At 47.6% G+C, this 141,798-nt stretch overlaps 4 protein-coding genes across 9 annotated transcripts; 1 reads left to right on the forward strand and 3 right to left on the reverse strand.

Annotated features, from left to right (window-relative positions):
• Nucleotides 1–5,277: 5,277 nt before the first annotated feature.
• Nucleotides 5,278–10,419, reverse strand: LOC133087289 (collagen alpha-2(I) chain-like). The gene is made up of 3 exons (XM_061184134.1): nt 9,876–10,419; nt 6,772–7,073; nt 5,278–5,357 (listed from the first exon to the last, which is right to left on the reverse strand). The coding sequence occupies exons 1-3, from the start codon at nt 10,417–10,419 to the stop codon at nt 5,328–5,330; spliced, it is 876 nt and encodes a 291-aa protein (XP_061040117.1). The 3' UTR covers nt 5,278–5,327.
• On the forward strand, nt 10,392–88,737 carry CLSTN1 (calsyntenin 1). Of its 6 annotated transcripts, XM_061185003.1 has the most exons (19): nt 10,392–10,722; nt 50,756–50,878; nt 62,192–62,221; nt 63,389–63,584; nt 64,931–65,139; nt 68,579–68,728; nt 68,841–69,026; nt 71,597–71,845; nt 72,186–72,307; nt 77,024–77,186; nt 80,801–80,857; nt 82,167–82,324; nt 83,405–83,553; nt 83,847–84,073; nt 84,571–84,741; nt 85,081–85,226; nt 86,273–86,408; nt 86,673–86,857; nt 87,191–88,737. In XM_061185003.1, exons 1-19 carry the CDS (start codon nt 10,632–10,634, stop codon nt 87,380–87,382), a joined length of 2,940 nt encoding a protein of 979 aa, XP_061040986.1. In that variant the 5' UTR covers nt 10,392–10,631; the 3' UTR covers nt 87,383–88,737. The 6 variants fall into 6 exon arrangements, with proteins under 6 accessions (XP_061040986.1, XP_061040988.1, XP_061040987.1 ...); XM_061185005.1 differs by lacking the exon at nt 80,801–80,857 and having other exon boundaries at nt 10,393–10,722; XM_061185004.1 differs by lacking the exon at nt 62,192–62,221 and having other exon boundaries at nt 10,393–10,722.
• Nucleotides 27,613–28,255, reverse strand: LOC133088966 (large ribosomal subunit protein eL18-like). The gene has a single exon (XM_061187120.1). The coding sequence runs from the start codon at nt 28,226–28,228 to the stop codon at nt 27,662–27,664; it is 567 nt and encodes a 188-aa protein (XP_061043103.1). The 5' UTR covers nt 28,229–28,255; the 3' UTR covers nt 27,613–27,661.
• Nucleotides 88,738–88,867: 130 nt separating the features above from the next.
• PIK3CD (phosphatidylinositol-4,5-bisphosphate 3-kinase catalytic subunit delta) lies at nt 88,868–116,944 on the reverse strand. The gene is made up of 23 exons (XM_061187121.1): nt 116,849–116,944; nt 102,887–103,059; nt 99,989–100,217; nt 99,649–99,878; nt 99,050–99,229; nt 98,595–98,744; nt 98,031–98,120; nt 96,818–97,039; nt 96,024–96,120; nt 95,790–95,920; nt 95,246–95,296; nt 94,997–95,164; nt 94,783–94,904; nt 94,441–94,584; nt 94,170–94,269; nt 93,846–94,024; nt 93,639–93,751; nt 93,335–93,413; nt 92,623–92,790; nt 91,914–92,037; nt 91,571–91,716; nt 91,244–91,376; nt 88,868–90,598 (listed from the first exon to the last, which is right to left on the reverse strand). The coding sequence occupies exons 2-23, from the start codon at nt 103,025–103,027 to the stop codon at nt 90,461–90,463; spliced, it is 3,135 nt and encodes a 1,044-aa protein (XP_061043104.1). The 5' UTR covers nt 103,028–103,059; nt 116,849–116,944; the 3' UTR covers nt 88,868–90,460.
• Nucleotides 116,945–141,798: the final 24,854 nt, after the last annotated feature.

Genomic DNA, 141,798 nt, shown 5'->3' on the forward strand with positions numbered 1-141,798 from the left:
ACAGCATCACTGGTGTCCACTCCCCGAGCCTTCCTTGTCCCCCATGGGGAACTCTGCCTAGGATAGAGGTGGGTCTATGAGTTTGCTTGGGCTGCCTTAGCAAACACCATAAGTGACTTAATAGAAATTCATTTTCTAGGGAAGTCCCTGGTGGTCCAGAGGGTAGGACTCCATGCTTCCACTGCAGGGGGCATGGGTTTGATCCTTGGTCGGGAACTAAGATCCCGCAAGCCGTGCGGTGCAGCCGAAAAAAAAAAAAAAAGAAATTCATTTTCTCACAGTTCTGGAGGCTAGATGTCCAAAATCAAGGTGTTGGCAGTGTTGGTCCTGCTGAGGACTGTGAAGGAGAAATCTGCTCCAGGCCTCTCTCCTTGGCTTGTAGATGGCTGTCTTCTCCCACGTCTCTTCACATCATCCATCTTCCCTCTACGTGGCTAAATTTCCCCTTTTTATGAGGACAGCAGTCATATTGGATTAGGGCCCACCCACAATGACATCATTTTAACTTGGTTACTTCTGTCGAGACCCCCCGCCCCCTCCACATAAGGTCACATTCTGAGTTACTAAGGGTTAAAACTTAAACATAACGAATTTTGGAGAGACACATTCTACCCATAATGGCGGGCATTCTCCCGAGTGGGAATCTCCCTCCATCTCACCAGCCCAACTCCTTGGCCAAAAGCACGTGGATTGTGGCCTCCCGGAAGAGAGATGGAGCCCATAATTGTGTTAATTGCCACAATACCAAATCTGCAATTAATATGCCACGGGAACACAGAGCAAATGCACTAATAGCACATAATTGGACGTAAACTACGCCCGCAGCAGGGCCGTGCGACTGAGCTCCGCTGTTCAAGCTGCTTTTCAAATTAGCAAAGACGAGCAAATTAACGTCCGTTTCCCCTTCACCCTGCTCCGAGGGGAGCTGAGGGGGAGACTCGGGGAGGGGGGATGCTTGGCAGGCACGCTAGCTGGAGCCCGTCCAGAGCCGGGCACCAGGCTGGCCTTTGGAGCTGTGGGCAAGATGAGGGTGTTGAAGGAGTGAGGAATCCAGAGCTTTCCACAAGTCCTGACACTGGGCTTTTGGCTGACCACCCCCCCTCCCCCCACTAGGATGGCAGAGAGTCTGGTGACTAGGGCATGACTCACATGCAAGTGGCAACTATTTTGGGCCTGGGGCAGGATGGGTTCGGCTTTGGAAACTTGAGACCCGGTGCTGGGATCTCTCGTCCTTATTCCTGAGGTGGCGGTCAAGTCCAGGGGCAGGTGGCAACCCTCCTCAGAAGGGCAGATACAAGCTCCTCTGCCCTCTCCGCACGCAGGCCTGTGTGTCTCCTCGGCCCCAGGGACGGCTTTCTGGAGCCTCCTCTGCCCGTGCTTGCCTCCTTCAGCTGCAAGGTGCCCTGCTCGGGCCTGTTGACGGCCAGCTGGAGCTTCTGTCCTAACACGTAGCATCCCCGGCCCAGCTGGCGCCCCGCAGAGCCTCCACCTTCTCCACCCCCCACCATGCGTCTGGGGCTCCCTGTCCTCATCCTTGGCCGCCCCATCTGCTTCTTCCTTCTTTGCAGCTCCCAGGTCTTGCCCCCGGGACACAGGAATGGACTGAGCCTGTGGCCTGCGGCTCAGGTAGTCTTCCCTCGCCCGTCTATGCGGGCTCCTAGCTGGGCCTGTGCAGCTAGGGGTCAAGGGTGGGAGCAGGATTAGCAGACTCCCCAGCTGGCCCCCTCCCCTCCCCTCCAGGCCGCTAGGGTGCCCCTGCCCCCCAGGGCCTGGGCGGAGGGCGAGGGAGGCCCTTCTCGCTCCAGCGCCTTCCTGAAATTTGCTTGCCTGCCTTTCCCAGGCTGTGCCAGGCCTCCTGCCTGCCTCCTGCTGAGCCAGCCACGGCAGGGCTCATTGAGAATTCTTGGGTCCTCTGTGCGGTTGGTCCATGGGTTGGTGTCGGGGAGACTGTCTGCCTCTGACAGTCGGCTTCCTCATTTGCATCCCCTAAATCAATGCCTTCAGATGCTAGAAGCCCAGCGCAGCAACTGAGGCCAGCAGGGGAGAGGAGAAAGGGCTTCCTGCTGCCCCTTGAGGCCCAGGGGTAACTGGAAACAAGAGGCCCTAGGGAGGGCACAAAGGGGCGGGAGCAGAAGTCCCTCCCTAGGCCTCCCCTGGTCCTTCCTGCCTGCTGAACAGAGAAGGGGGCAGCACCAGCCCTGTGGCTTGCTGTGATATTCTGGGCCCTGAAGATGCCTAGGGCTCTGACCCAGAGCCAATCCTGACCATCCATCCACCATACCAGGAGCTCCCAGAGCTGGAAGAGGTATTGGACAGGACGGAGATCAGCCAAGCAGTTCTCCCGTCTGGATGCCCCTCTGACTTTTCCTGGTCTTGCAGAAACTTTCACCATCAGAGCAGTTTCTGGGAGCTAGTGATGCTGTGGGTAAGAGCTTCAGCTTTAGGGCCAGACAGATCTAGGTTTGAATCCTGGCTCTACCACTGAGCTTTGTGACCTTGGGGCAAATTACTTTATCTTTCTCAACCCCAGCGTCCTCCTCTGTAAAAGCAGGATAATCATGGTATTCATTGCGCGTGATTGCTGCTAGCATTGAAATCAGATAATGCACAGAATGCTTCGTGCACAGCAAACACTCACTATGTGAGTCATGCTTGTTATTTCTTGATTTCTGGGGGTGATTAATCCCTGCTACACAGATGAGGAAGGAGGGGGAAAAGGTATCCCTGAGCATTTAAATGAGCTGGAGGCTTGAAAGAGCCAGAATTTCTGAAATCTGGCTCTTGATTTTTATTGTCATTTGCTGGTCCAGGAAAAAACACAAAAAGGCCAGAGGAACCTCTGCTAATTCTATGCTGCACGGTCTTGGCAAGTCACTCAACCTCTCTGAACTCCTGCTTCCCATCAGTTGAATAAAAACCCCTATGAGGGAGATTGTTGTGAGTTCCAAATGCATCAGATGCCCTTGAGAAAGGAAGTATGCTAAACAGATGCAAAATCTAAAGGGCTGCATGAAAGTAGTCATTATAACCATCATCAACACCTTAGACATCTCAAGTACATTCATATACATCATCAGCACCATCATCATCATCGTGGGAGCAGTTACCACTAACTGAGCATCTAATATGTGTCTCAGACTGAGCTAAACCCTTTATGTGCATTCTCTCACTTGATCCTCACAATAATCTAAAGGAGGTATGGGACTTCCTTGGCGGTCCAGTGGTTAAGACTCCGAGCTTCCATTGCAGGGGGCATGGGTTTGATCCCTGGTCGGGGAACTAAGATCCTACATGCGGCATGTCGTGGCCAAAAAAAAAAAAAAAAAAATCTAAAGGAGGTTGATGATGATGACGATGGTGATGATGACCATTTTACAGATGAGGAAACTGAAGCTCAGAGTATCTAGGTTGTCTGGTCTTTTCTGCTAGTAATCGGAACCCAGGTATATCTGAAGTAAGACCGTGTGAGTAAGACAACCTTCCCATTTTTTTTAACCACTTTATTCTACAACCTCCCCCGTAATTCTAGGAAATATGTTGGAGCTACGGATAGAACCCAAGTTTGGTGCTGTTTCCACTGTGCCCAAACAGTGGCCGTGTTTCCTCTGGGCAGTTTCTGCCCTCGCCTTTCCTTCCTCCCTGGAAACCCAGTGTAGTCCTTTCCATCAGCGTGTTGTATGCAGACAGGGCACATCATATTTGGCTTGTGTGCCCTTAGAGGGACCACATTTGCCCATATGTGGTGTGTGTGTATAGTGCATTGGATGTATGATTGGTGCTGCAGAATAAAATAGCCACCCCCTCCTCTCCACGGCGTAGAAGTGAGTGGCACGCGTGCATCCCCTGGCAGCCCATCCAAAGAGAGGAGAAAAGGCTGTGTGTTACCTTTGGGAGTGAGGATAAGCAGGAAAGCTCAATCCCTGTCCCTTTTGGGGGTGCAAAAGTGAGCTGCCTAGCTTCTGTGTCAAGGTGAGTTTTCCTTCCCTGGAAAATTTCACCAGCCAGAGATAGCCGATGCTTCATGTGTGGGAATTCCTGGTTCCTTTGCAAATGGAGAGCTATAGAAAGCTTTGGAGAGAGTCTAACCCAAACCCACGCGCCCCAACCTGACTCCCTGGAGACCACAGGAATGCCCCTTCCTAAGTCTGGGTTTCTGCCACTGCCAGAGAGACGTAAAGCCCCGAGCCATGGACAGAAATGAATAATGATAACAGCTGATGTCATGCGTTGGTTTTTCTATCCCTCACATCCACCCAGGGAGGCGGGCACTGACTTATCTCCATTTTACAGATGGAGATACAGAGATTGGAGAGGTGAAGAACCTACCCAAGGCCACAGAGGGAGAAACCAGTACAACTGGCAAAAATACAAAAAGGCTCACTGCCTCACTCTTTGTAAAAGCAAAAGACTTGAAACAACCCATAGTTAGGGGACTGATGAAATAAACTCCAGTGTGTCCGCAGGAAGGAAAACTCTCTACTCACAACACCACTTTTTTTTTTTTTTTTTTTAATTTTACTTTTGGCTACATTGGGTCTTTGTTGCTGCGCACAGGCTTTCTCTAGTTGCGGCGAGCGGGGCTACTTTTCGTTGTGGTGCGCGGGCTTCTCATCATGGTGGCTTCTTTTGTTGCAGAGCACGGGCTCTAGACACGTGGGCTTCAGTAGTTGTGGCTCACGGGCTTAGTTGTTCCGCGGCATGTGGGATCTTCCCGGACCAGGGCTCGAACCTGCATTGGTAGGGGGGCTCTGCATTGGCAGGCGGACTCTTAACCACTGCGCCACCAGGGAAGCCCCTCTACTCACAACACTTCTGACACCAAATGTGTGGGTTTTCCACACCAAACAATTCTCTGATTCTCTGTGGACATCAACTGGGTGTCCTACAAATTAACTTAATCTACTAATTACCTAGAGTTAGTGCAGACCCCACGGGTTAGGGCTCAGCTGCACCTGCCCCTACTTCTTTTGCAAATCGCAGGTAGTGGGTCCCCAGGTTACCCACACTTCTGTCTGACCTGGCTGTGACCCCCCCCTTCAGTTTCAGTAATTTGATATAATGACCCACGGAACTCGGGGAAACACCCGACTTACCTTTCCCAGTTTATTATAAAGGATATTATAAAGGATCCAAATGAACAGCTAGATGAAAATGTAGCTCGATCAAGATCTGGAAAGGTCCCGAGTACAGGAGCTGCATTCTGTCCCTGTGCAGTTAGGGTGCACCACTCTCTCAGCAAGTGGATATGTTCACTGGCCCAGAAGTTCGCCGAATCCTGTAGTTCAGGGATTTTTATGGAGGCTCCATTATGTAGGCATGATTGATTATTAACTCAGTCTCCAGCCCCCTTCTTCTCCCTGAGGTTGGGGCAGAGTGGGGCTGAAATTTCCAAGCTTCTAATCATGGCTTGGTCTTTCTGGTGACTGGCCCTCATCCTGAAACTATCCAGGAGCCCACCAAGAGTCACCTCATTAGAACAAAAGATGCTCCTATCACCCAGGAAATTCCAAGGGATTTAGGAGCTCTGTGCTAGGATCCGGGGACAAAGGCCAAATATGGATTTCTTATTATATTACAATATTATGCCACATGAGGGAGTACTATGCATCTATGAAAAGGTATGAAGACTCTTTGTATACTGAGATGGAACCATCTCCAGGATATTTTACTAAGTGAAAAAAAATCAAGATGCAGAACATCTGGTGCAATATGCTGCTTTTTTTTTTTTTTTTTTTTTGGCCGCACTGCATGGTATGGGGGATATTAGTTCACTGACCAGGGATCGAACCCGTGCCCCCTGCAGTGGAAGTGCAGAGTCTTAATCGCTGGGCCACCGGGGAAGTCCCGTGATAGGCTGCTTTTTTATCTAAGAAAGGGAGAGACATATTTAAATATTCACTTGCATTAAAAAAAAAATCCCACAATAGAAGGATAAACCAAAAAAGACAAAATGGTAATCTTCAAGGGGAGGAGGGGACAGGAGGGAAGAGACAGGAATGGAACTAGACTTCTCTGAGCATCTTGCTTTCTAGATTTGACTTCGGACCCATGCAAATATTTAATATAATCATGTAAGATTAAATGGAGGGACTTCCCTGGTGGCGCAATGCAGGGGACATGGGTTTGAGCCCTGGTCCGGGAAGATCCCACAGGCCGCGGAGCAACTAAGCCCGTGCGCCACAACTCCTGAGCCTGCGCTCTAGAGCCTGCGAGCCACAACTACTGAGCCCACGTGCCACAACTACTAGAGTGCCACGCGCCTGGAGCCCGTGCTCCACAACAAGAGAAGCCACCGCACTAAGAAGCCCGCGCAATGCAACGAACAGTAGCCCCTGCTCGCTGCAACTAGAGAAAGCCCGTGCACAGCAACGAAGACCCAAGGTAGCCAAAAATAAATAAATTAAAAAAAAAAAAGATTAAATGGAAATATTATAAAAGGGAAGGAAGTGGACAGATATGGGTTTCGCCCAGGTCTGTCCCACCAGAGTTCCTGCTCTTAAGCCCACATCGTCTCGTCCCTCATTAATTATCCCTTCTAACAGCAATGGAGTGACCTGGCCAGGCCACCAGAAGGCAGCGATGGGGCCAGACCTCCCGGCTTCCAGGGCCTCGGGGAACCCTGGTGGTGGTGCTGGGGCTGTGGTTTCAGTCCTTCAGGGAATCTGTAATCTGTAGCTCTCATCAAGATTCTCACAACCTTCTCCCGCGCAGCCCTGAAGTGGGTTTGCCCCCAAGAACATCATTAGGAGAGCGGCCACAACGATGGCTTACCTGCCTCCAGCTGGGGTTCCACAAACACTGGCCGAGCAGCACATGCTGTGTTAATAGTAATAACCCGCCCATCAGAGAAGGACTCGGCCTTCTGGCAAAGAGCCTTCCTGCACGAGCCTTCATTTCATCCGTTTCTACTCTGGACTTGGGAATGAACAACCCGGTGAGGGACGCCAGCCTGGATGAGGAATGCCTTCCAGGGCCTCGGACAGCTGGAGGGTCTGACGTGGAGGGGCAGGCTGGCTCCAAGTTGTGGGATCCCGCGCAGGGCTTCTTTTTTTTTGCACCTTGGGCGTAATTTCCTGTAGGGGCGAAGGCATCGTGTGGGCTCAGACATGAAATTGAATCCCAGGTGTCCTTCTTTCTAGCAATGAGCTGAGCAAATTTTACATTTTTCTCATCTGGAACCATAAAAGTATCTTCTGGAAAGGGTTGTTGGAGGCATAAGTGATATGTCACTTCCAGGTAAAAAGCTTAGGCTATTGTTATTAGCAAAAGCCATTTCAAAAGATGCAGCACCATGGAAATTCTGTGTCCTCTCTACTTACTGCACAGACGGGCTGACTATACGTTCAAAAGATCAAGTCTTCCTTGCCTGGCTGACAAGGCCACCTGCTCAACCTCCCAGTTGCCGCCTAAGGACGGGCCTGGGTGGTGCCTCATTTCCCCCACTCCAGGGCTCCCAGAGCTGCTGCTGAGTCAGCAGCTGGCTTGGCTCAGGCAAGGACCCTCTCTGCTACCCATAGCCTCAGCTTGGATCGATCCCCATCTCAGGGCCATTTTGAGGATTAACTAATCCATCACGTGGAGACCTCTGAAAAGTGCCAATATGGCTGAGGCTATTGTCAGGCCAACCAGAGACTGAGTTCACTGGTTTCCCTGGCTTTCAACACGCTCCAGCTGAGCCTTGCAGCTGGACTAACTGTCCTGTGGGCAATATCTCAGCGTGTGCAGGATGCACTGAGCTCTGGGGCCGCCTGCCTGCCCACCTGCCGCTGGACCTGCTTAGATCTATCTCTCTGTTTCTCTAAGAGACAGAGTGGGTGAGAAGATAAAGGGATCAGGATTCCAGACACCAAAGAGCTTTGGTTTGTGTTGCTTATAGAACTGAATACATTTTCCCTCTTGGCATCAGCCTATTGACTCAAAACATAGTTCTGAGATTATGCCTTTCTGATTTTATGTTTTGTAAATCTCCAAGGTCCCTGGAAACCTACAGGCTATGTTTTTTACTCTCTGAGATGTGATCTGCATAACAATAATAAAAAACTAACACTAACTAAACTAATTCATTTAGTTCATCACCGAGTGTTTATTGAGGACCTACTGTATGTTCAGCAGTACACAGGAGCTCGATGGAAAAGAATAAACTACCATAGGTTTAGACCTATTGTATATTAGTCTCTAGGAGGCACTTTAATTGCATCATCTCATTTAATTCTCACAACTCTAGGAAATAGGTATCATTATCCCATTTCACAGGTGAGGAAAGAGATTCAGAAGGTTCTGTAACTTGTCCAAGGTCATTCGTAGTAGCAGAAGCCAGAATTCCCATCCAGTGCTGTCTGACTGTACCATCTGGGTCCTTCCCACTAGAATAGTGTGGAGAAGAAGAGGACACACGTCGAGTAGTCAATCAACAGCACAAAGTAGCAGATTATGAAGCCTGGATTGTTGGGTTAAGAGCATGTGGGTTTGGGGAGCGAGGGCCTGATAGTCCAGAGGACTTCCTGGAGGAGGCAGCGCAGAAAGTGCACTGGTAGGACCTGAGGCTCAGGGCAAAGGTTGGGGATGGTGTGCCATGTGATGCTGCCCCTGGGAAGGAATGAACTTGAACTCAGAGAGTGGTGAGACAGTGGGCCCTGAGGTCAGCTGGGTGGGGCCCAGGCATGAGGGGTGGGAAGCCCAGCAGAGCTGTCTGGGCCTGATGAGGTGGCAGCAGGGAGCCACTGGGAACCAGGAAGGCCCGGAAGCAATAGCAACACCCGGAGAGGATGACTCTGTAGTGCTGGCGAGGAGTGGGGGGCATGGCTTGGAGATGGCAGGGGCTAGGCAGGTGCCGGGGGGAGGGGTCTACCCAAGGGAGTCTAGTCCTCTTGGACTCAGGGGCGGGATGGGCAGGGGGATGAGATGTGGAGTCTTCAGGCTTTGGTGGAGGATGACTTTGAGGGACAAAGGACAGGGAAGAGCATATCCCATCGCAGATTGCTTTGAAACTCCCTCAAGGTCACATCACACCTCTGTTCACTGCTGTCCAAGGTCTTCCTGTGGCATTAGGTCCAAATCCCTCATCCTGACATTTAAGGCACCTCACAATGGCTTTGATCTACCTTTTTGGGCTCTTCACCCACACTACTCTCCTAAATAAGTCCTCTGCTCTCCACAAACTGAGTGACTCATTCTCCTCCCAGCCTCCCAGGCTGCCTGCCCACCCTCCTTCACCCCATCCCAAGTTGGTCTCCACAAAGCCCACCAGCCGGCCAAACCCTCTCAGCAAACAGGGCCAGGACGATCACTGTGTGGTGAATCACCTTTAATAGCTCTTCCAGCAGTCTTGAATAATTAACATTTTATCGTTGTTTAACCTTTGCTGTGGGTGTCTCCTTAATGCCAGCCCTATCCTTGAGGGCTGATCTTTTTGTAGTATTTGTTTCAACTAGGACAGTCATTTCGCCTTAGTTTCCTTCTCTGCAAAATGAAGCCAATAAAGTCGGCTCACAGGGCACAGTGCCTGGCACTCAGGAGACCATCCATGACTGTTCTGGTCCTTTCCTCTAGTGTGAGGCGCCCCCAGGGGTCGGGGGGAGGTAGGGACCCCAGGACAGGAAGAAAAGAGGAGGACCCAAGAGCCCTGAAGGGACCCTTCTTCATCCATTTGGATTTCTGCATTTCTAAGGGTCCGTTAGCATCACACTAAGATCTAGAAAGGGTCACCTGCACAAGCCGCCTGTAAAAAGCCACAAACGGATTTCTTCAGCAAATGGAGGAATCTTGAGTTACAAATTCAGGACGGACTTGGGACCAGCAAGCTCCCTCCCAGCGCTGGAACCACTGCAGCACGTGCTGCGCAGCCCTTGATTGTTTACAAAGCGCGTTTCGCTAACCTCGTCTCCTTGAATACCTTTCACGACCCCGCAAGCTCCCTCTCGTCACCGCCACTTGGCAGAAGAGGGCACCGAGGTTCTGGGAGGCGACGTGACTTGCTCGAAGTGGCGCAGGGTGTTGGCGCTCAGCGGCCCTGGGCTGCACCCTCCAGCGGGGTCTGCACTCCTTGGGGTGGGGTTGGGAAGGGGAGAAAGGGGAGGCACGGGCCCCAGGGTAGCTCTCGCTCGGCTCCGGGGCCTGTGAGCGCGCGTGGGGATGAGGAGTTGATGCCCTCGGCTGCGGCTGCCGACAGGGGGGGTGCAGCCCCCGGGGCCTCTCCCAGCCTCTCTCGAGCGCAACCCCCGGCGCGGCCCCGCGGGCGCGCGCTCCAGGCCCCGCCGGCGGGTTCGGAGGCCCGCGCGCCCCGCCCCCACCCCACGCCCCGCGCGCTCCCCGGGGCGCCGCGCGCGCGCCTCGCCGTCGCTCCCCTCCCCGCCCCTCCCGCCGCCACCCCGCCCCCGGCCGGGTACCCTCGCCGGACCCGAGAGAGAGCGCCGCCGCCATCTTAGTTGCTGCTGCTGCCTCCAGCGAAGCGCTGCCTGCGCCGAGGGGAGGGCGCGCGCGGCCCAGCGTCACGGCGGCGGCGCCTCCTCGGACCCCGGTGCTCGCCGCGGCGCCAAGCAGCCGGCCCCGGGCCGCGAGAGCCCCGCTCGGCGCCCCGCGCGCGTCCCTGCCGCTCCCGCCTCGGGCGGGCCGCGGCGCCGGGAGCCGGAGCGATGCTACGCCGCCCTGCTCCCGCGCTGGCCCCGGCCGCCTGGCTGCTGCTGGCCGGGCTGCTGTGCGGCGGCGGGGTCTGGGCCGCGCGAGGTAAGCGTCGGGGCCGGGTAGGGACGCGGGGGCTGAGCGCCGGGAGCCGGGTCGGGACGCGGGGTTCGGGGTCCGGCGCGCGGCTCTGGGTCGGGGCGCAAGAGGCTGTGGGCGCGCGCTGCAGGCGCCGGGGGGAAGCTGGCCGCCCCCATCGCACCCGCGCCGGGTTGGTGGCTGCGCGGATCTGGGGGGACGTGCAGAAGGGCCGAAGCGTCGGTCAGTCTTCCTCGGCAGCGCCCGCAGGCTGGGGCGGCATCCCTGGGGTGAGATACCGGGTATGTGTGTTGTGTGCCGAGATGTGCATCAGGCCGGGAGTGCACGCACAATTTTTGGGTTGCGCTTACATAAGAGACCACTCCTCCGCGTCCTTTTCCCAGATCCCGATTATCTGCTGCTGCTGTACCGCGGACGCGGCGTCTTCGCCCTTTTCCGCCTCCTTCCAGGGTCTTTTAAACGTCTGGTTTCGAACGAGCCGAGGCTGAAACTTCTGGCTCCCCTCCCACCTTTCACCCAGAGGTGAAATTGTGATGAGGTTTACGACCGTCGTCTCACCCGGTGTCAGAAATCTTCCTCTCCTCCACCCCCGACGCCTTGGTGCAGTTTTTCTGACAGTAATTTAGGTCGTGCAAAAACGAGAAACCCTCTTTGATTCCTTAGGGCCGAAATTATTTTATGGTTACCTGGCAAAAACATATTTCTTAGTGAATCGATTGTTTTGTTGTTGTTTTAACCTTCAACCGCTTAACCTTTTCAGCGTTACACGCTCTCTGATATTGACTGATTTTGCCAACGAAAAGCTTACGCATTGCAGATATATGCTTCCGAGTGGATCTTGGAATCATAAACATTTTCCTCGGCCTTGGAGCAAAGTAATCTAGGTGTAGTCTATAGAGTACCTGGATCTATCCTTCTGATTTTTTAAATCAAAAAATGTGAGAGAGGGAGGGTTGATGGAAGGCCAAATGGAATGGTCATATTTCAATTTAGCAAAGTTTTTAAAAAAATTACCATTTTCTCTTTCTGGGCATGACATATCAAGAGAAGTATGGTGTTCACAAATGAAAGGGCAGGAGAGGCAAGTGCATCTTTTGTTGTATGTTCCTTTCTTCACATCCAGGATGGTAAACTTTGAATACTTCTTTCATTTATTTCATTTCTAACATTCTTTCGACTCTGTCAAATTCAGGTCTCAGTCACTAAGTATCTAATTGCTCTCAGTTTGATTTTACATCAAGGTAAGTTTGGAATGTTCTTTCCAGATGTGGGATGGAGGTTTGTAAGTCTAATATATCCAAGAAAAAATGTCAGAGTTTGCTTCTCTTGGGGAAAACCCACACAGCTTAAAAATATGTGCTTGGATTGGGTATTTTGGGAACAGTTCAAGTATATTTAGTTTAGTCAGTGATAATATTTCTAGTTAAAATCCACATTTTCTTAAGTTTGTCCATTCACCTACATTTGGTGTTCATTATTGAATTAGCAAATGGGCTAATTAATTAGCCCATTAGCATTACTGAAGATTTCAGCTATCAAATGTCTTCATTATGGCGGACTAACAGAAATCTTATGTGAAAGACGTGTTGAGGGCTTGAGTCCTTTGTAATTTGCTAACTTTCTCTAAGCTTTTCTTGGTGCATTTATAATGCTTAAGAATCTTAGTCTTCCAAATAAAAACACATTTTAAACATCAGTTATTCTATTGCATTTGTTGTTTTTTTTCCAGCTTGCAGGTTAGAAAACGTCTCATGAATGTTCCATGAAATGCTAATAAAACGCTTTCATTTTGAGATGTTACAAATAAATTTTGTATTTAAATAGGCAGTTTGTGGAGACACTTTCTGTGGGCTAATTGTAAAAGATGATCATTTCAACTAATACCTGAATTTTTAATCCTGCAAGACAGTGTGACATTAGTAACTGCTGTTCATTCATACGGTAGCTACCTCTAAAAATAATGGGGGAAAGATAACGTATAAACAAGGAGAGAATGTGAGGTTTTGTAATATAAATTCCATTTTGACTATTAATTCGTTGTTTTATGGAGAACTCTAAATTTCACTTTAATTGTAGCTGTAGTTCTCAAAAAAAATCAAGTAAACTAAAATATTAGGAGAAATTTCCTTGGCATGCCCTATACTGCCTTCCTTCTCTCCAGTCCGTCAGTGATCAGGAAGTAGAAAACTGAAATAGAGAAAATAGAAAGCTTATATGAATATTAAATAAAAATAAATGCAATCTTGTAATGCATTTCAAAACCAAATAAATAACATTCATTGTTACTTTTCTGTTTGCACACAAACCTCTCAGTGGAGCCTCTCCTCACCATCCTGGTTGAAATTTCATCTCTCTGAACCCCTGAATCCTCCCTCCCCTGCTTCACTTTTTCTTTTCTCCATAGCACTTACCCCATTCTAACACGCTCTGTTATTTACTTACTTATTCTGTTTATTGCCTGTCTCCCCTCACTGGAACATATGCCCCAAAGTGGAAGGGTATTTTGGTCTGTGTCGTTCACATATGTATCCGCACACAGTAGGCACTCAGTGTTTTGTGAATGAATGTATAACTGTGTTCCAGTTTAGGCAGCATAGTGTTTTTACATCCTGATTTTTACCTGACAGATAAGTGTTACGTACTGAGAAAAGCATCACAGAGAGAGTATAAAGGAACTTGAATTCTACAACACGGATATAGGACTTCATTAGTAGATAATTTTTCAAGGATTCATTATGTTGATTGCAGCATTGGAGTATTAGATCATAAAAGTGTGTATCAGCCTTTGATGGCTGTAGCTCTATGGCTACCACTTCGAGTTCATTTTTCAAAAAAACTAATTCTCAGCTTTTTGGGAAAGCTTAATTTTTTACCTTGTTTTTCACAAGCAACTTTGAGGAAAAATAATTTTATTGTAGACCTAAATATTACACTTAATTTAACATTTTTATTGCTGAAAGTAAATTTATTTCACGAGACCTATAACTGCTAAAGAAATAATAAAATATTAATAATCCTGAATGTATTCCGATTTAAGAGCTGTGACTCGATTAACTGGAGCCCTCAGTTAACTGGAATCCAGCTTTTGGCTGCATACTGCTTTCAGGAAAAAAAGCATAAAACCAAACAGTTTCCTAGAAATTCTTTTTAAAAAGGAAGTTTTAGGCATTCATATCATACATTATCTGGGTCAGTGCTATTTGATTTTTGAGCCCAAAAAAGCAGTTAATTAAGCTTTAGGTATGAGGAATATGACCAATAAATGAATTTTATATGAAATATGATAACATTATTTTTGTATTGGAATTAGAAAATGCTATAATTCCATGATACTAGTTTTAGGACTTGGTTAAGCTTACTAAACCAATTCTTAATGTTTAAAATGAGGAACCTGAGGGATATTAAATATTTAAGACATGAAAGAAAAGGATTGAATTATTTTCGTTACTGCTTTCTAAGATAGGAAAATGTAATTTTTTGGATAGAGTTTTCACTTACAAGAGTTGAAACAAAATAGGAGATTTGGTTATTCTGAAAATCATCGAGTCTTATTTCTCACCCCTTCTGATTAATTGAGGTTTTAGATCATTACGTTCTTAAAAATATACTTTGGTCATGATTTGGTAAGAGCAGGGGTACTTAAGAAATTTATCTTTTATAATTGAAATTTAAGATATTGATTTGTGATATTAGATTTTAGTAGAGCTAGTCCATCTCCAGAATGTAGATTCAAAGTTGGTGGAAATGATTTATGCAGTGTCATGTTCTTGCACTGTTTAAAAAACCCCAGACCCTCAGAAGTGACATTTTGACACCAGTAGAGGCTATGCAAAGGCCAGAGTTAGGAACCTTCAGACTATGACAGTCCTGCCCTGCCTGCATGTCAGCCTGATGCAAGGTGCCCGTTTTTCCATAGAGTCATCACCACCTAGGAGTTAGGGCACAGCATCCAGTTGTCCCCTATTTGATAGGTCCTTTCTTCCCTATGTTTTAGAGAGATTTTTGTTCATTTTCTCATTTAGCTGTAGGATGATATTAGATTAAAAACTTCCACAAGATCTGTTGCTAAGGCTTTTTTATTTTTAAAGTTTTAGGCAAAGATTCAATTACTTCAAAGTCATGGAATTTAGAACGTCTTAAAAACCAATAAGATATATCTGAAAGTTAACCTCCTTCTATTCCAGAACCCCAGTGAGAAGTATGAGGTGGCATGGTAGAGGAAGAAGCGTGTGTTTCTTTTTTACCTTTGGTCGGACATGAATTTTTTTTTTCCTGGAATTTTTCTTTGCAGCAGTTACGTCTGAATTTTATTTTATTTTTTATAATTTTTGGCTGCGTTGGGTCTTCGTTGCTGCGCGCGGGCTTCCTCTAGTTGCGGGGAGTGGGGCTGCTCTTCGTTGCGGTGTGCGGGCTTCTCATTGCGGTGGCTTCTCTTGTTGCAGAGCACGGGCTCTAGGCACGCGGGCTTCAGTAGTTGTGGCTTGTGGGCTCTAGAGCACAGGCTCAGTAGTTGTGGCGCACAGGCTTAGTTGCTCCGCGGCATGTGAGATCTTCCCGGACCAGGGCTTGAACCTGTGTCCCCTGCATTGGCAGGTGGTTTCTTAATCACCGCGCCACCAGGGAAGCCCACGAATATGTTTTGAACCGGTCTCATTCTCTCGTGACAAGAACTGTTCTAGCAAGTCTGCTACTCTTCAAGTCTACCTTGATCTGTACGTTCTGGAACTTTTTGTTTTAGGGCAAAAGAAGACTTTCCTTTCCTGCATCCATTCTTTTTTAATTTGAAAAACAGGTTTATTGAAATATAATTCACATACCATAAAATTCACCCTTTTAAAGTATGCAGTTCAGTGATTTTAGTATATTCACAAAGTTGTGCAACCATCCCCAGTATCTAATTGCAGCACATTTTCAACACCCCCAAAAGAAACCCCATATCCCTTGGCAATCACTCCAAATTCCCCCTTTTCCCATTCCCCCCTGGCAACCATTAATCTACTTTCTATCTCTATGGATTTGCCTGTTCTGGACATTTCATGTCAGTGGAATCATTATAATATGTGGCCTTTGTGACTAGCTTCTTTCAATTAGCATGATGTTTTCAGGATTTATCCATGTTGTAGTGGGTATCAGTGCTTCATTCCGTCTTATGGCTGAATAATATTTGCTATAGACTGAATGTTTGTCTCCCTCCAAAATTCATATGTTGAAACCTAATCCCCAGTGTGATGGTATTTTGAGGTGGGGGCTTTGGGGAAGTGATTAGATCATGAGGGTGGAGCCCTCACGAATGGGATCAGTGCCCCTGTGCAAGAGACCCCAGAGAGCTCCCTTGCCTCTTCTGCCACCGGCGGATACAATGGGAAGATGGCTATGAACCAGGAAATGGGCACTCACCAGACACTGCATCTGCTGGCACCTTGATCTTGGGTTTCCCAGCCTCCAGGACTGTGAGAAATAAATTTCTGTTGTTTGTAAGCCACCCAGTCTATGGTATTTTGTTATAGAGCCCAGAGAGACTAAGACAATATTCCATACTATGTGGATAAACCACGTTTTATTTATATATCCATTCATCAGTTGATGGACATTTGGGTTGTTTTCCACTTCGTGGCTACTATGAATAATGCTGCTGTGAACATGCATGTGCAGTTCTCTTGGACATATATTTGTGTGGACATACATTTTCAGTTCTCTTGGGTGTATAACTGGAGTGGAATTGCTGAGTCTTATAACTCTATGTTTAACATTTTGAGGAGGTACCGAACTGTTTTCCAGAGTAGCTGCACCATTCTACATTCACTCTTGACCTCCATAATCACTCCCAGGAGCATCTTTTTAATTAGATACATATTTCACAGTTGTTTAAGTGTTTTCTTATGACAGTTTTAAGTTGCTGATTTTTTTTCCTACTCTCGGGATAAATTGGCATTTCATCCAACCAACTCCTTCCTTCACCCCCATCTCCCATATCATTTCTACCCAGGACCTTAGACTTTGAGTTGAAAGGAGCTTTGAAAGGTCTGTCCTCTGCACTTAAGTAGCCTTCCCTGTAAAAGAGACGTTTCTTCACACGTCCCTGACAATTGATCATTCAGCCTGGGCACTTGCTAGCTCACAAAGAAACCGTTTTCTTCAAAACATTGTTTGGGACTTCAGTCAGCTTTCCTTAGGACTAAATCTTATCAATCCCTCAAACCTTTGCAGGCACCCAGCCATGCAGCTCTTTGTTTTTGTCACCTCTCACTTGAAGAAAGGCTGAGAGCATCTGTGGCCAAGCATCCATCCCCCAGGTCCTGATTTCTGCCTGTGGTCTGAGGAATGAGCTAGTTACAATGCTGCAGACCCAGTGATTGGGGGACACCCTAGTCACAGCAGAGTAAATATCTAGGGCTTAACTTTATGAAAGGAATTGTAAGAAACACTAGAATTCTTAAACTATGACTAGTTTAGAAAATGACATTTCTTCATTCATTACATTTTTGTTAATACTAATTGGCTAAAAAGTACTTTGTTAAAGTAAATTAGTTTGTCTGGTCCTTTGATTTATTCTTTAATTCTACTGTTTGTTACTTACCCAATCTTCAATTCATAGTATAAAACACTTAGAAATGTCTTTAGATTGAAAGTGGATTTTAAAACAGGAAAAATGAATGTCATCTTTAATACCTGCTTAAAGTATAGTGAAGACATACTTATTCTGAGCTCTTCCTAAACCTTAAAAGTATTAATACAGCACTTTCATTTTAAGGACCACCAAGAAAAAAAAACTTGAAGGTCATAAACTCAAATTGTACATAGTGTAAAACTTGAGAATGATTTGTATGAAGTTGTCTAATAAGTGGCTTTTAAAGAGCAAAATTTATTCCATCTGAAATGCAGAATCCAGTCACATTTAATTTTGTGTATCTCAGACGTAGTTAATGATGAATACTGATAGGACCAGCTGCATAATCAAAAGTGTGGGGCTCCTTTGTTCAAAAATTATTAGGAATTTCAAGATGGCAGCAGAGCATTAAACCAAGCATGGGGGCCTGGCACGCCCAGGAAACTGGTCCTGAGTATTGATAGACTTAGTGTGGCCAGAGTATTAATAGAATGTGGGCCTGACCATGAGATTTTAGCCGGAGCCCTTGGTCCTCTGGGCACCTCTCAGATGAAGCAGCTGAGGCCCAGCCCTCCTCAGCGGCACCTCCCCGCTGATGCACCCCCTCCCGCCACCGGAAGACTTATTCACTGGTGGCCTCGGGGTGGAGACTGCACCCTCTGCTCTGTCCCCCAGCACCTGGCGAAGGACAGAGCATACTCAGTTCACAATAGACAGTGCAAGCACATGGGAGGTAGAGGCTAATTGAGGAACGGGGTAGCTTTTGATTTGGGGGATTAAAGCCTTTCTGTCAAGCAGATTATATTTACCTTTAAAAAGCCTTGACTAATTCATGCCAGTTTCCTATTACTCATGGAATTAGTAACAAGGATAACAGAAATAATTAAAATTCTTGGGTAATCCCTAATCTTTTTTTTTTTGCCATGCGTTTCACATGTTTATCAGAGTAGCTAGTAAGTAGCAAAATGCACTGGCTTGAATTTAATTTTCTCCCCAGGCTGCTCTCACTTTGGGCCACAGTCATGAAGAACGGTGGTGGGAGGACTGAAAGGTAGGCAGCAGCCATTCTCAGCCTTTGAGCACCTCATGTGCTAGTGCTGTGTTAATGGTAGGGTCCCTTGATAATCCCTCAGCCTGAATTATAAAGCCCCAAGTTGGCAACGTTTCTGATCTTGCTTCTGAGTTGTTTGTAAATATCCATTAATATCTGCACGTGATTCCTGAATACAGCACTTTCATTTGGCAGGGGTTTTAAAAGGTCCATGCCCAAGTGTACGAAGCCTTCTCTTGCTTAATTAAGGGAAGCAACTTGTATCTTAGAAACATTCAAAGCCTAGAATGGAAAATGAATTAAATGCTTTTTGATATGAAATCTGACATTTTAAAACCTTTTCTATTTGGAGGAAGATGTACCAGTGGGATAATTTAATAACATAGCCTCTCCCCCAGTGGTGACTTCAGTTAATAATAACTGCAACATTAATACTTGTTTGATGAAATGTTTTAGAAAGGTCATAAGTGCCAGTAATTAATATATATTTGCTTATTCAGTTAATAAAGTTTACTGACCCTATTTTTTTTCTAGAATTAGTCCTTTCTGAGTATTGAAAGGTTTGATATATTTATCACTACTTGTAAAAATAATGCATAAGGCAAGTATGTCTTCACTGCATTTTTTTCTTTTCTATTAAAATGGTGTATGCTTATGTGGTTTCCAGTGCTGATGGACAGAGTGAACCAGGGGCAATGAGACAGCAAACGTGGGCCACTCAGGCCAGGCTTCGGTTGTTTAAGCCTGAAGGGAGAAGGCTAAAAGGGTTTCCTGAAGTTTCTGTTTTATCTAGAAACTCATCTCAGGGGTATAGGAGAGCCGATGGGGATTTGGAGCAGAAGCTTTGCCTTGGAATAGAGCAGTCCTGACTGTACCTGCTTATCTTTTGGAAACCCAAGTACAGGTAAACTGAGGCAAGCTGGTGCAGTGGGCGGTGGTGGAACCCTGGCACCTGAGGAAACCCCCAGTGGTGGCTAACAAAAGTCAGTCTGTGTCTAGTTCTGGTCAGAGTGAAATCTTGTCTCCTGAAATGCTCGGCACATTTTATTTCCCTGAGCTCAGGTTGCCTGGGTCAGGGGAACTCAGCCCAGGTGAGACTACCCCAGCTCTGTGCTGTCTTCTAGTGCCTGTTCTTCAGCTGCCTTAACCTGGCTTTGTCTTGATGTATTGTTTCCTGGGACCCATTTCTGATTCCCAGATGACCTGAAAAGGCGATTCATATCACTCTATTAGGAATTCAGATTGGAACCCAAGTTATATTTTCCCCTGGAATTCAGATTGGAATTAGGAATTCAGATTGGAACTCAGGTTATATTTTCCCCTGGAAACATTGTTACAAACTGCTTAAAGCTCCAAAAGTGATGGTCAGAAACCAGTTTACCCATTACGAGTTGAAAATCAGGCAGATTTGCAGTAAAACACAGCCCACACACAGCGTTATAATATTAATCATTATATAAACCAACGAAATGCTGGTTCCCGTTTTGTGGTAAGTAGGTCTTGGAGTAGTAGAGCAGCTTCAAAGAATGTGTGAGGCGTGTTGGCTTAGGCCTGGAATGAAGAGGAGCCTCCAGGAAGAGAAAGGTCGAGGACTAGGAGCCCGATGATCTGAGTGGCCCAGCCTTGTGAGAGGAAACCGAGGGAGTGAGGCCTGTTCATTGCGATCCCAAAAAAGAAAGAGAGGCAGCGGAAGAGAGGAGACCCGGGCCAGCAAGCCCCCTGGTGCCCAGGTGGCAGCACTGCCTGGGGTGGCCGGGGTGGAGGAGAGGCAGGGGTGTAGCAGGCCCTCAGCAGGCGGAGTGTCAGCCACGCTGGGAACTGCCTGTATGTGCAGGTCACCCCTTCAAGAGAATACTCACTGATGTGCATCGTTTAAACGAATGACTTACGGTCCGATGTACTGAATGTTTTTCATGAAAGAAAATTTTACTTAAGAATTGCTATTTAAAACCTTTCCGGGGTTTCCCTGGTGGCGCAGTGGTTAAGAATCGGCCTGCCAATGCAGGGGACACGGGTTCGAGCCCTGGTCCGGGAAGATCCCACATGCTGCGGAACAACTCAGCCCCTGCGCCACAACTACTGAGCCTGCGCTCTAGAGCCTGCGAGCCAAAACTACTGAGCCCGCCTGCTAAAACTACTGAAGCCCGTGTGCCTAGAGCCTCTGCTCTGCAACAAGAGAAGCCACTGCAGTGAGCAGCCAGTGCACCACAACAAAGAGTAGCCCCCGCTCGCCGCAACTAGAGAAAGCTTGCACGCAGCAGCGAAGACCCAATGCAGCCATAAATGAATGAATGAATGAATGAATGGAATTGTAATGGTTGGGTTCCTTTGAAAAAAAAAATAAAACCTTTCCTTGGGGGACTTCCCCGGTGGTCCAGTGGTTAAGACTCCACACTCCCAGTGCAGGGGGCCCATGGTTCGATCCCTGGTCAGGGAACTAGATCCCACATGCATGCTGCAACTAAGACCTGGTGCAGCCAAATAAATAAGTATTTTTAAAAAGTAAATAAAACCTTTCCTTGGGACTTCCCTGGCGTTCCAGTGGTTAGGACTCTGTGCTTCCACTGCAGGGGGTACAGGTTCGATCCCTGGTTGGGGAATTAAGATCCCGCGTGCTATGCAGAGTGGCCAAAATAAATAAATAAATAATAAAACCTTCCCTTGAATTTTTCAAGTCCCTGAATCTATATGAATTAAATTTATACCTTCGTAGAATTAAAGCAAATGTAAAAAAATATATTTGACATAACCCCCCAAATTCTCAATTGGATTTGTAGGTGTCATGTACTAGAGGTCATCCTTTCTAAATAATGGTGACGGGGTGATTTCTAACAGTAATGATAAAGGATCAGTTGTAGGCTTCCTCTTCAAACCGTTATATAGGATACGTTGATTGCTAAGGCAGTGTTTCCCTAAGGATGTTACATGGATAGGTGTTATTTGGTAAAAGGTGTCTGTTGGTCACCTAAGTTTGGGAAATGCTGTTAAACAGGTTTCATTACTGTAGGACTTCTCAGAACCTTTAGTGTAGTCGTGTATGTTGAAGAATCGCTGCGCAGGGGTATAATCAGCGTTTATCCAGGTAACTTGACCATGGACTCTTCCTGGAGCGTGTTGTGGCGCTGGTGTCCCATAGAACACACTTCGGGAAATGCTGCTCCAGATTTTCCCCCCACCCACTGTAATACAATTTAGTACGAAAAAGAAAAAGTTAAAATGACCAAAAATACTGCCTTTGAGATCCTTAGTCTTAACACTTCTGTACATATCTCTAGTTTTTTTTCCCCCTTGTAAAAATTTATCTACGTAGCCAAAGTTTTAAACAAAATGAGTTTATTTTATTCAGAGTGTTTCATAACTCAGTGTCATTCATTAAACATTTGTCCTAGGTATGGTGGGTATAATAATCCATTAGAGGGATATAGTGGGATCTATTTAACTAGTCCTTTAGGAGTTCCAGACTGTTTAGACTTGGACCCCCATGCTCTCAGAAATTACTGAGGACCTCAAAGAGCTTGTGTTTATGTGGGTTTTATCTATTAATATTACTCTATTAGAAATTAAACTGAGAACCTATTAAAATATTATTAATTTAAAATAGCAGTAATAACACATTAGATGGTAACAACAAATTTTTGATTAAAAATAACAACATATTCCAAAACAAAAAACAATTTAGTAAAAAGACTGGCATTGCTTTACTTTTTTTTTTTTTTTTAATTGATTGATTGATTGATTGATTGATTGCTATGTTGGGTCTTCGTTTCTGTGCTAGGGCTTTCTCCAGTTGTGGCAAGTGGGGGCCACCCTTCATCGCGGGGCGCGGGCCTCTCACTATCGCGTCCTCTCCCGTTGCGGAGCACAGGCTCCAGACGCGCAGGCTCAGTAGTTGTGGCTCACGGGCCTAGTTGCTCCGCGGCATGTGGGATCTTCCCAGACCAGGGCGCGAACCCGTGTCCCCCGCATTAGCAGGCAGATTCCCAACCACTGCGCCACCAGGGAAGCCCTGCTTTACATTTTTGTTATCTCAACGTGGGCTTAAGAGAAGGCAGTGGGATTCTTTTTTTTTTTTTTTTTTTTGGTGGGGGCTGTGTTGGGTCTTTGTTGCTGTGCACAGGCTTTTCTGTAATTGTGGCAAGTGGGAGCTACTCTTCATTGCGGTGGCTTCTCTTGTTGCAGAGCACCCGATCTAGGCGCCCGGGCTTCAGTAGTTGCAGCACATGGGCTCAGTAGTTGTGGCTCGCAGGCTCTAGAGCGCAGGCTCAGTAGTTGTGGTGCACGGGCTTAGTTGCTTCACGGCATGTGGGATCTTCTTGGACCAGGGATTGAACCCGTGTCCCCTGCATTGGCAGGCGGATTCTTAACCACAGGCAGTGGGATTCTGCATTCAACCTGTTGCTGCCTGGTGATTGGTTGAAGTAGGTGAAGAAAATCTGGCCTCACAAAGACACGTAGCTGGAAAAGGGAGGCTTGGGGACCCTCCCCCCCGCAAGAGTCTTCAGACCACATTCTGATAACTGCTGCTCTAGGGCAGTGGTTGATGTCAATGTCAAAATACAGCTGGGGAATATGTCAACAGTATTTTGCTTCTAAATAATATTTGAAGCAACAAAGCAAAGCTTGCAAATGATGTACTTAAAAAAAGAGAGTAATTAGAGTTAATTCACTTACTCCTATAATCCTGTCTCTTATTTACATTGTCACTTGCTTTCTTGAGTGTGGAAGATGGGGTTGGAGTTACAGCCCTCATTATAGACCTGGATTTGCCTATTGTGTGCAGCACGTTCCGCAGCCAGCGAGGGACTCTTGTAAGTGGGCAGTCAGTATTGAATCAGCATCCTGTGTGCTTGTGGATTATTACGTTGGTTTTCTTTTTAATTTCACTGTAGGACACATTTTTAATGAGGGAGAAGGCAAGAATAGGTGACAAAGTATAAGTAGATGTTAAAATCAGATTTATTTGGGCTTTTTCTTTGGTAGTGTACAATTACTCAGCTCATTAGTATTTTCTGTAGGATGAGATCTGGGAAAAAATTGCCTTTTTAAAAAAGATGCAATACTTAAAAAAAGAGATTACTATCTTTGTTTTTCCTCACATGGTGGCCCTTTTGAGACCGTTAAATGGCTGATTTTATTGTAAAAATGTTTTTTATAACTACAACAATAGCAGAAGTCTGATTGATTTTCCTGAAAAATCTTTTGGTGTTTTCTTAGAATCTGGAGTAAGTTGTGCATGGGCATGTACGTGTCCTGTTTGTCTTGGTGGGGAATGGTTGGTTGGTTGTTTCTGCATTTCCCTTGGTGACCAGTGAGCTAGTTCTCAGCTAGACTACATTCCATAAATTCGGTTTCCTCTTGAGAGGTCGTCTCCCCTTTTATGATAAAGTCCTTTACTTTTAAAATCTGGCAATTTGTCTTCCCACTTAAATAATGTCTGGTTACTTGAATATCATTGCATTAGAACGTTAAGTACTTTTAAACCACTAAATTTAAAAAAATCTAATCTATCTTAAAAAATCAGTTTCTGCATTAATATGGCTAGAATTCTAGAAAGGAAGGTATTTTAGAAATCTAATTTCATTTAGTTTAATCAACCCATTTTACCATAGAGGAAACGAGTGAAGTTGTTATTGTTATTATCAGTATGATATTTTTATAGCTCAGAATATGAAAAGTAGGAAACATAGTGGAGGCCAGCCAAGAGTATCTTTAACCCTGTTTCTTTCTATAATAAATAATATTCAGAAAGCATAAATTTGGGTGATTTGTTATGAACCTTTCATGTGCAGTTGAGTCAGGGTAGATGATGAAATTGGAGTAGAGTTTTAAAAATTCTGAAGAAAGGGTACATTGTATTGACAAAGTTACACTTTTAAATTTTGTATCACTTTTTTATGCGAATATCTCAGAAATCTGCACACTGTGCTGGCATCAGTCTTGGATTTGACAAGAGCTTTAGAAATGATCTCGTGCAGCTTTGGATGTGATCCTCTCTGTCTGAGCACTGACATCAGTTGACCAGTCCCCGCTGGAACTCATCTAATCGGGGAACTCCTTCCATTTTGGAGGGCAGCCTTCCTTGTCAGAAAGACCTTGGTATTGGTTCTGCCTCTGGATCCCCACAGAATAAGTGCTGGCGCCCTAGGAGTGTCGTGGAATGGCGAAGAACATGGACTCTGTAGCCAACTACTGGGGTTCACATCCCAGCTCTGCTATTCCCGTGCTGGGTGCCCACCAACAGGCTCCTTAATCTCTGTGTGCCTGAGTTTCTTCCTCTGTAAAAGGCAAATAACAGTACCACACGGAGATTAAGGAGCCTGTTGGTGTTTATATGTTTAACCCTTATATGTTTAACCCTATAAGATTAAACAGATTTTGCCAGTGTTTAAAACACTAGAGTATACCTTATGTGTTTGCTGTTTTATTAACTCAAATCCATAGAACTCTCCCCTCCCTTTTTAAAATTTGAGGTGAAATTCCCATAGCATAAAATTAACATAGCATTTAAAAAATTAATAAACTTTTTTGGTTATATTTTAATGGACTCAAAGAGAATGTATAACAAGTGTGCCATGTGGAGAGTTAACAGTGGCCTTGCAGATAAGCCTAGAGGTTTTTGTCACCCTGAACTCCAACCTGAATAGCATTTGATATAAAATAAATGAAGTCAGCCTTCTTCAGTATTGACCCAACCTAAGTGATTGTTATCACTGCATCTCATTAGCCTTCAATTCAGCCAGAAAGTCTCTTCTGCCTGAATGTTTGAGTCTGGAACCCTTCCCTTTTAGCCTTAACTCACATCCTGAATGTATCTCTTATTCATTGTCTGCTCCAGAGCTTCTTGAACTTTCTTTGTTCACAGTACCTTGGGTGCCTCAGTAATCTTTTCACAGAGCCTTCAAGCTAAAAGAAATGCCCAGCAATTCTGTTTAATTAACTCCTTAGGTCCAAACAGCTTAATATTTATATCCTAACATCTTAATATTTATATCCTAATAACTTAGTAGCTGTTTAAAAAAATACAAATTGAAAGAAAAAATAATATAATAATACTGTTAATTCATCTTAAAATAATCACAGGAGCTTACTCATGGGATATGTGCTCCTGTTGAGCACAGCAACGACTTCTCAAAGCTTGAAGTAAGATCGGACATGGATGCCCTCTTTTCTATTCCGTGTTGATTTCCACAGGCCACTTCCTTGGGTCACAGCAACTGCAAAAAACTCAGCCTTGCAAAGCTGTGACACCATCAAAAGGAATGCATTGCAATCTAATGTTGAGCTGTGAACTACCTCGAACTAGCAGTTTGTCTGGTACCTGACAGAGTATCACAGAGTAACAAAGTATCACTTGTTTCCTTCAAATTTAAAACATCCTATGTCTCCCCTGTACGTTTGCAAGGACGCCTTGGTGCATAAGTTTAGGGAACATGGATCTACTTAGAAGCACAGAATTAATTAAATGCTAAGATGCTTCAAGAATCCACTGCATTCAAAAAAAGTAATAAAAATGAATAAACTATATTTTTTAGAACAGTTTTAGGTTCATAGCAAAATTGAATGGAAAGTACAGAGAGTTTCCGTATACCCCAGTCCCCATACATGTACAACCTCCCCCATTGTTAATATCCTGCACCATAGGGTATGTTTATTTCAATTGAGGAACATTGACACAGTGTCAGTGTCCATAGTTTACTTTAAGGTTCACTCTTACTGTTGTGCATTCTATGATTTTTGACAAATGTATAATGACATGTATCTACCATTGGAGTATCATACAAAGTAATTTCACTGCCCTAGATCTTCTGTGCTCATCTGTTCATCCCTCCATCCCCTTGAACTCCTAGTGACCACTGATCCTTTAACTGTCTCCGTAGTTTTACTTTTTTTTTTTTTAAGAGAAAGTTTTTATTTATTTGCGCTGCATCTTAGTTGAGGCACATGGGCTCCTTAGTTGCGGCTCACCAGCTCCCTAGTTGCAGCACGCGAACTCTTAATTGCAGCATGCATGTGGGATGTAATTCCCCGACCAGGGATCCAACCCATGCCTCCCACAGTGGAAGCTCAGAGCCCTAACCAGTGGACCGCCAGGGAAGTCCCATCCTTAGTTTTGCTTTTTCCAGAATGTCCTATAGCTGGAATTGTACAGCATGTAGCCTTTTCAGATTGGCTTCTGTCACTCAGTAATGCATTTAAGTTTCCTCCATGTCTTTTCGTGGCTTGATAGCTCCTTTCTGTTTAGTGCTGAGTAATATTCCATTGTCTGGATGCACCACAGTTTATTTATCCATTCACCTACTGAAGCACATCTTGGTTACTTCCAAGTTTTGGGCAGTTATGGATAAAGCCGCTATAAACATCCGTGTGCAGGTTTTTGTGTGGACCTACGTTTCCACTCATTTGGGTAAATACCAAGGAGCACGATTGCTGGATCACATGTTAAGCATATGTTTAGTTTTTTTTTTTTAATGTTTTAAGGCTGATTTATTTATTTATTTATTTATTTAAATTAATTAATTAATTTATTTATTTTTGGCTGTGTTGGGTCTTCGTTTCTGTGCGAGGGCTTTCTCTAGTTGTGGCAAGCGGGGGCCACTCTTCATCGCGGTGCGTGGGCCTCTCACTATCGCTGCCTCTCTTGTTGCGGAGCACAGGCTCCAGACGCACAGGCTCAGCAGTTGTGGCTCACGGGCCTAGTTGCTCCGCGGCATGTGGGATCCTCCCAGGCCAGGGCTCGAACCCGTGTCCCCTGCATTAGCAGGCAGATTCTCAACCACTGAGCCACCAGGGAAGCTCCTATGTTTAATTTTATAAGAAACTGCCAAACTGTCTTCCAAAGTGTCTGTACCATTTTGCATTCCCTCCAGCAGTGAATGACAGTTCCTGTTGTTTTACATTCTTGCCCGCATTTGGTGTTACTAGTGTTCTGGAATTTGGCCATTCTAATAGGTGTGTGGTGGTATCATGGTTGTTTTAATTTGCAATTCCTTAATGACATATGATGTTGAACATCTTTTCATTACTTTCTTTCCGTCTGTATATCTTTATTGATGAGGTGTATGTTCACATCTTTTGCCCATTTAAAAAATTGTATTGTTTGTTTTCTTATTGTTGAGTCTTAAGAGTTTTTTTGGTGTGTTTTGGATAACAGTCCTTTATCAGACGTGTCTTTGCAAATATTTTCTTTTAATTAGTGTTAACAGTATATCTTTCTCCATCCCTTTACTTTTTTTTTTTTTTTTTTTTAAGCATCCAAAATCTTTTTAATAACAAGGTAGGATCTGGGGTTAGTTCTTACAGCCACGGCTGGCCCGTCGGCCTCTGGCGCGCTCGAACTTCCGGCCCTTGGAGCGTACGTAGGGTTTGGTGTGGCTATGCGGGGTTCCTGGGGCCTTGCCGAAATGCCTGTACACCTCTCGGCCCTCGCGAGGACCAGAGAGGAGGACAGTGCCACAGCCCTTGGGGGAGTCCAGGGCCAGCTGGTCGAAGGTGAGGATCTTGCCCCCGGCCTTGAGGATGAGGCTCCGGGCGCAGCTGCTCGCTCGAAGAGAACACACCTTCGGCTTGGGCTCCTCCTGGACACGCACGTCATCGGTTATGGTCCCCACCGCCACAGCTGTTTTGCCTTCCCGGCCAGGAAGCTTCATCTTCCGAATCGTCTGGGAAGGGGACAGAGGTGGCCGGTTGGTGTGGCTCATGACCAACCTCTTCAGTACAACTTGATTGAAGGTGAAGTTGGTTCGTCTGGCCAGAAACCTGTACAGCTTGACCAACAGCTTTAAGTAGATGTCCTGGCTCTTGGGCTCCTTGCGTCGAACGTTTCGGTCCTTGTTGTGGCGGATGTCAACTCCCATGATGGCGCCTCCTCCTTGGCCAGGTCCGGAAAGCATCCCTTTACTTTTAATCTATATGTGTCTTTATATGTAAAGTGGGTTTCTTGTAGAAAACACATAGTTGGGTCTTTTTTTTTTTTCCCTAATCTATCTCTTTTAATTGGTATATTTAGACCTTTGATGTTTAAGGCAATTGTTGATATAGCTGGTTTAATATCTACCATATTTGTTACTGTTTGTTGTGCTTGCTCTTTGTTCCTCTTTATGTTTTCCATGTTTTTTTGCCTTTTTTGTGGTGTTAATGAGTACTTTATATGACTCCATTTTCTCTCTTTTCTTAGCATATCAATTATACTTCTTTTTCTTACTTTTTTTCATGGTTGCCCTAGAGTTTCCACTGGACATTTACAACTAATCTAAGTCCACTTTCAGATAACACTATTACTGCTTCACAGGTAGGGCAAGTACCTTTTAATGACAAAATATTACTGATTCTTCCCTCCTATCCCTTGTATCATTGTTGTCATTGAGTCATATACATAAGCCTTCAAGAACATATATATGCACATAAGTATACATTATCAAGTACATTGTTGCTGTTATTATTTTGAACAAACTTATCTGTTAGATCAATTAAGAATAAGAAAAACTAAAAATAAGAAAAATATTTTATCCTCACTTATTCATACTCCAGTGCTCTTCTTTATGGAGATCTGAGTTTCTGACATGATTTTCCTTCTTACTGGCAACAGATTCCCCCAATTTTTGTTTGTCTGAGAAAGTCTTTAATTCTTCTTCAATTTTGAAGGATAATTTTGCAGTATACAGAATTCTAGGCTGGCATTTTTTTTTTTTCTCAACACTTTAACTATTTCACTTTGTTCTCTTCTTGCTTGTATGGATTCTGAGAAGTCAGATGTAATTCTTATATTTGCTCCTTGGTAGGTAAGGTATTTTTCCCCACTCTGGCTTCTTTCAAGATTTTTTCTTTAACTTTTCACTTTCTGCAGTTTGAGTATGATATGCCTAGGTGTAGTTTTTGTTCGTTTGTTTTGCATTTATCCTGGTAGGTGTTCTCTGAGCTTCTTAGATCTGTGGTTTGGTGTCTGACATTCATTTGAGGGCAGTTCTTTCATTGTTGCTTCACTCTGTTCCTTCCTTCTCCTTCAGGTATTCCCATTTATGCGTTGCTATACCTCTTGTAGTTGTACAAGTTCCCACAGTTCTTGGATTTTCTCTTCTGGGTTTTTTGTTTTGTTTTGTTTTGTTTTGCAGTCTCTTCTCTCTTTGCTTTTCAGTTTTGGGAGTTTCTGTTGTCATATCCTCACACTCAAAGAGTGTTTACTCAGCTGTGTTCAGTCTCCTAATGAGCCCATCAGAGGCATTCTTCATTTCTGTTAGAGTTCTTGATCTCTAGCATTTCTTTTTTATTCTTTCTTAGAACTTTCATCTGTTTACATTATCCCTCTGTTCTTGCATGTTAGTTTTTCCATTAAAGCTCTTACCATATTAATCATAGTTTTGTTTTTTTTTTTAATTCCTGGTCTGATAATTCCTACTTTCCTACCATATGTGATTCTGGTTCTGATGCTTGTTCAGTCTCTTAAAAGTGTGTTTTTGCTTTTTGGTATGCCTTGTAATTTTTTTTTTTTTTTTTTTTTTGCCTTGTGGCTTGTGGGATCTTAGTTCCCCAACCAGGGATTGAACCCAGGCCATGGCAATGAAAGCACTGAGTCCTAACCACTGGACTGCCAGGGATCCCCTGCCTTGTAATTTTTTGTTGCAAGGTGGACATGATGTACTGGGTGGAAGGAACTGTGGTAAAGCGGCCTTCAGTGATACAGCAGTAAAGCTGTGGGAGAGTCAGTGTTCTAGAGCCCTGTGATTAGGTCCTGGTCTTTCAGTGAACCTGTGCCCTTGGTCTGTGAACTTCACCAGGGCTTCTCAGTCCCTCTCCCATCCTTAAGTGGGACAGGATAGCTAGAGTGGGCTGGATTTGTGTATTTCCCTTCCCCCAAGTAGGTTAGGCTCTGATACAACCCCAGCAGGTTAGTTAGGCTCTGGTTAAATAGCTAACCTGTTGAGAAGAACAGAATGCTCTGGCTTATTTCAGAATGGTTCCTTTTCCCCTCCCCCTGCTGGAGGCACAAGAGGACTTTCCCCCTGATATTCACTGTAAGGACCTGGCAGGCCTCCTGGAGGTAAAACAAAAGTGTGGGGGACCCTGGATGACTGGGTCCCCCTGGAGGTTTTAGCCCTCAGAGTTGTCCATGGTGGCCTCCAGCAATTTATCAGTTTACAGTTTGCATTTTCCTCCCCTGGCACTGGTTTCCTGGAGGATTCTGCCCATGGGTTTCTGCTCTGCTAAGTTGTGATTCTCTGTGTAGTTCTGCTGTCTGTCTCTGCCATTTTGGGGGCAGCAGTTTGCCCTGGGACCTCACTTCTCTGATGGATCTAAGAAGAGTTGTTGATGTTTCAGTTCAGCTTTTCCCTTGTTAGCACGGAGTGATGACTTTTTTTTCTTAATATATTAAAATTTTTTTAAATTTGATTTATTTTTGGCTGCATTGGGTCTTCGTTGCTGTGCGTGGGCTTTCTCTAGTTGCGGCGAGCGGGGGCTACTCGTTGTTGCGGTACGTGGGCTTCTCATTGTGGTGCCTTCTCTTGTTGCAGAATACGGGCTCTAGGTGCGCAGGCTTCAGTAGTTGTGGCATATGGGCTCAGTAGTTGTGGCACATGGGCTCAGTAGTTGTGGCGCACGGGCTCTAGCGCGCAGGCTCAGTAGTTGTGGCGTACGGGCTTAGTTGCTCCACGGCATGTGGGATCTTCCCAGACCAGGGCTCGAACCCGTGTCCCCTGCATTGGCAGGCAGATTCTTAACCACTGCGCCACCAGGGAAGCCCCAGAGTGGTGACTTACAAGCTCCTTACATGCTGGACCAGAAACCGCGAATTCTCAACGTAACATTTTAAAGTGTGTAGGTAATTCAGTGGCATATAGTATATTCATAGTGTTGTGTAGCCACCACCTCTGGGTAGTTCCAAAACATATCATCACCCCAAAGAAAACCTTATATCCTTTAAACAGTCACTCCCCATTCACCTCTCCCCCCAGTCCCTGGCAGCCACTCCTCTGCTTTCTGTCTCTATGGATTTAATTATTCTGAATATTTCATGTACGTGGATTTAATTATTCTGAATATTTCATGAGACCTTTTATGTATGACTTCTTACACTTAATGTAATGTTTTTGAGGTTCATCCCCATTGCAGCATGTATCAGTACTTCATTCCTTTTTATGGGTGAATAATATTCCATCATATGTATATACCACATTTTGTTTATCCATTCATCTGTTGATGGACATTTTGGATTGTTTCCACCTATTAGCTGTCATGAGTAGCACTGTTATGAATATGCACACATGGGTAATTGTTTGAGTACCTGTTTTAAATTCTTAGGGGTTTATACTTAGGAGTGGGATTATTGGGTCATATGGTAATTTTGTTTAGTTTATTGAGGAACCACCAAACAGTGGCTGAACCATTTTGCATCCCCGCCCACAAGGGGAGTTACCATCCCCTCCCCTCTCGACACCAACTTTTTATATACCAACTTGTTCTTCATGTGATGTATTTCCAAAATCTCTCTGCCAGCCTGCCTGGTTTCTTTGTCCTTGGGTGCTCCATGGTGTAGACACCACCTTTCAGACAGGGCAGAAGGTTTAATAGAGTTCCACCCACAGGAGCAGAGTTGGGGTGGCGTGTAGCTAGCACCCCTTGTCCAAGCTTCTCAGCTGCCCCCTCACACCGACTTTATTAACCTGAACCCCAGGACCCCCCACTTGGGTGCTGAACCCTAACCGGATGCTCTGCACTGGCGCAGGTATTCACATTCGTCTTCATTACATTTCTTCTTGCTGCATGTGACCCGCCTCTCCATGCTGTCAGGTAATTTTGAATCCTGACTCCACAGTTTCTATCTGTCCATTCTAGCTTCTTGTGATTTTCAACTTTGATATAAAGGATGAAGAGCACCGACCAAGAATGAGCCTTTGAAAGATTACCAGAGTCTGGCCCAGGTTTCCTGGGTGCATTATTCAGTGACCATTTGGGATGGCCATTGTAAATCCACCCACTTTTATTTCCATCCAGTTTCCATCTTGCCACTCAAAAGGAAATGAGGAGAGGCCTCGTCAAATGCCTTTTCAAGGTTTAATACACTATTGCTAGAGTTTCACATGGGTTTTGGTAAGTAAAGTTTTTATCAAGGTGCTTTGGAAATTGAAGCCAGTGTTATTTTTCCAGCTTTCCTGCGACTTTCCTAATAACCCTCTCAAAAGAGAAAATGTTTAATACCTTGTTCTTGTGAATAATGTCACCAGCTCTTTGTGATTTTTCTTTCCTTCTCTAAAGGCACAGAAACCAATCTAGAATTTTTTCCATGGTCAGTGTCAAACTCACTGAAGCATAGCTAAAAATGTCCATCTTCTGCCCATTCTTGAACCAGGTATCATCTTTCACAGATTCCTTAAACATCAACCACAGTATGGGAATTCCCTGGCGGGCCAGTGGTTAGGACTCTGCGCTTCCACTGCAGGGGGCCTGGGTTTGATCCCTGGTCGGGGAACTAGGATCCCACAAGCCGTGTGGCACAGCCAAAAATAAAAAAAAAGGTCAGCCATAGTGTAGGTTCGAAATTCTTCACCACCACCCCCCCCCCGCCCACCCCCCGCCGCCCCGCAATTCTATCTATAAGTTTTCTCACTGTCCTGGGGTTTGAAACACCCAGAATAACTTAGGGGAATTATGTCCTTGTCGTCTTCCTTCATGTCTTCCCTAGTCTTGGACTTTAACTGTGTCATCATTATATTGATTCTGCTTTTCTTTTTTTTTTTTTTTAATATTTATTTATTTAATTTATTTATTATGCTGCGCCAGGTCTTAGCCGTGGCACTCGGGATCTTTTAATTGTGGCAGGTGGGATCTAGTTCCCTGACCAGGGCTCAAACCCGGGCCCCCTGCATTGGGAGTGCAGAGTCTTGACCGCTGGACCACCAGGGAAGTCCCGAGTCTGCTTTTCTTCACGTAAATGTGCTTCTTGAGAGACTCGGTGGCAAAATAAGATTGAGCTGTTTCATTTTCTGTGTTGATCACAAAACCTTTACATTTATTTTAAATAGGGTAAGAATTCTATGGAAAAGCATTTATCTTGTTATCGTTGGTATTGTAGGAATGTAAGTTAATAAAGGAGCAAAACATTGGGGAGCAAGGACAGGATTTTTATATTTTTGCGGTCAGCTATCACGGGTTTTTTAGGCAATTCTAGTCAACTTAATGACAGTACTTCGGGTAACAGCTGTTAAGAATGTTGTATTGATAGTGAATGTCAGAAGGTCTTGAACACTGTGTGGCCTTTTCTGAACTATATATGATAAAGTTTTCCATTGTATATGAAGGTCAGGAGACTAAAAAAACACACAGAACTTGGAAATTGCCACCGGACTATTATGTTACGATTCAGGACAGCGCCCTGTCCTATTTTAATTCAAGACAAATGTGATAACGATAAAGAAGAAAGAAAAGGGCAAACCCGGCCTGTATTTTCTGGTAACATAGCAAAAAAAGGAAATTTAAGGAAATCACGACAGGTGCTTTTTTGCATAACTCGATTTTTGATTGACTTGTGTTGTAAGCGTTAATTGAAAAATGGATGTGTACAAATCACCAACTTGAAATGCTCTAACAGTGGTTTGGCAGTAGATTTGTTCCTGTCATGCTATATATTTAATTCTGTAGGAAACTGCATAAAAACATATGTACTCTGAATAACTTCCATGCACTTAAGGTATGAACTGAGAGGTGTTAAAGGGCGCTGTTCCAAAAATATTTTCCTCCACCAGCTGGCAGGGCGCCTGCGTTTCTTACCTTAGTTTCTACTTTTGTATTAAATCATTGAAATCCTTGGCACAGTGCAAGTTTGGGTATCTTGTCATTATCCTTCATTTGCACCCAACTCAAATTAGTTTCTCAGACTTGCAGGCCAGTCCTTGCAGGATTGTGAGGAAGTGGAAAGTTGGAGCAGGTAAGTTTAGATTTGGTACAAATGAAGAGGTCAGGAAAATCTGGAAGCACAGACTGACGGGGGTGGCTGGGGGGTGGGGAGGGAGGCAGGTGTGTACGTTGGTAACCCTGCGTGTGCAGAAAGGCAGTGGAGTGACCTGAAGATAAAGTTCACAATTTTGCTTCGCATCGCCTGTGAAAAATGCTGTCTATTACATCTCAGCGAATTAAGTCATGCATGAGATGCTTTTGCTTAAGGAGGGCTCTTGTGCTAAGACAAAACCAGTGGCCATAGGTGGTACCAGTTGTAAGTATCCTAGAAGAGCGAATCCAAAGACAGGTGCCTCCCAAAATAGCTCTCTGGGGGTGGGGATGGGGTGGGGTAGGGGTGCGTACAGAGGGCAGGAAAGCATTTAAGGGAGCAAAAGTGGAAATTGCCCAGTTTCTCTTAAAGAGAACTCTCCAAATGCCTCTGTTCATGAGCCTCGCATGATACGTTCGTTCATTGTTGGGGAGTGCAGTAGAATCTCCCGGAGAACGTCCCGTTCCAAACCTGCCCAGCCCCAGGTCAGTCTGACTGGCTCAGATTCCAGGGTGCAGCCCAGGAGACAAGGTCTGGAAGATGTGGCCCGCACCCTGGTTATGGAGCACTGCTGTGGTGCATGAAGTCAGTGTATTCCTTGCCCTCTGTGGTTTGAGCTCCCCTCCTCTGTTAGGATACAAATTTTAAGAAGTTTCTCCAGTTTCCCACCTCTTCTTCCCGTCACAAAGCTGCGTTCTGAGATATCTCAATAATCATGCACGAATAGCCACCACCAGAGGGAACAGAGCATGAGAAAAGCTCATAGGGCCCCCTGAACCTAACCCGAGCACCCGCCACACTGGTCAGAGAAGATCCCCAGGTTCCCTGGGGATGTCGGCCTGCAGACCGCCCACCTGTGGGGTATTGTGGGACTCGGGCCAGGTGCCTCCTCCGTTCCCAGGGATGCTGCAGCTGAGGGCAGGGCTCCCCGCACAAGGGGCTGCAGAGTATTCATGACCAGGACCCTGGAGGAATCCTGTGAGCCCAGAGCACTTCCGCCTGGACCCCTCCCAATGCAAACACTGAAGGAGACCCCTGACCTCCCAGAAGTTTGAGGACTGTCTGCCCTGTGCATCTCGCCCATCACCTGGAACTTCTGGAGGAGTTGGGCAAGAGCTTTTGCCGTTGGAAATTGTGTTGCAGCTGAACACGAGGCTCCCACGCTGGAGTGGCTGCCGCGTCACGTTTGTGACATTCAAGAGAGGCTCTCAGCACGTGGGATAGTTGTCCATGAAGCTCAGGAGACAACAGTGGAACACAGGCATTACAGTTAGACCTGCGGGTTATGTTTTAGGTTGGTACCTGGCCTGTTCATTTGATGGGGTAAATCTCAATATTGAGTAAAACAGAATTTGATTAGAAAAGTAATTGATTTCACTTCTTGTTAGGGAAGTGTTTTCATTTGCTTACTAGAAAATCTGTGAGTGTGATATTGTTACTTTGGAGCGTTAAATCCAACTTACTATGAAAATCAGAGTGCTAGAAAAATGAGATAATGGGCAACTGAAGGGTAGGTAGCCTCATATTTATTTATTTATTTATTTGGCCGCGCTGTGCGGCACGTGGGATCTTATTAGTTCCCCGACCAGGGATCGAACCTGTGCTCCCTGCATTGGAAGCGCAGAGTCTTAACCACTGGACCACCAGGGAAGTCCCTAGGTAGCCTATTTAAATGTTAAAAAAATATTTGTTGGAGGCTGCTTTAAAATATTCACATTTTCCTGATAATTGTGAGTAAAATATGCTAAATACCTCCCTTAATGGCTTCGGATCGGCTATTATACTGTGTTGTGGATGGTACATGTAGATCTTCGTGAACCCATCTAGAGAGCAGACCTGGAACTTGTTTAAAGAAGGATATCCTTTTTCTATTGCCTATCCATCCATCTGCCCATCTGCCCATCCACCCACCCAGTTTCCTTTTCATCTTTCTCATAACAGTGAAGTAAGAATGTTTAATTACGTAACCTCCTGACTAGTGTAACGAAGATGCTCTTCTATAAAATTAATTAGGGGAACAAGATGGAAGCAGCCCTCTTGGAAGTTGTTATTTTTTTTTTTATTCTCAATAAAAGCGTAAGGCTTCTGTCTTTATCACTTGGGCTTTTCACCATTATTCAAAGCATACTCTATCATTTCAGCTTCAAATTAACTTCTTTATTACTTTCAGCCTCTCTGTCACTAGCCTTTACTTTCTTTAAAAATGCGGCAAGTGTCTTTCCTAATTTGTATTTCTTCCTTGGCTCTCTCCTGGGGTCATGTGGGGAAGTCTCCATGAACTATTAAGATATTGCTGCTGAAGACTGTGAAATACAATTTGAGAACCACAGCATAAAAGAAATGTAGTTTTACAGTTTGATTTCCAGTTACATCGAGGTGCTAGGTGAAGACGCCAGGTTTCTTAGGGTCAGCTAATAGAGATTTCACTGTGTTTGGGAACAGTGATTCTTACCAGAACTGGTGTCAGCAGGCGTATGAAGCCCCTAAAACCTCCCGCCACGTGCCATGTGTGTTTTCACATTTTTACCTTGGGAGGGGGTTCGTGGCTTTCATTAGATTCTCAAAAGAGCCCATGATCTGAAAAGGTCCTGAACGTTGTTTTAGGAGGACCTGCCTCTTTACTAACAGACCTTCAGTTATTTGTCTCTTAGGTGTGTGGGGATGCTATGTTTAAGCCAGGCTTAATATCAGAAATTCCACTTGGCTTTTTTTTAATCCTAATTTTTTAAAAGCACATCTGAGATCATCACACCCTGATTGCTCAAAAACAGCATTGTGACTGTTGCTGTCTCCTGCCCCATTGTGTAGCTACATCTTTTAGGAAATCAGTCTCAGTGGTGAGTAAAATTGAGCATATATAGTGCCTGGCACATAGTCAGTGCTCAGGAAAGACGTGTTGTATTTGATGTTGAATCTACAAAACTAGATATATTCAAGCCAGTAGAATTTTCAGGTCAAAACAGAAGCAAATTGAAATATATCGATGAAAAAAATTTTTAATGACAGTCTCAATAAACATCAACAAATACAAAATAAAATTCCTCTGTACAACATCAGCAAATCAAATCCAACAGTATATCAATAAAAAAAAATTATACACCATGACCAAATGGGATTTATTCTATGTGCACAAGGCTGTTTCAGCATTAAAAAATCAGTAATCCACCATATCAACAGGTTAAAAAAAAATCATGATCATATAAATCAATGCAGAAATAGCATTTAACAAAATCTAACACTCGTTCATGGTAAAAACTCCAGCAAGTTAGGAATAGAGGGGAACTCTCTCAACCTGATAACATCTACAAAAAAACCTACTTAATAAACATACTTAATGGTGAAACAAAAATGGGGAGGTTGTGGAAACCATCAAAGCTTTATTGTTTAAGGGTGATCAATGGTTTAAAGTTTTTTTCTTTCATAGCAGTCAAATTCATGATGAAACATCACAGACAGAGGGGTGTATTGAGTTAAATTATTTGATATACCAAAACAGATTAGTATGAATCCTGACTGGATATTTGATGATATTAAGTAATTACTGTGAATTTTTAGGTGATAGTGCCATTATGGTTGGTTTCCAAAAGAGTCATTATCTTTTAGAGATGTATGTTGAAGTATTGAGGGGTGAAGTTATATGATGTCTGGGATATGTGTCAAAATATTTGAAATTGGTGATAGGAATGGGGGTGTATAAATCAAACGAGATTGGCCCTTTGTTGATAATTGTAGTGGTTGAATCATGGTTCCATGGGGCTCATTATTTTAGTCTGTCTACTTTTATATCTTACATAATATAAAAAGATAAAATTACATGATATAGAACTTGTTTGGTCTCACCCATTAGGATGGCTACTATCAAAAACCAGAAAGTAACAAGTGTTGGTGAGTATGTGGAGAAATTGGAACCTGTGCACTGCTGGTGGGAATGTAAAATGGTGCAGCCACTATGGAAAACAGGATGGCAGTTCCTCAAAAAATTAAAAATAGAATTACTATATGATCCGTCAATCCCACTTCCGGGTACATAGCCAAAAGAATTGAAAGCAGGGTCTCGATACATGTACACACATGTTCATGACAGCATTATTCACAGTAGCCAGAAGATGGCAGCAACCCAAGTGTCCATTGATGGATGAATGGATAAACGAAATGTGGTGTATATATATATACAGTGGAATATTATTCAGCCTTAAAAAGGAAGGGAATTCTGACACATGCTATAACATCAGTGAACCTCGAGGACATTATGCTGATTGAAATAAATCAGTCATAAAAGGACAAATATCCGATTATGTGAGATCCCTAGAGTAGTCAAATTCATAAGAGACGGAAAGTAGACTGGTAGTTGCCGGGGGCTGGAATGAGGAGGATGGAGAATCATTGTTTAATGGGGACAGAGTTCCAGTTTTGCAGGATGAAAACAGTTCTGGAAATGAATGTACTTAATGCCATCGAGCAGTACACTTAAAAAGGTTAAGATGGTAAATTTTAAGTTGTGTATTTTACAACAATTAAAAAAATTTGGAATTTGGAGGAATAAATAGAAGGCTCCCTTTAAGCTTGGAAAAGTTGGAATTGTAGAAAATGTAATTTTGCTCCCTATGAATTCTTTTGCAGCATGTACTTAAAACTTATCAACCATAACATAAGCCCTACAGGGGGCAGGGAGTGTTGTCTTCGCTATTATTTCCTCAGCACTTAGAAGACTACCTGGGGCTCAATAAAGATGGATGGATGGGATGATGGATGGGTGGATGGATGGTGCATAGCTGGATGATGGATGGATGGACGGTGGATGGATGGATGATGGATGGATGGACTGTGGATGGATGGATGGACGGTGGATGGATGATGGATGGACGGTGGATGGATGGACAATGGATGGGTGATGGATGGGTGGACAGTGGACAGATGGGTGATGGATGGATGGACGGTGGATGGGTGGGTGATGGATGGATGGACGATGGATGATGGATGGATGGACTGTGGATAGAAAGAAGGGAAAAGAAAGAAGCGCCTTTTGCTGGATTCTCCCCAGCCTGTTGTCTCTCCTTAACTCTCAGTCCAGGATGGGAACAGCTGTCCCATCAGCCATGTGCTATGGAAGCCTAGACACCAAACCACAGTCTTGGGTCAGCCCTTCAGCCATTTACTGTTTCTTATCTTGTCCTGACGTCTTTTACTGATTTCTCTGATTCCATTCTTGCTCCTTCCTGTCACCTCCACCCTCAGGCAGGCGGTCTTCCCTCAGGCGCCCCCTCAGGTCTCTCCTTTGCTTCCATCTGCATTGGCTCCCCCCATTCACATTGATGTAATACACATAAATTATAAAATTATAAAATACACAAATTATAAAAAATAATTCAGATTATTTTTGAAGTCCTCAAATGATTTTAATGTGGAAGACCCTGGTTTTCCTTAAGGTGGTGGATCTAAGTCAGTGGCTCTAGGGCAGCTGGGGAGGGCGTTTGCATTTTGAACTTGGGAGAAGGGCACCCAGGCTCCTCCCTGTTCCATTCTTCCTTACTCTTTGGTCTCACCTAGTGACACGCATCCTGTTCCCTGACACGTGGAACTACGGGTACCACGGGCAGGTCACCAGCCTCCCCTCATAAAATGGCACCGCTTAACACGTAGGGCTGCATGTTCATGGTAGGTGAAATGTGAATAAACACAAGCAACGTTTCACTGTACCGTTAAAAAGGTTGTTCGTTTGCTTAATTTAAGGATTTATTTTACACTGAAATGTGATTTTATTTTAAAAATGAACTTCATATTGATGTAATACACAAATTATAAAAAATAATTCAAATTATTTTTGAAGTCCTCAAATGATTTTAATATGGAAAACCTTGGTTTTCCTTAAGGTGGTGGATCTAAGTCAATGGCTCTAGGGCAGCTGGGGAGGGCGTTTGCCCCCAGTGGAGTCTTGGCAGAGTCTGGAGACATTTTTGGTTGTCACAGCTGGGGAGGTGCTACTGGCATCTAGTGGATAGAGGCCAGGGATTCTGCTAACCATCCTACAGTGCACAGGATGGGCCACACCTAAAAATTATCTGGCTCCGAATATCAGCAGTGCTGAGGTTGAGAAACCCTGCTCTAAACAATATCGAATGCATATAGATTTTTCCAGCACTTTGACATTAAATTTATTTGGGATTGTGATGAAGTGGCCCTTAAGACTGCTTACAGAATTTGTCTAGAGATTCTTTGGACATGCTCAGTTTTAATTATTTATTTATTTAAAAAATATTTTATTGGAGTATAGTTGATTTACACTGTTGTGTTTCTGTTGTACAGCAAAATAAATCAGTTATACATATACATATATCCGCTCTTTTTAAAATTCTTTTCCCACATAGGTCATTACAGAATATTGAGTAGAGTTCCCTGTGCTATACAGTAGGTCCTTATTAGTTATCTATTTTATATATAGTAGTGTGCATATGTCAATCTCAATCTTCCAATTTATTCCCCTCCCCCATTTTCCCCCTGGTAACCATAAGTTTGTTTTTACATCTGTGACTCTATTTCTGTTTTGTAAATAAGTTCATTTGTACCATTTTTTTAGATTCCGCATATAAGTACTATCATGATATTTGTCTTTGTCTGACTTACTTCACTCAGTATGACAGTCTCTGGGTCCATCCATGTTGCTGTAAATGGCATTATTTCGTTCTTTTTTTATGGCTGAGTAATATTCCATTGTATATATACACTGCATCTTCTTTATTCATTCTTCTGTCAGTGGACATTTAGGTTGCTTCCATGTCCTGGCTATTGTAAATAGTGCTGCAATGAACATTGGGGTGCATGTATCTTTTCAAATTATGGTTTTCTCCAGAAACTATTCAGTTTTAGAAAAAAATTAAGAGTAATACAAAATATATTTTACAAAGTCAGAGGACACTAATGCTGTATTAGCTAAAACCATTACCAGGAATAACCTCAGCTGAAAAGGAGAGCTGTGTATAAATTTCATGCAGTGTAACTTTGGTTGATTAAAAAGTTTCCTTTTTTGGTTAAAAAAAAAAAAGCCAGGTTTTTTTTGGTTTGCTTTTTGTTTTACAATTAACAGTATCACTCTGTATAATGCTACTTCTCTCTTTTCTTTTGCCAAATAAAGAGGATAAAATAAGGCCAATGCAGGGTCTGAGGCTGTAGGGATTTCCTTTTGCTGTAGGTTGTATTCAGGAAGAGGATGATAGGGAGGTCGTTATGGAAACACCTCCCGAGTCTCCTAAGCTCTGGTCTTTCTGCCCTTGCAGTTATTTCTAAAACATAGCTATTGCTTATGATTAACTTATCAACAAGTATTTGTTGAACGCCTGTGTGTCAGGCATAGAGTGGGCCCTTCACTTACCTCATTTATAATCCTCCAAACAAGGTTATGGAAGGTGGTCTCCTCCCCCGCTTAGGATGAAGAAGTAGGCACAGAATGGTTAAATAATCTGCCCCTAGTTACAGAGGGAGTGAGAAACAGAATTTATTCATTAACTAAGTTCTGTCTGATCCCAAAGTTCCTGCCTTTTCTACCAGACCACATTGTTTATAGCTTTTAACAGCTTCTTACTGTCTAAAGAATCGAGAGAGCTCATTGGTGTAGCACAGAAGAGGGATGCTCCCCATGTTACCCTAAAATCACAGACCAAGACCCCCTCCAGCTGCACCTCCTTATATGCTTAGAGCCGTGCGTTCATCAGAGTCTTGCTAGCCCCAGAATGAGCCACATCTTTCTCTACCTTTCTACCTTATATGTATTTTTTATAACTATTTTTAAATCGAAGTATAGTTAATTTACAATGTTGTGTTAGTTTCAGGTATACAGCAAAGTGATTCAGTTATACATATATATGTGTGTGTGTGTGTGTGTGTGTGTATATATATATATATATATATATGTTCTTTTTCAGATTCTTTTCCATTATAAGTTATTACAAGATATTGAATATAGTTCCCTGTGCTATATAGTAGGTCCTTGTTGTTTATCTATTTTATATATAGTAGTGTGTATCTGTTAATCCCAAGCTCCTAATTTATCCCTCCCCTCTTTCCCCTTTGGTGTAACCATAAGTTTGTTTTCTATGTCTGTGAGTCTATTTCTGTTTTACCAAGTTCATTTGTATAATTTTTTTAGATTCCACATAAAAGTGGTAGCATATGATACTTGTCTTTGTCTGACTTACTTCACTTAATATGATAATCTCTAGGTTCATCTATGTTGCTGCACATGGCATTATTTCATTCTTTTTTATGGCTGAGTAATATTCCATTGTATATATACACCACATCTTCTTTATCCATTCACATATCCATGGACATTTAGGTTGCTTCCATGTCTTGGCTATTGTAAATAGTGGCCCTGTGAACATTGATATGCCTGTATCTTTTCCAATTATAGTTTTCTCCGGATATGTTCCCAGGAGTGGGATTGCTGGATCATATGGCAACTCTCTTTTTAGCTCTTTAAGAAACGCTTATATGTATTCTTATTCTGTTTAAAATACTCCCTCACAGCTGAGAAACCTCACTTACCCTTTTAGGGATGCCCCTGGGGCTGTCTCCACTTGTACTTCTGGCAGTCCCTAGAGTTGACCTCAGATATTTCCAGCTCTCTTTCCACACACGTAGAATGGCACTTCCCCACCCTGGGGAATTTGGGTGAGGCTGTGTGACTAGTTCTGGCCATGAATTAGGAGCAAAAGTGACTTGTGTCCCTTTTGGGTGGAAGGTTCAGCTCCCACTGGGAGACCCTCCAGAGCTCTCTCTTTTCCTCTGGCAAGGGCCGTGGCCACATTTGGGATGGTGGCTGCTTGGTCATCTTGGTCCCTGCTGATTGATGAAGTTCCTGGCACACCTCATAACCCCTTAGTTGTAGCCGCATCATTTAGAATGTAGCCGGTCTTTGACATGTTTGTGTTCTCCAGAGATTGTGCCTTGCTTCCCCAAGAGCCCAGCACCTTGCCGTGTGCTTATGCATAGCAGGTGTTCAGGGAAGATCTCTTGGAACAAACTCCAAGTCAGTGGTGATGTGAAGCTGAAAGGACCTTTGATGTTAAGCTGCTTTGAAGAATCAGGGATGGTCTGATCTAAATAAGAGTATTCAACCGGGACAGTACTGAGAGAGTCCCAGAGAATGTATGCCTTTTTATATTTTGTTTTGGGCGCTATGAATATTTTATTATAGTTTTCGAGAAAAAAATCATCTGGAGATTTTATACGCATATAATTTAAGACACTTTTCTATACAATCATCTTTAACAAAGGGCCTGCTAACTCAGATTACATGCTGCTCCTTTGGTAAGTAAAGAGCTAGATTTTTAATCAAAGCCTGGTAATTTGCAGCATGGACTCAGAGGCACCTGTCGCCACCTAGTGTCAGTGTTCCTTAATTGCAGATTGAGGTTAAACACTGAATCTGCAAACAGAACATGTAACAGCATCTAAGATATACCAGCAAAATGCCTATAATCCCTTAAAACTAAGTCACCTGTCATTATTTATTATGATATCAATATTGGCCCGATATGACCAAGCTAAGTGTTCTGGAATGCGGAGGGGCAAACTGGATTGATGTCAAGGCCACTGCACACAGGCTTTGGAACCACCTTGCCTGAGTCTGTGATTCGTGTGTCCTGGGTAAGGGGCCATCCTCTCTTTAGTCCAGAGAGTTGGGATGTACTTAGGGAGATGAAAGTTTTATATTTCAAGTTAATCCTGAAATTGACTCTTACATTCTTTTCATTTTGATCTTTAAATTGGTGGCAATTTCTAATGATTAAAGTCTACCACAGCCACCGAAACTAGCCGTGTCCTAAAGTAATAGTTGTGTTCCCCAGGTATAGCCTACATTTATAGGGTTGATTGCTAGCCTTGCTAATTTGATAGGGATGCATTGAATCTGTAGACTGCCTTGGATAGTTGTCATTTTGACAATATTGAATCCTCCAATCCAGGAACATGGCATGTCTCTCCATCTGTTTGTGTCATCTTCAATTTCTTTCATCAGTGTCTTTTAGTTTTCTGAGTACAGGTCTTTTGCCTCCTTAGGTAGGTTTATTCCTAGGTATTTTATTCTTCTTGATGCAGTGGTAAATGGGAGTGTTTCCTTAATTTCTCTTTCTGTTCTTCTGTTGTGAGTGTATAGAAATGCAACAGATTTCTGTGTATTAATTTTGTATCCAGCAACTTTACCAAATTCATTGATGAGCTCTAGTAGTTTTCTGGTAGCGTCTTCAGGATTTTCTATGTATAGTATCATGTCATCTGCAAACAGTGACAGTGTTACTTCTTTTCCAATTTGGATTCCTTTTATTTCTTTTTCTTCTTTGATTGCCAAGGCTAGGACTTCCAAAGCTATGTTGAATAAGAGTGGCGAGAGTGGACATACTTGTCTTGTTCCGGATCTTAGTGGAAATGCTTTCAGTTTTTCACCATTGAGTATGATGTTTGCTGTGGGTTTGTCATATATGGCCTTTATTATGTGGCGGTAGGTTCCCTCTGTGCCCACTTTCTGGAGAGGTTTTTTTTTTTTTTTTTTTTAATTTTTATTTATTTTTGGCTGTGTTGGGTCTTCACTGCTGTGCGCGGGCTTTCTCTAGTTGCGGCGAGCGGGGGCTACTCTTTGTTGCGGTGCACAGGCTTCATTGTGGTGGCTTCTTTTGTTGCGGAGCACGGGCTCTAGGCGTGCGGTCTTCAGTAGTTGTGGCACGCGGGCTCAGTAGTTGTGGCTCACAGGCTCTAGAGCGCAGGCTCAGTAGTTGTAGCGCATGGGCTTAGTTGCTCCGCGGCATGTGGGATCTTCCCGGACCAAGGCTCGAACCCGTGTCCCCTGTATTGGCAGGCGGATTCTTAACCACTGCACCACCAGGGAAGCCCTCTGGAGAGTTTTTATCATAAATGGGTGTTGAATTTTATCAAAAGCTTTGTCTGCATCTATTGAGATGATCATATGGTTTAGCCTTTGCTATTCTGTGATTTTGGTTAATGCTATGCCATTCAAAATTTAGTTGGCTTTTTTATGATCTAGAATGTAATGAAATGAATTGGGTAAAGACTCTGAACATGGGTGACCTGCCCCTAGACTTATGGCCGGTAGTCTCATGTCTTTCTTTATGACTTTTTTTGGATGATTACAGAAACATCAGTCATTTGTTTCCATAAATGTTTTATAATGCCAATTGAATGTGATGAAATATTAAAAATATCATTTATTAAATATTTAAAAGCTCAGTCAATGGAACTGGCCAAATCTCTTCATTCTACTGTCAGCTTAAAGAGCAATTTAGAAATTTTGAATAGTGGGGAAAAATAAAAGAACGGGGACTAGCTATTCAATTATTATTCCCCCTGAACCATTACCCATTTTCAGCTGCAGGCCTTTCCATTAGGGTAGGCAGAAATGCATCACAGGTTTTCTGCAGTTCGCTTTGCCTAGTATTTTTACTTTCCTACTAGGCTAAAGAAATCCACTTAGTTTAAATCTCAGGGGTTTTATGGACTCACATATTGGAATAGTCTTCTTCAGTTTTATTTGCTGTGCTTATAATTTTATTAATAAAATCTTAAACGTGAAAATAAATTGGAATTGAATACTGCTGTTAATAGTACATTATCAATAGTGAATTGAACTAATAGCCTCTGTGTTTCAAAATGAGAGATTAGTGACAAACGACGGAGGTTTTGGAGTACTTTCTTTGATGGTCTTTTTTTTTTTTTTTTTCCCCACAACTCACACACACACACTGTATTTTATTTTTACAAGAGATAAATAAACAGACACCAAGCATTGAAAATGGATGACCACAACAAAAGCAACAATGATTGCAATTACCAAACACGAAACACACTCGTACTATGTCATAATATTGACATTCAGTCCAGTAATCCTCCACTGTAACAGCTCCTTTACTTTTGGAGTACTTTCTTTAAAATGGCCTGTTTATCTGTATGAGGTCTGTAACTCCAGCCTCTCTCGTAGGATAGTTTACCAAGACCTGGAGAGGACGGCGACTTTCAGCAGTTAGGGAAAACATTCAACCTGATTGCAAAGCGAGGCTCTTTTCTGTGCTCGCTGGAGCCCTCTCAGCTCAAAGGCTGCAGCCAGCTGTGCGGCCCGCGCAGAGCACTGTGCCAGTTAACTTACCGCTGGCCTGGGCGGTATTTCTGGAGGAGAAGGGCAGGTGTACCACAACCAGCTGAACTCTCTCCACCAAATCTCTTGTCCCGGGAGCAGCTCTTGCGAGGGGAGATGTTTTCCAGAGGCACTATAAACTTTCGGCCTTTGTGACCTGGATTTGGGCTCAGCTTACTTTCCAGGCAGACCCCTCGGTATTTTGATGTATGCGATGCCTCCGGATTCTTGTCTCCTTTGCTTAGAACATCCACCTTCCAGAAACAAAAAATAAAAAACATCTTCCCAATGTCTAAAACACCACATCGTACCTTTTTTTTTTTTTTTTTTTTTTAAATCCTCAGCACCAAAACTTTCTTCTCTATGAGAGAATTTATAAACCAGGGCGCTGATTTTATTTGTACTCTACATGGGGTTCCTTATATACTCACTTACCAACTAGTTCCTGAGGAGTGAGATGCTGTTGTGGCCCGAGGTACTGGGAATTAGCAGAGAACAAAGGTCACGCCCTCCCGGAATCTCTGGCTTTGTACGGGTATGTGTGCAGGAGAAGTAACAACACAACCCCTCTGTGGCATCTACTGAGTGCCTGACACTGTCCTGAGCATTTTACACATGACTGGTTTGATCACACAGGAACCTACCAGGTGGGTACTGTTGCTGTCCCCAGTTTACGGATGAGGAAACTGAGGCCAAGGGAAGCCAGGTAATCTGCTCCACGTCCCAGGCTGACTGCCCGTGGTCGGGAGGAGTAGCAGAGAAAAGAAGAAGGAAGTGGGGGGCTAGAGGGCAGGGCAGCAGATGCAGTTATAATTGGAGACGGAAACATTTGAACAGAGGCCTGAAGCGAGGGACCTTGTCAGGGCATTTGAGAGGTCAAAGCTGTTTTAATTATATTAAGATATGACTTGCCTTTTCCTCGTTTTCTCACGAGTGCGCAGCGGAGTTCTCTAGAGGCTGCATGACGTGTGATAAGCAGCCTATTGGCTGCAGGAGCACCGGTGAGAACCCAGCTGTCTTCTGCTAAGCCAGAAGGTGGAAGGGTTTGCAAAAATAGAAAACATTGCCAGTCTTCTTAGTAAACTCTGTTTTAAAAAATAGTTATTTTCATTAAAATATTATTTATGATAACTTACAATGGGTTTTTTTTTTTAATGACTGAATAAACACTAACATTTTTCTTGGTTTTAACTTCCAGCACAGTAAATACTGATAGATAGATGGGCCCCACCTAAGCCAAAGCCGTTTGAGGTCCTCAGTACCTTTGGTGTAGACAGGTTCTGAGAGCACAGGCTTTGAGCCACCCCCGTGTGAGAAGTGGTCCCCCGGCCACCGTGGGAAGGAAGAGTCAGTGCAGGAGGCAAGGATACTTGGCTTTTGTAGTAGATCTAAGTGGGCAGCAGAGAGGATGAGAAATGGCTGCGTCTGGGTTCATTTTGTGGGTGTGGATTTTTAAAGAATGTGGAAAAATACCCGTAACATAAAATTTCCCATTATAACCATTTTTAAGTGTGCAAGTCAGTAGCGTTGAGTTTGTTCTTTCATGCTGTTGTGCAACCAACCCCTGGAACTCTTTTCATCTTGCAAAACCGAAACTCTATACCCTTTAACCAACTCCCCGTGGGTCTGGGTTTACTTTGAAGATGAAGGCAGAAGGATTTGCTCTTCGTTTGGATGCAGCATGTGTAAAATGCCTGGTGGATGCGTCATTAAGTAGAGAGATGGTAGCTTTTTTCCCCCCTTGCAGACATAGGCCTGCACACGCCTCCTCGTTTGGAATCTCACCTGTGAGCGCACTGGTCCTCCAGTAGGTCGCGAGGGAGTTAAGTGCAGGTGAGGCTCAGGTGCTTCTGACCCGCACCTTCTCCCATCATCACACAACAGCGAAAAAAGTAGTATCGCATCATGGTCACATTGTATTAAAGATGGTTAAACATTTAAATTTATTTTCAGTTACTTCTGGGTTGACTTAAACTTACGGAAGAGAATCTGGGTAGTTCATTCAAGAAATAGGCACCAACTGCGTGGAAATAAAGTTTCATAACATTCCTTTTAATCAGATCAGCTTCAGGAGTCGTTCCATGGTTAATTACATATCCTGAGGTTATAATGTGAGCATTCAGAAGGTGAAAGTAAAAGGAAAATGGAAAGGTTCCGTCTGTGAGATGAGCCCAAAACAGGCTGGTGGAGATAGGAACCCGGGGAGGGGCTTGGTGGCCACACCCAGGGAAAGTCGCAGCACAGACCCCCCTGGGGGCAAAGCCCGGGGCAGAACGAAATGGACAGAAACTACATATTCATTTTCTCAGGTAAGCGGACTGCCAGAGCAGATGTTCTTACTTTAAAAACAAAAGTAACAGTGCTAGTGCCTAACTGAGTAGGAAAAACACCGCTTCTCCAATTATCCACCCCAGCCCTGTGGGTTGTGGGGTGTCCCTGGTACATAAAAGAGGAAATTGAGATCAGGAGAGGTCAGTTATATGCTCCAGGTCACACAGCAAATAACAGAGGAGAGCTGGACTCTGAGTCCAGGCTGGCCCGATCCCAAAGGGGTTTTTTTGGCTGCGCTGGGTCTTCGTTGCTGCGCGCGGGCTTTCTCTAGTTGTGGCGAGCGGGGGCTACTCTTCGTTGCGGTGCACGGGCTTCTCATTGCGGTGGCTTCTCTTGTTGCGGAGCACGGGCTCTAGGCACGTGGGGGCTTCAGTAGTTGTAGCACGCGGGCTCAGTAGTTGCGGCTCGCAGGCTCTGGAGCGCAGGCTCAGTAGTTGCGGCGCACGGGCTTAGTTGCTCCGCAGCATGTGGGATCTTCCCGGAGCAGGGCTCGAACCCGTGTTTCCTGCATTGGCACGTGGATTCTTAACCACTGTGCCACCAGGGAAATCCCGAAAGGGGGTTTTTCTTGAACACTGTGTTTTCAGTCAAGTTTTTCAGAAATTTTGCATTTCATTTTCTTTTAATACCTCATATTTGTAATTTTATATTCATAAGTCTTGTTTCACCTCTTTTATGTTTTTGTTTGTAATGCTAATTTTAAATAAATAATGTATTATTATTGTCATAAAGAAATAACATTTTAAAATTGAAGTATAGTTGATTTACAATATTAGTTTCAGGTGTACAACATAGTGGTTCAGTATTTTTTAGATTATACTCCTTTAAAGTTATTACCTAGGGACTTCCCTGATGGCACAGTGGTTAAGAGTCTGCCTGCCAATGCAGGGAACACGGGTTCGAGCCCTGGTCCGGGAAGATCCCACATGCTGCGGAGCAACTAAGCCCGTGTGCCACAACTACTGAGCCTGTGCTCTAGAGCCCGCGAGCCACAACTGCTGAGCCCGTGCTCCACAACAAGAGAAGCCACCGCAGTGAGAAGCCCATGCACCGCAACTAAGAATAGCCCCTGCTTGCCACAACTAGAGAAAGCCCACGCGCAGCGACGAAGACCCCAAAGCAGCCAAAAATAAATAAATAAATTTTAAAAAATTAGAAAAATAAAGTTATTACCTAATAATGGCTATATTTCTCTGTGCTGTACAATATATTCTTGTTGCGTATCTATTTTATACGTAGTAGTTTGTATGTCTTTAAAAAAATTTTTTTTTGAAGTATGGTTGATTTACAATGTGTTAGTTTCTGGTATACAGCAAAGTGATTCTGTCTTTTTATATATATAAAATATATATGTGTATATATATTCTTTTATATATATAGTCTTTATATATTGGGTTGGCCAAAAAGTTCATTCGGGTTTTTCCGTAACATCTTAGAAAAATCCATACAAACTTTTTGTCCAACCTAATATATATTCTTTCTCAGATTCTTTTCCATTATAGTTTATTAGAAGATATTGAATATAGTTCCCTGTGCTATGCAGTAGGACCTTGTTTAGTTTGTATCTCTTAATCCAAGAAACAACATATTTTATTTGTAACTTTTCTAAGAGAGGCTGAAAACAGAGGTAGTAAGATATGATACCATCCATAACCATCAGTCTTTTTTCTTTCTTTCAATTTCTCGAGCAATTTATTTCTTATTTTTGGTTGCTTCATGGCCTCAGATAATTTCTACATCACTTTAGAATTTAGGATTTCATCCCATTTGGGCGTTGATACCAAACTTTGCCACAAAAAACATAGCAGTGTGGCCTTCCAAACTCATGAGAGTTTTATTGTTTTAATAATGGATGTGTGTCTTCAAAAGCAGTCGAGTTGAAAATAATAATTCTAACCTGGCCTCTGTCCTTTCTCCTTTTTCTGTCTTTGAACACAGTCAACAAGCACAAGCCGTGGCTGGAGCCCACGTATCACGGCTTAGTTACGGAGAGTGACAGCACCGTGCTCCTCGACCCGCCCCTGATCGCCCTGGACAAAGATGCACCTGTGCGCTTTGCAGGTACCGGCGTGTCTTTGTTCACTCCCCATGAGTTTGGGCTTGTGGGAAGCATTTCACACATCCCCTTTGGGTTGTTTCTGAGCCTTTCTGAGAATGTCTTGATAGCTAAGGGTTGTGTGTGGCCCCCACGTACCATTTTTTTTTCCTTTTAATTTTAAGAGTTGGGGTACCTGACCCCCTCCCCCTAAAAGCCTGTACTTGTTGACAAGCAAAATATTTAATTGCATCACTGCGTTCCTTGTCTGGATGTAACCCGAGAGAGAGCATCTAGACCAGTGCATCTCAAACTTTAGCATTCATGCAGAGCACAGGGATTGTGTTAAAATGCAACCTTAAAAAAAAAAAGAAATGCAAGCTTAGATACAGTGGGTCTGGGAGGACCTGGGATTCTGCCTTTCTCACCTGTTCCCTGGTGCTACTGGTCCATGCACGGCGAGGATCTAGGTAATTACGGCTCAAGATTTTCCTCGCACTGCCTAGGTTTCAGTTACCTGAAAAGACTTATTTAAAGACATTGAGCAATCTTTTATAAATGAATTCTTTTGGCTTAGATTTTACTTTCAGTAAATTTTTAACTTGAGTTACTTCATAAGATTGTCAGCTAAGTGTTCCTAGGGACAAATCTCTAGGGTTGCTTTGGAGATTTGCTGCTTTGCTAACATTCAGTAGCACTTTGCAAATCAGAACTGTCCTTGCTTTACGTCGGGGCCGTAGTAACTTCCTTAACTGGTGGAGGAACGGGCTGCTTCACCCTTTCTTTGCCTCATAGTCAGAATTGACATCGTGAAGTTAATTTTTAAAGAGCAGTTTCTGCATGATGTTTTTCCAGAACAAAATTTCTGTTTGTTCTGTTTGCCTCGGGACAAATGAGAAAAATTCAGTAGCTCGTGTAGATCATTCCATACATTAAATTTAGTATGGTAAATGGCGGCAGTGAATGCGAGGCTGCCTCTGAAGAGCTATTTAAAAAATGAATTTGTTCTTCTTTCTGTTCAAGTGCCACATCCCATTTCCAGGAAAGTAACCTGAGAAGCAGCTTATGGTATTGGAGTCAGTGGCAGAGACAGACCTTTATAGTTAGTTTTACTTGTTTATTGGCTTTTAGACAGAAATCCAGTTAGATGGATGGTAGAGGAAGCGCTCTGTGCTAGGCGTACAGTATCTGTCTGGTAGCCAAGGGGTTTTTTTTGTTTGTTTGTTCCTCCCCGCCCCCGATTTAAAATCATTTTTAGCATTACCTAGTGGTTTCCTCTGTGAATAGCTAGATTTTTGAGTGTTTGCATATACATATATACACACACTTTGCATGCAACACCTTTGGTTATTATATGCAGTTCCTCCTTATGGGTGTGATGTTTCAGTGCCTTGTAAATAACCTTAATAGGGTTATCTAGCTCATGTTTCTGAGGGGACTTGTACATCTCTGACATCTCATGCATTGCGAAGTGATTGCAGTCAGGAGTTCTGTATTTACTCCCCCAGGCCTCTCTTTATGAATTCTCATCTGTGTCCAGTCTTGTTGCTGGTGGAGCTCTGTCCCATTACATCACTCGTGATACATAACACTTACAAAGCATTTCGTGTCCCAGGCACTGTTGTAAGTGTTTTACAAATACGCATTTGTGTTTAATCCATAACAACCTTTTGAGGTAAGTATGCTTCCTGCCACCCCTGTTTTAAAAAGAGGAAGCTGAGGCACAGAGCAGCTAACTTACCTGCTCTGGGTCACACAGCTAGTATGTGGCAGAGGCCAGATTCCAACCCAAGCAGGATGGCTTTTCACTGTGATGCTGTATATGGCACCACAGGAAGGTACAAAGGAAGAGAAGTAGGAAATGAAATGTAAAATGTACATTGAATACTAACTTTGAAGTCGTATTAATAAAGTTACTTATTTTTTCTTTCTTGTTGGATTTAATTTTATTGGGTCATTTATCAAAACTTAATGTATTATTGTGAACGAAATAATACTTATAAAGTTTTATGTTTTTAGAGATTCTCAGGTATTTTTTTGTTGATGTGCCAAAGTTATATATTGGGATTTTAAAAAACTATATCGAGAAGAACTTTAGAGCCAAGTATAGTGGTAACTTGATTGTATTTGCCATAGTGGACAGAAAAAGTAAGTATTTTCCTTCTGGAGATTTTCACGGGAGCACAGTTGCTCTTATATTCTTTTTTTAAAAATACAATTCATGTACCATAATGTATACAGTTTTTAAAGTATACAGTTCACTGGTTTTTAGTATATTCATAAGATTGTCCAACCATCAGCCACTGTCTAGTTCCACAACATTTCATCTCCCCAAAAAGATACCCTTGCACCTGCTAGCAATCACTCCCCTTGGCAACCACTAGTCTACTACCTGTTTATGGATTTGCCTATTCTGGATATTTCATATAAATACAACATGTGGCTTTTTGTGACTAGCGTCTTTCACTTAGCATGATGATTTGAAGGTTCACCCATGTTGTGGCATGTCCTTCATTCCTTTTTATTGCCAAATAATATTTCGATGTACGGATGGACCACATTTCATTCATTCATCCATCAGTAATGGGCATCAGAATTGTTTCCACTTTGTGGTGATTGTGAATAATGCTGCTGTGAACATTCGTGTACGAGTTTCTGTGTGGACGTCAGTTTTCAGTTCTCTTGGTTATACACCCAGGGGTGGAATTGATGCTCATCTACTCTTCTGTGAGGACCATGAAGCATGGTCCTCATCCTACCAAAGTGAGTAGCTGCACAGCCCAGGGAAGGGAACACCTGTCTCCTTCCCTCTTCTGTTGCCATGGTACCCATCCAACTACCCGTCCAGCTGCTGTACAGAACACTGCCCCCACGAGGCTGTAGCGGACGGGTACGTAGGAAAACAAACCCTAGAGCCAGCAGCCTGTGCTTGAATCCTGGCTCTGAAACTTACTGGCTGTGTGGCTTTGGGCAAATTACGTAACATCTCTGTGCCTCACTTTTCATCACTTGTAAAATGAGGATAATATCACATACCTTACAGGGTTTGGGGAATATTAACTTATTTATGTATAAATATGAAGAGCTTAAAACAATGCCTGCTATATGGTAGGTGCTGTGTACAGTGTTTGCTGCTGCTGTTATGAATCTTTTAAAAATATTTCTTTACTTAACATTCTGTGAGAACTGTTTTTCCATCTTTCTCTAATAGTCTTCATAGTGTTCCATTTTCTCACTGATTTCTTAAATAACTTTTGGGTAAAGCAGAGGCTAGGTCTGGAGCCTTATTTTGATCTTAGGTTGGTTTTGGTGGCGACGTTGAGTTTATTTTGACACCATGATGATGGTGGTGGTGGAGGCAGCGGGCACATCTGACATTTACTGAGCTCTTCAGTGTGGCCGAGGGTGTTCTCAGGGCCCTGCACAGTTACTTTGTCTGATTCTTTCCAGCAATCTCATGCGGTGGGTACTCTCATGCCCCCATTTTCCATATGAAGAAACGGAGACTCAGAGCATGTCTGTCAGCAGCATGACTACCGTATTCTCCATTTAATCCCCGGTCCCTAGACCAGCACCGGGGACTAGTTGACGCTTCCATAAATATTTGTAGAAGGAAGGAGTGAGTTCGCCCAAGATCACACAGCTCACAAACAGCCGCGCTGCCTTCGAGCCAGGCGGTCTGACTGCAGCGTGATTCTTAGTTTCACCGGGTCAGCTCTCATGATGTTGACTTTACAACGTTGTAGACATTCTGGTCCACAGTCTCATCCCATCACAGGACCTGTGTGTGGGTAACCACTGGAGATTACTCGTGCAGCCTCCGAAATAAATACCTGTGTAATGTGGGAAGCCTAGTCACCAGAGTGTGTTGTAAATTGTCACTCATCAGACATTCATGTGGAGCGCACAGGGTCTGGCCCACATTGTTTTCTTGGGGGTGAGACTAAGAGAATAAAGTCTTGGTATTTGTCATGTATTTTAGGAAATCGAAACGACTCAATTCCTTATTCAGCCCCTTTTCCTTAATGTGCTGAAAGCCTGAGTAGAGGTGAGGGTAAGAACATGTATTGTACGTTTTATATATTTAATGGGGAGTTAAAAGCTGGGACCACTTCACAGGCCACGTTGTTGCTGTTTTGACGGTTACCCCTTCTTCACTGCCTGTATCGGAAGCTGAACACCCTGCACCCCCCGCCCCCCTTTTTGAAGCTCTTCCCTTTAGTAGGTGGTTCCAGAAGCATTCTTTTTCCTGCCCTCCCGGACTGAGTACAGACATTCTACAAGATTAGTTAAAACATTATGGTACGAATGGAATCCAAAAGAAATTTCAGGGCAAGAACGGGAACTTTACTTTTGTTGATATTAGAACCAACTCAGATCTGTGCTACTTTTCTCCATAGGGCTTCACTACCACACATCTCTGTCCAGTTTTGCTTTTTCAGCATGTGCAACTTGGCTGGCATTGTGTTTGCAGCAGTGAGTTGGATGTATTAGGTTAAGTCACATGAAAAGGCCATTTTTGTATGTTGAAAATGTCAAAATATTTGAAAAAATGGAATGTCAGAAATTTTATGTGATTCAGCCTAGCATAAGGCAATAATCATTGAGTAGCAGTTTTAAATAGGTAAGGATCCAGATGTCAGGACAGAAACTTCCTATTAACAGTTACTGACTAGAGTGAACTCATGTTGGATGCATTTGCCTCCAGGAAAGGTTTGAGATCAATAATCATTAAGTATGAGGTAGCTTTGCTAAGTCTTCCAGAGAATGCAAAAAAGCATTTCTCAAAACACTGATCATCTAGGTGGGAAGGCAAAACCAGCATTGTCAGAGAGTTAAGCAGGGTTGCCAGGATGTTTATAGTTCAGTGTCAGGTGAGAGAGGCAGCGCGGTGTGGACTGGAGTTCATGAAAAGGCAAGGTGATGGGGGTTAAAAAAGGAAAGGGAGGCTTCCCCGGTGGCGCAGTGGTTGAGAATCTGCCTGCCAATGCAGGGGACACGGGTTCGAGCCCTGGTCTGGGAGGATCCCACATGCCGCGGAGCAGCTGGGCCCGTGAGCCACAACTACTGAGCCTGCGCGTCTGGGGCCTGTGCTCCGCAACAAGAGAGACCGCGATAGCGAGAGGCCCTCGCACAGAAACGAAAGACTCAACACAGCCAAAAATAAATAAATAAATTTAAAAAAAAAAAAAAAAGGAAAGGAGGTGATTTCCAAAGGCAGGCTTGAGCTCCTGTCAAGGATGGGAAGGAGGTCCATGGGCAGTGAAGGGCGGAGGGGAGGCTGGGGCAGAGGTGGGAGCTGGCAGGGCTTCCAGAGGGGTGGGTGAGTAGTTAGCTCGCGTGGCTTGTGGAGGAGCAGGGGGTTGGAAGTGAGTTCAGGGCTGCACAGTTTCTGTTGCTAAGCTGAATGGATGGGGTGTTACCTTGCACGTGGTTTTCTAATCAAGTTTTTTTCCTGACATCCGGATCCTGACTTATTTAAAACGGCTACTCAGCTGATGACTGCCTTATGCTAGGTTGAATCCCATAAAACTTCTGACATTCCATTTTTTCAAGTATTTTGACATTTTCTACATACAAAAATGGCATTTTCATGTGGCATAACCTAATACATTCATCCAGATGGTCCTGGGGCCCATCTGTTGAGTGCAGGTTCCCCTGTTCTACTCTTGCCTGTGTGAGTCTGTACTTGGAGGAGCACAGTTTAGAAATCTGTAACCAGCCCGTGAGGTTTGGAAACCACTGATGGGCCAGTCTTTCAAGTACACACTGCAGCCCATCTGCATTGGCGCCACCTGGCAGCGCTTGTTAGATTACTGAGCTCTGCCCCAGAGCTGCTGAGTCAGAAGCTCTGGGAATGGGGCTTGGCAGACTACATTTTCAACGAGCGTCTCAGGCAGCTCTTGGCGCACTGAAATTTGAGAGCCGTTGCGGTAGTCTGAGGAGCTTGGAGGACATAACCCTTGCGTGTATGCTTTTTGTACTTTTAAGGTATCTTGAAAAACTGTTCTGATTAGAGCCACATGTGAGCTTGTTCTAGAAACTAGCCTGGACCAGTAAGCAAGGAAGTCAAAAGTCGCCATAAATAAGAGTCAGCCTGGATATCCAGCTGGTGGGTGTGGAGAGACGCCAAGGAGAGAGAAGTGGGTTAGGGAGGAGAGTTGGATTAGCAGAGACGTTGTAGTGGACACCTGCTGCTCAGGAAATGTCCATTTTCCCTTAACAGCCCCTGGTCTCTTTCCCATTGGGTCCAGATTGGTGGGTCTACAACCCATTACCCTGCTTTCCCCAGCCAGGCACATGCATGACCCTAGCAGGGCCGACCAGATGCTCCCTCTTGGAACGTGAATGTCGAGCAGAGGGGCAAAGGCGCTGATACCAGGTGTGGTCACATTCATTCCTGTCCAGACCATTTTGCTCTGGGACTGTTGTGGCTCCTCTTTGCTGGTCTCTCAAGCTGCCTTGGTTTCTGACAGTTTCCTAAGTCCCTTTCTCTGGGCTGCAGTCAATTCCATGAGTTCCCAGTGGCTCTCCAGTGAAGCCCCTTTCGCTGAGTTAGCTGGAATGGATATCTGTTGCCACCAGAGGACCCTAAGTGGGTTTTTTTTTTTTTTCCCCCCACGTCACGGCTTGTGGGATCTTAGTTCCTTGACCAGGGACCAAACCTGTTTTCCCCTGCAGTGAAAGCGTGGAGTCCTAAGCACTGGACCGCCAGGGACTTCCCCGAGCCCTAAGTGTTGGAGCTGGCGCCCATGATCTCCATTAGCAGTGTGGTGTGAGGGCAGGACGGCACCAGAGCTGGTGAGGCCGCAGGAGAGGCTCTAGAGACACCCTTCTCATTTGGGGAAGAGTTTGAGACCAAATTCAGATTTGGAAGAAGACGGAGAAAGAATGCCAGGCCAGCCAGAAACCAAAGGGACAGAAGAGAAAACACTGTCAGCCAAGAACCTGGATGCAGCTGGGTAGCGAGAAGTCATATCTCTACTTTGCTGGGTTCATCCATTGTTACATTTTTATGTTTTGCTTTTTAAAAATTCTTTTGACTATTTTAGATGATCTTAAGGGAATGAAGAGTGGAGAGAGACAGGGGAGGGTTTGGTCCATTCTGAGGCCATCATAGCCAGAGGGGTCATCCAGGAAACCTGGTGGGGCATTTCAGATATGACGGGAGCAGGGTTGTAGGTAGATTTATCTAGTGGAGCAATGGTACGTGGTCTGGATTGAGTGGGAAGGAACAGGACAGAAAGAAAACAGAATACGAGAGGTGATTTTGAGGGGTCCTTCTTTGCTGAGGTTGGGAGAAGGCTGAGTCTGGGAGAGCAGCCTGAGGATGCAAAGGGCAGAGGTGCGCTTTCTGTGTCATCAGCATGGTGCAGCTCCACCTGAAACATGCGGCTCCTGCGTGACCACATGTATGTAACGGTCATATGTGTGTCACTAGGAGAACTGTACACACAAGTGTGAAGGAGAGGGGAGAAGAATGAATCAATGACCACTTGAAAGTTTAGAAAGATCAGCTCCCAGGAGAATTATTGACAGAAACTGGTCCCTGGTTTGGAGGAGGAAAATGATAAACTGAATGAGAGGCAGTAGGATACTCCCTATGAAAATATCCAAGGGATTATTGTTCATTTTGTTGGCTGTGTAATGTGATTGTAGTTATGTTAAAGAGAAAGGTCTTTATCTGCATCCAGTGAATTTTGTATGGATGAAAGAGATTAATGTGGGGCTTTAAAATCCTCCAGCAAACGAACAAGCGAGAAGTTTGCTTGGGATAAACAGGCCAAACACCTTTTTCGTGAATCTTTTCCTCTTTTCTCTGCACCTCAGTTCCCTAAAGGGCACCATCAGCTGAAAACCCGGGCATTCCTCCCAACCCTTTCACTCTCTCTGCCCAGTGGGTTGGAAAGTCCTGTCGATCCTCCTGAAATCCCTTAAATATTTCCTGCTGACACCGCCTTAGTCTAGCCCTCATCAGATCTCATCTGAAATACTGCGGTCGCTTTACCTCATTCACCCGCCCCTCGCCTGCTCCAGTCGGATCCGTCTTCCTCATTAGAATCGGGGTCCCCGGTTGGACGAGTAGATGGACCCCGAGCAGTGCGTGTACTGGCCAGTCTGCAGACGATGGCTTAGAAGACCCAGCAGAGACACGGAGGCCACGCAGGTGGTACGGAAAGCCCAGGTCTGCCCGGGGTGAACTTCGTGCTGTTCCTGCTGCGTCGAGCTGCCAGCCGGCGAGATGGTTTTTAAGTCATTCCAGGCAAAAGGACCCAGTTGACCTAGCTGTGTAATGAGCACTGTGCATCTGAGGCACCAGATCCTAATGATGTAGCCCATATGAGTAGTGACCTAGGTACAATCGGTGGGGTATGTGGGGAAGATAACACGTGTACGTTTTTGCTGTTCTCATTGTAAATAGATCCTGTCTTCTATAGATTCGATAATCATCCGTTTGAGGTGTTACTCCGTAACGAATTGTAGTAGAGGTACATGTTCAAAGCTGAAGTACAAACTCCCATTCCTCCCTCCAGACCTTCCTTCCGTGGTTTCTCCCATGTCGGCTGAAGGCAACTTCATCCTTTGCAGTTTCTCACTCAGAATCCCTCGGCCTTGGCCTTACTTTCAAAACCCATCTGACCACTTCCCACCGTCCCATGTCCTCCCTGGTCTGTCCTTCAGCGTCTCTGCCTGGGTCACTCCAGTATCCACCTTTGCCCTCTGACAGACTTATTTTCAGCACAGCAGTCAGATGGATTCTTCCAGACTATGAGCCATATTTATTTATTTATTTCTCTGCTCAAAACTCTCCAGTCATGCCCTCCTCACTTGGGGGAGAAGCTGCAGTTGTGTAGTAGCTGCCGTAGCTTCAGGTTGCTTGTCTGTATCTCACCTCATCTTTTGTCCTCCCCTGTGCTCGGCCACTGAGCAGCACACGCCTCCTTGTTCCTGAGCCGGGCCAGGCCCAGGTCTGCCTCAGGACCTTTACACTCGCTGTTCCCTCTGTGTGGAACTCTTCCCCAGATGAGCATGTGGTTTGCTCCCTTCGTTTCCTCTGGTTTCTACTCTGACGTTACCTTATCAATGCAGCCTTCCCCGGACACCTGAAGTATAGACTGGAAACACCCCAGTGCCTTCCTACCCTCGGAGTCCTCCCTCCCCCTCCTCCTAGCCTGGTAGCCCCAAGGAGTGACTGAGGGAGTTTCAGCTTTTGGCAAACAGTTCCACTCTCCTCATAATCTCAGAAACAGTCTCAAGGACGTTGCCTGAATGATGAGCGTCTTTAAACTCTTACTCAGCAGTGCACCAAGGAGGCGGCATCACCCAGGTCAGACGCTTCATCCCAGGGTCTTAAATCTCACTTCCCTACGCAGCCGCCTTGTCGGGAAAGCACATGCTGTCACGGTGAGTGATGTGGGACAGCCTCACCATTTTCTCTTCAGAACAGCGAACTCCAAGTCAAAAACCAAGACGTTACCTCTGAATTAAAGCAGGGCAACTTGATTTATCTTAACATGTACTATGCTGTATTAGTATACACCCGAAAAGTGTGAATGTAATCTAGTGACTTAGCATTCTGGAAAACAGTTGGACACAGCTGGTACCCAGCAGTTCTGCTCATGGTGGATTCTAGAGCAGTGATCAGCCAGCCTTTCTGTAAAAAGCTGGTAGTGAGAGTTTGAGGCTTTGCAGCCCACAGGGTCTCTTTGGCAGTGACCCAACTGTGCCACTATCGGGGGGAGGGGAAAGCAGCCCTAGACAAGACATTAGCAGGTCTGTGTCCTGAAAAAACATTACTTACGGACACTGAAGTTTGAATTTCATGTAATTTTCTTGTGTCATGAAGGGATACACAGAAGCCATTTTCAGCTCGCAGGCCGTTCAAAATCATGCCCAGGCTGGACTTGACCTGCGGGTTTGCCCCCCCCACCACTCTGAGCAGCGCTGGCCCGTAGAGCTTGCGATGGTGGTGGAATTCCCTGTCCATGTCTCCATTCAGTAGTTACTAGTCACGCGTGGCTGTTGAGCCCTTGAAATGCAGCCACTGCGACCGAGGAACTGAGTTTTTAATACCACGCACTAAAATATGAATTTTAGTTCAATTTTTAGCAGGCCCACGTGGCTAGGGGCTCCTGTACCGGGCAGCACAGATCTGGAGAGAGCCTGTGTATGTGCCCAGGAAGCAGGACAGAAGGACCCACCGTAGCCTTGTTCATACACAGCAAAACACTGGAGTTACGGTGTGTTCACACAATGGGAAATAATTACAGTGACAGCAAACGTTCACGGAGCGCTTTCTTTGTGCCGGGCAGTGTTTTAAGCGCTTATGTTTTAACTCATCGGGTTCTCCCTGTGCGTGCTCGTGAGAGTGAATGAACTATGTGACTGCATATGCCAACAAGGACAAGGGCATCTCAGACACACACGGTTGGAAAAGGTCAAGTGAAAAAGCAAGTCACAAAAATTGCACACCGTATGATGGCCATGTTTTGAAACTCAAAAATAAACAAAATGAAACAACACTGTTGAGGGATATGCAAATACGTGGTAAAACCATTTAAAAAAAAAAAAAAAAAAAGGCAGGGAATTGAGGCTGTGTAACCTCTGTGGGGAGGGACGGTTTCCCCAGCGAGGCCACGCTGAGTCCGGGGAGAGGGACTCCTGATCTTCTCGTGTGTGCTCTGTAGGGGTCGTAGGGTGAGGTGAGCGGGATTTATATTGACTTGGGAGAACAGCTGTTTTCACGAAATAAAAGCCGTGATTGTTGTGGCATCGCTGCAGTTAGTACGGAATCTGGTTTCAGTTCGCATTTAAGTGTATGTTCCATTGGAAGAGGGCTTTGTATTTGTTGCCTTGGTTGGGTACTTTAGGTGAGAACACATTATTATTCAGCTCAAGAACAAAGGGTTAAAATAAAACCCTTTCCTCCAACTGTTTTGTTAAATCTAACGACGGAGTTGAATGTTACCAGAATCTAGCCACTGAGAACTTAGCTTGAAAATGAAAATCCGAAAACTGTAAAATAACAAGTAGACTTACTTAGAAACCGTTATCATCAAAGCAGTCATGAAGAGAAAAATCCTCATGACACCTGAGGGTGTGAGGAGACTTTATAGCAGTATTTCATCATTAGGCTAGTGTAATCTGTGGTAAGTTGGATTCATAGAGATGTTTCGTTACTGAAGATGCAGTTTTGCTAAAGCTGGCTACTGAATTTGTTGTTAAATTATGTCAAGCTTTTCTATGTAATGTGTGCATCTTTGACTTTTTTTTTCCTTATTGTTTCGGCTTCCTTCTTTCCTGTGTTACTGACATGGGTTTATCTTTTCTCCCTTTAGAGAGTTTTGAGGTGACAGTCACCAAAGAAGGTGATAAAGGGTTCTTTCTATGCCTCTTATGAACATTAACCCACTAACTTTGTTTATAAAATTGGGAATCAGCCCTTAAACAGAAGAAACTGTCATGTTCTCTTACCCCTATTTATTCTCCTACTTTGTTTCTATTTTTAAGTATATTGATGGAAATTGTATGTAACCAAACCCTTGGTTAGAAATATCTGGAAATCAGACATCCATTTGAACTATATGGATAATCCTGTTCCTTTTTTTAAAATTGGATTTAAGAGATTCACTTTCTAACCATTTTCTACTAGTTGTAATTTTGGAAGAGTTCAGTTTTATTTTTATGTGAAATATACTCTGGAGTTTTATACATAAAAGTATTTATATGTATTCTCCCATGGGCCAGAATGGCAACCTAGATTTTAACTCCTAATTAAGCTTGTAGACCAACTTGGATGTGCTTACGTTCCCAGGCAGGCTTCTTTTTCAGGTCTGATAGGATAAAGTCCGAAACAAAGGCAAGTCTAGCAAATCCCTCCCGAGAATGGAAACTGTATCTTAATCATAGCTGATAGCTGTTGAAATGGATGCCTGAAAAGTTGGTATTTCTACCTTTTTCTCATTCAGTAGTTTGTTTTGATTCCCTAATTTTAGCCAGGCTCATTGCACAGGAAGACTTGTTTCTTCGATATTTTTTTTTTTTTTGGACAGACTTTCTGTAATAATGGTGCTGAACCTATGCCTCAAGCTTCTTCCTCTCTCAACACTTAACTGTGCCTTCTAGCCTCCTCTCTGGTCCAAATCAAAATAGCTGCCCAGCCCTCCCAGGTAGCTGGGCAGTTTCTCCGTGTTATCAGGCCTTGGCTGTTTGCTAATGAAACTACTTTGCCCCGGAGCTCTCTTAAGTACTCCTGTGAAATGCCTGTCTATATTTTTTCTCTTTCTCTCTTTTGTATTCCTGCATGAATGGATGCAAAGTTTAAACAAGTTGCTTGGAAAGCCAGAACATGCTTCTTTTTACTAAAGCCCCAGAACTTACCCCTCCGTCCAAGCACAAGTGCCCTTGCTTTGTTCACAGACCCCCTAAACCCCTGGCTGCCAAATAGTTGTTGTTTATTTTCTTTGGGGGAGGAGGGGAGTGTGCCCTGGGTTTGTGTGGCGGAAATTCTAACCCATGCTGTTTTGACTCCCTAGGTGAGATTTGTGGATTTAAAATTCATGGGCAGAATGTCCCCTTTGATGCAGTAGTGGTGGATAAATCCACTGGCGAGGGAATCATTCGCTCAAAAGAGAAACTGGACTGTGAACTCCAGAAAGACTACACATTCACCATCCAGGCCTACGACTGCGGCAAGGGGCCTGATGGGGCCAACGTGAAGAAGTCTCATAAGTAAGTGAGCTGGACAAAGAGCGTGTGTGTAAGGAAAGTGGTGACAGTTGCCGCTGCCCCAAGACTTCTTGTTTTTGAAACATGAGGCAGAGGCTAGTTCCCAGTTGTCCCCAGTGAGATTGTAAGCTCTTTGAGGGCAGGTATCCTGTTTACCCTTGTGTATGGCTCCCAGCAAGTGCCTGGCACATAGCAGGTGTTGAATAAATGGACAAATGAGTAATTTTATCCCACCAGATACTCTAGTAAAGAAACTAGGGCCTTACATTGAAAATTCAAAAAGGCTACTTTTTCCCAGAGGAAGATATTTTGTTGTTACGTGTGTCTTTTTTTTCTGTAAATTTAAAGGGCATGAAACGCTTTTGAGCTGGTGGAAGAAAGCTGACTTCTGCACCCCATCCTGGGTGTGTTCACATCGTTCCTGCCAGTTGAGAACCACTGGTGTAACGGAGAAGATTGAACAAGACTTGGATTTAGCCTTTTTCTAGTCTTTTCTCCGCCACTTACTAGCCCTTCGACATTAGGCAAATTTAATTTTGTCGTGTCTCAGTTTCTCCTTAGTGTACTGGCTAAGGAAGGAGGATACATAGGTGAGGTGAGGTCGCGTAACCCATTGTGAGGGTCAGGATGGATGGGTAGCATTGGGGTGTGGAGGGTCTTGGGGAACAGTGGGAGTGCTGCATGCCAGTGAATCATGCCTCATCCTTTTTACAAAATGTGATATTATCATTTTCCTTGAAAAAGACCTCATTTCAGTCAGGGACCTTGTCTGATTCAGAAACATGCCCTGGTCAGTAGCACATGAGACTGACAGTTTTCTGTTTGTAGCCTGGTCTGATGATGCCCTAGTTTTCTTGTGCCCAGGCTGGGGAGATGAAACATGGAACCAGGAAGGGCAAGTAGAGGTCCTTCATTTGTTGGGTCAGCAGTGGATGCTATCCCAGCAGTGGGTTCCTGATGGTCTCTGTTCCTTAGAAGCAGGGCAGAACTTGTTTTAATGCTCATCATTTCCCATCTTCTATCTGAACTTCTTAACCCTTCTTCCTAATTTTTTTCTGGATTTTGCAACAAAATATTTTTAACTATTTGATTGGAGAGCAAACAGATGTCTGATATAGTTTATCTCCCTTCTGCCAGCCCTGCCACACATTGTCAAGAAAATCCCAAGTCTCTTATTTCCTATTACTGCCTTTTTACCAGCTCTCTTACTCGCTAGGACTTGGAAGAATCAACCAGATTCCTATTTTAACTTTAAAAGTTAAAGGAAATTTAAGAATAGGGCGGAATTTTATTCTTGGGGTAAAAAAACAAGCAAAACACACAGCCTTTCCCCTCCCCGCTTCTTCCAGAGCAACTGTCCATATTCAGGTGAACGACGTGAACGAATATGCACCTGTATTCAAGGAGAAGTCCTACAAAGCCACGGTGGTAGAGGGGAAGCAGTATGACAGCGTCCTGAGGGTGGAGGCGGTGGACGCAGACTGCTCGCCCCAGTTCAGCCAGATTTGCAGCTATGAAATTGTCACCCCGGATGTGCCATTCGCTGTCGACAAAGATGGTGAGCACCCAGGAGCGTTCTTTCCTCACTGCGGGGGAGATGGGGTAGGCAGCCCCTCTGTGCCAGTCGGCTTCAAACCCAAACTTTGTCTGCACTTCGGTGAAACTCACAGTCCGTTCAGGCTGCTCTAACAAAATACCATAAACTTGGGGGGCCAAAACAGCGGACACTTAACTTTTCACAGTTCTGGAGGCTGAGAAGTCCAAGAGCAAGGTGCCGAACGTCAACGAGGACCTGCTTCTTGCTGTGTCCTCTCGTGGCAGGGAGAAAGCTCTAGTCTCTTTCTCTTGTAAGGACACTAGGCCCGTCTTGAGGGCTCCACCCTCATGACCTCGTCTAAACCTCACCGCCTCTCAGAGGCCCCACCTCCTACTACCATCACATTGGGAGTCAAGAGTTCAACGTAAGAATCTGGGGGGACACACACATTCAGTCCATAGCAAGACCTAACTTGGTGTGTCTGTCTCACATTTAAGTTTTTTTGTTTTTTAATTAAAGTGTAGTTGATTTACAGTGTTGTGTTAGTTTCAGGCATACTGCAAAGTGATTCAGTTTTATAAATTTATTTATTTATTTTTGGCTGTGTTGGGTCTTCGTTTCTGTGCGAGGGCTTCCTCTGGTTGCGGCGAGCGGGGGCCACTCTTCATCGCGGTGCGCGGGCCTCTCACTATCGCGGCCTCTCTTGTTGCGGAGCACAGGCTCCAGATGCGCAGGCTCAGTAGTTGTGGCTCACGGGCCCAGTTGCTCCGTGGCATGTGGGATCTTCCCAGACCAGGGCTCGAACCCGTGTCCCCTGCATTGGCAGGCAGATTCTCAACCACTGCGCCACCAGGGAAGCCCGATTCAGTTTTATATATATATATATATATATATTTTTTTTTTTTTTTTCAGATTCTTTTCCCTTATATGTTATTATAAAATAGTTGACTATAGTTGACTATAGTTCCCTGTGCTATACAATAGGTCTTTGTTGGTTATCTATTTTTTTTTTAAACTTTTTTAAAAAAATTATTTATTTTTGGCTGCACTGGGTCTTTGTTGCTGCGTGTGGGCTTTCTCTAGTTGCGGTGAGCAGGGGCTGCTCTTCATTGCGGCGCGCGGGCTTCTCATTGCGGTGGCTTCTCTTGTTGTGGAGCATGGGCTCTAGGTGCGCGGGCTTCAGTAGTTGTGGCACGTGGGCTCAGTAGTTGTGGCTCATGGGCTGTAGAGCGCAGGCTCAGTAGTTGTGGCGCACGGGCTTAGTTGCTCCATGGCACGTGGGATCTTCCCGGACCAGGGCTTGAACCCTTGCCCCCTGCACTGGCAGGCTGATTCTTAACCACTGCGCCACCAGGGAAGCCCTATTTTATATATAGTAGTGTATGTTTATCCCAATCTCCTAATTTATTTCCGCCCCTTCCCCTTTGGTAACCATAAGTTTGTTTTCTATGTCTATGGGTCTATTTCTGTTTTGTATGTAAGTTCATTTGTATAATTTTTTTTAAACATTCCACATTTAAGGGATATCATGATGTTTGTCTTTCTCTGTCTGGCTTACTTCACTTAGTATGATAACTGCTAGGTCCATCCATGTTGCTGCAAATGGCATTATTTCATTCTTTTTTATGGCTGAGTAATATTCCATTGTATACATATACCACATCTTTATCCATTCATCTGTCGATGGACATTTAGGTTGCTTCCATGTCCTGGCTATTGTAAACAGTGTTGCAATGAACATTGGGGTGCACTGTATCTTTTTGAATTGTGGTTTTCTCCAGATATATGCCCAGGAGTGGGATTGCTGGATCATATGGTAGCTCTATTTTTAGTTTTTTAAGGACCCTCCATACTGTTCTCCATAGTGGCTGCACCAATTTACATTCCCAGCAACAGTGTAGGAGGGTTCCCTGTTCTCCACACCCTCTCCAGCATTTATTATTTGTAGACTTTTTGATGATGGCCATTCTGACTGGTGTGAGGTGATACCTCATTGTAGTTTTGATTTGCATTTCTCTAATAATTAGCGATGTTGAGCATCTTTTCATGCATGTACCTTTTGGCCATCTGTGTCTTTGGAGAAATGTCTATTTAGGGCACGTTTAAGTTTTTACTCTGTCCCCTGAAAGCCTCTTTTCTGGCACCAAATCTTGTGTTCTCTTATAGGGTGATCCTCTTTTTCCTTTCCCACCAAAATCTAATAAAAATCCCCCACCTAAGGTGTTTTTATTTTTTTATCTCCCTACCTTTCAGTCAGCGTGCATCCGAATGAGACTGCCTCTTAGTCAGTTTCGTTTTCTTTTCTCCATCAGATTTGACTTTTCTGCCTCGTCTTGAAGATGAAGGTTGGTACCTCGCTGCCAGACACCCCGCCATCCTTAGTAATTGACTAGAATTAACTTATTCTGGAGCACAGCTTCTTTATTAGGTTATGGCTTCTTGATGATGCTATGGTGTCTCTCCATTGTTAATGCATAGTCCAGAATCTTCGATGAAATGATGGACATTGCAAACACTTTGCAGACATTTGCACTCATGTTCAAAAAGCAGGCTTCTGTTCTACTGGCTGAGGGTAGGAAATCTCTCTCTAACAAAGTAAATCTTTTAGCAAGAAGTATTTAATGCAGCTCCATCTTGTATTTTTATAAATTTATTTATTTATTTGTTTTTAGTTTTGGCTGTGTTGGGTCTTCGTTGCTGCGCACGGGCTTTCTCTAGTTGCGGCGAGCAGGGGCTACTCTTCATTGCGGTGCGCGGGCTTCTCATTGCGGTGGCTTCTCGTTGCAGAGCACGGGCTCTAGGTGCACAGGCTTCGGTAGTTGTGGCACGTGGGCTTTAGAGCGCAGGCTTAGTAGTTGTGGCGCACGGGCTTAGTTGCTCCGCGGCATGTGGGATCTTCCCGGACCAGGGCTCGAACCTGTGTCCCCTGCATCGGCAGGCGGATTCTTAACCACTGCGCCACCAGGGAAGCCCTCCATCTTGTATTTAATATTTGAAATACTTGAATTATTTTGTCTCTTTTATTCTCTTACATGTTAACTCTTAAATCTTAAATATAAAACCAAATACAACCATAAGAATAAATGGAGGCTGAATTCTGTAGACTCATTCCTCTGCTTAAACAATCCTTCAAGGTGGATTTAGTGTGTGTTCAAGCTCAGGAAAGCATGAATGTTAATTATCTCAAGCATCAGTTTATTTCTATGTCAGTGTTTCCAGGGCTGAAAGCACGTGCATTTTGTCTTTCAGCATAGGACGACAGAAGTCAAAAACAGTGGGTTTGAAAATAATTGGGGGAAAAAAAAAAAAAAAAAATATATATATATATATATATATATCTGAATCACTTTGCTGTACACCTGAAACTGACACAATCAACTATACGTCAATTAAAAAAAAAAAGTCAGAAGAGAGAAGCAGAATGGGTTTGGGTTCTCACTGTTGTTTTTCCTCTTGGCAGGTTATATAAAAAACACAGAGAAGCTGAACTACAGGAAAGAACAGCAGTACAAGCTGACAGTCACGGCTTACGACTGCGGGAAGAAGAGGGCAACAGAAGATGTTTTGGTGAAGATCAGCATCAAGCCCACCTGCACCCCTGGGTGGCAAGGTGAGCCTCACTGCCTCTCTGCTGCTGTCACACCTGCTCTGAAAACTTGTTCACCACGGAGACCTAACAGGAGTTTTCTTCCCCCCTGCCGCCCATGTGTGGGCCCACACAGGATGGAACAACAGGGTCGAGTATGAGCCTGGCACCGGTGCTTTGGCGCTCTTCCCAAACGTCCACCTGGAGACATGTGACGAATCGGTGGCCTCAGTGCAGGTGACGGTGGAGCTGGAGACCAGCCACATAGGGAAGGGCTGTGACCGCGACACCTACTCCGAGAAGTCCCTTCACCGGCTCTGTGGTAAGGAGGCGAGAGAGGGACCCTGAACCCCTAAAAGTCTGTTCAGAAGTGTGTGTGTGTGTGTGGTGTGTGTGTGTGTGTCTGTGCATTTTAAGAACCACTGATTTGAAGCAAGTATTTCTCTAACGTGCATTGAGAATCATCAAAATAGGCATTCTATAAGTGGAGTGAGCTTTAAATGAAATGAGACGTTTATGTAAGGACTGAAGGAAAAAAAAAGCTATAGGTAATGCAATAGCTTTTGGCAAACGTGAAGTAGAAAATGAAAACTAAGGAAACCTGCATCGAATTTATAGTCTTTATGTCCCACAAACAAGGTGTGGAGCAGCTGAGAGACAGAATGATCGCAAATCTGACCCAAGGCTAGTTCTCCATCTTCACCGTCAGTTTGGATATTTTTCTGGTTTGTCTGAATGAGGTAAAGGTGAGGTATGGATGCCTCTTGGGGAAAATGCTGAGGAGGAATGTTCCACTTGGCCGGTGGTAAAACACCAGTAACTTCAGTGGCCTCTCGATGCTCGGAAAGGGCCTTTTGTAGGGAGCATTTTCCAGTACTCATCTGTCTTTTCACTAAGTGATAACGACAGTTAGATTTAGGCAACCAGTTTTCTTTCATAATTGGAAATTGTCATATGAAGAATAAGCAAAAGGGAAAAAGTATATTCTCTGCTGGCTCGTCCTGATTCTGAATCCGAATATTCATAATCATGTACCTAAATGTATGTAAGTAAAGAGGTCTGGAATATTTTCTATTTTATACTATGTAAGTATAGTGTAAAAAACGTACTTTCTCATAATGCCATTATTTTTTATGGTATTAAATGAACATTCTCTCAGCAGAACAGTTTAAAGGTAGAAAGAATTTCCTGTTTGAGTGCTTACTGTACACTAGGTCCTTCCACATGTGTTATTTCATTTAATCTTCCCATCAGTCCTACAAAGGTGGTAGCATTGGCCTTGTCTTTACAGAAGAATTAGTGGAGACCGAGGGAGGCTGAGTCGCTTGCCCAAGGTCACACTTTTAGGAAGTGGCCGAGCTGGGATTTGGACCAAGATCGTATGATACTCAAAAGACCAGGCTGTCCCAGCCAAGTCATGCTGCCCCTAGGAATAGAGAAGTCAAGGGCCCAGTGGCTGTGAAAGGTTGCAAAATCCTCTGTGGATGAATTTAAAAGAAAATCGAGCCTGGCAATGTGTAACAAAAGTTGTGAAAATGTTTCATGTTCTTTGGCTTAGTATCCCATTTCTAGGAATTTATCCTAAGGGAATAATCATGGAGACACACAGAAGTCCTTGTCAAGGCAAGGTTTGTCACAGAGAAAAAATAGGGACAACTCCGTGTGCACAGGACAGACCAGTTAAATATATCACAGCACAAATTCTATACAATGAAATGCTATTCAGACATTTAAAATGATGCTGTAAAGAATATTACTGGGAATATATGTAGGTATGTACATAGCAGGACTCCATTTTTATAATATATTCATATTATACATATTTTATAACATATATTCATACGTATTATACATATTTTAACAATATGTGTACATTCATAAAGAAAGGACTGGAAGTGTTTATACCCAGATGTTAATAGTGGATATATTGGAGTGGGATCACAAGTAATGCTTCTTTTATTTTCTCTTTTCTTTATTTTTTTACTGAAGTATAGTCACTGTACAACATAGTGATTCACAGTTTTTAAAGGTTATACTCCTCTTTTTTTCTTCCTTTAAAAAAAAAATCCATGGTTATTATTTATGAATCTTTTTAATAATAAAAACCCTTATTTTTGAGGAAAAGTAAACTGGAACTAGCAAACTGTATAACCATTAAGATAAAAGTGGTACCTTAATACATGCACCCCAGTGTTCATAGCAGCATTGTTTACAATAACCAAGACATGGAAGTCACCTAAGTGTCCATGGACAGATGAATGGATAAAGAAGATATGTATATATATGTGTGTGTATATATGTATACACACACGCACACACACACACAGTGGAATATTACTCAGCCATAAAAAAGAATGAGATGTTGCCATTTGCAGCAACATGGGTGGACCTAGAGATTGTCATATTAAGTGAAGTAAGTCAGACAAAGACAAATATCATATGCTGTCACTTATATGTGGAATCTAAAAAAAATTACACAATTGAACTTATTTATAAAACAGAAATAGACTCACAGACATAGAAAACAAACTTATGGTTACCAAAGGGGGGAGGGGAGGGATAAATTAGGACTTTGGGGTAAATATATACACACTACCATATATAAAATAGATAAACAAGGACCTACTGTATAGCACAGGGAACTATACTCAATATCTTGTACTAACCTATAACAGAGGAGAATGTAAAAAAAAGAATATATATATATTTATATATGTATGTATAACTGAATCACTTTGCTGTACACCTGAAACTAACACAACATTGTAAATCAACTCTAGTTCAATTAAAAAAAAACAAAAAAACAAAGACGGTACCGTAGTGTGGCTTTGAAATGCTTATCCCTTTTGAGTTCGTCGCATGATGCCTAGTGAGCGTCTCCATGTTGCTTAGGCGCTGCGTCTGGCACAGCTGAGCTGCTCCCTTCCCCGGGCGGCTCCTTAAACTGGACCATCGGCCTCCCCACGGACAATGGCCACGACAGTGACCAGGTCTTCGAGTTCAATGGCACTCAAGGGGTTAGGGTCCCAGATGGCGTCGTTTCCGTCAACCCCAAGGAGCCTTTTACGATCTCTGTGTGGATGAGGCACGGGCCGTTTGGCAGGAAGAAGGAGACGGTCCTTTGCAGCTCAGACAAAACAGGTGGGTGAGCTTCGCTGTAAGGGGCGTCCGCTGCAGTGGTGCCTGGAGGTGGGCACCTTTTTCTAACCCTAAAGGCTCCCACACGCTCTTGGTGACACACGTTGTTCTGTGGTCAAGACACTGCACTGGTCTCTGGGCGTTTGTTAGCTTTACTCAGTGGATTGGGCCCCTCTTCTCAGTAAAGCCCAAGCGTATTTTTTCCTAAACCCTGCCTTGGCCCACCATGGAGAGTTCATCCATGCTGATAAAAACTGTGTCTTCAAGATCCATTAAAGAAATAGCTTTTATTTCTCCTTTGGGTCTTAAGTCGGCAGTTTACTAGTTGAATTACTCTTCGCAGATATGAACCGACACCATTATTCACTCTATGTCCACGGCTGCCGGCTTATTTTCCTCCTCCGTCAGGATCCTTCAGAAGAGAAGAAATACAAACCTGCAGAATTCCACTGGAAGTTGAATCAGGTGAGTGCATGGAAAACTCACTGCTATGGATGTTTTTCAGAGAGATTAAATGGGCATTGCGACCGTGAACAGGACCGGCTGTTTATGGGCAGGGTTTATTTAAGACTTTATGATTTCTGTGTCTGTGGGTAATAGGACAGCAAATTAAATCCACTGAACTCCTTTTTACTGAAAGCCTAAGTTTGTTTTTTTACATGTACCTGTTTTATACATAAAATACTAATACAGGCGTACCTCATTTTATTGCGCTTCACAGATATTGCAGTTTTTATAAATTGAAGGCTTGTGGCAACCCTGCATTGTCAGATAATGTTAGCATTTTTTAGCAGTATTTTTTAATTAAGGTATGCACACTTATTTTTTAGACATAATGCAGTTGCACACTTAATAGGCCACAGTATAGTGTAAACATAAATTTATATGCACTGGGAAACCAAAATAAATTCGTAAGACTCGCTTTATTGTGACACTCGATTTATTGGTGTGGTCTGGAACCAAACCTGTGATATCTCCAAGGTGTGCCTGTATAAAGAAATGATATGTTTTAAATCCCAAATATCGTGTTATAACTTATTGAGATAAGCAGTACTTGCTTAAAAATTGGGATTGAGGTCCTTGTATTTGTTTATTATTTAAGGCCTTGGCTCCCAAATTGTGCCAAGGATCCTGGGTGCCTCAGCAAATTCAGGGGTGCGATGGGATATTTTAAATATTCAAGGAACCAGCAGTCTTGACATCTTTCAGATATCACATAAACTATTAGCTCGTGGGAATTTATAGTTTCAACATTAGAGCACATTATACTTCTTGTGATGATGTCATATCTTTGCAAAGCTGATTTCCTAACAGTTGCTGTGATAAAAATCAAGTGTCATGTGCAAAGAATCAGTGTGTTACAGGAAATGAGGAGATGCTGTAAACTGAGAAAGCCCTTTCATTAAAATCACAGCAGGTCGTTTCCTCTTGTGATTTAGAGTTGGGACAAGAAGGAAGCCTGAGCTTAATTTATTTGCCTCATGGAGTTTGTGGATAAGAGCTGACATAGTGTTATATGTGCCTGTAGTTGGTAAAATATAACATTGTCTGAAACAGTTACAAGATAGATAGATACATAAGAGCACATATGAGAAAGGAAAAAAGTATGTGATGGTGGAAAGATGAAGTGACTGTCCAGTTGGCAGCGTTCATCTCTTACTGTTGTAATTTTTATTTACATAGATCATTTCTTTCTCGGAAACTTTTGTCGTAAGTTTTTTCAAGAAACTAAGAAAGGTATCATCCAGAAAAAAATTTTGCAATGTAGGTAGACATTTTAGGTATAGTTCTGTTTTAGTAACCACAGTCTACATTTATATATTCAGTTTCTTCTGATTACATGTTTTAGAAACTTTATCATGGAAAATTTCACACATAGGTAAAAGTGGACAGATGAGTGTAAGGAACAACTCCACACACCCTGGCTTCAATAATTATCAGCTCTTGGTCAACATTGTTTCATTGTTACCTCCACTATTAATAATTTTTTGTTCAAATTGTCTCATAGATGTTTTCGTGTTTACAAATTTGTTTGTTTGAATCAGGATCCAAATAAGGGGCCATACGCTGGGATTGGCTGATAGACCTTTTGAGTTTATTTTAATCTACAGATTTTCCTCTTCTCTCTTGGAATTTCTTTGGTGACCAAACACACTCCTGTCTCTTCCTTATACCCTGTAAATTGGGACTGGGCTCTAAAGGCTTGATCAGAATGGGGTTTGTATGTTTCTGATGTGTTTAAGCTCAGTCGGGCTGTTTCTCTTTGTGATTTAAGCAGCCGTCAGTGGTCAGCGTCACCACCCTTGTGGCACTTTATCTCTGGTCACTTGGGTCGTAGGAAGTGTGTTCTCAGGAAGGGCTCATGGGAACAGTTAATTCCTGAGTTCTTACATGTTGTTTTAATAGTTTGTCTGTGGCCTTTATACTGAAGGTCACTTTGGCTGGATATAACATCTCTGGCTCCGATGTAAGATTTCCAAGAACAGAAAATCTGTTTCTCCATTGAGTTCTGATGTAAAATGTTGCCGTTAAAATCCGACAACAACCTGATTTTCTTTCCTTTATAAAACACTCAGTCTTTTTGTTTGGATGACCATGGGATGTGGTTTTTTTTTTTTTTTCCTTCTTTTTTTTAAGGTCATTTAATTTTACGAATATGTCTTGGTTGTTTTAGGTCTGTTTTCCCAAATATGTGGTATGCCTTTTAGTATCTAGTTTCAAACGTTTTGGTATTTCAGGAAAGTTTTTGTTACAGTTTTTAGTATTCTCTTCTATTGCTTTGGTTTTCCTCTCTGGGGCTCCTCTTATCTTTTGTTGATATTCTTTACCTGTTTTCTGTATCTTTCCCTTTTGTTTAAATCATTTCTGTGCTTTGTCACCTCATTTCTGAGTTGCTCTAATTACAAACTATGTTCTTCTGTTTCGTCATTTTCCTCATGTCTTTTAGTGTGTTTTGAAATAACAGATTATCATTTTCATCTCTTTTGTTAGGTATGTCTTTCAGGTATGGTTTCATTATCTGAAGGGAGGTTATTCCCTTTGGTTGTCTTTTTTTTTTTTCTTTTAAAAACTTTTTGGGATTGAGTCGTGATCATTTTTCCCTCCTCAGTTTTACATGAAATTAGCTTTCCTACACTTTGAAAAGCATGACTTTTTTTTTTTCCTAGCTTTAGGGTTTGATCTCTCCCTTCTGTTGTTTTCATAAAGTATTTTTTAAAAAATGTGGCTTCACACACTCTGGTATCACCTGGATCAGAAGCCCTGTTGCTTTCCTCCACCCAACTTGTTTCAGCATTCATGTAGTCACTTTGTCACCAGTATTGTCGTGGGTGTTGTCTGTGGTTTGGGGTTTTACTACCCTAATCACCGTGTTTTCAAGGAAATTAAAAAATTATTACTAATTCTCCTACTCTCTTCTCAGAATATGCTCATGGTATTTCCCAAGAAACCTGTACTATTTTAAAAACTGGGGGTGTAATATAAATTACTTTCTGAAGCAGCATATATTACAGAACTTGTTTTAAATAAAGAAACTAAAATTAAGATCTTATCTGTCTCAAAAGTGCATTACTGTGCAATTTCTTTATTTAGAAATCTGTGATTATACATTTATACACACATAAATTATGCATATATAATAAACATATATACAATATTAGAGATTTTAATTTTTTCCTCAGACTTATCAAGAGCAGCTGCTTTTCTTTTGGGGGTAATCTTTGGTAATTTCTTCATTTATTTTGATGTTTCTGGTCTGTTTTAGCTCTTGATTTCTCCTTGGTTCAGTTTCTTAGAATTTAAAGGTAAATTGGGCGAGCTTTTTATTTATTTTTTTATTTATTATTTCTAAATATTTATTTTTGGCTGCATCGGGTCTTAGTTGTGGCACGCGGGCTATTCGTTGTGGCACATGGGCTTCTCTCTAGTTGTGACGCAGGGGCTTCTTTCTAGTTGCGGTGTGCGGGCTCAGTAGTTGTGGTGTGTGGGCTTAGTTGCCCTGCTGCATGTGGGATCTTAGTTCCCCAACCAGGGATCAAACTCATGTCCCCTGCATTGGAAGGCAGATTTCTTCGCCACTGGACCACACAGGGAAGTCCCTGGGCAGGCTTTTTAAAAATACAGTTTTAGAAATTTCATCCCATAGCGTCTCCTTCTCTGCCTGTCCCTGTTCTTGCATGTATGCCTCTTCCTCTAAAGCCAGAAATCAGGGAATGCCAGACCAGCCAGGCCTTGGAGACTGCAGACCAGCACCCCACGTGACAACAGGGGAGATATTGGGGAGCTGCTCCTTCATGATAGGAGAGGAGCTCAGTTGAATTTGGCCATCTGAGCTGTATGTTCGTATTTATTTAGACCAGCACCTTTGAACCGAAAAAGAAAGCACATGTGCTGTAGTGGGCCTCGTTCAGAAACTGGAGGCATTTTTCATTTTTTTTAAAAAAAATTTATTTATTTATTTATTTATTTTTGGCTCTGTTGGGTCTTCGTTGCTGCACACGGGCTTTCTCTAGTTGCGGCAAGCAGGGGCTACTCTTCGTTGTGGTGCGTGGGCTCTCATTGCGGTGGCTTCTCTTGTTGCGGAGCACAGGCTCTAGGTGCGCGGGCTTCAGTAGTTGCAGCACGTGGGCTCAGGAGTTGTGGCTCGTGGGCTCTAGAGCTCAGGCTCAGTAGTTGTGGTGCACAGGCTTAGTTGCTCCGTGGCATGTGGGATCTTTCCAGACCAGGGCTCGAACCCCGTGGCCCCTGCATTGGCAGGCGGATTCTTAACCACTGCGCCACCAGGGAAGTGCCACATTTTTCATTCTGATCCAGAAAAGGAATGGCCAGCCGCCTGGGTGGTGTCCATCCTGCCGATACTAGAATTTCCTGGTGTCATGCTCTTGGCAGAAGGGAATCGGGCAGCTCCCTGTCTGGGGTCCTGTCACATGACGAATGAGTAGCGCCCCCAAGTCTGAAGTGTCCTAGAGATGGTAGTGTCACCTTGCCCTTTTGGGGTGAGATGCGGTGGGATGAGACGTATTTTGTTGTTGTCATTTTAAGTCTTTTCCTTTTTAGGAAGACAGAGGTTCATTCTGGGTGACTTGTTCTCGTGTCCAGTTGTGTCGCTCTCATGGCTGTGTCTTTGGGTGAGCGGGAAGGTGGACGTTTCACACTTAACCACCCACCCCCTTGGCCTCGTAGGTCTGTGACGAGGAATGGCATCACTATGTCCTCAACGTGGAAATCCCCAACGTGACTCTTTATGTGGACGGCGTCTCTCACGAGCCCTTCTCTGTGACCGAAGACTACCCGCTTCATGCATCCAAGATCGAAACCCAGCTCATGGTTGGAGCTTGCTGGCAAGGTAACGGTCATCGGTACCCCGTCCCCTCCAGGCTTTGAGAATTCAGTGCTTCTTCTCTGCTCTGTTGGTGGAAACAGGCTGCTCTCAGCGTCTCACATCCCTTACTGTCCTCTCCTTTCTCTTTTCGTTTCTTTGCCCGGTGTAGCCTTTCTGGGGGGCACGGCTGCTGCCAGGCTCCAGGAGGGCTCTATTTACGATGCTTGATGAAGGCGTTAAAGGATGGGAACTCCTTTCCCGGGGGTCCAGGAGGAGGTATGCAGAGGGAGAGTGTCATTGAGGGCCTTGTTTATAAATTATTTATAAATTAACCTGTTCGTTGGAAAGTTTACAAAAACAGAGAGGCAACCATCAGGCACAGACATGTGAGTTGCTTCGGCCAGGAGGGCTCGTCAGAGTGATTAGCACTTGATAACCTGGCGGGAGCACCTTCAGTGAGGATTGGGGGAGAGTCCGTGGGCGTCTCTGCTGGAAGACCAGGACGGGATGTGATGACAGCCACCAGCGAGACGATACCTTTTATTCTTGTTTTCTGAGTGGCAGGCTGTGTGCCAGTGGCTTCACATGCATTATCTCATTAATCCTAATAATATATTTGCGGGGCAGAAGCTCTTTTTATCCCTATTTCATAGCTGAAAAACCGGGGCTCAGGGAAGTGGTGAGCTGTGTTACCAGCTGGTTACGTGGTGCTAGGATTTGAACCGCTGGAGCCAGTGCACTCAGGCCCAGCGTTCTGACCCACCAAACCAGGGGTGCTAACCTTTTCTGTGCCACGGAGTCCTTTGGTGGTCTGTGAAGCCTATGGACCTTTCTCAGGATAATTTTTTATTAGTCTGTAAAACAAAATAAAATACATAGAATTTCAAAGGCGACCAATTAAACTGAAATACAGTTATCAAAGTACTAAAAGGGTAAATTTGTAAATTAGTAACATCTGTGCCGCTTTATTAACTCATAAAGATCAGGCACCTCCATTAACTGCCAGGAGTCAGAGCAGGAGGGGCTTTGTAACCATGCTGTGTATCTACAGCAGAGCAGCTGGTAGGACATGATATCTGTCGGCACAGTCATAGTTTCTTCTAATATTCCTGTGATTTGTAGCTGACATTTATAACCAAGGGGAAAACTAAATTTTAGAAGTTAGTAAAAATTAAGCATGTGATTTTTCCCAGACCCATTGGTCTGCCCTCAAGGTTCATGGGCACCCCCCTCCAACTTTGCCCCTGGCTCTGTGTTGTGTCACTTCAGGGTGTCATCATCACTACGTGTACCTGCTAAATAGGCCTTCTTTTTCCTTCCCTTTGGAAACATTGTACCTTGAGTTAGGTTAGAAATTTATGAAAGAGCCTAACTGCCAAGACAGTTTTGCTGCTTTTAGGAGAATTTGAATTTCATAATTTTCCTGCAGATCCTTTCAGGTGAAAAAGAATAAGACAGTATTTCACGGTGAACTTCTTCAGCAAATTTCCAGATTTATTACTGGTGACAATCCATCTGTGAGAAAGTAGAACGTGAGACCAAGGAATGAGGAATAAATTATTAGAAAGTTTTTAGTTGTTACCCTTAAAATTTCAGGAAGTTTTTAGTTGTTACTCTTAAAAATTTAGTTCAAACTTCCTTCCCAAATTAAACAATAATTTCTGAGTAATGATTTTAAAAATAAGAATAAGAATACAAGGGATTTCCCTGGAGGTCCAGTGGTTAAGACTCTGCACTTCCACTGCAGGGGGCGCGGGTTTGATCCCTGGTCAGGGAACTAAGTAAGATCCCACATGCTGCACGGCGTGGCCAAAAAAAAACAAAGAATAAGAACACAAGTGTGGGGACTTCCCTGGTGGCGCAGTGGTTAAGAATCTGCCTGCCAGTGCAGGGGACACGGGTTCAAGCCCTGGTCCGGGAAGATCCCACATGCTGTGGAGCAACTAAGCCCGTGCGCCACAACTACTGAGCCCACGCTCTAGGGCCCGCGAGCCATAACTACTGAGCCTGCGCTCTAGAGCCCGCGAGCCACAATTAATGAAGTCTGCGCGCCTAGAGCCTGTGCTCCGCAACAAGAGAAGCCACCGCAATGAGAAGCCCGCACACCGCAAGGAAGAGTAGCCCCCGCTCGCCACAACTAAAGAAAGCCCACGCTCAGCAACGATAAATAAATAAATAAATAGGCATGATATTTACATATTAAAAAAAAAAAAAGAAAGAATACAAGTGTGAACCTAAACGTTATTTTGTATTCTGGGAACTTTGTTACATGGGTTAAAATACCACCCCCCCCCACCCCGTCCCACCCTGCCTTCCTCTTCATGTCACGGTGTCTCTGCCATCAGATGGCAATCACTTTTCAATCTTTCTCATCTCTTTCTACCTCAGCCCTCAGCATCCTCAGCCAGAAGAATCTGCCTAAATTTCCAAACCAAACACAAGTTCTAAAAATTTTAGTTAATGGGTGAAGGAGATCTCCTTTCTTCCATTCAGGGGATTTGAAGTCCCTTTCCCTTCAAGTTCATTGTGCGGAGCCTGGGCTGGAGGCCCGCCTCGTGGGATTAACGGAAACGTCAGTTGTAACTGTGTGTTAGGGGGACGTAGGAGCTGTGTGGGCTCCGGGGCTCACCTGTGCACACCTGGCCTCGTCCCCTTGTGGCCACAGCAGGAAAGGCGGTGAGGCCTGCACCGTGGGGTGGGGCGGGGAAAGGGAAGCCGTGCACCCACCGCGTGGTCTGGAGAGTGGAAATTCTGTCCTCCGTCGCTGGGCGGGTGCCTCGACCCAGAACGCTGGTCGGGAACCACAGCCGCCGTCCCCAGGCCCGGCACCGATTATGTTTCTCTGGGTGAGTTCCTTAACCTCTGACTCTCCCTTTCTGTTCAGAGAAACTGGTTAAAAATGCCTTCTTTCCTCTGTCACTTGGAAGTCAAAGTCTAAACCAATGTGAGCTCCTTTTGAGCTTTCAAAAAAGACATACATGTTCACTACATACCAGGCTTTGGACGCTGACACGTGTCTTCCCCGTTAAAAAGGCCGGCGCTGTGGTCCAGGGTGGGTGCCTTTCGCACCAGGTACGTCTCTGCCGTCAGCGCCAGCTGCCACCTCGCAGTGTCCTGCCTCGACAGGTTGAGGAGATCAGTGAATTCAGTGCACAGCTTTTACTCATCTCATTTTGAATCCAACCTGTGTTTTGGCAAGGAGGCTGCGGGAAGGTGGAATAAAAGAATGGAAAGAGATAAACAACAAGGTCCTACTGTATAGCACAGGGAACTACAATATATTCAATATCATGTGATAAACCATAATGGAAAAGAATATGAAAAAGAATATATATGTATAATTGAATCGCTTTGCTGTAAAATTAACACAATATTGTAAATCAACTATACTTAAATAAAATAAATTAAAAAAAAAAAAAAAGAATGGAAAGAAGCACGGGGGTGGTAAATATCCCTTTGGGAAAAGGTGACCAAGTACAGGTTTCATCCAGGTGTGGAGTGTGTCCCCAAGAGGGATGGGAGGGGAATTTTTCTCTTTGTGTTTGTGTTTGGTAGCTTTTCAAAACTAATTTTCAAGGTCCAGTTTGAAGAGCCTAACCTCTTGGTCCTTTTCTATTGTCTGTCTTGCTTTTCTACAGAGTATTCAGGAGTTGAAAATGACAATGAAACTGAGCCTGTGCCTGTGGCCTCTGCAGGTTGCTGGACTTTCTTGCCTACGGTTCACTATTGTGTTTCATTTAAAGTCGAGACATCAATTCATTGTGCATTTCGCATGAGACGCCCAAGTTGCATTTTGGTTCCAGACACTATTTGAGCTGCTGCTTTGCCTTATGCTACCCCACTGCATCATGGGATTTCCCTTTTCTGCCCATTCTGATCCCAGTTGAAGTGAGAGCAAACGACTCATTAATGCAATGTACTAATGGGAATTTTTTTTTTTCCTCATCAAATTTTATCCCATCCCACTGCGTGAGGCGCCCCGCTGAAATCTCACAGGCTAAGTTTGGTTGGGAGGCCACCTCCTGCTTCTCGTGTGTCTGAAACAGGAGACAGGAAAAGACTCGTGTCTAGATATTCTGTCCTGACTGATAATAAGTTTTAAATAATGTTTCTTAGAAATCTCGATCCCTAGTGACGATTTAGTGTCTAACGTCCCTTATCCGGAGTGAGGCATGCTGCTGACAATTGGTCTCTCCTCCTCCTTCAGTGTAAGAACAGGGTTTAGTACCTCCTGGTTTTGGCTCTTTGTTACAGTCTGTCAAGGGCCACCTTCTGGCTTTTTCTTATAACATCTTCACTCTTCCCAGTTATCCTCAGTAGTAGGAGACAGGCACACTGGGACTCAACAAAATAGCCGTGTAGGCGGCCTTGATACTAGGCTTTGTGCAGGGTGGGATTTTAGCATTCCTTTTATCTTTCTACTCCTGCCTGTGTACGTTCATCCCCGAGTTTGTATGTATTCCCCGAGTATGCTCAGTTAGAAAAAGCAACCCAGGGGAATTACCTGGCGGTCCAATGGTTAGGACTTGGTGCTTTCAGTGCAGGGACCAGGGTTTGATCCCTGGTCACGGCGCAGCCAAAAAAAAAAAAAGAAAAGAAAAAAAAAGAAACCCAGCGCCTGATCCAGCTGATTGAGAAGGCAGTGGTTGAAGAGGCTGGCGCTGGTAGGACATCACTTGTGAACCATGATGACGGGTGCAGCGAGGGCCACCCTTACCAGGAAGTGGCCGCATGTGTGGGGACACTCACGGGACCTCTTGGCTTCTGGGCTTCGGGGGAGGGACCCCCAGCTCCTCTCTTCTCCGGGCCACATGCATGATCATAAACCATTTAATTTCCTCATTGTGCTTCCATGTCGATTGCAAGGCTAACAGGATCTGGTAGGAACTAACCCGCATGTCCACCCATCAGGCTGCCACCACCGGTAACATCGCATTGAAAAGTGAAGCAGGAGGCCCTGGGCTGCACTCACAACTTCTGCTTTTCCACCCCCGTGTTCTGCAGGTGGTGACCTGCACATGACTCAGTTTTTCCGAGGTAATCTGGCTGGCCTGACGATCCGTTCCGGGAAACTCGCAGATAAGAAAGTGATTGACTGTCTGTATACCTGCAAAGAGGGGCTAGACCTGCACGTCCCCGAAGACAGCGGCAGCGGTGTCAAGGTAACACCAGCACCCACCTGCACGGCACCCACGACTTCCTCAAGCACAAGTGCGGAGGCTGTTGGCATAAGGATCGATCGGTGATTGGTCCTGAGCTGCTTTTACTCACAGCATCTCCGACACCACACGCATCGGGTGTCTTTGTCACACCAATTCTCCAGCTCCTGGACCCCGACTCCCCAGGCGTCCTGTAATCCAGTTCAGTCCTGACACTAACTGGGCACCAGGCCCCACTGCCCCCCACATGCCTGCTCCTCTGGTGCCAGCTGCAAGGATCCGGACCTCCGGTACCCACACTTGGCTGAAAAAAGTCGAGGGTTCCTACAATCCGTCGCCCTTTTCAGGTTCAATAATTTGCTAGAACTGCTCAGAAAACAGTTCATTTACTATTACTGGCTTATTATGAAGGATACAACTCAGGAACAAGCAGGTGGAAGAGAGGCACAGGACCAGGAGTGGAGGAGGGTGCACGGGCCTTCCACGCCCCCTCCAGGTGCACCACCCTCCCGGCACCTCGCTGTGTCCACCAGCCCAGAAGCTCTCCAGACCCTGTTGTTTAGAAGTTTTTGTGGAGGGTCTGTTATGTAGGTATGATTGATCAAATCATTGACCACTGTTGATTAATTAACTCAATCTCCAGTCTCTCTCCCCTCCCCAGAGTTTAGAGGTGAGGCTGAAGGTCCAATGTAATCACGTGGTTGGTTTCTTTGGCAACCAGCCTACATCCAAGAGTCACCTCATTAAGGTAAATTCTGGGGTGGCTGAAAGGGGCTTATTAGGAATAAAAAAAGATGCCGCTATCCCTCAGGAAATTCCAAAAGTTTTAGGAGCTCTATGCCAGAAACCAGGGACAAAGACCAAATATATATTTCCTGTTATATCACAGATCTGTCTGTGCCTTAGATATTTACCATCATATAATAGGGTCACGGTCACTGGAATTATGTGAGCTTTTCTTCTCCAAGTCACCAATCCAAATCAATCCCAAGCTAATCCTCTTTGTCGAAGTGTTCGTGGTTTCAGCTTCTTGCAGTTAGAACCTTATTCTGTTCCTGTCTCTCTGTTTTGGTGCCATTTCAGATCCAAGCCAACCCCAGTCAGTCAGTGTTGACCTTGGAGGGAGAGGATGTAGGGGAGTTGGATAAGGCCATGCAGCACATTTCCTACCTGAATTCACGACAGTTCCCCACACCCGGGATCCGAAGACTCAAAATCACCAGCATGGTCAAGTATGTGCTGACTTTTAACAATAAACCTGTCTTTGCTCAGTGACCCTTGAGAAGAAAATGTGTGTATTTAGGTTTTTAAGTCAACCCAGCCTCCCTTCTGTAAGGAAAGGTGATCCGTCCCTCGTTACCAGAAAGTTTGAGTGATGTTTGGAAGCACATTCCGGGAGTGGCCGGCGTCTTGTCCCCTAGGTGGTTGTGGAATCCTGTGGTCCACCTCCGAGCGCCTTTGTCTGTGTGGCTTGAGAAGCCGCCTCTTAAAGCCCTGACCCTTCCATCCCCTTCCTTGTTGGCAGGTGTTTTAATGAGGCCACCTGCCTCTCAGTCCCCCCGTTGGATGGCTACGTGATGGTTTTGCAGCCGGAAGAGCCCAAGATCAGTCTGAGTGGCATCCACCATTTTGCTCGAGCGGCTTCCGAATTTGAAAGTTCGGAGGGGGTTTTCCTTTTCCCCGAGCTTCGGATCATCAGCACCATCACGAGAGAGGTGGAGCCCGAAGGAGAAGGGGACGAGGACCCCACAGGTAACAGCCTAGACCAGTCGCCCCAAAGTGGGCGGCTGAAACCCCACTGCTGCTACTTATTTCTTGGCCCTTTTCCTCTGTGATTTTGTAGACTTGAATGTTTTAATGCTGTTCTTGGGTCTGCTTCTGGAATCTGACCCGCGGGCTAGAGCTCATTATGATCTTTGGAAACCCACCTGGAGGGTCCTTTCATCTTTTTTCCAGCTTGACGTCAGAATCTGGGATGGCTCTTGTGGGTTGAGAGGATGGAGACCAGGGCAGGGGTTGCTGCTGTAGGGGTGCTCCTGCTGGCTGGCCCCCCATTCTCAGGCCTTCCTGGTGGCCAGTCCTCCTAGACACATAAAGCACCCCCAATTCTTGAAAATGACTGTCCCGTACCTCCGTCCGTGGTCCCTAAAAGGCCTCTGTGAGGTTGAGGAGGAGCAGACAGGCGGTCGCTGTGAGCACCTCCCTGGGCTCCACAGCCTCTGCTATTTCCGGTTGGGCCATTTTTGCAGTTCAAGAGTCACTGGTGTCGGAGGAGATTGTCCACGACCTAGACACCTGCGAGGTCACGGTGGAGGGAGAGGAACTGAACCGAGAGCAGGAGAGCCTAGAAGTGGACGCGGGCCACCTGCAGCAGAAGGGCATCGAAGTGAGCAGCTCTGACCTGGGCGTGGTCTTCACAGGTGAGAGGCCAGACCCCAGACCGGGAGAGTGAAGGCTCAGAGCTCAGCGCCCACCTCCTCCCAGCTCAGCAGCTGGAGAGAGTCCTGGAGGAGGTGGGAAAGGATGAGCGGTGGCCACACACCTTCTCCCAGACGGGAGGGGAAGCACAGCTCTGCCTGGTGTCCCGTCCTCATAACGGGTAGAAGCTTGGGCGCGTGTGGCACCTGCCCCTTAGCAGGGGATGACGCCCCCGCAGTTGGCAAGCCAGACGCGCGGCTGGGTGGCTCTGGGGCCCGCCTGCGCCTGCCTTTGCCCTCGGCCCGTGTCCCTAAGCTCAGCCGCCGCTGTCTTCCCTGCAGGTGTCGACACCATGGCCAGCTACGAGGAGGTCTTGCACCTCCTGCGCTACCGGAACTGGCACACCAGGTCCTTGCTTGACCGGAAGTTCAAGCTTGTGTGCTCCGAGCTGAATGGTCGCTACATCAGCAACGAGTTCCAGGTGGAGGTGGGTGCCGGGCTGTGCCGAGCAGGGCCAGCAGCGTGGTCACCAGGCGCCTCGCTCACGGCCCTGATGTTGGCAGATGCCGATTTTTAGAGCACTCGTGGTGGCAGCTGTTTGGGTTCATCCTGGGGTGGGTCGCCTTTCCCAGCCGGGGGGCTGCTCCCCGTTAGACCTGCAGAGGTTTGGGGGGACAGGTTATACACGGGGTGGGCTGGGGCACAGCACGGTGCCCCCCTTCACAGGCTGCCTTAGCCCGAGAGTTGGAGGGGCCTCTGGAGGGAGGTGGTCAGGACCGAGTGGCGGTCCGTGCCTCGGGCTGAGGGGCAAGGTTGTTTCTCGAGATTTGACACTGCTTTCGCCGGGGGGGGGCCGGGGCTTCTTTGCAGATGGCTGGCCCTGCCGTGAGTAGATCCTTGGCCCAGGGCGAGGATTGCCACCAGCGCCGGCAGGGCTGCTCTCCGCTGAACGTGGTCGTGGGGACTCAGGCCGCAGTGGCCAGAGGGCACTCGTCCTGCTCGGACACCTTTCGTATCACTCAGAGCTTCTGTGCCCTGGAGAAATGGACCCAAAGTTCCTCTCAGCAATTGAACGCTTCCATTCTGACCCCGTAGCAGCAGAAGTCAACTCACAGGGCTGAAGAGCCCATGAGTGTTTTCTTTGAGCCAAAGGGTAGCAGATTTGAAAGGAAATAAAGGCTCTGATTTGTGCTCTCTTTCACGTGGCTGTAGTTTTGGGAAAAGAGGGGCAGTGTTGTGCGCCCGGGCTTCTCGAACCACCCGTGGTGAAGGGCCGGTGGTGGTGCTGTGTCTTCTTCTCCAGTCTGTGGTGGATGAATTATTTTATTAGATACAATAAAAGTGAGTTATTCCAACAGCAGGATGTTCTTGGCTGTGTGACAGCATCACATGGTTACAGCAGCCTCCTTGGCTGCCTCTGTTCTTCTCTCCGCCCACCAGCACCGGTCCAGGGCCCACTTCGGTGGTGCTGGTCAAGTGCATGTGCATTCCATGCACGGACACATTCGGGCTGCCCTTGTGTCTCCGCTGCAGGTGAACGTCATCCACACGGCCAACCCCGTGGAGCACGCCAGCCACATGGCCGCGCAGCCGCAGTTCGTCCACCCCGAACACCGCTCCTTCATTGACCTCTCAGGTCACAACCTGGCCAACCCCCACCCGTTCGCAGGTAGGCCTGGGACGCCCCTCCCCGCCTCCTGCCGTGAGCTCAGCCCCCCCTTCCCCCACCGCCGCTCAGAACAGCCACCGGCCGGCCTGGCTGTTATTCCACGTCACACGAGGAAACCAGAGCACGGACGGGGCAGCGAGGGGCCGAACCCAGACTTGAACCCGTGCTGAGCCTTTTCTCGGAGCGAGCAGTGGAGGCCGAGGGCACACGGCGGGCCGGGCCGGGTCTCGTCATCACAGCCGTCCTGTCTCCTCTTCCCCGCAGTCGTCCCCAGCACCGCGACCGTCGTCATCGTGGTGTGTGTCAGCTTCCTGGTTTTCATGATCATCCTGGGAGTGTTCCGGATCCGGGCTGCTCACCAGAGAACCATGCGGGACCAGGACAGCGGCAAAGAGAACGAGATGGATTGGGACGACTCTGCCCTGACCATCACTGTGAACCCCATGGAGGTAGGCGAGGGTGGTGACGCCCCGACTGAGAACCCCCGCAGGCCAGGGCCCCAGGGAGGCTTAACTCACCCTCACGCTCACGTGCTTTGCGTGGTCCGCACCATGACCCTGCGTGGGTAAACTGAGGCCTGGGGGGGCCTGCTTTAGGGTCGTGGTCCCGCTGTGGGTGGTGACCGGAGCTTTGTTTCCCTTCATCTTTGGTGAGGAGCCTAGTCAGCCCCTCTTGCTGGGTCGTGGGATGTGGCTTCCGGCAGGTGGACAAAGCCTGGGTCACAGGCTGGGGCGGGGGGAGGGGGCTGGCTTCAGCGCCTGGTCGGGCCGTCTCTTTGTCAGACGTATGAGGACCAGCACAGCAGTGAGGAGGAGGAGGAGGAGGAGGAGGAGAGCGAGGACGGGGACGAGGAGGATGACATCACCAGCGCTGAGTCGGAGAGCAGCGAGGAGGAGGAGGGGGAGCACGGGGACCAGCAGGCTGTGAACAGGCAGCAGCAGCTGGAGTGGGACGACTCCACCCTCAGCTACTGAGCCGCGGCCGTGCCCTCCGCCGCCTTCTTCCTGCTTCAGGAGACTCTGCTGTCATCTCTGTGCCCGCCCCAGGGGTCCACGATGTACAAAGTCATTCTGGCCAGTAGGTCTGCAGACCCGGTCGCCGATCTCTGCCCGCGCTTGGTGTATAGGGCCATAGGCTCCCCCTTGCCCCCCCCCCCCCGTCATCCGCCCTGCTCGCTCTCAAGTTACGTGTGAGCTGACACTCGCTCTGCGGCTGACGTCGACTCCAGAAAAGCCGCAGTGACTGGACTCCTTGACAGAGGGTTAGAGTTGCTCACTCCTACCTGGGAATCCTCTTCTTTTTTTTTTTTTTTTTAAAAAGTTTTAATTTTTTCCAAACTAGTGCATGTATAAAATGGCAGAATGGGGTTAATATGTAGATGATGAACTGACTTTTTAATATTTTGTAAATAAATTGGGATTCCTCGTGTCTTTTGTGCTAGCATAATCCGGGGCTGGATGCAAAGTGGAGTGGAGACACTGAGCGTGGGAGGGGAGGGACCGAAGACCCTGCCCATCCCGCCCCACCCCTCCCCAAGATGAGGAGAAAGGAGCACAGACATTGCTCTGCTGCCCGGCAGGAGGGGACCGGATCAGGGACCCCTCCTTGGAGGCTGGAAATGGCCAGGTCTTTTCTTTGGGATTCTACCCATTGAGGGCTGCAGGGAGCTGGGGTCCCTGGCCATGTTTGCTCCCTTCTCCAAGGACCGGCAGCTCCTCATGCAGGAACCTGGAGTCAGGTGCAGCCGTGGGGTCCATACTGAATAGATGCAGGTTTCCTTGCTGGTGAGGGCATGTTTCGGTCATGTGGATGGTGCACACCCTCTGACCACTACTTGGTCTGGAGACAGCAACAGGCCTGGGGGATCTGTACTCAGAACCTGGCTGAAATGACGCCCAGTGGCCTGAAGGCAGGTGCTCGATTCCCCGAGCACCTGCGTCCCTCCTCCCCAGAGCCCCCGGGGGTGAAACCCATGCCCAGTAGGTGGTGAAGGGAGAGAACCGCAGTCAGGAGTGAAAACCCCTACAGCACGTGGTTTTTAATTTACATGTAAATTTTTAGATTTCTAAAACTGGGGGAAAATAATTTTGAACACTGTTCTGTGATCATAACTGCTAGTTTCGAGGACACTGCCAGCTGTCCTGTGTCGTGTGTGGCCACCCCTCCATGTACTGTCACTGTCGCTGCTCTGTTTAGACCGTGGATAGACGCTAACGCGTAGACGGGACGCTCCGCGCTGTCTGTAGCCACCGTGGTATCACTTTTCAGATGTGTATATTGATGATAGGTCAGAAAGTGTATACATACAATAAAGTCTGTTCTAACTCCAGTGGGAGCGTGGGTTGTTTTTGGTCTTGTTTTCATCTTAATCCTGCATTCTCTTGTTTCTTTCCGAGCCAAGAACATAACATACCAAGGCTTTTATTTCTTTTAATCTGTTTTTACCTCTCATTTCAAGGTTTCAGACTGTTGAACCTACGTCAGTTACGCTGAACTCACCTTCCCCATACAGAAACATCAAATGATTTAAAAAAAATAGAAAATACTCTTCTTGTCAGGCACACAGGCCGTGCACCCAACCAGCTATTGCTGTGTATATGCAGTGTGCTGCCCACACCAGGAAGCACAGACTCGTTCAAATAAATAACAAGTAGACATACACTCGGCTTTTCCTATTTCCAAACAGGTGGGTGGGTCTGATGAATTCAGCACTTAGTTGGGAACCAGAGTCTGGTCAGTGGGGCTCTGTGGGTGGCATGGATTGCTATGGGCAGTGCCTCTCGGCCACCTCTCATGAACCAAGAAACAGAGTTGGCACCTGGGCTCTTCTGGAAGCCGTGCACCTGGGCTGCTGAGAGGGCAGCTACTTCTGGCTCTGCTGAGCCGTGCAAAGCCTTTGAGAGGTAAGTGGTGTCGCCCCTGTGAGTCCCGAGTTGGCTGCTAATACGTGAAGCTCACCTGTGGGCTTCCAGAAGCCCAGATTCTTAGCCCCATCTCCAGAGTTGGCTCCAGAAGGCTGAGGGAGGCCCGGGAACCTGCATTTCTTGAACTCCTCAGATGCACCTAAGGCTGAGCCCGAATCATTTCAAGCTAAGTACCGTCAGAGGAAAAGATGACACCACACCCTTGACTCTCACGCTTCTGCTGCCTGGGTACCGGGAGCAGGTTCTCAAAGATGAGCGGTCTGGAGAGGAGATCAGGTCCTTCACGACCTAAAACCTGCTTTAGGAGGAGGGAGGTTACATACAATTGCACAAAGTACTCGCACCTGCTTGCGTCTTGATCCATGACCAGGATGAGCTAAATCAAGCTCAGACCTTTTTAAAGTGTCTCGAGGACCAGCGTGCGCTATACGTGATGGGCGCTGGGGCCTTTCTCCCGAGCCATAGAGGTTCAGTAAAGTAGTTGGGCTATTTTTTTTCTCACCCGCAAACAAAATCGCTTTCCAGCAGAGATGAGAGAATTCCCGTACCCAGGAGTCGCTTTAAAAGTGGAAAGCAATCATCCCTGAATCTAGAGGGTACCCAGGCCTCCTCTGGGGGCTGCCCAGAACTCAGTCAATGGAGGGCACGCAGGTGGAGGGGGTGAACAGGCGTGGGTGCCCTGTCTGGACAGCAGGCACCGGGTCACTGCCAGGCCCCAAGGCCGGTGCAGCACGGCGGGAGCCTGGGGAGGAGGCAGCTCCCGCACGGGAGAATCGTCTCTGCCGGCTCCAGACCCACCAGCTGGAAGACTTGAGGTCACAGATCCTCGGCGAGATGCGGCCTCGAGGTGCCGGGCTCACGGTGTCTTCCCATCAAAGCCCAGGGCTCGGATGGGGAAGCGGGAGGACGGTGCCCCTCCCCACATTAGGGTGCATTTCCATGTATGGCTGTTTAGTTCCCGAAACATTTCAAGTCATAAATAAATAACCAGTGTAAACAAAAGGCAGTTGTGTAGGCTCTTTCCCAAGGATGCCGTCCAGCCTTTCAGGCCCCGGAGGGTGGCTGAGGGTGCCCGGCTCCCAAGACTGACAGCTCGGTTGTCTCCGGGCCCGGGGCTTGGACGGGCTGCTATTGCCTGTTGTCTTTGGACACGTTGTGGGCCAGCCAGTTGACTTTGGTTTTCCAGCTCTCCCGGAGGGCTTCGTTAAACTTCACCCGGAAGTGCTTCAGAGCCTCCTCCTCCGTCTTCCCCAACGCCAGAGAATCCTGAGGCAAGATCGAAGCAATGGGCGTCCCACGGAGGGGCCTGGGCCCTGCTCAGCAGGGAGCCCCGTCTCCCTGCACCTCCGCCCTCTCTGGGCAGGTAACGCTCCCTCCTAAGAGAACTGCACCAAGGGCGCCAGGAGGGCGCCACCCACACCTCCCCTGACAAGAGCTCTTCGTTCCGACCCCAACCAAGGCGGCCCCCGCCCCGCCCCATCCTCAAAATAAGATGCCAACTCGAGCCGGGAGGTCTTGGCCCCGAAGGCAGGCGGCCTGGCCTTCTCCACTGGAAGCTGGCAGGAGGAAGAAGGGAGGGAGCAGCTTCTTCCCAGGAACTCGGGGGCCATGCCCCCGCCTCACTCCCCGCCCCAGCGTCTCATAAACTGAAAAGACGCAGGAAGGAAAGACAGTTTTTAACCATGGAGGGAACCCTCTTGTACACGTGGAAACACCCGCAGCCTGCGGAGGACGGGAGGGTGGGCCAGAGCCGGTGGCTTCCCGCCAGACCCGGGTCCCAGGCCGGTGTGAGCACACGCGAGTCAGGAGGGCCCTGTGGGTCCACCACGCTCGGGGGTTGGGGGGGGGCTGCCTCGAGGAGTCGGGGGCTCCCTGGCCTCCTGCCTGGCGGGGCCCTGCCCTGGCGTTTACCTTGAGGTACTGGATGTCTTTGGAGCAGCTGAGCTCAGGCAGGCCTGCCGCCCGCATCAGGGCAAAGAGGTGGAGGAAGAGCAGCCCGTGGCGCCGCAGGATGGTGTAGGCCCTTTCACAGTAGCCCCGGAACCTGCAGTGGGAGGTCAGGGAGCGGGTCCTGGGTCCTCCCGTCCGCCCGCACCCCAGCCAGCCGGCCAGCCCACCCTCACCCTGGAAGGAGCCGTGCCCACAAAGCCCCAGCGTCCTCTGACTGACCGCCCCCAGTGCACCCCGCCTGGGGCCCCCAGCACCAACGGGCATCTCGGGGGTCTGAGGCACCCTCACCTTTCAAATTTCTCACTATTATTCGTCTTCCCCTGCTGGATCACGTGGACAAAGTCATAGGTGAGGATGAACGGGACTCGCTCACGGTTGATTCCAAACTTGGTCTTGAAATTCCCCAGAAAGTGGCCGAAATCAATGTGGAACAGCTGAGGGGAGGGAAGAGCAAAGACCCAAAAGGAGTCAAAAAGGAGGGTGCCTCACCCAGAGGAGCCTGGGGAGGGAGAGGGAGCTGGAAGGGCTTGGATAGGGGGCTCTGCCAGCAGCCGTGTGCAGAGCAGAACGGCCAGCGGGCCAGCGCCGGGCGGCAGGCACCATGCTCATGGCAGCCCCACACCACCCCTACCTGCCCGTTCTCTCGGATCATGATGTTGTCGCTGTGCCGATCGCCGATGCCCAGCACGTATGTGGCCACACAGTAGCCAGCACAGGAGAGGGTGAACTCCTCAATGGCTCGATCCAGGGCCTCCCTGGGGGGCAGGGATGGAAACCACGGCCACACCATTTCGCAGCTTCTTCTACCAAGGGGTGGGGTCTATGTCCCCTGCCCTTGACTCTGGCCTTGTGACTTGGTTGGACCAACAGAACATGGAGGAAGTGATGCTGGGCTCCTTCCAGAGCCTGGGCCTTAAGACACCTTGCAGTTCCTGAACCTTCCCTACTGCCATGGAAGGAAGCTGAGGCTAGAATGAGAGGCCACATGGAGAGAAGCCCCAGACGTGCAACCCTCCAGGCCCAGTCAAACTACCAGATGAGAGCAGTTGCATGAGTGATTAAAGCAGAAGAACCACTCAGCTGAGCCAGCTCAAGTTGCAGATTTGTGATTTAGGCCCCTAAGTTCGGGGTGGTTGTTATGCGGCAATAACTAACTGATACATGTGGGAACAGAGACCTGACCCACTCCCCCACCACCCCACCCCACAGCATCTATGGGATGGTCCTCGGCTGAGCCAAGAAGCCACAGAGACTGTCAAAGGCCCTCCTCCTTGCCTTTGATTCCCGAGGTCTGCCTCTTGGGAAGGAGAGGGCGTCTGTCCCTTGGGCCCGAAACCTACCCAGGGTTCTTGGACTTGAGCCAGTTGAGCAGAGCATCCTTGTTGAAGGCAGCCGTGGCCGCCATGTTGCTCTTGTTCAGCTGGATGTTGGCGATGGTGTCTGAGTGAAGCACCACCTCGATGAGGCCTGTGTGGTCCCCGGTGGAGAGGCAGCCATAAGGGGTCATCCTAGCCAGGTGGGAGGAGGGGCAGGTGGACACAGTGGTCAAGGGCTGTCCCAGGGGCTTCTTGACCCCGAGGAGCTTAACCCAAAAAGGCTGCAGGACATGCTACTCAAGTTGCTGAAAAGAGGAGGCAGGTACTAGGGGCGAGCCCTTGAGTCCCAGGGCTCCAGGGAAGGTTCCTTGGAGAGGTCACACCAGCACCCAAGATGCAGAGAGGAAGAGTCGGCACCTTGGCTGAACTCATGTTTGTTCAGAGAGAAAAATCCAGGTGGCTCGGAAGAAGATGGGGCAGGAAGCCAGGGATGCTTGAGGCAAAGGGACCAATGGAGGGAGACAGTGCAAAGGGCCAGGGCTGGCCTTCTCCACCCTCATCCTGCGGCCCTATCACCTCCCTGACCCCGAGTTTCAAACTGGTCCCTGCTCTTCTTAGAAGAGCCAGTCTTTTTTCCAGCTGAGGTGGTAATGTCAGCTTTGACAGGGGACCCCTCCAACGGGGTATGGTCCTAGGCCTGGTACAGGCACAAGTGGGTGACGGGAGGGCCTCTCACCTCAGGTCCAAGCCCTCCTGCTTCCACAGAACGTCCATCAGCTGGATCATCTGCAGGGTCAGCATGTCCTGGCGGAGGTCTGCGCAGCCGCCCCCGGGGAGGAAAGGCACAAGTTTCTGGTGGGTTCTCCAATCCCAGCCATGCCCAGGCCCCAGAGTCCCAAGACTCTGTCTTTTCGTCAGCTCGCCCTCCAGGAGATCCGCCCCCGGCCCCCACCGCAAGGTGTCCCCGCCGAGGGTAGTATGGCAGGGCGAGGGGAAGCCAAGGCCTCAGCGGGTCCCTCCCCGGGGCCTGGCCTGCTCACCGTCCCCGTTCTTAAAGATGATGCCCACGGTGCCATCGCTGCCCGCCTCCTCATTGCTGTACATGACCCACAGGGGCTTCATCTTGGAGTCCATGAAGGTGCACTGCTCCACGCTGCCGGACCACAGAGCAGTCAGCAGCGGGCCCTCCTCAGGGCCTGGGGGGAGGGGAGGAGGTGGGGAGGCCCCGGCTGGGGCCTGGGGCTCACCAGACTTCAGCCAGCAGGGTGCTGGGGTCGAGCGGGGACTGCAGGTGGGAGAGGGCCTCCAGGTAGGTCTCCTGGCGCATGCACAGGTGCATCAGCTCCTTGGCCTGGGGCTTCGTGGTCTTCTGGGAGCTCACTTTGACGACGTCGTTCAGGGCCTTCAGCTTGCTCAGCGCTTCGCCCTGGCCAGGAGGATGGGAGGGCAGCGTGGGCAGGCCGGGAGGGGCAGGCTCCGAGCCTCAGCCTGGCCCACGCGGTTCTGCAGGGGCCGGGGCAACTCTGCCCCAAAGCAGAGCCCAGGAAGGGGTGCGGGGTCCCGAGCCTCACCTGCTTCATCAGCACCTTCATGTGATGGGTGCTGCCCCTGCAGTAGGCCTCCATGATGAGGCCGAAGCGCAGGGCCACCGAGGGCACGTGCATCTCGGAGCTGGAGGGAGGAAGAAGGGGCTGAGCCTCGCCTCTCCAGGCGGGGCCACACAGCCCCTCCCAGCCCGGCAGGACCCAGCCACCGAGGACACCCGGGCTGGCCGGCGGGAAACGCGAGGCCCGCAGGCAAGAGGCCCCTCCTCCCCGTGGCCTTCCAGGTGAGTCCAGCTACCGCAGGTGCCAGAAGAGGAAGTGGCCGATCTTGCGATTGGCCAGGGCCCGGTCCAGCAGGAACTTGGTCAGCTCGCAGTCGAGGTAGGACTCGTACTTGAGCACCTGCACCAGCTGCAGCAGGTACTGGAAAAGCTCGTCGTCCCTGCAGAGGAGGGAGGCTGGCTGGGGCCCGGAGCTTCACGGCTCGGGAGAGGGTCTGCAGCTGGCGAGGGGGCAGGGTAGGTGCGGGAGGCCAGCCTCACCTGAGCGGGGCCCCCAGGAGAGGTCCCCAGCCAGCGCCTAGACCCGGGCCATTGGGGCAAAGCCGCCCTCTGAAGATGAGGAAGCCCGCGGGACTCACGTCAGTTTCCGCAGGGACTTGATGGCAAAGGAGCCCACGTGGCGGTCAGGGAAGCTGAAGTCCAGCAGCTCCAGGGCGCTCAGGACGGGCAGCTCGGGCCAGGAGCACAGCAGGTAGAGCATCTGGGGGGGTGCTGGTGGTCAGGGCAGGGGGCGCAGGCTGCGGTCTGGCTCCAGACTCTGCCCCCTCCCCCGGCCCCGGCCCCGCCGCCCACCTGGGCCACGTCCTCGTGCTTGTTCCACTTGGTGACCAGCAGCAACCGGGCCAGCGCCTCGGGGAAGTGCTCCTGGATCTCGTGCCGCATCTTCCACACCAGGTCCTTCTCGTGCTCGTATAGCTCCCCGGACCCCCGGCGCTCCAGGATCTCCCGCAGCTGCAGCTGCTGAGGGGCACAAGTGGAGGTGGGGGGGCGGTGAGGGCTGCAGCCAGGTCCACGCCCCACCGCCCACGGCCCCCAGCTCACCTCCTCCTCCGTGAAGCGCCCGTGCTCCCCATGCCGCCCCAGCTCTAGGATCTGCAAGAGCGACCCTGCTGTCAGCGGCAACCCCGGGGCCTGGGCCAGCCTGGCGGGGGGGGGCCCCCGGGGCGGGTGTCAACACCTCGGCACTGCCGACTTTGTGTGCCAGTGACTCTCAGTGGTGGGGACTCTCCCGCGTACTGTAGGGCGTTTAGCAGCATCCCTGACCTCCACCCATGAGATGCCAGGCGCATCTCTCCCACTAGTGGTGACAACCAAAAATGTCTTTGGACATTGCCCAAAGTCCCCTGGGGGGCAAAGCGGCCCCTGGTTGAGAATCACTGCTCTAGGACACGTGAGGATTCCAGAGCGTCAAGGAAGCCCCCAAGCGTGTGTGGGCACCCAGCTCCCAGCCCCGGGCAACTCACGGGGTGCAGGGACCATGTCCTGGGGAGCCCCAGAGGCAGGGTCAGGACAGTTAACCTTTAGCTTCGAGGTTTCTGGGCAGGGTGGGTCCTGGACCCCAAATGGCGAGGGCCCCCTCACTGACCTTGTCCAGGGCAGGGTAGTAGACGGGGTGGGGGGCCACCTCAGGGAGAAGGATGACCAGGGCGGCCGCGCTCTCGGTGTTGGGGTTACTCCGCACGGTCCCACAGGGGTTCAGTAGCTCCCCTTTCTCGTCTGGATACAAGGACAGACGGAGTTGCAAGGGGAATGTCATCACGTGTGGGACCCACCTCCCCAACCCCCCGGCCTCTGCCTCTCCCTCTTGGCCTGGGCCAACCTGGGACGGAGGGCCACATGTAGAGGCAGCGCTCGCCGGTCTTGAGCTGGTCCTTGTAATCAAACAGCATGAGGTTGGCCCAGGCGATGGGGCAGTCCTGGGAGAGAAACCGGGCAGGTCACAGCCAGCCGCCAGAAAGCCTCCGTTTGCTCATCTGCAGGATGGGCCCAGCCAGACCACGCTTCCCACCCTCGCCCAGACTCCCTTTGAAGCAGCTGGCAGAGTCAGTCACCCCTCGGCTCCCTTCTGCTCCTGGACGCATCCTCCTCTCGGCTTCTTGAGAAAGTCTCAAACAAACCACATAGGCCCCAGGGAGCTGGCCCAGCTCAGCTACGAGTGAGTCAGGGTGGCTCGGTGGTCAGTCACATCCTGGGCCCAGTGACTCAGTGCTCGACCACCACTCTGTCTCCAACTGGCTGCTGACTCAGGCCACCCTGCTGCCTGCAAGGACACTGCATTTGTCCTTCCAGAGCAGGGAGCTCCCTCCGGGTTCCCGCAAGGACCAAAGGCCCAGGCCCAGATATTCCGAGTCACCGTGCTCATAAGCCCAGGAACCCAGCACCATCACGTGGCAGGCAGGGGTGGTGGCCAGCGTGTGTGTGTGTGTGTGTGTGTGTGTGTGTGTTGTGTGTGCGCGCGTGCGGTGTGGAGAGGCTGGGGTTCACAGGCCCTCTTGGACCCCATCCCCAGGCTGTGTGCCAGCTGGGATGCTGGGAACGGGATGAGCAGTGGCCCCGGGGCTGCGGGACGGGACTGGGCCCATCACGGAGTGCCTCCCGACCGGCCCCACCCACCGCCTTCTTGGACTTCTTCTTGGTGGAGCGAGCCTTCTTGGCCTTCTCGATCACGGCGTAGAGTGCAAAGCAGAGGCGGGCCATGCGCGGCAGGTCGCAGACGTTGATGTCGAACTCCAGCCGCTGCTTCCACACAGGCTCCGAGCACACGCTCACCTCCGAGCTGGACACCGTCTTGCACAGCGTCTCGTTGCCGTGGAAGAGGCCGGCCTGCACCACCAGCTGGGGAAGGCGCGTTGCGGGTGGCAGGCGGCAGAGGCCCAGCCTCCCTCTCCCGCCCGGGTGTCCCTCCCACCTAAGGCTCGAATCTCCTCCTGAAAGGTCCTCATTTCACGCGGGTCTGAACCCTCCCCCGCCAGGTGCTTGAAGGTGGTCTGGAAAAGGGAGGGCTGGCTGCCTGATGGGGAGGAGTGGTCCTGGGGGGAAGGGGAGGGCGGCGTGGGCTGTGCTCCCCACTGACTGCGGGACCCCGGGGCGTGTCAGTTCCCTGCTCTGGGCCTCAGTTTCCCCATCGGGGCTCGGGAACTCCAGGGGCCCTTCTAGCTCAAGCACCCAAGGGTGCCCCCACTGCTCAGAATGGTGTGAGCCCCTGTTGGCAGGGAAGGACTTAATGCCGCCTGCACATCTCGCCCTGCCTCTTCATCGCCCGGCCAGAAAGCTGCCCCATCCACCCCTCCAGGATTCATCCACGCCTGCCCTGCTTGTGAAATTACCCCAACCAAAAAGTGCTCCCCAAAGAGCCCCGACCTCCTTGGACCCGGGTTTCCTGTCCTGCAAATGGGACGAGAAAACCTGCACCTCACAGGGCTGTCCTGAGGCCAGAGGAGGTGGGCCTGTGAACGACCCAGAGGTGGGCTTGGCCCCGGCCCAGCTGGAGCGGCTTCCCTTCTGCGCCTGTCACCTCCCAGGCTCTGCGGTTCCTCTATCCCTGGGCTGGGCCTGGCGCCACTACCTCCACCAAAGTCAATACCCAGAACTCGCTGGGCCCGGTTTCTCCGAATTGTCCTCTCTGGCCGGCCGGCCCGCTCCCCTCCCCCCTTCCTGTTTTGAAGCAGCTCACAACCACCCCCGGCAGGGATGCTGGGTAATGTGGTCGGGTGGCTTTCGTGTGACCCCCCCACCTTCTTCCTCCGCCACCCCTCCAGGCCACAGCCACCGTGTTTGTGCAAAAAACACACACTCCCCGGGCCCTTCCCGGCCCAGGAGCCCCTACCTTCATCCGCTCATCGGCATTCACTTTGCTGCCCTGGATCAGCTCGATGCAGAAAGGCTGCTCCAGGGACCACAGGGACACCGAGGCGGGCTGGGCGGGGTGGAGGGGAGAAGCGGGGGCGTTAAAGCAGAGGAATTCAGGGGAGGCTCGCGCTCCCGGCCGCTGTCAGGGCGCGTGGTCACCGCGGTGGCAAGGGTGTTGCAGGTTTCTGGCAAGGCTCAGGTTCCTGCCCGCAACGCCATCCTTTACCAGAAAACCTGCCGCGCGGGCGCCCCAGGGGGCCCAAGACCCCCGAGCGCTGCAGGGGATGGAGTTCTGCCTACAGCACGGGAGACAGGAGGGGCAGGCGGCCCGAGCGCCAGGCCTGGAGGCTGCCCCGGGAGTACAGACAGGAGTCCACCCCAGCCCAGAGGCCCAATTCTCAACCCCGAGCAACCAAAAGGCATGAGGCAAAGGGCCCCTGGACCTATCGCTGGTCCAGGGCGATGCCCAATAGGCTCCAGGGTTGGACCACAGGTGGGAAGGAGGGCTGCAGGGGAGGGTAAGCGCAAGGCACCGGCTCACCTTCTTCAGAGGAATGGGGGGCGGTTTGGCGCGCGGCTTTTGGACTTGGGGGGAGGGGTTGCTCTGCTCGTCCCGCATGGCGAGGATGGAAGAGGAGTGCACCATGGTCAGGTGGGGGGTCAGCCCGCTGTGCAGGCAGCTGCAGATGTACTGAGATGGGGGGCGGGGTGAGCGGCTCCACGGTTCCCTGGACGACCGGCTACCCAGGGATGCCCCACGTTGACCCCTGCCCACGCCAGGCCTTCTGGGGCCTCTCCTGCTGGCCCTTCCTGCCCCCGCCCACCTCGCTGTGCTCACGGGGAGAGCCAGCCCAGCAAGGGGGCACTCTCACCGTGACCCCCAAGGTCTGGCTTGTCGGGCTCGAGAGGGGCCGAGGACCAGCTCCCCCCACCCCGCCAGGCCCCAGGCCAGGACTGCAGGGAACCCAGGAACCCCTGCCGGACCCCAGCCCTCACCTGGAACTGGCAGAGGGGGTAGCTGCCGTACAGGTACTCGTGCTTCCCGTTCACCTGCAGCGCGTAGTCCTCGGGCTGCTCCACCAGCGGCTGCCGGAACACCGTGGCCTTCTTCCGGAGCGCGCAGGCCATCAGTGCCAGGGGCACATCCTTGGTGGACACCTGGAAGGTGAAGCTCTCCTAGGGGGAGGAGGGAGGGTCAGCCCTCCACGCCTGCGAAGAGCCCACGGGGTTCTGGGGCACAGGGGGTGGGCTCACCCATCTGCAAGTATTAGGCGCCCCCTGCCCCCCCGAACGTGGGCTCCACAACGGCAGGCTCTGATGACGGCACGTGGCCGACACCAGGAAATACCTGTTGGATGCACGAGCGGACCAAGGACCAAAGCCTCTTGGTCACTCTGCCTTGTGGAACTCGCCTGGTGGAACGTTCCGCCAAGCCCCTCGTATGCAATGGCCACCCTACAAATACCACCCGATGTTGCTGGGAGGAGGATGAACTGGGGAGGCCGGTGGGTGACCGGGAGTCTCACAGGGGAAGTGTCCCCCGTGGACACGGCAGCCTGCATGCAGCACACGGCCCGGCGTGAGCCACCGCTCACCTCGCTGCCCTCGAACTTGACGTTGACGAGCAGGACCCGGTTGGGGACGCGCAGGGTGCCCGGCCCCCAGCTCCGCGCCGACGGCTCCAGCTGCAGGGGGAAGCTGTACTGCAGCCAGGCCTCCCAGCCCAGCTGCTGCCGGTGCGCGGCCACCTCCTCGCAGAACTGGCGCATCTTGGCTCGGAAGTCATTCACCTCCGGGTCTTGCAAGGAGTCAAACTCGTGGAGGCCTGAGGGGCAGAGGAGCCGGGTGAGCGTGGGGTTCGGGGGCGGGGCGGGGCTGGGGCGGGGCGGGGGGCAGGCCCAGCGGAGGTAGGACGGCCTGGCCCCAGCACGGCACCTTTGCCGATGAGCAGGCTGATCTGCGAGTTGATGAGCTTCTTCACGCGGTCACCCTCGCGGGCCACCAGGCGCAGGACGGGCAGGAAGGGCTGGATGTCGCACAGCCGCCGCTGCTCGTCCTCCAGCTCCTGCTGCTCCGCGGTCTGGTTGACGCAGGTGAACACGTAGGCCTCGGGGTCGCTGAGCATGTGGAAGAGCGGCTCGTACTGGGCTCGGTGCCACAACACCTGGGAGGGAAAGTGGCCGCTCAGCTCCTCCCCTGAGGTGGGCGGGGCCACAGGGAGCCGGGAGGCGGGTGGAGGCTGGTCTCACGACCCTGACAAGGGGGCAAAGGCAAGATCCCAGGACCACTACGCTCTCCATCCCTTGAGCCTTGACCACAGGGTCACCGGGAGTCTCCGTCCCTGCCCTTCTATGAAGGGGGCCAGGTAGGTGCTAAATCTGGAGCGGAGCGGTGGGTCCTACGGTCTCCCCTGTAGGCTACCCTGAGAGATGGCCAGCCAGACTTGACCTCCAGGCACCCAGCTAATTGTTCCTGGTTCATCACCCTGATCTTTAAATGGCGGCAAGTAATTCAGAAAAGTTTCACACACCGAGGGGGCCGTAAACACCTCTGCGGGCTGTGTCCAGTGTGTGGCCTCGGGGTGACGAGTCCCCAGGGATCATAGGAGCGCCACTGGGGCGCCAAGTTTTAGTGCAAAGGTGCTCACCGCTGAGTCACAGAGAAGATGGAAAAGGAGAGAACAGCTCTATTTTTCTTCCACGGGGGATGGATAATTACGGTCCATCAATGCAAAGGGATAGCACAGGCATGTGACCCAGAATCTAAGGATACCTGTACCAACGCACACAGGGCTCCCAGATACAGCATTAAGTGGGAAAAGACCCCAAGCTGTAGAACAGCAGTTGTAATTCAAGCCCATTCCCATAAAAACGATGATAAACGTATTAACTACTGCAAGCTACAGTCTGCCAAGTTACTGGAAGACAGACACACCCATTCACTTACACACCGTCTATGGCTGCTTCAGCCCTACAATGGCAGAGTTGAGTAGTTGTGACAAACACCATATGACCAGCAAAGCCTAGAATATTAACTGTCTGATCCCTGGTACAAATTAAAATATTAAGAAATTGAAACTGGGGACTTCCCTGACGGTCCAGTGGTTAACACTTTGCCTTCCGATGCAGGGGGTGGGTTCGATCCCTGGTCGGGGAACTAAGATCCCACATGCCTCTCGGCCAAAAAACCAAAAACATACAAACAGAAGCAATACTGTAACAAATTCAATAAAGACTTTAGAAATGGTCCACATCAAAAAAAAAAAAAAAAAAATCTTAAAAAAAATAAAAGAAATTGAAATTGAACTGGGATATGAGGTGAGACTGCTGAGACCGATGTGTTTTATATTTCTGTGGTATTTGGAATTTTAATAATATGCATGTAGAGCCCTATAAGCAAAAAAAAAAAAAATTAAAGTGATATTTACACAAGGTTAATAACATGAAAAGGATGTTATAATGTTAACTCAGAAAAAAGATTAAAAAATTCATAATCAGAACTATCACAAAAAAACACTACATAGAAAAGAAAATAGGAAACAGCCAAAGTGTTAACTGTGGTTGTCTCATATGGCTGGATCATGGGTGATTTTTTCCTTCTACTTTTTCTTATTCTCCTAAATTTCAATGTGTCCATAGTACTTTTGAAATGGAAAAAAAAGAAATTTCATTTTTAAAGAAACACCCAGGAAGGGAAGATTAAAAAACAAAACAAAACAAAACAAAACTCAAGGATGGTCCATTGCTTCTCTCCTTTTTTTTCTGCTCCCTAGTATAGCTTTTCAAATTCCAGGCTAAGGCCTTGTCCTCTGCCATGACCCATTAAATCCCACACTTTGCAAGTGGGATAAGCCCTTTGAAAGGTCACAAGACAAGATCTACCAAATACCATCCAGATATTTCATCCTTTGACTCAGTAATCCACGCTGAAAATTATTCAACAAAGCCAAAAACCATTTCCAAAGATGATGTTGACTATGATGACAGCTCTGAAGACAAAAGACCGGTAGAACTCTTAAGCGGCCGTGGATGGGGTGTGGTTTCAAACATGATGGCACAGTCACGGAGAGGATGAAAGGCCACCATGGGAACCAGCACCCTGACGCCTTCACAGGAATCTAGGGAGGGTAAACGTGCCATGATAAAGGCGGGAGCTGAATTTGGAAAGCTAGGTGGATTTCAACTGTGAGTTTTTAAACAATTCTTGGACATTATTTTTATCTTTTAATTTTTTATCTTTTAATTTTTTGGCCGCACCACGCTGCTTGTGGGATCTTAGTTCCCTGACCAGGGCTTGAACCTGGGCCCTGGGCAGTGAAAGCGTGGAGTCCTAACCACTGAACCGCCAGGGAATTCCCATATCTTTTTTTTTTTTAATTTACTTGTTTTATTATTTATTTTATTTTTTAAGATTCTTGGCTGTGTTGGGTCTTCGTTGCTACATGCGGGCTTTCTCTAGTTGCCACGAGTAGGGGCTACTCTTCGTTGCGGTGCACGGGCTTCTCATTGCGGTGGCTTCTCGTGTTGCGGAGCACGGGCTCTAGGCGTGCGGGCTTCAGTAGCTGTGGCTCGCGGGCTCTAGAGCACAGGCTCAGTAGTTGTGGCGCACGGGCTTAGTTGCTCCGCGGCATGTGGGATCTTCCTGGACCAGGGCTTGAACCCATGTCCCCTGCATTGGCAGGCGGATTCTTAACCACTGTGCCACCAGGGAAGCCCCCCCATATCTTTTAAAATTCATAGCTAAGGATCTCAAATCTGAGAGTTGCAAGAGTCCATCTGTCTGTTTCTCTGAGTTCCAAGTTCTGAGGATTAAGTTTTAAGGTCAAGATCGTACCTTCTTGATGGTGCTGAGGTTGGCATTTCGGGACACAGGGAAGTTCAGATAGACCCCCGTGGGCAGCAAGAAATCAACGGTCACGCTCTGATTCTCCTCCTTGGTCCAGAATTCCATGGGGCAGTCAACCCCGGGGGGCATCCTGCTCTTTTAATTCTCGGATACCAATCGTCCTGCAAAGGAAGCAAAGGCAAAGTGAGGCCCTAAGGTGTGCTGGGTGAGTCCTTTAATAGGACCCTTTGGAAAACAGGATGTCAGGACTTTTGTCAGCAGGAAGCTTGGGATGGAGTCCCAGCTGGGAGGTGGCTTGTGGCTCCTGCTGCCCCAGGTCACTGTCTAGGCTGAGCTGCAGGCACTCTGTCTGCATCCTTCACGGCAGTGCCCCCAGTTTAAAACACCAACAAACCCATGCCAAATCATTTTTTCTCAGGAACACACACACGTGGGAGACCTCACCATGGCCACCAGCCAGCAAAGATGGAAAATGGCAGGATCACTGGGCAGACAACCCCAGACTTGAGAGGGATCGAAGGCTGAAGTTCTTTGAAACTTTTTGACCAGAAACCAAATGGCTTTAAAATGGCTTTAGCCATCAAACAAGCTGTTGAAATATCTCAGCCATACCAAACCCACTGCCCGGTAAGTAACAAAATGTTACAGACACAGTAAGAGGTCTTTGAGTCTCTCTCCCACTCAGGGTTACCACCACCTGGATTCTGGTTGTTTATAGTTTCCATGCATGTTTTTATCCTTTTATTATACTAAAATGGATCCACAAACAATTCCTAATATCTTTCCATGCTTTAAAGCATTGTATGATTAGTGAGTCTTCTGCGACTTGTTTTTGCCACTCAAAGCTGCAATCTAGATTTATCCATGCTGATACATGTAGCTCTACTTCATTCATTTTAACTCTTGGGAGATATTTCACTGTGTAAATAAACCACAATTTATTTACCCCCTTCTCTTGTTAAGGAACCTCAAGGTTTGTGTCTACTCATTTTGGTTATTACAAATGATGCTACAACGTATATTCTTGCACACATCTCCTTGTGTACAAGTGAGAGTCTTGGTGAACACTGTCTAAGAGAAATATAATGTGAGCCACATGTGTAATGTCAAAGTTACCAGTAGCCACATTTTTAAAAAGTAAAAAGACACAGATAAAATTAAGTTAGTAATCTATTTTATTTAACTCAATATATCCAAACTGTGGTCATTTCAATGTTATCAGTACAGAAAAATTACTAACAAGATATTTTACATTTTTTTGGTGTTAAGTCTTTGAAATCTGGTGTGTATTTTACACTTACAGGACAATTCGGACGCTAGGTTTTCATCAGAAGTATTTCATCTTATGTAGATTTCATACAATTAACAGGCTAAAAAAGTAGGTTCACAGACTCAAGTTGTTCCAAATATACTTAAAAGTTTTCCAATAACCAAATCGAGTGTGAATTCTTATGTTTAAATGAATTAAAATTAAATAAAATGTTTAAAAATCCCATTCCTCAATCATACTGTCCACATTTCAAGTGCTCAAGAAATACATGTGGCTGGTGGCTGCCATACTGGCAGTGCAGGTAGAGGGTATATGCCTAAGAGTGGAATTGTCAGATCATAAGTGTAACCTACGACAGGTATAACCACATCCTTAACTTTTTTTTTTTTAATAAATTTATTTATTTATTTATTTTTGGTTGTGTTGGGTCGTCATTTCTGTGCGAGGGCTTTCTCCAGTTGCGGCGAGCGGGGGCCACTCTTCATCGCGGTGCGCGGGCCTCTCACTGTCGCGGCCTCTCCCGTTGCGGAGCACAGGCTCCAGACGCGCAGGCTCAGTAGTTGTGGCTCACGGGCCCAGTTGCTCCGCGGCATGTGGGATCTTCCCAGACCAGGGCTCGAACCCGTGTCCCCTGCATTGGCAGGCAGATTCTCAGCCACTGCGCCACCAGGGAAGCCCCATCCTTAACTTTTTAATCTCCGTATCTTTGCCAGCACTTGGTACTGTCAAATTTACTCATTTCTGCCAATCTGGTGGGCGCGAAATACTCTCGTTTTAATTTGCATTTCTCTGATTATCCATAAAATGTTTACCTTCTGCAAATATCCAGCTTATAAACTTTGCCCATTTTTTCTGTGGGGTTGTCTTTTCCTTACTGCTTTGCAGGGTTTCTTACATTCTCTAGATTCAGTTCTTTTGTTGCTTGAGTGAGTTGGCAATATCTGATTCGAGTCATCTTTTCTCTTTGTTTATGTGTCTTTTTTAAGGAGCAGAAGTTTTGAATGTTGATGTAGTCAAATCTTTTTCCTTCATGTTTTATAATTTTTATTCTTTAGACAAATACTTCCTTACCCTAGGGTCACATCCTCCGAGATTTAGATGACTTTAAAAAATAGTTGAAAGGAAGTGTTTAGTTTGAGAGAGATGTTCTTCTGGTGGCTCTGCCAGCTGGCCCCAGGCCGCACCCTTGGCTAGATGCAGAAGCTGCTCTGAGTAGCAGGACAGCATGTCACCCTGTGCTACCATGTTACCACTGTTGGGATCCACTTCCTCTGATTGTAAAACCACATCCTACTTTGGGTTCCTCTTTCTGAGAACGGCCAGGCCAAAGGCTTTTTTTTTTTGACTCAAAATGTGGAGGACAGTCAGGAATTCTGGAAAATCCATTTACAATGCTTTGGCCAAGCTCAGGAAGGCATCTTTGGCCACTCGGTCCTGAGGCTAAGATGAGCTCATGCAGCAGGAACTCCCCAGGACTCTAGCCAAAGGGATGGACGGGGCTACCTCGGCGCTGTGGAAATGAAGCCTTCCACTACACTCATCCATCTGGGATGCAGGGAAACACTTTGATATTAAAAACTCATTCCTGGGGCTTCCCTGGTGCGATAGTGAGAGGCCCGCGCACCGCGATGAAGAGTGGCACCCGCTTGCCGCAACTAGAGAAAGCCCTCGCCCAGAAACGAAGACCCAACACAGCCAAAAATAAATAAATAAATAAATTAAAAAAAAAAACAAAACTCATTCCTAAAAGAGGAAGACTCAGGATAGTGTGGGCAGGACAGAATCAAATGCCAGAGAGGGGACAGGAGAAAGATGGGAACTCTTTCCCTCTTTGTGGGCCCAGGACCCAGGATGCAGCTGCTAACAAGCCCCAACTCTCCATGAAGCCCAGACCTGTCGCTCTCAGTAGGTATGGGACACAGATGTCAGCTAATCCCGAGGCTTTAGAACTGCTCCAAGAATGCGGATTGGTACAACCACTTTGGAAAACCGTTTAGCAGTATCTACTAAAGGTGAACACATATGCCCTACGACCCAGCAATTAATTCCACTTCTAGGGATACACTCACCAGAAATGCCAGCACATGTGCGCCAGAAGAAGCATACAAGAGTATAGCATCGCTATTCATAATAGTCCCCAGACGGAAACTTCCCAAGTGCTCATCAGCAGGAGAATGGAAAAATAAACTGTGGTTTCCTCTCCCGATGGAATGTTATATTAGCAGTGAGAGTGGATGATTTATAAATTCAACAATATAAATGAATCTCACACATATAAAGCTGAGCGAAAGACGTCAGGCACAAAAGAGTATGTGCTCAAGATCCCATTTATATGGAGAACAAGCAATGGCAGAACTAGTCTATGTTGGCAGAAGGAGAGATAGGGGTTACCTCGGGTGGAAGGCAGTTTACCCTGGGGGAAAGCGGCACCGGGGCGCTGGTAACTTTCGGTTTCTTGATCTGGGAGCTGGGAACCTTCCACAAACTCATTCCACCCTCAGTCCAAGTGGCTCAGAGGGGTTGACTTCTCTCCTGGCTTCCGGAGTGGCCTCAGACCCAGGCCCAGCCTATCAGAGCCCTGCATTTCCCCTGGCCACGGGGACTGGGTTGGAAGCAAGAACGGGACGTAGCCCCAGCCAATTGTTGTACCTCTCTGGCTACAGTGATTCTAGGATGGGCATGTGACTATCAAGTCAATCCCATGGGTTTTGACATCTGGACTTCTTTGGGGATTTTCTCCTGGGAGAACAGAAAAGATAGAAAATCTACCAAGAGCTGCTGGTGACCACCCGCTGCTCTGAGGGGTGGAACCTGAGAAAGGACCAACGTGGAGGAAAGCAGAGCTCAGTATGGAAAGTGAAGCAGGGTCCTGAGGACAGCCTTTGATTCCCTGGATCCAGCCATGCCTGAAGCTACACTGTACCCCTAGAATTTTCAGTTCTATCAGCCAAAAAATCCGCCCCACCCCCGCCTTTTTGCTGTTAACTTAGAGCAGTTTGAGTTGGATTTTCTGTCACTTGCAGCTGAAAGTATTTATTTCCATTAATAGAGCAGCACATTCCATTTTTGGAAGCTTCTAGTGTTTAGAAATTTCTTCCCTTGGACACTGGCCCACCTCTAAGAGCCAGCCCCGTCCTTTGTGCTGCCACCTAGAGGCACATGGAGTTGTTATCTGATGGCTCTTCTGCTGGATGGTGGCCCCAGCACCTCTGTTCTCCCTACAGAGCAGATTTAGACTCTTTTGCCAAAGTTTGGCACTCCAAGAAAACAAGATGCTCCAGATGGGGCCTGGCAGGCCAATTGTAGAAGAATGTTCTAGTCACCAAACTCCCATTTGTTTGGCCTAAAAGTGTATCAGGCTCCCCTCCCCCGCCTCCCCTTCCCACCGAAAGTTCTTTGGTGGCCACATCACCAAGTTTGCTGGCTGCCAACCCTCCAGATATTTCTCACAGTAAGCCAGGATCTCCCAGTCTGTACAGGAACACTAACTTCCTGAATCTAAACGCAGGAACTCACAATTATTCTTGGTAATTTCATCTCACGGAAATAATCAGCACTCATGTATTATTGGATTTGACATTTTGTATATATCACTCAGTCTGAGATATTTTAGTTTATTCGACTAGTATTTATTAAGTGCCAGGAATCGTGCAAGGCGCTGGGAACACGGTGGTGAATGAGACAAAGGGTCCCTCCCCAGAAGGCACTTACACACGAGTAGGGGAGACACAGTAGACAAGAAGGATGTTCCCGCGTTATATCAATGTGGTGAAGGACAGAGTGTCTAGTGATGATGTGACGGAGGACAGCAGGAGGGGCTACTGCATACAGGGAGGCCGAGAAAGGCCCCTCTGAGGGGAGGGACACTGGGGCAGAGGGCCAGGGTGAGCCATCACGTCCTGAGCCGACGACGGAAGGCGGGCCCTTGCCGCTGGAGCGTAGGGGAGGGTGGGGGATGAGATGGGCTGAGGAGGTCAGCAGGGCCCAGTCCTGCAGAGCCTTTGCAGGGGAAGCACCTGGCTTTCACTCTAGGAGCGATGCAGTGAGTGCACAGCCCTAGAGCGTTTTAGGAAAGGGAGCCACTGGATCCTATTTGCATCTGAAATGATGCTGGAGGGTCGCAAGCATGCAGGCGAGAATGTAGGGCAGCTCGTGCCACAGATGACTGTGGCTTGATCCAGGAGGAGGAGATGGAACTGGAGAGGGAGGGAATCAAGGTGTATCTACGAGCTGGTGGCGGGGTGGGCGGTGCGGGGCGGTGGGGGGGGGGTCAGATGGGGGACAGTGAGGGAAGGAGGAAGGATGACAGGCAGGTTTGGGCTTGGGAGACTGCACGGCTGGTGGATATTTACTGAGATGGGAAAGTATAAGGGAGAAAGATTTGCGGGGAATCGAAACAGCAAGAGCTCCATTTCAGACATACTGAATCTGAGCTGCTTACTGAACTTCCCAGTGGAGAGAGCCAAGGGGCAACATCCCAGTTTGGAGCCCAGGGGAGACGTCTTTGGGGTCACAGAGGTATCATTTGGGACCAGTAGACTGCACACAGATGTGGAGCCATGGGGCCAGGAAGGTAAGTAAGGGTCACGACCACCCTCAAGGCACTAAAGTGGGATGGACCAAAGAAGAACCATGAACAATCCTTCTCACTCTGTCATCCAGAATCTTGAGAGAGGCTTTCTCTGTCCGTCCACATCTGAATCGTTAATAAAATAGTAAAGAAGACTGGGCAAGAAGGAGCTCGCTTCCTTTCACCTTCCCACTTCCGGCCCGCACAATCCACAGAACAGCTGCGCGGCAGCAGTCATCCTGGCTGGGGGAGGGGGGGGTGTCTCTGTCACCAGCCCTCTGTGAGATGTTCCTAGACATTCCCAGGTAGATGCACCTTCTCTGGCCTGAGGTTGAAGAACAGTTTCTCAGCTGTGAAGGTCTGAGGGGTCTGACCTCCTGAGTCCTGAGCGCCCGGCAGAGGAGTTTCTCTAAAGATTTCGATAAAAGGACATCTGCCACCACCATCCTTCCCCACTGGCAGCAGGGAACGCCTCAGGGGGCCCTAAGTTATTTCTAAGGGAAAAGGGCAAGCAAGGGATGTAGAATCCCAGATGTAGAATCCCGCAAATGCTTCTTCGGGACTAGGAGTGACCTTGCAGCCTATATAGTCCCCCTGGGCTGGCAGACCAGCTGGCTGATGGCTTGTCCCAAGCTCAGGACTGCCGAAGGATCCCTTTCATTCCTGTTGAAACTCCACCACTTTGGGGCTCTGGGCTGGAGTCTCCCGAGTCTGTTAGACTTCTGCCTCTTCCCAGTGGCCGTCGCAAATGTGGCTGACGCACTGACCAGGAGGTGCTGCCCAGCCTTTGTCAATGTAAAGACAGGCTTTTTGGTGCCTGGGGAACAATCCCATGCCCTGGGGAACAGCTTCGCAAGGGAACACATGAGTCGCTCTCAGCAGGGGACAGGCAGTGGGAAAAGAAGGGAAGTTGTGTCTTGCTTGTCTGAGCGATAAACCTCCTCCTCCCTGAGGGGTGCCCTGGGCAAAACGTGCCCTGTACCTTCGGATGTTATTCTAAAGCAAGAGTCTAGAGGTCACCCTGGACGGCTCCTATGAACCTGTATAGAGAGAGATGTTCATGTCCTTAACCTGAGGACAAAACATCTGTCCAATGCCTGGATTTCAGAGCCCAAAGTTACAACCTAGTTAGCCCAAGGGAAGGAGCCTCAGTCACAGAAAGTTGTAGAAGGTAGTTACGCACACCGTCTAAGTATCTACCATCCACCCAGGCTGGGAGGATGCGAGACCAGCAGCCACGTGACAAGGGGCAGGGGGCCACAGGGGCCGGCCTTCCACATCACGCTGTAACAGAGCAGAGTTCACACTGGGCCTCTTGACCCGGGTTTATTTTCAGGACTTCTCAGCCTCAAAAAGTCCTTCTAATCAAGTGTTGTTTCCAGTCAGTCTCCCACGGAGAATGAAATGGACTTCTCCTGTTGCCCAACTTAGGTGAAAAGTGAGAGCAAGTGAGCGTTTCAGAAGCAGAGTGGAAGATGCTTTACCTGGAGGGCCCACCACCTGGTGAATCTCCTGGATGTTTACCCCGGAGGAGCTTTCCAGAAACCACCACCCTGCTCTGACTGCCAGGAGATCCTTCAACCACCACCTCCTCCTGGAGACCCTCAGGAAAAAGAATGAGGGGCTCCTCCTTGACCCAGAAGGCTGAAGGTCCCAAGTCCTATTCATTCATTCACTCGCTCATTCATTCATTCAGCAAATATTTATTTGATCGCCTTCTATGTGTCCATCAGGGAATGGGACAGGCACCATCCCTGCTCTTACGGAGTTTTTAGTCTAACAGGAAGAGACAAAAAAAAAAAAAAAAAAAAGAAACAACTGAATAAACAAGATGATTTCAGAGAGTATAGGATTAGAATGTGATAAAACGGGTTTGCAGGGAGCATCTCCTTTGGTTGGCAGGTCAGATAAGGGTCCTCAGGTGAGATATTGCAGATGAGGCCCAAATGACGAGAAGGATCCAGCAAAGATCTATGAAATAGGGTTCCAGGCAGCTGGAACGGGAAGTGCAAAGGCCCTGAGGCAGAAGACCAGGTAATGGGAGTGACAGCAGAAGGGGAGACTGGGGAGAGACAATGTGGTTGATCCTGCAGGGCCTTGGAGCCTAGGTGAGGAGCCAGGCTTTGTCACCACTGCAGTGGGAAGTCACTGGGGCGTTTCAAGCAGGGGATGGAGACGGCCTGATTTTACGCTTTACGAAGAAGACTGCTTTGGCTGCTTCTGTGAGGAAAATGGAAGGAAGGGAGGCAAGAATGGAGCGGGGAAAGCAATGAGGCCAGGGCCCCAGGTCAGAGCTGGCAGAGCAGATGAATGAGGGCAGGCGTTGGGCCCTACAGGCCACAAAACACCCCAATCCTCTGCTCTTAAGGAGCTGAGGAGCAGGCATCCCAGCAGCCCAGCCTTGAAGCCTGCGTCCTTCACCTTCTTGAAAAGAATGAAGCCATAGGCCAGAGGGAACTGCATGGCCCAGGGCCCTCAACAGGTACAGTTTTAGGATAGATGTGCTATTCTTCCAAGATACAAATGCTTTCTTTTTTTTTTTGTTTTAGTCCAGGCAAGTAGGACATCCTGAAGACCATCCCAGGAAGAGGAAGGACGGGCTTGTCTGGAGGGCTGTCTGACACCCCAGCTCCTGCCACCTGGAGAAAAAGAGGTCAGAGGGGTGAAGGATGGGATTGGACAAAATAACAAAGTCATGTGACACCGTGCAGAAGAAGGCATCCCAATGTCTGCCTGGAAGGTAAGCTGAGGACATGAACTACCTTTCTCCCTAGGTTTCCCTAGACTAGGTTTCCTAGTCTACCCACTTCTGCCTCCCTCACTTCTTTTTTTTTTTTCCTTCTCCTTCTTCTTTTATTTTTTCACTCTCTCCCATTTTAAATGTGTCTCCTTTGAGTCCATATTATTCAATAGGACAGTAACTTCTAATTTGAATATTTTAAAAAGGAAAAAAAATCCTCAGTGGGGGAAAACCAAGACAGACATCAGAGAAACAGAGGTGTAGGTCTTTGGAAATTCTGTTCTATATGGGGAAAAAAAAAAAAAAAAAAAGAGAGAGACTGACTCCTGCTACTGCCATCAGAAAAAAAAATAAGCCAACTACCCTACAAAAAGTTCTATCCCAATGATCTCCTATGATGCTCAGTTCATTGTGTACCCAGGGGGGCCTTGGGCCTGCAACCATGCAGGGTCCCCCAATACTACACAGCAAAATCAAGAGAAAGATCCATGGTCTCATAGCTGGTAATTTGGGGAATTTGGAAACTGTCTTAAGGAAGCAATTCAAAAGTGAAAAAGAAAAAGCTATATGCACAAAGATATTGATTGTGGTATTGTCTGTGAAACTCATAAATCAAAAATAATAAAGAAATGTCTAAGTAAATGATAACACAAACAACAAGAGTGAATGTAGTCATTAGAATGACATGGCACTGCAAATAGTCCCCACATTAAATGAAACCAATAATGCACATATATTTATCACAGCAACATGTGTTTGTGGACAAAACACTTCAGAAAGCATAGAGAAAATGAAAACAGCTATATTATGGGTGGATGTGGCCATCATACTAACGACTTTTAAATTTTAATATCTGTGAAAGTTATGCAAGCACATAATTTTAAAAATTAATTAAAACTAAAATGCTTGCAGCAAAAAATTAGCAGTCCCTTGACCTCCATATACAAACAAACCACCCCCAATTTCAGTTGTATCTTTTGGTATTTATCTCTGCATTTCTAAATAATAGGTTTATACTGATATTTCTTGATCTTCAACTTTTAACTTCTTACCTGAGAAGATGAGTTTGTGCTTTCCTGCACATACACACATGCATGGATCCTCTCCCCCATTTCCTGGATATAGTTATGTGATCACTTTTTGTTAATCAAACTTTAGTGCTTCCATTATTATAACTATGTAAATATTGTTCAAAGCTAGGCCACATACTATACTATGGTTTCCTTTCTTGTTCAACTTTTTGTTACTCCTACAGTTGCCTTGGTTTTAATTTTCTTTGTTTTCTATGTGTGAATATGTAACTCTTCCTCAAACTCTCTAACAGAACTATAAAATCCTCATAATACAGCAAATATGTCAGATAATCCATCAGCTCCATTTTTTTCTTAGAGATTCCTCCTGGGGCCCTCAGCCATCTTGCTCCAAACTGGGCTAGTTGCTCTCTAGACCAGCTGCACAACTGTGATATTGGAACCTCTCTTCACTATCATTATGGGAATTCCCTTCGCCTTCTCTCCACCAGTCAGGGTTCTTGGTTGCAAGTAAAGAAGCTGACTCTCACTGATTAAGCAGGGAAGGAGCTGACAGGTTGTCTGACATATTTGCTGCATTGTGAGGGGTTTAATAGTTCTGTTGGAGAGTTTGAGGAAGCATTAGTGATTAGTACATTGAAAACAAAGCAAATAAAAATATGAGGCAACTATCAACTCCAGGAAAAGCAAAAAGTTGAACAAGAAAGGAAATATAACTGTAGTACACTATGTGGACTCCATGATACAGAATCATGTCTGATGGCAAAATTGCTGGTATTGCCACTGAGTACTGGGTGCTACTTTGTACCCCTGCCACTTCTGTGCCAAGAACTCAACCTTGCAGCCCATCCCCGCTATCACCACCATAACCATGGAAACAACACACGTTTCATCCCTCTCTTCTCTGTCAAAATATAACATAGGTACATTTCATCAGTGGAGCCCACATCACAGGTGCTGGCTGCAGGGGAGGCTTGGAAGAGAGTATTTTTCAGTTCCCATGGAGGGGTAGGTGTTTTTTTCCCTCCCCACTCCCAAGGCTCAAAGTAAGACAACAGCTGAAATACAGAAAGTCATTTGGTGGCTGAGCCAAATGAGAAACAAGAGACAACTGCATATTGTACCACTTGTTCCTCTTTCTTGGTTTACTCTCTCATTTTAGTAGAGCACATCCTCTAGTAGCTTCCTTGAAAAGGGATACAAAGGGTGGGGGTGTGTGTGTGAAGTTTTTGAAAAATGACATGTCTGAAAAATGTCTTCATCCTATTATTTTGCTTGAATGATGATTACAGAATTCTGGGTTGGGAATTAATTTCCCTCAGAAATTTGAAAGAGTTGCTCCACTGTCTTGTAGCTTCTGGTGTTGATTTTGTAAAGTCCAATGCCATTCTGTTCTCTGATCTTCTGTACGTGGCCCCTTTTCCCTGCGCTGGCTTTTAGTAACTTCTATCTATCTCTGGACTTTTGGAAGTTCATGTTGATGTCCCATAGAACATCTTTTACTTTGATGTAGTGTATCTTTTAAAAAATATATATTTATTTATTTATATTTTTGGCTGCATTGGGTCTTCATTGAGGCACGCAGAATCTTTTTGTTGCGGTGCGCGGGCTCTTCGTTGTGGTGCATGGGTTTCTCTCTAGTTGTAGCGTGTGGGTTTTCTCTCTCTAGTTGTGGTGCGTGGGCTCCAGAGCGCGTGGGCTCTGTAGTTGCGGCATGCGGGCACTCTAGTTGAAGCGCACGGGCTCAGTAGTTGTGGTGCATGTGCTTAGTTGCCCCACGGCATGTGGGATCTTAGTTCCCTGACCAGGGATTGAACCCACGTCCCCTGCATTGGAAGGCAGATTCTTTACCACTGGACCAGCGGGGAAGTCCCTGATGTAGTGTATCTTATTATTCATTGGGCTGAGTGCTACACAGAGATTCATAATGCAAACTCTTGAGTTCTAGATTTTTTTTTTCCTGGAGTTTAATAACTTTTCCTTCGCCATTTCTCTCCCGTGAGCTCCTATGAGATGGATACTGGGCCTCCCAAACTGCTCTAATTTTCTTATCTTCTCCTTCTTATTTTCCGTCCCTCAAGTCTTTTTGTCTTACTTTCTAGAAATTCATTGTTCAATCTTCTAACTCTATTCTATTGAAATTTCTACTTCCACTATCCTAGTTTTGATATCCAAGAGCTTATTATTGTTTTATAAATATGCCTTTTTTTAAAACAACCATGTTTATGACTTCTGGGTCTCTGTCTTTCATGTTAGAGGACTCATTCGGCGTGTGACGATCCAGGCTGCCCATTCAAATTTGAGAGAGAGGCACTGAAAGGTGCTTGTGCAGGGCTGGTTGCTTGGTAGGTGTCGCTGAGAAGTAGCGTTTTTTCATATGAGGTTGGGTTCCTTAGAGAGAAGTGCAAGGCCCCTGCCTGGAGGATGGGTAGAAGCCAGGCTGCCATGTTCTGGGAACCAGCTAGGAGAGGGTCTGTCTATTCAGCATGCAAACTTCCACTGAATCTTCCTGTTCTCAATATAGAGCCTCCCCTGCCTTCTGCTGCTCTGGTTCAATACTGCCTGCAGGAAACCAGCCATCTTCTGCGGGTGGAGGAGGGAGCTGCCCGGCTACATGGCCTGAGAGAGGGGTCTGTGGCTCTAACACACACTTTAAACCAATATTCCTGCTCCAGCCCCGCTCCCCGCCCCCATCGTTGGGAACACTCTGTGGCCCCCATTCTTTAGCCTTTGGTGGGTCGTGTGTACAAGCCAGCTTGCTTCCCTCACAGCCAGGACATTCAACATTCTAAGCTTTGCTTTTCTTTCGCCCACCTGCTTCCCATCTTTCAAAAGTTTTGCTCATATCCCTCCCCCTCTATCATCATTTTCTGTTTTCTTAAGGATTTATACCTTTTTATTCCTCTACTCTCATTTTAGTGGGCTTCTGAAACAGAGCAGAGATAAACACATGCATTCAGTTATGTTTTTGTGGAAGTTCATGATAATATTTACCAAGAAATAAAAATCAAGTTTCCAAAGATACACACACAGAAGACTCTCCGGGAAGGTTACTCCAACAAGGAAACAATGGTTCTTTCGGGAGGGGGGGTAGGATTACAGAAGAGTGATGCTTGTAATTTTTTTGTATTTTGTAAACTTTCGACAGTAAATAGGGATTCTTTACAAATCAAAAAGTAGGAGGGTTAAAAATCATTATTTAAAGGCATCGTCTGAAACACAAATCAAGATAGTGTAAACAGGTGTGTAGCAGAAAAAGAAACTCTAATTCCTCTACACAGGTCTACATAATCCATGGTTTTTGCCTATGTGCCAGGGAGTCCTGGGGTTCCACAGAAGCACCCCAAGGCCTTCAGAGGGTGGCAGGAGTAGGACAGGTGCTCAGTGGGAAGAGTTCTGGGCCAGTCTCTACTTGTACCACAGTGGCACTCTTTTAATCTGCTTTATAGGTTAAAATTCTGCTTAATACTTTGATCTTTTTAAAGAGGTCCACACTAACAAAGAAGTTTGTAAAGTACCGATGAAGACCTAGAAAAAATGAGGTGGGGTTGGGGGAAAGCCTCCAAGGATGACATCATGTAACCTCGTGCCCTACCTGAACCATCAGAAATGACAGTAGCTGCTCGAGCATCCGTATAAGGAAGATGGTGCTGTACACCCACAGAATACATATGTACCCACACAGCTTGCAAATGGGACCAATCCGCACACTTGCTAATCATACCCAGCTACCCCCAGATACCAAAGGCAGGTGTTCAGCCAAGGCTCGGTCAGTGTCAGTCTCTGACCTCAATTTCTTCATTTGCACAATGAAGGGACTACATTCAACTTCCAAGCTAATGTCCCAGAAGTTCCAAGGAGCATCCTCTTACCGATACAGTGACTGCCAACTCTCTAGAGAAACAGAATGTCCCCACCTAAGGACTCCTTGAGAAGCAATATCAAGTTATGAAAATCCAATCCACTTCCTTCGGAAGAAGGTTTTAATTTTTCTCTCACCAAATAGGTCAGCCCAGCTCCATCATGAACGCAGCAAGTCAAATACCAAATGCTGCAGTTTAATAATGGGCTCCAGGGCTCCTCGGAGCACAGCCACCCCTTCCTTCCCAGGTAGCGGCATCCCTCTCTTGGGAAGCTGGCTGGGGTCTAGTTCACATCCCCCTTCATCGGCTCTGAGCACAAATTTGGGTCACTCTCTTCCTTTTAGCATTCTAGGCCTAAAGAGAAGTTCTCCTTTGGCTAGATAGTCAGGGAGGGTGGATTCCATTCAAATTCTTAACCTATCTACAAAATAACATCTCTTCTTCCCCCACACACTTGTTTCCTTTGCCCAACCTACCTCTCTGGAATGGTCCAAGAAAGACCAGCAGCAAAGGCCCCTCTGCCTGGCAGATTAAAGATGCTTTGGGATCAATGAGCGTCATTCCGCCCTTGCCTGACTCTGAGCTCCTTATGTGTCTGAAAAAAAAGAAAAGAAAAGAAAAAGAAAGAGAAAGAAAGAAAGAAATCTTTAATAAGAAAAAGTCTCAGAAAACTTCTGTGCATTCTCTTAGAGGACTTTAGCTCAAAAGCAACTGTTTCACCAAGGTTTCCTTTTTGCAAACCAGTCACATTGTGCTTGATGGGCCTTTTTCACCATCTGTGTCAACGCCACCCCCAGCTCCCTTTGGTGGTACTGAAGCAAACCACAGGAACATTTCCAGTGCCCGAAGCAGGAATGCATATACATACAGATGACTCAGATCATTTTTAGAGTTGTTTGTTGTTTTGTTTGGTTTTTGAAAGCATAGTAAGTGATCTGAGACAAGCCTGGGTTCAAGTTCCATTCAATGGCTGCAAAAAGCGGGTCTGTGAACTTGTCCCCATTCAAGACCCAAATTGCATCATAAAGGAAGATTCATCCCTGCTTGCTGGAGATGAAAAGAAAGGGTGTGTGGGGAGGGGTCGCCCCACTCACTGCATCTGTGGTGTTTCTTTCCCTAGTGTGGGCGGCTCCTGGAAATAATCTGACCCCAGAGACAGAAAGACACCTGAGTTCCAGGAGCCCAGGCGGCTGGGTTCCAGCAGCAGGACCTGGCCCCCCACACTTCCCCCCAGCTACCTGCACAGCAGGATTCTCCTGCCTGGAACCCACTGGGCTCCTGAAGAGCAGGAAACCTAAACCACTGGTTTCTCCATGAGACAAAAAGCCCAGTCCTAGGAAGCCGCTGGAAAAGGTGCCATTCCAAGAAGACATTTCCCAAGGTCCAAGCTGGAATTCTCCCGGCTGCCAGCCTAATCCCTGGAAGGATACCCCATGGACCCTGCTGCAGGAGCCCAGGAACATGGGCTTGGATGGTCCCTCCATTTAGCATCCAGGTGAGGATGGCAAGGCACTTCCCAAGGCACTGTCACCAGAGAAACGGGAGGTCAGCGACAAGAGCTAAGAAAGAAATAACTTCCATTCTGACCAAGGGAGTTAATTAACAAGAGGACAAAAAACAACAGCTCAGTCACAGGGAAATGAGACAGGATCGTAGAGAAAGCACTTTCGAAACGAGGAAAGACGAAGCAAAAAGAGTGATGGAGCCGAGAGAATGAAAGGTTAGAGAAAAATTAGTCCTTAGGAATTCAGGTCAGGAAATAGGGAGCCGGGACAGAATTCACAAGAGGGGGCTACGGAGGACGTCTTTTGCTCTGGCCCTCACGCTGGCCGGGACCTCAGGAGCTGGGTCTACCGCCCTCTAGCCCTCTGGGTTCAAGGGCAAAGCTTTGGAAGGCAACGCTAGGAATGGCCAGAGCGCAGGATGCTCGGTCCCGAATCGGGGGCAGGGGGAGGGGAGGGCGCGCGCGGCAACTGCTCGGTCCCTGACAAGTAAACAGCTTTCCCCGAACAGGCGCGCGTCCTCGTCCGGAGCCCGGCTGAGGGCCCTGCTCATTTCCATCTAGGGCGGTAGCGGGACACCCCGGATTCCCGGCCCCCCGGAGGCATAAAAGGGATGCAACGAGATCAGAAAAGGAGAGCATGAACCAGCCCACACCAGAGAATCACAACGCGAGAGCGGCCCGCTGCCTCGGCCTCCCCAACGGGGTCCGGTCCGCCCCGGGAACGCGCCTCCCCCCCCAGACCCCACGCGCCCCCGGGCCCCGGATCGCCCCAGGCGGACAAAGCCCGGCGCGGGGCGGGGCGGGGCGGGGCGGGGCGTGCGCGGTGTGGGGGGTGCACTGGGACCCCGCAGACGCCCGCACAGGTGGGCTCCGTACCGGGTGTCGGTGCCGGGGGCGGGGCCCGGTCTCCCTGGAGACGGTTGCCCAGGGGACGCGGCGGGCGGGTCCCGGAGCGACGGGAGGGCGCGAGCCTCTGGGCGGCGGCGCGGAGCCCGCGGGGGCCTGAGGGCAGGCCCGCGGCGCGGAGCGGGTGAGCGGGGCATCCGCGGAGGGGCGCGGTCCTGGGCGGGGCCCGGACAACGGGCCGACGCGGGCAGGGCCAGGGGGCGGGGCGTCCCCGGGGCTGGGGCGGGGCCAGCAGCGGCGCGGGCACCGTCGGCAAATTCTCACAGCCCCAGCCAGGCGAAGCTCTGGAGAGCAGGCGTCCGCTGCGCGCCTCGTGGACGCCGCTGCAAATCCTCCCGGACCCCCGCTGCTCCCTGGCGGGTGGGGTTGCGCCTGCAGTCGGGAACCTCAGTCGCCGCTGGACCCCGGACGGCTTGCGCACGCTGGCCCTGGCCCCCCTTCTGCCTTGTAACCAGAGGATAGAAAATGCCACCCGCCAAGTGAGCCAGGGCCGGTCGTCCGCCAAACTGCTTTCCGCTCCCGGGTTCCCAGGGAATCACCAGAAAGGGCGGGGCAAGGGACTAGTGTCACTTGTCGGGAGCCGGGGTCACCCGAGTAATTGGCCAGCCCTGGCCCTGTGCTCAAATCCAGTGTGCGGGCTGTTCCCCAGCCGCTGGGCCTCCCTCTCCATCGGAGTTCCCCTCACATGTCGGATTTAGAAAATAAATGGGTTAACCCGGGACTTTCACGATACACCTATTCATTACAATGAACTATGCATGCTGGCATAGCGTGCGTGCAATAGCGCGGTCATCCCCCTGCACTTTGCTCCAGTTTTTATCCAGGCATCACACTGTAAAGTGGGTATTGTTCCCCCTTGGGTTGTAAATGAAGCCGAAGCTCAGAGGGAAAGGAACTCACACACACACAGACACACACACGTCCGCACCCGATCCCACAGCCTCTTAGCAGCAGAGCTAGCTTGGAAGCACTTTGGACTGGTACCGGGCCCACACGCTTCTTGCCCTGCAACGTCCCAGGTCCCATCGAATGTTCTTTCGGGTCCACAGCCGGACTTCAATCTGTGTCACAGTGGAGCGCAAGAGGAGGAAGGGAGTGCGAGGTTCAGAGTGACCCCAGGGGGTCCCACCCGGGCGGGGCAGACGCGGGGCAGAACAAAGTGGCCTGAGGCACAGCCCTCGGTGGTCCCAACTGCTCCGCCCGTCTCCGCCTCCAGCGAGGGTTCCAGGTGAGGCGCCCAAGGCAGGGCCCGCCCATCCGAGCCCAAAGAGCCTCCCTCCGCCCCAGCGTCGCCTAGAGCCTGCGAAGAGGGCAGGAGAAAAACTCGGCCAGGAGCTCCCGGGAATGTGGAAGAAGCCTGGGATGCGCAGACCAGGCGGCCCGGCCGTGGGAGGTCCCGGGACCCTCGATGAGCTCTGCGTCGCCAACCCCAGCACCCCTGTCAGGGCCGGGGTTCCGGGCGCCCCGGCCACCTCGAGGAGAAGAGAGAGGGGGTTCAGGATGGGAGGATCCCCCTCCGTATCCCGTCCCCGGATGTCACACACAGACACACTCACAAAAACATACACTAGCATGCACGTTCACACACACACACGCACTCGGGCAGTTACGTAAATTGACACAATGACGCACAAAGTCACACACTCCCGCACAAGTACTCAGACACAGAGACCGAAGACACACACACACACTCTATGTAAACACACAATGACACAGACGCCGAGACCACAGACACAGACGCACTCTTGCGCATTCACACTCAACCTCACTCTCTACCCGCACAGCGCAGCGGGCTGTGCACTTTGCCGACCATCTCTGGAGAAGGCGGAGCCTGGCCACTGGGTGGGAACCGCCCCGCACCCAACCCAGGGCTCCACCGGCTGGCTTCCTCCACCTCCACCTTCACTCCTGGGGACGCTGGCGGCTCGAACCCGGACTCAGCCCGGGTAGGGAGGGGTACCTCGGGGTCGGGGGGGGGGCAGGACCGCCCTTGACCCATAGGAAGGGGGTTTCCCAGGATGAAAAATAAGCCTCAGGGTCACAGCTGGACCTTGAATGGGCAGACAGAGGCTGGGAGGGGTTCTCTGACTGCCATCCTGACTGGGGAGGGGTTGTATCCCTAACAACCCCCAACCAGGAAGGGATAATGACCCCTCAGGGCCAGGCCACCAAAGAGATTTTTCCAAGGGGCAGACAGGCTTTGGCTGTTCCCATCTCCATAGGTGGGTGCCCTTCTCCCCAGGCCCCCTATCCTGCAGACTTCCTTTCTCTCCAGCCTGGGTCTGGTTGAAAGTCAAGCTCAAAGACAAGGTCCCCATTAGCAATGTTCAAATTGGGGTATTATTTTCCTCTGGAGCCAAGAGAAAAACCCAAGATTCTTTGAAATGGCCAAAGCCACAGAAGTCATCCTGCGTGTATTCACAGATGTAGTGGAACTGCACTGATCAATTCCCAAAAGATACATAATGTAATCAGTTGTTTGGGAGAGAATTAAGTGAATTAATACAGACACATGGAAAGTCTCTAGAACAGTGCCGGGTGTGTATACTAACCACTCAGAAGTGTTTGCTCTCACAGATGGGAAACAGACACAAAGAGATGCAGCAACCTGGCAGAGAGGGAAGAAAAATCAAAGTCTCCTGATCTCCTCGTTCCAAGCTAAGGGATCTTAAGTCCTTTCTGAAATACTAGTGAGGGTATAAAGAAATTAGTTTAGTAGATAAATAAATTAGTTTCACCATTGTTAGAAAGAATAGGGAAATTAGATTCCCAGTCCTCTACGAGCGACTGCCAGAATGAGTGGATCCTCTTTATAAGCTCCCGAGCTTGAGGCAAGAAATCCGAAGAGCCTCTGCTCGCACCCATGAGAACCCTTGGTACATTCAGCAGACCTGTAAGAGGGAAGTTGATCTGCTCCATGAGGCACTCCTTCTTCTCCCCATCCTGACACTTCCGCGTGAGCTCGCTGTGATGAAATGTCAGCTTCTCTCTGCTGCCCAACGATATCCCAGCCTCCAACCTTCCTGGAATTCTTCTTGGCTCTTCGTATTCAAACCTGGCACTCAGCATTGCAGGGGGTCAGAATATGTCAACCCTAAATACGCCACTTTGGCATATTGATTATTTTGAATTAAAAGGAGCTGATAAACAGCCAGTGCACAAAGGACACTCTGAACCTTCTTTATCCCCTAAAAGCGGGAAGTAAATCTCCCACGTGAAAGGGATCTTCCCTGTTCCAGGAGGTAGAAGGCATCACTAAGCACCAGAGACAGGGAGTTTAGGGCCAAGGAGGCTGTGCAAACAAACCTGGTTAACTTCCTTTTTTTTTTTTTAAAGAAATTTATTTATTTTTGGCTGCATTGGGTCTTCGTTGCTGCTCTCAGGGCTTTCTCTAGTTGCGGCGAGCGGGGGCTACTCTTCCTTGCGGTGCGCGGGCTTCTCATTGTGGTGGCTTCTCTTGTTGCGGAGCACGGGCTCTAGGCACATGGGCTTCAGTAGTTGTGGCTCACGGGTTCTAGAGCACAGGCTCAGTAGTTGTGGCACACGGGCTCAGTTGCTCCGCGCCATGTGGGATCTTCCTGGACCAGGGATCGAACCCGTGTCCCCTGCATTAGCAGGCGGATCCTTAACCATTGCGCCACCAGGGAAGTCCCAAACCTTGTTAACTTCTTCACCATCTTACTACCCCTAGCCCAAACCCTTGTCTTTTCAATTCTTCACAAATTAATTGTTTGTCTAAAAGATACAAAAGCTTTCTGCTCTGGTGACTTCTTTGAGTCTCATATCTTTGGGGGGCTTCCATACATATGTATGTGTTTAAATTTGTTATTCTCCTGTTAATCTGGCTTTTTATTACAGGGCAGGTGTGGGGAGGTCTCAGCCGAGAACTTAGAAGGGTAGAAGGAAAATCATTTTTCTTTCTCTATAGCATTTTTAGGTGTGGTCAGATAAGAAAGCTGAGTAGGGACAAGACTAAAAAGGCTACAGTTGAAAAAAAGAAAAGATGAAACTAACAACAACCAAAAAAACAAAAAACAGTTAAATGTTTGTTTTAAGTTCTATTGGGAAAAACAGGAAGACTCTGAAAAATAATCCTCCTCAAAGGCGGAAGACAGTTACCACAGTTATTCACATAATTCCCCTGTCCTTTTGTTCCCTTGATCTTTTTACTCTCAAGGCACAAGGATGAGGGAACCTAATTACAAGAGTGTCTGGCTCCTGCTTGCCTGCCATCTTTACATATTTTCATTAATCTTTGAGACTCTCACCCCCAGGTAACTCAAAAAGTGGCTCATCTGTAGTTAAAAAGCAAAGTTAATTAGAATCTGGAGCTTCCTTCTTTCTTTTGCCAATTCCCCAAGCTTAGACCAAAAAAGTCTGTCTGAACTGAGGCTTCCAGAGTTTGTGATCTGGGGGTGGGGGAGGGGAGGCACAGAGTGCCTCATGAGTGATGCTCATGTCTGCAATGCAACATGTCAACCCCAAAGCATGCGTGTTTGCAGGGAATCTCCCCAGGAAAGGTAGAAGCACCAGCCCTGGAGTTAGATCTGCCTTTGGATGACTGTCCTGATCTCTCCAGAGCCATATCCTCCCCTGTAAAAGAAGAGCCACCAGACATCGCCGACTTGGCCAGTAGAGGTAAGGAGCAATGGGACAGCACAGGTAGGGGGCTTCCAGCCGGGCCTCGCGGTGGGGCACCTGGTTATATCCTGCATTCCACCACGGTTTCCTGTGAGTCTTAGGTTTCCAATTCTAGCATGTGATCCTTGTGGGAGGACATGATGTCTTCGACTTTTTTATACATTTTAGAGAAGAAAAGCTATTCCTCTGTTTCTGGAAAAGGTCAATTGTGAATTTTTATTCTGAGAAAATTAGAGTAAGGGGATAAAAAGGGTGCCTGGAACATCAGGGGACTGTGTGAATCACACATCAAAGCTCACGAAAGATACCCCGGGGGACTCGGGAAACTGACCTTCTAGAATCTCCTTGTGAAAACCTCTAGATGTGTTTGAGAAGCCGTTGAGGGTAAGGAAATTCAACTAAGGGCTAGGAAATTTTTAAAAGTTGGGTCCAAACTTGAAGAAGGTAAAAAGAATGAATCTGGCAATATTAGACTAAACTTATTTACTGAGCTGCAGCTTAAAGATCATTTAGTTAAGACGGGGGCAGGGGGCTTGCGTAAGTCACACAATCAGATCCACAGCAGTCAGTACCTGGGAGATACCAAAGTGCACAGCACCTAGTGGCAGGGCAGGAATAAAGATGCAGACGTAGAGAATGGACTTGAGGACACGGGGTGGGGCGGGGGTGGGGGGGAAGGGGAAGCTGGGATGAAGTGAGAGAGTAGCATGGACATATATACACTACCAAATGTAAAATGGATGGCTAGTGGGAAGCTGCTGCATAGCACAAGGAGATCAACTCGATGCTTTGTGACGACCTAGAGGGATGGGATAGGGAGGGTGGGAGGGAGGCTCAAGACGGAGGGGATACGGGGATATATGAATACATATAGCTGATTCACTTTGTTGTACAGCAGAAATTAACACAACATTGTAAAGCATTTATACTCCAATAAAGATGTGGAAAAAAAAAATGGCAGCAGCAGAGGGAACGGCAGCTAACGTGTTCTGGCCCATACAACATGGCAGTCATCATGCTAAATGTTTTTACATTTATCATGAAGGCTTTCAAACATGGTGGCCAATTCTCATAGAAAAGGCATCTATGTCTCCTCCCCTTAAATCTGGGTGGGCTTTTGACTTCCTTGACTAAGAGAGTATAGCAGGAGTGGTGCTAAGTGACTTGAGAGTTTAGGTCATAAAAGGTCATACAGCTTCCACTTTGGTTTGGAACCAAGCACCAATGCTTGTTGTTGGAGTTCTGGCATCAAGAAAGTGTGACCCAGAGCCGCCATGCTGTGAGGAAGCCCAAGCCAGAAAGAGAAGCCAGTGTAGGCACTCAGGTTGACAGTCCCATCTGAGCCCAGCCTTTGAGTCATCCCTGCCCAGGCAACTAGACAAGTGAAGAAACTTCCAGGTGATTCCAGCACCCCCCCCCAACCCCATGTTCAAGTAATCTGCAGCCCTTTGAGAGTCTTCCCTGCTGACCCCAGACACCACAGAACACAGCCAAGCTGTCCTGTCCAGCCCTGTCTGAGTTCCTGACCCACGGAATCCATGCCCATAATAAAAACACTTGTTACTTTGTATCTCTAAGTTTGGTGTGGTTTGTGCAGCAGTACATACCTGGGACTTTATCTCATCAAATCATCAAAACAACCCCACAAGGTAGGTATTATCATCATCTCCTTAAGGAAACTGAGGCCCAAGACTTACCCAAAGTTACACAATAAGTGGCAAAGCAGGGATCAGAACCCACATCTACCAACAACTAAAACTGCTTCTAACGATGAATCATCCACCTCCTACAGGGCACAAGGGTCGATGTTTTTGTGCATGATATATGCTCATTTTATCATGACCCAGTCCTGCCCCTCAAGACAATCTTATGGACCACTTGGAAAAGGAGGGGTCTCCGGAGACTCTGTTAGATGATGTGACCAGGTGCCCTGGTGGGAAATGGTCAAAACCACCGGGATGAGTCCTGGGCCTGTTCTAGTCAATACCCTTCTTGACGACGGGAATGAAAGGAAATTCAAAAACTGGCTCACGCATTCGATAGAAATGCAAACAGAATTCACAAATACCTGGAGAAAGCATCTGTAAAAATTATTCTAACAGAAGTGGGTAAACCTGGTAGAACCAAGTTCAAGGCTATAGATAATTACATGTCAAGCTCCCTAATTACAAATACAGAGTAGGGGGAGAGGGAAGAGGCCTCAACAGAGCATGGAGCCCAGAGAACTCAGAGCTGACCCAAAGCTCATTCAGAGGCAGCACCGTAAGCCCTTCATGAACGAGCCCGCTGGGTCCTGGATCTCATAAGGACCGTTCTCTATATGAAACTATATCCAGGTACTTGCCCTTCCTGGTAGTCACACCTTTGTGCAGCTCCCCCACCCACATTATAGCAGGGTTGTGACCAAAAGAATATGGCAGAGTGATGCCCGGTCACCTTCTAGATTAGGTTATAAAAGACCGTGGGGCTTCGGTCTTGGGCAATCTTTGTCTCTTTCTCTCATCTATTTTTCTCTTTCTCTCATCTATTTTGTTTTCTCTTTTCTCTTTCTCTCATCTTTAACTCTGGGCTAAGCCAGCAGCCATGTTGTAAGGACACTCAAGCTGCCCTATGAAGAAGCCCACATGGCAAGGAACTGACACATCAAAACCTTGGCAGGTACCTCCAGCCACATACACCTGCAGCCCCAGCTGCTCCCAGATTCTGACCCAAAGAAACCGAGATGGTAAGTGTTTGTTGTTTAAGCTAAGTTTTGGGATAACTTGTTACCTAGCAATAGATAACTAATACACTAATGGCTGCTGTGTTCCTTGCTGTGTGGCCCAGCACCTGCTCCAGGCTTAGTATAGCAGGGGCTCTGTCCAATACCTGCGACTGAATAAACAGTCAGTACAAACAACTCCTCCACTGTAATTATGAGTCAGACACGTTCCTAAAGAATCAGCAACAGGCCGAGTGAAAGAAGCCAGCCACAGAAGACCACATCCTGTATGATTCCATGTGTATGAAATGTCCAGAACAGGCAAGTCCATAGAAACAGAAAGTAGACCAGTGGTTGCCTAGGGCAGGGGGGGTTGGGGAGAACTGGGGAGTGACTGCTAGTGAGTACAAGGTTTCTTTTTTGAGTGATGAACACGTTCTAAAATAGATTATGGTGATGGTTGCACAATTCTGTGAGTCTATTAAGAAACCACTGAATTGTGTACCTTAAATGAATTTTATGGCATGTGAATTATATCTCAATAAAGCTTGTTGTATTAGAAAAGGGGGAGAGGAGGGCTTCCTTGGTGGTGCAGTGGTTAAGAATCCACCTGCCCATGCAGGGGACACGGGTTCGAGCCCTGGTCCGGGAAGATCCCACATGCCGCGGAGCAACTAAGCCCGTGCGCCACAACTACTGAGCCTGCGCTCCAGAGCCCGCGAGCCACAACTACTGAGCCCGCGCGCTACAACTACTGAAGCCCCCACGCCTAGAGCCCGTGCTCCGCAACAAGAGAAGCGACCGCAATGAGAAGCCCGCGCACCGCAAGGAAGAGTAGCCCCCGCTCACCGCAACCAGAGAAAGCCCGCGCGCAGCAACGAAGACCCAACTCAGCCAAAAATAAATAAATACATACATAAATAATAAATAATTTAAAAAAAAAAGAAAAGGGGGAGAGGAAACCAGGCGAGGTCACTGTCTAAAATGGGAAGTGGCACCAAGGGAGGCTGGTTCCCCACAGGACTAGGAAAAGCCTTGGGATTCTCAAAAGTGGAGGGCCCCCTCCCCCAGGCCTGGAGCAGAGAACATGCTAAGGTCTCAGGGAGGCGAACCAATGCCTCGGGTACCATGGGGTGGGGTGGTCTGCGCCAGCCCACCCACTCAGTGAAAGGGGGTCTGTGTGCTCATCATACAGGGTCTCGAGCCGCCTGGAGCCCAACATGCAAGTCCTGGACATGTCCCTGACTTCCCATCCCCCAGAGACCATTCCACCCACCCATGGTCGACACCCAGCTCTCCTGGGCTGGCTTTTCCACCTGCCCAAGCCAAGGCCCTTCACGCAGAAGTGGGGGGCCAAAAACCCACAGGCTGCAACTGTCCCAAAGGACAGGCGGGCTCCGCAAATGAGCCGATCCTACAGGGGAGTCACCCAATTATGCAGGAAAGCCGGTCCTGGCTGAAAGCCCCCAAAAGGAGCAGTGAATTTAGGGCAAAGAAAAGGACTTAAACGACACAGAGCACACTTGTACATCGTATCTAAGAGGTGGTCAAGACTGGAAACAGAAACAGCTTCAAAGCAGACTTTGAACAAGTGTGTCTCACAGAGGCCTTGGGGTGGTCAGAATCTTCCGTCTCTCTCTGGCCTCTGAGGTTGGTTTCGGAGTCAGAGTCTCACAATGTGAAGAAGCCAGCGGTCGGACCCAAAGAGCTCTTCACTGCACCCTCCCAGAGTCTAGGGTGAGCCTGGGGGCCCAGGGAACCTAATGAAAGTATACACACAAATGTTCTCCTAGGAACATTTTCTGGGGAGAAGGTCTGAGATTTTTCAGCAGATTTTCCTTTCTTTTCTTTTTTTTAAGTTGCGGCATGCGGGATCTTTAGTTGCGGCATGTGAACTCTTTAGTTGCAGCATGCGAGATCTAGTTCCCTGACCAGGGATCGAACCCGGCCCCCTGCATTGGGAGCACGGAGCCTTAGCCACTGGACCACCAGGGAAGTCCCAGCAGATTTTCAAAAGGATTTAAAATCTGAAAAAGGTTAGAAACCATTGAGTGGTGGATTTCTAGGGCAGGTGGATGATAGATTTTTTTTTCTTCCTTTGGCAAATCTGTATTTTTAACAAACTTTTCATAACTAGCTTGAATTGATTCTGTACAATTAAATCTATATAGTATATACACACACACACACTTATAAAACATATAGCACATATATTAAAAACATGCACATGCATAATCTAGGAAAATCACAGCCTATGACACCTGGAAGATGTAGACCACCCCAATCTCAAGACCCCCAAGAAATTAATATCTTTTAAAGCTACAAACTCGACTTCCTCTCTTCTCTCCTGATCCCAAACAAGTCACACACACACACACACACACACACACACACACACATACACACACACATTCAGGGTGGCAATGGAGATGGGTGCCCCTCATAAGGGTCTCAGCTACTTGGCAGTTTACTCCATTCTCCTGGGTACCCCCTCCCCAGGCTCAGCCCCCAGCCTCCTTCTCCACCCAGCCATGGGCTTACATGTCCTTCTCTCCTGTTGTCATGAAACCCTAGATCTGCAGACAACCTGTAAGCCTTGGGGATGATGACACAGAACTCTGAACGTCTCATTCTATCAGCCATCACCTGGTCCGTCTCTCCTTGGCAGGTGGCCCTGTGCCTCCTCCTTCCACTCCCAGGTCTCCAGGCTGCTCCTGCCCTGGGAGCCTCTGGGATAAGTTCAGAACAACAGCCTCTTCATCAGTTATCAGGCCCGTCTTTGGGGCTACAGCAAGCAGCTCCCATCACTGAGCATCTACCACGATCAGGCGCATTTTAGGTGCCTTATGTCCATTTTCGAATTTAATGATCACAAGTAGCGCTGAAGGCAGGCCCTCTGTTTCACAAAGGATGAGGGTGAGGCTCAAGGAGGTCACGCTGCACAGCTAGTGATGGGAGAGGCAGATTTGAACCAGGTTGACCCCAGAGCCCTGCTCTTACCAGTGTACCACACTGCCTTTCCTGGGTCAGTGCAAAGGAACCAGACTGGGGCCACTTGGTCAAGAAGACACCTGAGTCCCGATGCCCTGACTGTGTCACCCATTAGCTTGAGGACCCTTAGGTGGACTTCCCACAAAAGGTTCAAGAGTTGGGAAAGGAAGCAGTTGAGATTTCAGAGGCCAGGCCCTGCTTCCTCTGGACAGAGGGGGAGAATGGGCACCACCTGGGCAGGCTGGGTCCAAGCTGGGTACCGGAAGCTGCATCCTCCTGGCTCTTCTCTGTAGAGGAACAGATCCCAGAAGACACTCCACCAGAGACAAAGGACCAGCAAGAAGAGAAAGGCTGCCTGGACCCCAGCTCCTCCGCACAGCCAATGGACTCCCAGATGCCTCAGCCCTCCTCCCACCTGGGATCCAGATTCCCCTGCCCCAAATAAATGCTTCCTCCTGGGAAATAGGTGGCCACATTTGGAGACAGTACAGGACAGGGGTTAGGAACAGGCTCTGCCACTTCCTAGGGCAATACCCAGGAAGTGCCTAGGTAATACCTAGGCACTTCCTGGGTCATACCTACGGAAGTTACTAAACCTTTCTGTGCCTCAGTTCCCCCTTCTGTAAAACAGAGATCGCAATAGTGCTTAAAAGAATAAATTAGTATTTTCAAAGTGCCCAGAACACTGCCTAGCAGAGTGGGGGGCTACAGAAGTGTCTGTGTTGTTATTATTATTAGACAAAGACAGAGCAAGTTAGGGCAATGAAGGTGGCAATTCAGAGCTGGCCAATAGCAAGGTTCATTAGTACAAATGCTGCTGATTGGATCTGCAAGAAAAAGAAACTGGTGTGAAAGGCCTCCCTTCTAGAGCTTGCTGTGCTCATCTCAGAGTGAGGGGCTGGTGTCGTTGAGATGGGAGTTCTAAGTCAAACCCCGCCCCTTGCCCAGGCTCTGTGATTCCGACGTCTTACCTGACCTCTCCCTAGCAGAATCAGGGGAACCGTGCTCTGCATTTGCTCTTGAAGACATCCTGACCACTCATGCTGACCACTCGGGGTGCCAGGCTGCCAGGTCCTGGTCTCTGCAAGAGCTGGCTGTGATTGTGCCCAGATATACCCATGCCAGCTGTTCACCTTTGTAATGACACAACATGGTAAGTGGATAAGTGGATGAAATCCGGGTGTGAAAAAAGAAAGAGTTGTTTCCATGAAGACGGAACTGACTGCTTTAGAAATAATAAAGACAAGTCACTAAAACAAAAGTTTCCGTTGAATGAGACTGAGCAAAGCAACTGTAAAAGATGGCGGAGAGGGACTTCCCTGGTGGTCCAGTGGTTAAGACTCCACACTCCCAATACAGGGGGCCCAGGTTCGATCCCTGGTCAGAGAACTAGATCCCGTGTGCCGCATCTAAGACCCGGTGCAGACAAATAAATAAATAAATATTAAAAAAAGGAGAGAGAGATAGGGGAGAAGAATAAAAATTGACAAGGTCAATACGCCTTACGTAAGAACGATGAACTGATCAAACAAAAGCTCTTGGCCTTACATCAGTACATCAACGTACATCGATGTTTTAAGTTAAAATAAAATGCTTAGATTCGAGGTGTAGCATGTTAATTAGATACGTAAAGCAAAGTTGCAGTTACTCAACCAATGAATCACGTAGGATAAAAGGGCTCTTACGAAGCTAGACATTTCTTGTCACAGTTGCGTCTAATCTAATCGCTATTTTGCCTTAATCTATGTTTTTCAAGCTATAGTTGAAGGCACTGGGCTGGGAGTAGCGGAAGCCACAGGAAAAACATAAACATCTTCCCAGAGCATCCATCTGACTCAAGTAAGGGAGAAATAGTCCTCATAGCAAAACAAACATGGATTATCATGGAATAGAATGTAAAATTAATGTTAGTGTTAAAAATAAAACTTGAAGCTTCAAAGCAAGGTCACGGTTGGGGTGGGTTGCTGCAGGCTAGGGTCGGAATCCCATCTCCTCTGGCAGGAAGAGCGGGTGGGAAAGTTGGAGAAGCACAGTCCGTGCGGGTCAAGGTCACTGCCAGCTGCCCAGCCATCTCCCAACCACTTTCCCACAAACCTGCAGCACAAGGGCTTCTGGGACAGCTGCCTCCAGAGCAGCTTGCCCACTTGGGCACCCCCGTCTCGCTGCTGCAGCTTGCAGGTTACAGGGCCAAGCCAGAGCCCACTGCCACGGCCAAGGCCACTTGATGGCAGACCTCACTAGAAGACCTCACCTCCAACCTCCTCAGCCCCTGTCCTCCAAGCTCCTTCAGACCTTGAAGGGTTAGAAAAAGCTGAAAAAACTAAACCTTCTGGTTTTGGCACATCTGAGAGGAACAGGCTGATAACAAAGGACGAAGCGATTCCAACCTTTATCTGTAAAATGGCGGTATTTATTAATACACACCCTGTGCTTTCCAAAAAGATCATTCATGGGAGGGTCAAATAAGATAGTGGTTGAATAAACCTTAGCATGCAAGCAAACCTCAATGACTTACGACAAAGATACCTGTCATTTAAAATCCATTCACTCCTAAAGCGTGGGCTGCAAAGATTCATTCATCCACTGGCAAAAACAGCAACTTTTGGATGCCCATTACCAACTACAGGATTTTTCTTATTTCTAATCCTCACGTCAATCCAGTAAAAGAGCTACTGTTATCCCAATTTTCAGGTGAAAACCTGGAGGCTCAGAGAGGTTAAGCAACTCGTCCAGGTCACTATGTGTTAGGGGTCAAAGCCAAGATCTGAACTTCTGTCCAATTTTAAAGCTCGGCTTTTTTTTTTTTTTAAATTGGCTGAGTGGCACGTGGGACCTTAGTTCCCTGACCAGGGATCGAACCCGTGCCCCCTGCAGTGGAAGCACCGAGTCTTAACCACTGGACCGCCAGGGAAGTCCCAAAGTTCTTGCTTCGGACGCGAACATAAGGCTTCCTTTCTACCCATTCTCAAAACACTGTGCCTCCCACTGTGCTTCCCGCTGGAAATATGAAGCCACACACGTCTTACGAAGCTGCCACATATTAGCTGTGCTGCTGCACTTAATTTAAAAATAGACCACGCTTCATCACTGGTTTCCCAATGACAGTAGATGACCTGTAGTATTCAAATATTCGTCACACCACACAATAGGGAAAAAAGATTCATGACCCAGTGAGCCGGCTTTTGGACCCAAGAGCCATCAGAAACAGGAGGTGTGGTTTTGCTCACCTTTTCATTGGCTCTGAACATGAGAAATGTTTTTTAATGGAGTTTTTTGAGAGGGACAGATAAAGGGGAAAGTTAGGGGTTTTCTTGTGTTTTTTCCCCTTAGAAGAAATTTCTCACGAAGCTGTTTATTTGAGACCAAGACCCTGGTTTTATTAACTTCCTCCTCAGACACAGATCAGCAGCAAAGAGGAAAATGCATGCATTAAAATGGATAAATAATCTGGATAAATAATCTGTGTGCTGGACTTACATCCCCCCTCACCTGAGGCTACCTGATGCCCACTTGAGAGGAGCATGGAGGCCTCTTTACTCCAAGGGGCTGCAAAAGCCTGCTTCATGGGCAGCAACCCAAGCTGGTGCCAAAGCCCTCAGAGTCCCACACCTGAAACACCTGCCTCAGTTTCCCAAACTGCATGAAGGGGCATCAGGATGTGGACGCAGAACAGTCACCAAGATGAATTCTGGACTCCACCATTTGTAAGCCTTTACCCCCACTTCCACGCTATGGAGGCAACAGGACTGTAGAGCACAGGGTCCTGCAGCCCCTCACAGCCCCGCCTTTCAGCGAGGTTAAGCATCACCTGGCATCGGTTCATGTATTTGCCCCAGGGAGGCTCACACCCAAATGCAGCCAGCCAGACAGCCGGCAAAAGGATCCATTTCGACAGAGAAGGGCTGTCAGCTTCCTCCTAGGATCGGCTACCTTTACAGCAGAAAAATGGATCCCTTTGGCTTAAGTGTAAACCTTCTCTCCTTGCAGAAACAAGGTGAATCGTGAGAGTGAATGGGGACTTGTTAAATTAAAATAATGATAATAACGAAAACAGCTAGTGTTTACTGAGTATCAGCTATGTGCTAGATGATGTTCATTATCTAGTTTATCTCACTTAATCCTTAACACAACCCTAAGAATAGGTCCCTTTAGCTCTACTTTATAGAAGAGGAAACCAAGGATCAGAGAAGGTAAGTAATCGACTCAAGGTCACACAGCAGGGTTGTGGAGAAACTACAGTTTAAATTCCAGAGTTCCATCCAATTCCAGAGTTCAAGGGTTTAACTACTGTATTACACTGCAGCAAACCTCATGCTGTACATACAGCTAGCAACCAAAAAGAAAGCTATTTAGTCTCATTGCAAAAACAAACAAACAAAAAAAACAGAAAGAAAACAAAGCACATTTAAGATGACTAACTTTTAGGCCTATTAGTAAAACATTTTTTTCCAATATTATTTTAAATGCCAGCAAGAGTGTCATGAAACTATTATATATCACTGGGATAAACTGGTCCTATCTATCTTGGAAAAACATTTAGCTTCAGGAGCCATAAAAATGGTCAATGCCTTTAATGTGATAATTTGTGAAAATGGTCAATGCCTTTAATGTGATAATTCGTGAAAACTCAGATACTTGAAAATATCCGTTACAGTATTTCAAAAGTGGTGTGTGTGTGTGTGTGTGTGTGTGTCTGGAAGCAACATAAATGTCCCACAATGGAGGATGACCAAGAAAATGATGGTGTCCCTGCATGAGGACACTTATACTGCCAATAAAAGGACGGCCAGGTGATGAAGCAATGTGGAAAAATGCTCATGTGCCCATGTTAAGTGAAAAAGCAAGTTACAAAAGCACATGCTTTGCCCCTCAAAAAATTAAGTATAGGATTACCATATGAGCCAGCAATTACACTTCTGGTTATATATGCAAAAGAATTCAAAGCAAGGACCCAAACAGGTATCTGTATATCCACGTTCAAAGTGGCATTATTCACAATAACCCCAAAGTGGAAGCAACCCAAGTGTTCATTCATAGATGACTAGATAAGCAAAATGTGGTCCATCCATACAATGGAATATTATTCAGCCCTAAAAAAGAAGGGGATCCTGACACATGCTGCAACGTGGATGAATCTAGAGGTCATTATGCTCAGTGAAATAAGCCAGTCACAAAAGGACAAATACTGTGCAATTCCACTTAGATACCAAGAGTAGTCAAATTCAGAGACAGGAGGTTGAATGGTGGTTGCCAGGGGCTGGGTGGAAAGGGGTATAGGGAATTAGGGTTTAAGGGGTAAAGAGTTTCAATTTCGCAAGACAAGAAAATTCTGGAGATGGATGGTAGTGATGGTTCATAACCAGGTGAATGTACGTCAAAATAGTAAATTTTATATATATTTTACCACAATGGAAACATAAAAATTAAGATAAAAAAGCACATGCCTACTAGTCACAATTAAAAATGCGCATTTTAAAAAAGGAAAAGATACCCAAATTGGCAGTGGCTACGTTGGGATAGTGGGAAAATAATAAATCACTTACAGATCACCTTCTACGCACCAGCTTCTTTACAGACGTTATGTGTTTCACTGTGTGCCTGGCACTTTACCCATGAATATATGAAATCTTTAAGACTGGCGGTAATATTGCTATTTCAGTGTTAACAACTGGGGATTCTGAGGCTTGCGATTTCCCCCAAAGAGAGCGAAACACAAGCGAACTGAAATACCACTTTAGAAACAGCCACACCCATCACTCCCAACACTCTCCCTCCCGGCTCAGAAAGTAGGTGCGCTTGGAAAGCACCCATTTCTAGGAGAAGCTCAGCGAGCCTTCTCTGAATGGGTGAGGTCACCACTTCTGGGGGGGGGAGTGGAGGGTTCTCCTACACACCATGCTGGTGCAGTGCCAACCTCAGGCCCCAGGGACTGGGCCGACCCGCAGGGAGGGGAGAGTGGGCCATATTTTGGAATGACCCAAAGAAAGTCAGTGTTTGTCTGCAAGGAGAGAGTGAGGAGGGAGGTTCCCGGGCTTTTAAATTTTTTTTTTTTTCCATCTTGAAATTGGCAGCATTTCTGATATGATTGCAGGGGATTTCCACCAACCAAATAGAAAATTCAGTTTTAGCATTAACTGTAAGGAGAGAGGAGTTTTGCAACCTTTGTCATTTTTGAAACACTGGCACTGGCACCAAGACGAGAATGTTTTCCTCCCTCTCAAATCAGTCAGGCTCCAGCCATCCTTGGCTGGTGGTTAATTACCACACACGTCTCACTCCCAGACAGCAGGGCACTGACACTCCCTGACCCGCCCAGAGCACTGCCCTCCCGACCTGCCCCTCCGACAGCTTGGCTGGGAAACATGTTAGCCCCCTGGAGAGTGGCTGAAAGAGCTCTTCTGAGGCCCCACGGTAAGGAAACATTTAATGGGGCCCCAAGCCCCACGGTCAGACCCACAGAAGCAGCTGGAGGGAGGAAACTGCTCTCTAAACAAAAATGGTTTTGAAAAATAAGCCAGCCAAAGGGGAATTGCTTCATAAGTTGCACATTCACTTCTCCCTTTAACTGTGCAATTGAAGAAAAACAAGGTGAAGCAGGAACTAACCCCTCACATCCCCCCATTCACCCCCACCCCCACCACCACTATCTCCCTTTACCAGGCACAAAGGCTAACCGGGTCTGAGGCTGGTCTCTATTTGCGGATTGTCTGTGCCTTGTAAGCTCCCCCCCCACCCCGGGGCTGGTGCCCGCCCTGCCTGCCTGCCTTGTTGTTAGCACAGCCCCTTGGCCCGCCCCGGGGGATCACGGTAAACACTTGCTAAACGTAATCAAGCAAGAGAAAGGATGGAGCCCGCAGCATCATGCAAAGATATGCTTTATGTGCCCTCCCCGGGCATGGACCGAGGCTGCAGAAATGCAGCTTATCCTGCTGGGAAAGGGCATCGGCATGGCCGGGAGGGCCTCTGGGGCAGTTGCCCTAATTCCAGAAACAGCTATATTCGGAGAGTGGCCAGTGTTGTTTCCAAACATGGGTGGAGAAGGTGAGGGGAGTGGAGCTCAGAAGGAGGTAAGCTTGGCTGTCTTTAGAGCTGGCAACTGCCGACTAGGTTTTGAGAGCACACCCCGTCCTCCCACCCAATCCCCACACTTCAGGGTGTCTTCCATTACTTTGGTGAAAGCACCAAGAGAGACTCAACCTCAGCATGTATTAGGCAGTGCTCTCATGAGCCAGGATGGACAGGATCTCCAAGTCAAGAAATCAAGCCACAGCAGGGCATGGAAAGGCTAAAGGGTTGGCAATTTCTGCTCTAGAGAGAGCAGAAGAGACAGCTCTGTTCCTGTCTCCTTGTGTTTGGTGACGGCCTGCTAAATCAGAAGAATCTTCATCCCCACTTGTCACATCAATCAAACCGAGTGGGCAACGGTAGTAGGGTTTTACAGGAGAGTATCCAGGTGGCTCTGAAAGGACACCCCGAGTCCCCCGTCCCCACAACAAGAGAACTACTAGCAAACATTCTCCTTCATCTGCAAGCAGCTACACCATCAGATGATGAAACGCTTTGGCATCTGAAGGAACCGGGATTCTGGATCAGCTAATTGTAAACGTGTGGGTCGGGAAGTTATTTAACTTTTCTGAGCCTTCGTTTCCTCCGGTGAAAATGGAGACATCATTCAGCTCCTATGGTTAACCGAAAACCATCTGTAAAAACGGTCAGTTCTTTGGAGGGGAAGAGTCCCCTGTGGTACCATTCACTTGACAAGAACACCAAGGCACTGGCAGTCACTCCAGGGGTGCGCACCCCTTCGGGAAGTGTTCGGTGGGATTAGTCCTCGGTTTCAAAGTCCCTTTGGAGCAGTGAACCTTTCCCTCCGAGATTCCTGGGGAAGGAACCCGCTCCCGGCCCCAAAGCACAACCGCCCCGCACACACGCGTGACCGTGCAGGACATTTCTCAGGGTGGCGTCCACTGCGGCTCTGCAGGAGCCCGCGGGAAGAAGCCCCACTTGATGGTACGGTGGGGTTCGAGACCCCGCAGGTCCCTCCTTCCAGGGGACACCTGAACGAAGTGAAAGCCGCTCAATCATCCGAGGGCGCCAAAGCGCTCCATCTGCAAACTGGGGGGATCCCAAGGGTGCTGCGGGAGAACCTGGTACGTGGGCCGCCCCAGGCCGCCCCCAACTCCGACCCCGGAAATCCCATCCCCACCCGCTTCCCCTCCGGGAGCGCGCTTTTCGGGGCCTCCTATCAGTCCTCTTCTGGCCCCCTGGACCTCCATCTCCCCACCGGAGCAAGCCGCAGACGGCAAAGCAGTGCCCCCCATCCTGGTCCCCAAAAAAGTTCTCCCTGTTCCCCTCTCCTCGATCTCAAAGAAAGGGGTGCAGAAGGCGAAGCCTAAATAAAAACAGGAAACGCGATTTAAAAAAAAAAGAAGCAGCTTCATTCAGGCTGAATTACGGGTAAGAGTATTTAAAAGAAGAAAGAAAAAAAAAGAGTCCGGAAATGCAAAGCTGAAGGCGGTTTTGCCGCCGTAACCCGGGCCCAGCCGCAGATCCGGGGGCTGATCTCCGCCGCGCGGCTGCAGTAAACACGCGGTGAGCGGCGCCCGCGGCCGGAGCCCGGCCGGGGCGGGCCGGAGAAGGACCGGCCGCGCGTCCACGCGCCCGGCAACGTCCTCCCCGGACGCTCTCCAGCCCAGGGCCCCGCTCACCAGAGCTGGGGAGGGCGTGCCGGGCCAGGGCGCCGGGGACGTGTGCGCACCCCTCTCCCCACCGCTCGACGGGAGCAGGGGGGCGGCACCGCCGTTAAGGAGAGTAGCCTGCACCCCGCGGCGCGGCCGGGGCGCCCTGGGGTCCCGCTCGCCAGCGCCCGAGACAGGGCGCACGCGGCTGAGCGCTGTCCGTCTCCCCGCGCCTCGGCGGGTGCACGCGAGGCCGCACCGCCGCTGGGAGCGCAGCCCGTACCCCGCCGCCGGGCCCGGGAGCTCCCCCGTCCCGCTCCGCGGGGCAAGCAGTCCAGGCGCAGGGGAGCTGTGCGCACCCCTCTCGGCGGACGCTCAGGGGGCGGCCCCGACCCCGCTCACAGCCTTGGCCCAGGTCCCGGGCTCGCTGGACGCGGGCGGGCGCACAGAGCCGGGGCGCACTGGCTGTACGCGCCGGGAGAAGTCCGCAAGCCGGTCCCGCGGCTCCCCGAGGTCCCACGATGTCCCCGGCCCCGGTCCTCTCCCCTACCTCCCAGACGCAGCCAGAGGCGAGCGCTTACCGGTCCCGGCGCGGCTGGCAGGGGCTGGGGCGGCTCGGGCCGGCGGCCGCTGGGAGCGACGGCGCTGGGCGCGAGTGAGCCTCGAGGGAGGGAGGCGGGGCGCGGTAGGGGCGCCCCGCCTGCTGACAGCCCGCACACTCCACTTCCCACTTTGTTTCCTTTTTACTTGCAACAGGAAAAACAACAGGTCCTCTCGCCGCCTCTCCTGCCGCTGCGCCCTCCCCTCCCGCCCCCCAAGTCCCCACCCCGTCTGCGGGTGGAGGGGCATCATTCCAGGGCCTCTGGAAGCTGCACCTTGACCTTCAAAACAAGTTTATATGTATTTATATATAAAAGAAGACAACCAAATAAAGGTCCTAAGAACCCATAAGAGCCCCACGCCTTCCACATTCACACACTAAAGAATTTCAACAGTGGCCAGAGAAAAGCTGGAGGCAGCCAGGAGCGCCCCCAAAGCCAAGTGCAGGGAACTGAGCAGGAGGGAGGGTAAGTGGGGCGGGGCTTGGAGCTCAAAGTCCCACTCCGCTCAGCCCTGGAGGGAAACGGTGGCCTCCAGGCTTTGATGGGTAGAGAGCACGGGGGTTGGGGGTCAACGCCCCCCCCCCCCACGCCCCGCCCCACTCCGCCCCAGATTACAGTAGTGGCTTCAGATCCTTCTAGGATGTGATGGGGGATGAGCCAGTCAATCGCTTAATCAAATGACTTAAAGGACCCTCCCCAACCCAGCCTGGGAGGTAAAGCACCTGTTTGGTTCCCTTGGACAGATGAGGACACTGAGGCTTGGGGAGGGGCTCTTTCTATCCAAGAGATTCCCTGGCCTCTCAGGACCATCTTGGGCTCAGTGCTGGCTACAGCAACGGAAGGAGCAGGCGGTTCTGTGTCTAGCCAGGAAAGGGGAGAGAATTTGGGCAAGACGAGTGGGTTACTAAGTGGTCCCAGTTTTCTAAGATCTAGGCTGCAGGCTCTGATCTCTCAACTGGATGATACCTGTGGAGGAACCAGGAGGGACCATGGGTCTCTTTGGCAGAGAATGTTGGGTCTGTCCCCAGGAGTGTACATCCTTCCCAACAGAACATCTGAGGCTCACAGCCTCACTCCTACCCCAGGCCAGGACCACTCCAGGGCGATACTGTCAAAAGCCAGAAGAGAAATGGACATTTCAGAGAGAAAATCTGATGGCAGGTTTGGATGTTTCCGAACATCTGTCCTAGCCCTGCTTTTGCCTGGTTGCAATCTAAACACTGCTTGCTGATTTTCAGAGCTGGTTGTAAGAAACAGTCAGATGAGGAACGCTTTTGCATCATCCAAAAGAACTCTTCGTTGAATATGTATTTGCTGACAGTCAGTCAGATCATGCTTTGTAATATGCAAGACGGGAGACCTGCCAAGTGCTCAGATGTGCTTCACACGCTGTTATCTCTGATCTCGACAATAGCCTCCCAAGAGAAACCTTATCATCCCCACTTGACAGATACGAAAACTGAGGCTCAGGAAGGTTGAATTCTTTTGAGGGGCCACACAGTCAGTGTCTAGCTGCTTCCAGATCCTCGATTATTTGCCCATGCCACACTGCTTATGCCCCAGTCCAAGAAGAAGTTTCACTTTCCTGAAACCCCAATGCACTTCCTTTTAGAAACCAAACCGTAGGACTTATCCCCCTCTTTTGCCTGGGGTACCAGGAAAGTCAAGCTAACTGTGGCATCAAGTACAGTCAATATGGCCCCTCAAGTTCCCGGTAGACTTCTGCCTTCCTCTCTACAATTTCTGATCTCTCTTTCTCACTTTATTTTTAACTGTTGTCATGTGTGTTTTGGAGGAAGCTACTTCAAGTTCCTTTTGAATTGTAAGTGAAATGGACCCGCCAAGGTGGAGAATTTATAGCAGTCCTAGAAGAAAAGTGGCACTTGGGCTGTAAGGAAGTCAACACGTGTTACTCCCGTGACCTCCTGACTGGGAAAGACTTTGGCCCCATTTTATGGAAGGGAAAAGAGATCTTGGGTATTAAGGGGGCAGCTGGTCGGTGGAGAACAGCTCGGATGGACAGGAGGCACCCCGCGGGCTGCTCAGAGGAGCACACAGAGACCTCCAGACCAGTTTCATTCTGGGCCTGCCACCTTGTCCTGCAGAACTTCCCCCTCCAAAAGCCAAGCCAGCCTCCACAGCTTCTCACGGATGCAGTAAACATCTTTGCTCTGTTCGACCTTGAGTGCTTTCACCACCGCCACCCACACATGCCTGCAGCAGGGCTAACTCAGTGCAGCCAGAGCCAAGATGAGCACCCCACTGCAGGGGTACAAGTGAGCAGCTCACTTCCTCAGCCCCTCCACAAAGGGCTCCAGACACCTGCCTCCATGCCCCGTCCTGGCATGAAACCCACTTTGCTGAGGGGCCTTTCCTTCCAGGCAGGGCAAAAATTATCCAGCTCAAACCCTTGCCCATTTGCCTTGGCCAAGGAAAGTGTGATGAAGATTCACAATGAAGAGCACCTTCCCTGCAGCCAAAGTGCCTGGCACTGCCACTGTGGAGCTGTGTGACCTCAGGTGAGTGGCTTAAGCTCTCTGTGCCTCCATTTCCTCATCTGAAAAACAAGGATGCTGATACTGGCTTTCAACGTTTAGAATTGTTGTTAGGATTAAATGAGTTAATACATGGAAAGTGCTCCTAAGAGTACCTGACACAGAGTGAACTCCCAGAAAATGTTAGTTATTGAGTTATTCCGGAACAGCATCTTTGTGCTTTGTGGGATTGGATGTTTCTGCTCTAGGACAATGTTTTTCAATAGCAGTAACAGCAGGTTGTGACATATTAACACATTAGTGTACTGGAAATCCATTCAGCAGGTCACGTTTATAAAAATGCAACAGAATAAAAAATACCAAATTGTATTCCGCATAGCAAGGGTGGTATCCCTCCCTGAGGCTTTTTGTCCCATTTATAGGTATGTGTGGGGGACCATTAAGTCGAGATGTAAAATGCATCCTCACTGCAGGTCTCTGTCAACACCACTAGGAAGCTGCTGCCTTCTGGGGACAACACCATAATGGTGGTGGCAATGGAAGGGCAGTGCAGATGGGTAGAGAACTCGGCCAAGGTCAGGCTTGATTCCTGGAAAGTCTGACTTTTGAGGACACAGGCTCCAGCAAGTGCAGAGAGGTGGCCAGGGGGAAATACCTGAGGAAGAGAAGCTGGGGCTCCAGGCTGTGCCTGCCATGTGGGGAATGACCCAGGGGTGGATGGTTTGTGCCCTCGCACTTCATGCATCTCAGGCCAGAGCTGGACCGAAGGGCCCAGGAAGACCCAGACAACTCAGAGGTGGCCCAGATGAACCTGGCTCCTGTGGGACCAGGGCTGAACTGATGGGGACTGAGTTTCTGGGCCCACTTGGATGGGAGCTCCAAACAGAAATCGAGTTATCCTTTTTGTA

Source organism: Eubalaena glacialis, chromosome 3 (genome assembly GCF_028564815.1).
Source record: "Eubalaena glacialis isolate mEubGla1 chromosome 3, mEubGla1.1.hap2.+ XY, whole genome shotgun sequence".
Taxonomy (NCBI): Eukaryota; Metazoa; Chordata; class Mammalia; order Artiodactyla; family Balaenidae; genus Eubalaena; species Eubalaena glacialis.

What these genes read in the sequence shown, in the direction of transcription:
- LOC133087289 (XM_061184134.1), bottom strand. Translation starts at nt 10,419, where the DNA reads ATGGCGGCGGCGCTCTCTCTCGGGTCCGGCGAGGGTACCCGGCCGGGG. An exon ending in AAGGTATTCAAGGAGACGAG is followed by an intron (nt 7,074 to 9,875) that starts GTTAGCGAAACG and finishes TCGCCCCTACAG; the next exon opens with GAAATTACGCCCAAGGTGCA. An exon ending in GGAACCCCAGCTGGAGGCAG is followed by an intron (nt 5,358 to 6,771) that starts GTAAGCCATCGT and finishes CCCCAACCTCAG; the next exon opens with GGAGAAGAAGGGGGCTGGAG.
- CLSTN1 (XM_061185003.1), top strand. Translation starts at nt 10,632, where the DNA reads ATGCTACGCCGCCCTGCTCCCGCGCTGGCCCCGGCCGCCTGGCTGCTG. An exon ending in TGTGCCTGTGGCCTCTGCAG is followed by an intron (nt 80,858 to 82,166) that starts GTTGCTGGACTT and finishes CGTGTTCTGCAG; the next exon opens with GTGGTGACCTGCACATGACT. An exon ending in CCTGGGCGTGGTCTTCACAG is followed by an intron (nt 84,742 to 85,080) that starts GTGAGAGGCCAG and finishes TCTTCCCTGCAG; the next exon opens with GTGTCGACACCATGGCCAGC.
- LOC133088966 (XM_061187120.1), bottom strand. Translation starts at nt 28,228, where the DNA reads ATGGGAGTTGACATCCGCCACAACAAGGACCGAAACGTTCGACGCAAG.
- PIK3CD (XM_061187121.1), bottom strand. Translation starts at nt 103,027, where the DNA reads ATGCCCCCCGGGGTTGACTGCCCCATGGAATTCTGGACCAAGGAGGAG. An exon ending in TTCCTCTTCTGGCACCTGCG is followed by an intron (nt 94,270 to 94,440) that starts GTAGCTGGACTC and finishes TCCTCCCTCCAG; the next exon opens with CTCCGAGATGCACGTGCCCT. An exon ending in CATCTTTAAGAACGGGGACG is followed by an intron (nt 93,414 to 93,638) that starts GTGAGCAGGCCA and finishes GCGGCTGCGCAG; the next exon opens with ACCTCCGCCAGGACATGCTG.